The sequence below is a fragment of the Populus alba genome, chromosome 2 (genome assembly GCF_005239225.2).
Source record: "Populus alba chromosome 2, ASM523922v2, whole genome shotgun sequence".
NCBI classification, from domain to species: Eukaryota; Viridiplantae; Streptophyta; class Magnoliopsida; order Malpighiales; family Salicaceae; genus Populus; species Populus alba.
In genome coordinates this window covers 3420452-3531667 of record NC_133285.1, presented here as the reverse complement: position 1 = coordinate 3531667, position 111216 = coordinate 3420452, and the positions used below count along the sequence as shown (strand labels likewise).

Here is a 111216-nt window from a genome sequence, read left to right as displayed (position 1 = left end):
ATATTCTTATGTATAGGTTTACATTAATAATCTATATTTGAATTAACTAGAGTATTACTTCTTAATTTTAGAAGGTTATTATATATCTTTTATCTAGAATTACGGTTTATCTTTTAAAATTATAATTCATGCAATATATGTGAATCTCTTTAAATTGTAGCATGGTATATGTGTATATATATTAATTAACTAGGCTATTATAAAAGATGTTTATGTCTTTATTTAATTTATATATGTTCTTGTTTAAGCTTGTTGTTTTGACATAATACATGATTATCTTGAATTAAAACAAACAAGAAAGTTCTTTTTTATTTAAATAATCTTGTTTATCCGGTTGCTTCATTGCAAGTTTTATTTTTTCTATTACTTCTTTAATATTAGTGAAGACCAAATCAGCTATTCGTGTCAGTTGTAATAACCATGAGCAATTAGAAAATGACATGAAGTGGTGTGTGTATGTATATATATATATAATACCATTAAATACTTGCTCGTAAATAAAATCCATTAACTTTATAAAGCCAGGGAAAATATCTGGAATCCATTATCTAGGGGTTCTTCATGAGAGTTCATGTATAATTCATCAAGGGAATGGTAAAAAAAGTGTGACTATGGTAATTATACCTAGTTGGCTAATAATCTTAAGATCTAGGTTGAAATGAAAAAAATAAATCATGTAACATTCTCAACAACATTGGTAAAATATTATTCCATGCTTGTTACTATGATGAAATAAGTATTATCTGCAACATGATAAATTGTGAACTGAGTTACTAATGGTTCTCGTGTTTTGGTAAATCAAGTGGAGTACAGCAAAAATTTCATAATAAAAAATCATCTACATAGGTAAAAAATATTGTCGTTCACTTTGAAATTTGGACAAGGACTAAGTTCTCCAAAACACTTAAGAATCAAATTGTTGTACATGGCCAAAATAAATATAACTGTGAAAATCAAAATAAATATCTAGATATAGAACTATGTGAGTATTGTTGTCTCGGTTTATATAAAAATTAAATAGTTTAAGACATTGCATTTACTATTTAACCGAATAAATTCAATAGTATTTTACAAAGCAAGATTTAAAATAAAAAACTACCTATCATGACATAGTAACATACCGTACCAATATCTCTCAATAAATTTTTGAGTAATTTTTAAACTAGTGGGACAATTTTCATTAACGTGGGATGTTATTGGAAATTTATTATAACTAAACAAATTAATTATGGGTAAATAAAAAATTAATATAAAAAAACACTTGGTTGTTCTACTCGAAGAATCATTGATTTTTATAGATTTGATTATTGATTTATATGGCTAATTAAAGGCTATCAACAATGAAAATGAATTATTTAACATTTTAACTTCTAAAATTCACTATAAAAAAGAGCAAATGAAGAGTTTTATCCAAGAATTCTTCAAAATTTTTATATACTTTTTCTCCATCTCTTATTTTAATATTTCTTCTTATTTCATGTTTTTATTTTCCTCTCAATCTAGAGTATATGTTTATGTTGTTAATAAATATTCGAGTTTTATATTATTTAGTTCAAATATCTTGGATTAGAAATGCATAATAAAAACTAATATGATGCTGTTGAAATTTTGAGAGGCATATTACATATATTTTATTTACATAGATGAGAAGCAACAATGCTTTAAGAATAAATAATTTATTATTATCAACAATAAAAATAAAATTCATTATTTTAAAGTGTTTTAATAAGCAAATACTCTTTTTATTTTAATTTAAACATGGTTAATCCAAGCATGTTTATTTCAAGTATATAAATTTAAACATAGATAAATTATAATATTTAAAAAAAAAATCTTTTATTTAGCTTGCATTTATAACAATAAACAACCAATTTATACTAATTATTTTTAAATTACAATCCGCTACGAGAAACTAAATATATTTGCATTAATATATTTACTAATTTTGATCTAAAGTCACAAGCCCATAATCCTGTAACTCCACCGTTGCCTGCTGCGCCGCCCTATATTAGTTTCTTCCTCTACGGCCCGTGGCCTATATTTCTACGTTCTTCTTCTTTGCTCGTGGCTTGTGTTTCTTACTCAATGCACCTAACCCAGCTACCCTCCCTCCCTCCCTCCCTCTCTCTCTTAGCTGTCCACACCCTGCTTCTTTAATTCAATTTTCAACGAGGAGGACCTGTGTCCTCATCATAACGAATCTCTTCAATTACCCCCTTCACATCTGCTTCAGTTCCTCCCTCTATATTAATGTCATACCCACATCAGGAACCTCTAGGGTTTCTTTCCTTTCTCTGATCTCTTTGTTCGATTTCGCCTTTCCATCCATGAAATAACAAAATGATCTCTACTTAACTCATCATATTTATCTCTCATCTCTTATTTTCTTCCATGCCCTCGTTAGTGACTGTCTGTTAACCCCAGCTGCTCCATCTATACGTTTATACATGTTTTCATGCACAAGATGCGCATTATCTCCCCATTCTTATGTTTTTTTGGGTCTTTTGTTTATTGTTATTTTTTTCATTTGTGGAACCAGAAGCTGCTGTCCTGCGTCCTGATTTCTCTACAGACCAAAGAACTTTCCAATCCAACTTTTTCCCTCTTCTTGATTTTTCTATAGGAATAAAATAATTTTGAAACATGTTCCTCCCTGTTAAGACTTGATAAAATAGAATTTGTGCAATCTTCTGATCATAGTTTCGAAGCGGTATCTCCATTCTCTATAGGGGCATGCTTGGAACTACTTTCCTGTACTTGCACCTTGATGACCCACCTGCTTCGAGACGAAGCATCTTCTTGCTCATCAGACAAAGATGAAGCATTCACTTCATAGTTTCGTTTTTCATTACAGCAAGAACAAAACCTTGCAGGTAGTTGACCTGATCTGTTTTAGTATGGCCAAAGAAGTTCACTATGGAAAAAGTGAAGCTGCCAGCATGATCTATCTTTGGTTAGAGAAAGATAGAAAGGACTAACCCTAGCTAGGTCATGCTGTGACAGCCTCACTCCTTCCTATTTGGGGACCCATGATGGATTCTAGACATTTCCTTCAAATCTAGAAAGATGGTATAAGAAATCACTGTAAGTATATGCTTTTCCTTAAGTTTTTGTGTATGCTTTTCCCTCCCTTCGTTTTTGTGTGTCCGGCATGCGTTTGCTCACCTTTCCCTTTTCCAATTGCTTTTGTTTTTTGCTTTTTTCTTGCACTCTCCACTTAATAGATCGATGAAAAAAGAAAATAAAGTCAAATACCATTCCTCATGTTTTGTTCTTTGCAATAAAAAAATTATCTACTTGCATGAATGTGATGAGATCCCTCATATCTTGGTCCCTTACTACATAGCTGAAAGTTCTTGGCTCTCTGTGCCAAGTTTTTTCTGTCCTTTTGGTTATAACCTGCTAAAAAGACTTGGTTAATTCATTAACTTTTTGTTGCAAATCAACGTGGACAAAGATCATTATTACATGTAGACGGAGATCTCAATTCTTGTCTCGTTTCATGAAATTTAGGTCCTTCAGACATCAATTAAAGTAATTAAATTTTAGCAAGTAAAAAGTTATATATAAATGGACAACTCCAGTGTCGGTCACGCTTCGGTATATACCGAGCATGTGATTACCTGAAACAGTATTCGCAATGTAACGTCCAATCTAAGGTCTAAGCCAAACACCAAATATGTTGTTATGTCGGCCACTTGTTCACTAATCATCTTCTTAACAATTTTCTACAGACCACGGGCCGTGATGTGATCCAAGGAGAGCCGACCAGTTCAATGGATTGAAAGTATATGTTAGGTTGGGAGGAGAAATAATTTGCTCTTCTTTTAGGGCATTGGTGGACTCGGTTTTCTGCGTGACACGTCCACCTTTTGGACTTGAAATTATTTAGGGGTCGATGGATACAATGTCTCTGGGCTAAAGAATAGAAAGATATCTTGATGTTCATTATCTGTGGCGTTTTCAATGAGATTATTGATTAATTAGTACCCATGTAATTATGAAGGGTCTAAGAAGTCAAAGATACCTTTGGCTATTGAAGAACCAACGTGGTTACCAGCCATAAGCAATTATCTAAAAGAGGAGAAGGGTCTTGTGCCCAAACGTGTTAGTGGTGAACAAAAAAGAATGGAATGGACTGTGTGATTCTCATAAGCAGCAGATAAATTACTCCCGAGACTGACAATTTATATAAAATAATGAAACTTTCTTCAAGATTGTCTCAAATGGAAAGGACGAATCGTATATTGTAGGAAGCAAAATATCAAGTAACTCGGGGCGAGTTCACGGTTTGTTCATAGAAGAAGAGAACGAGTCCCGGTAAATTACTGCTGTAATTGTGTAGAAACACGACGGAGCCCTAACATAAGAAATGAAATTGCCTTTCATCAACGGAATCCAGTTATTTCTCGATTAGGAGTCTAAGAAATTCGAGCAATTGAACCTTGAATCGCATCCCATCTGCCTATTCTCCTTAAACGCTTGTTAGGAGAGGCGGTTCTCTAGGACAATTAAAGAATATTTATAAGGTGTAGCTGTGGTTAATCTTGTTTGCAGGATGGTCGGGAAAATCATTATACATCTTCGAACCATATGGAATATTATGCTTCCTACGTTTGATTAGTCATTTATTTAAGTTTTTGAAAGAACAGAAATACTTTTGTAATTCGCCTTTGTGATGTGGATTGTTACTCTACTAATTAGACTACTAAATACTTCCTAATCCATGATGTAATAGCGTGTTAATAAATCACCTTTTAACATGTACGTGATAGGTGTTAGACGCAGGAGAACCTGGTTTCCGACAGGCGGCATGCCATGTCATTTAGAAAGAAAGATATTGAAGGAATTGAGAAGCTCTACCGACCTATCTTTCTATTCTTCATCCCGAACAATATTAAAAGGGTATCCAACAAAATATATACTGCTGTCTTTGGAAAAGAAAGAAGGGTCTGGCACGTGAATTTCCCTTTTTCTTTTTAGCAGATATAGCGCATGATCTTGTTAGGTCATGGGATTTCTTTCCTTTCTCTTGCATCTAAGAAGCCATGAAAACAGGGCCCCATAGATCAACTGCTGCGCTTGCATATTGAGGGAGGAAGGGAGGGGGGAGAGAGAGGTAAAGGTGATAAAGGATGTAGGAGAGAGATTTGGAAGAACTCGCTTCCTTGTCTGCATGGAGGTGGCGTGGACATGATAATATTCATTTTGTCTTTGCTGCTTTGGACCACTACCATCTGTTTTCTCCCTTGTTCATTACCATATAAATCTATATATTCTTTTCAGCTCTCCTTGTTATAGCAACGGGTTAAATAACCCAGAAGAAGACAGTCTACGCCTTGGCCCGCTGGCCCCTATATATATCCTTTCCGGCCACTCTTCTCTAGCACCCTCCTCAAGAAAACTCAAAATATTTACATCTATGTCTCTCTCTCCTCGCTCTTCTCCTTCCTCTCTCCAAAATCTGTTCATCCATCGTGCACCACTAGCAGTTGAAGCTGCCAGCATGATCTAACTTCCTTGCTTCTTTTTCAAGGATGGATTTAGATCATGTGGTGGTTTCACCTGTTGATGGCACCACGGAAAAATCCCAGCTACCTAGTTCTCATTCTAGATTCTACTTCGAATTTGGAGTTGTTGCTCGTTAATTATGCTATACCTAGTTCTCACAAAAGAAAATTCTATATATCCCATTTTCACTACTCTCCTCATCCCCCCATGATTTTGATTAATTTGATTTCAAGGATTCTGATTTATTTTTTTGGTTTGCTCTCTCTCTTTTATTTTTAAAAAAGAGAAGATGCCCTTTTCTGTTTATAGTATGAGTCCATATTTAATGTTAATTCGGTTAATTCTTGTCATTGTGTTTCAGCTTCAGGAATTGCATTGTGGAATTTCTTTGGATGGCAGCTTGGATTCATTCAATAGTTAGTATTTCTCTACTAATTGTTGTTGTTTTCTTATTTTATTTTTATTTATATGGTACAATACATATATATCGCAGAGTTAGTGGGTTTTTTTGTATCTATGAAGAATCTAATTACACTGCAAAATTCGAAAAAAAAAACAGTTTAGGAGGAAGCTTAACAATGGTTGTGTTTACAACGGGGTTAAAAAATTGGAGGAGAAATGTTAAGGAGCTGAGATTTGCGAGTGAAGCGTTAAATATGTTTTAGAAAAAGTAGAAAGATTATGGATTATTGTGAATCTTAACAAAAGTAAAATCAATTTTTGAATTTAAAAATAATTATAGAAAATGAAACTACTTATTTATGGTCTAAAATGAAAGGAGATGATAAAAAGAGAATATAATAGTGTTAAAAAAAAAGGAGTCCACAAAACTTAAGACTTTTCCCTTCCAAAAATAAAGTTAACATTTAATCTTTTTTTGAGTTAAATTTTTAACCTCAATTAAAATTTCTCCCCTCTCCAAACCTGTACCGAATACAAGTAGAAGGGGTGAAAATTACAAGGGTAAGTTTGAACTCTCTTCTACTCTTGTATCAAACATGTCTCGAGAGTGGAGGATAATACTTTTAGGGGTTTGAGAGGCATCGTTTCTCCTCTCTTAACTCGGCTGATAAATTTGAGATCCTGTCTTATGATCCTTCACGCGTGGATTCCCTCTTAATTATTTTTTTACTCATCATTAAATCGGTATTTGTTTATGACAAATTGCAATCTTAACCCTGCCTTAATTTAATCATGAGATTATAAATACAAAATTTGCATAAAGTAGAGAAAGGGAAAGGGAAAGGGAAAGCACTTGAATCTTTGTGGCTCACAGAAAATAATTAGAATCAAAGAGATAACGGTGTGTTGACCAACACGTTCTTTAGATAAACACAGCTATAAAAATAATGAAGTTATGTGTTCTATTCGTGACACTTCTATCTCATGAGCTTCATTGCGCAATATTGCTCATGTTTATGATTATAACTTTACTGTATCTCCACAAGTGTTTTGCATATTTCCAGATTTCTTGATAATTTATCTCACATATTTAGCTTTTGCTTGTCTAAAACGAACTATTCATGTTATTTTTAGACATTTGATCATGGGTATTTTATTGAATAAATTATTATATTTGCGAGTTTCTCTTCATAGTTGTGCTATTATTTTATATTGAGGTTTTTGAAAAGTAATGCGTGAAATCATCTCATTGAAAAACACTAAAAACTAATAATATTAATTTGATGTTTTTTTAAAAAAAATACATTTTTAAGAACATCTAAAAACAGAAACTTCAACTAGCAGTATAGCAATCACTCTTGATTATATGACTGGGTTTTCTTCTCACATTTTTGCTCCTAGTTAGCTGCTGGAATGATATGAACGGGGTGGTTTGTATGCATGACTCGATCTCTCCTTTTTTGTCACCATAGATAAACCTTGCAGCTCATCGTCATAATCATTTACTCAAAGCCAGTAATTTGCAGGAAAAAGAATTCATATTACTATTAACACGACATTACAGGAACTGAATTGTACATCATAGCAGAGATGTGAGCCTGATATGGCTTTTGTCTTGCAATGAGGCATTTTTAAAACTAAAAAAGCATCCAATGAAGGGTACGAATGCCTGTAACCTCCTTGTAAGAGCAAGAGCTCATTGTCATCAAGTAAAAAAGACGCATTACTAATCTTTCTTAGTTGACTATTACCAGTACGAGCAGTGTTTTATTTTGGCTGATATCAAATGAATTTACTGACTAAGCTCCATAAAGCCCTGGATTTCTTAGTCAATAAATGTTGATTTGCTCCTGGAAAGAAGAAAAAACACTTCGTAATTTATGGATTCATTTTCCTTGCATGATTTCGCTGGTGGAAAAGAAAAAAACGCATATTTTCTCGGTTTAATTTATGCCATGCTAAAAGGGTATGTATGCTTATAATCATGCTCGTGTTTATCTTTCTTGTATTAGTATTTTTTTAGAGTTATGGTTTGATCTATTTTTTATAAAAATTGAAGTTATTGTTTAACGTTTTTTAATTGTTTTGAGATGCTAATGTTTATAATGGATTTTTTAAAATAAAAAAAGACACTTTAAAAAATTAAATAACTGCTATTACATTTTCAGATATAGTTTTAAACTCACTTTTATTAGCTATTGAGCACACTTTTATTTGCTATTGAGCACAGAGTGTTGCAAAATTCCCTTAATAATAGGATCTGGGATGTGGAACTAGATTCACTTGACGCTATGAGAATATACCAGCTTGATATTTAAATGCAAGTTTAGTGTTATGTTTTTATTTGTGTTCGAGTGAATTTTAAAGGCGTATCTAAAAAATTAAATTGATGTTTTTTTTTTTTTGTAATTTTTAATAATTTTAATATTTATTTATTAGAAGTAAAAAAAATCTAAGAAGATTTTATTTTAATATATTTTTTAAAAAATATCATAGTTTTAACTATTTTATGGAGGATACGAGAAGCATGATCCGTATGAAATAGCCTTCCTTCCCTTCTATCAAGGACAAGGTGGGCTCACCTGTTCAGGAACCAGATTCATCATGGGCTTGCACCCTCTTGTGTCGGATTCTAGGCCCATTCAGCCTACAAGGACATCTGGTGTGAAACACTAACACGAAACACCACAATTATCTTCATCTGATGCAATGGAAGCAGTGATAGGGTTTCTCAATTTCTAAAATCATACGGCCCTGGATGGCAAAGGAAAAAACTAGGGTTTCAAACCTTCCATGGTAAAAACTATGAAATTTGATAGTTTTTTTTTAAGTTTTTATTGAAAGCATAGCCTCCAAGTTATTTAAATTCTTTAGGAGGGAATAAATAACTATGCTCGTTTTCATCGTTGATTTTTTTTTTTCAAAACTTAAAAAATCTTAACAATTACAGTAATATAATAATAATAAAAGAAGTACCCACAACAATGTCTAGTGAATAATCAATCCAACAGCAGCAGGTGCCTTCTGGTGGAGGCTTGACAGTTACCATCACACTGTCCTTTTCTATCTCTTTCTAAGCTAGCTTGACGGGTCGGTCCCTTGGTCGCTCTCTCCCGCGCGTCGTCTGCTGCTAATTTTAGATGTCAGTTTTGCAAATCCTTATTAATTTGAAACATTATTTTTAAAATTATTTTTATTTTAAATTAATATTTTTGTAATATTTTTATATATTAATATCAAAAATTTTTTTAAAAATATAAAAATAATGTTTTTATGTATTTTTGAGCGAAATTTTTTTTTAAAAAAAAATAATTATTATCATAATTCTAAATACCTTCTATTTAGTATTGTGTGTTAACAATTTATTTTGTAAAATATTTTTTATTCGTATTGAAATATATTTTTTTAATATTAATATATTAAAATAATTTAAAAATATATACATAAAAAATTTAAATAAAAAAAATGTTTTTTTTATGAAACATCGGTTGGGTTGGTTGTGTTCTCACACGGCACCTTCTTTTCTTTTTCTTGCATGACCAAACAAGCTGTCTTTGAGTTCAAAGTGAGCAGTCAAATCTCATCTTCTTAAATTGATTGTAATTATTAATAGAAAACAATGTAAAATTATTTTTTCAAGTCTCGTTCAATCATTATCAGAACAATCAAGAGGTATGCGTTGAGATCTACTCATCTTATTCTATTTAATCAATCTTATTTTATCAAGTTAAATTAATAAAATTAAATACTAAGCATCAGTGTGTGGTAAAAGTCTAAAAAGATGTTTCTTTACGCGGTAATTTCTGCCTTTAAAACTCATCGTGTAAACATTATGTTTGGTAATATTATAATACAATTGACTATTTGTGTGGGACCCATATAATTTTTTGTTTAATGGCCAATTTTTACAAAGTAGCTGAGAGCTGCTTATCACGTCTGCTAACCTAGATAATTCACATGGGCACTGTTCATCAATGCCATGATTATAACTTATATTAAAAAAAATTATTTTTTAAAATTATATTTTACTCAAAAAATTAGTGTTTAATATTATTTAATAACATTACATAAATTAGAAGAACATCATATAATGACGTAGCATTTATGAAATTTGATTGCAATTTTAATTTTATTTCTGATGATATTTTATATGATTTTGTTGCATGTTCAATAAACCATGGAAACTATAGTTCTTATCAGATGCATTTTTATATATGATAAAATTGTAGATAAGTTAATGGAATAATAAAAAATATTTGATATAAAGTATTATTTATTTAATGATGTGATAATGATATTTAAATCTACAATATTTACATTAAAAACCATCAATATTAATACATATCTTTTTTAATTATTTTATAATTTTAATTTGAAAAGCATATTTAACCAAACACATTAAATTATTTTTTATTCAATCTCAATTTCAACCACCAGTTTTAACTTTTAACCAAACATGTATAAATATCAAAACAATCTCAACCAAAATTTTTTTTTATAAAACAATTTTTTTGAAACCACAACAATAAATACTACCATTCATTTTATAAAGTATTATAAAGTTATCCTGAAAAACTCAGTCAATAATTTAAACTTTTTCTGCTGAACTAATTCTTTGACAATTACTGGGATTTTTGAACTCTGTTTTGCAGATTAATGATTTGGAAAGATTGATTATTCCAATGCTGCTCGATCCAGTCCAAAAACAGTTCTTGTGGCTGATGGTTCTCTAATTACAATTTCATAATTTCTGCCTTCTGCTTGCTTTTCTTTCTAGCTGTAGCAGATTAGAAAATGAAGGGGGAGCTGGTATTATTAACAAAAGTACTTTTGTTTATGCCTGAAACAAATAAAAAAAAAATGTCCTAAACACATCGATCGTGCTATATACTGCTGAACTAACATTTTGTATCCCTACAAATCTGAAACTCTGACAAAAAGTTCATTGCAGGAGACGATACACGTTACAAGAAGAGTCTGCATAACAAGTTTCATCTATCAGTATAAAGCTACAAGGCATTGGAGGAGGAGTATCCTGAAAGTGGCTAGGTTAAGAGTGCGTCATGTACCACATTCATGAATCTGGGATTAAGAAAGAGGGTTCGTGAACTGGGATTATGAGCAACTTGCTTCTAGTGCTAAGAAACACGCTCTTATCTCAAGCTGCTTTCCGAATGCTACTTGGCCAATACCATTGTTCTTTTCACCTTGCCACCATTCTAAGATGTTCCTCTGAAGTATATGGAATTCATGACTCTTTTATATGTTGCAACCGGCCGCTTCAGGTGACTGAGGAATGGTTTGCCTGAAACTGGAATAAGTTTCACAAACCAACCAATTGGCCAGGACACAGCTGCAAATGCAATACAAGTCACCCACTGCCACCAGTTCAACCGCTCTGTACTTGCAAACTTCCTCAGGAATTCCACCATCACCACCTGAAGAACAATAGTAGTGGCGATGATTCCCAGAAACAAATGGTTACTGTGAATGCCTTTGAATACGTTCTGCTTTTCCATATTCCTTGCATTGAATTCGTTGAAAACTTGGCAGAGCACAAAAGTGTTGAATATTAGAGTGTCGTTAACCTCTGCACTTACATTGAAGATAGACTCGCCTGCAAACTGTAATGTCAATAATATTGTTATCTGATAAAAAGCTTGAGCTAGAAGATTTCTCCACATTATATTAGTGATGAGGGGCGCAGTTCGCCCCACTGGTGACATCTGCATCAGCTCATCAGTGGGTCGCTCTGTAGCAAGGGCCAGAGCTCCCAATGTATCCATGATGAGGTTTACCCACAACAACTGAACGGCTGTTAATGGAACCTCTCCGGCAGAAACTGCTGCAATAAAGTTGATCACAAGAGCTGCAACGTTCACAGTTAGTTGGAACTGAATAAATTTCTGAATATTGTTGTATACACACCGCCCCCACCTCAAAACAGTAGCCACAGAAGTAAAGTTATCATCCAAAATCACAATATCTGAGCTCTCCTTGGCAACCTCAGTACCTTGGATGCCCATGGAGAGTCCTATATCTGCTTCTTTTAATGCAGGTGCATCATTCGTGCCATCTCCTGTGACAGCAACAACATGGCCTTTCTGTCTCAGGCATTGTACCATTAGAAGTTTGTCGAAAGGGGAGGACCTTGCCATCACACGGATCTTATCTACCTTCTCCATTCTCTGTTCATGCGCGTAGTTACGAAATACAACACCTTCGACCACTTGTTCATCGTCAACTTGGCCATTGAGCTCTAATATGCCGCATTCTGTTGCTATAGCTTTTGCTGTGAAAATATTGTCACCGGTTATCATTTTCACGCTCACTCCGGCAGCTTTGCAAATTTCCACCGCTTTCTTGGCTCCATATCTACACGGATCCTTCAGCCCGACTATCCCTAACAAGGTCAAACCATCTTCTTGTAGCCCCTGGTGTTGCTCCCCGTCGTTGTCTTTCATTCCTTCCTGGTCCGTGATCCTTTTATGAGCAAACGCAATGCATCGAAGGCTACTAGCCGCCATACCTTGGATTATTTTCTCGATTTTACTTCTTTCATCTTCGTCCATGGACTTTATGCTGCCAAGACTGTCATAATAACTTGAACACAAAGCTAATATCATCTCAGCAGCTCCTTTCCAATGTACATGAACAGTATTGTCAGCCTTCTTCCTTATTGAAACCCCACTTCGTTTCTTCTCTGAGTTGAAAGTTTCAACATGGAGAATGGTACAACTTTCCTTCAATTTTTCCATATCCATGCCCAGTTCAGAAACGGCCCATGAAAGAATAGCTTTTTCAGTTGGACTGCCTGAAAACTCATGAGGCGCGGATCCTGATGCAGATTTGTAGACACTACCAGTCGTGTTTAAACTGACTCCTTGGTGGAATACTTCAACAATTGATGGAGCAATTGTTCTGTAAGAATCTTCCTCAATGGGTTCCTGGCCAAGCCAGAACTTGGTTACTTTCATCTTATTTAGTGTCAGTGTGCCTGTTTTGTCGGTGCAAATTACTGTGGCTGAGCCCATTGTTTCACAAGCTGAAAGTTTTCTGACCATTGCTTGGTCAGCCATCATTCTCTTCATAGAGTAAGCTAGTGTTAAGGTGACTGCCAACGGCAAACCTTCAGGAATTGCAACAACCACAATAGTGACTGCAGCAGCAACAATGCGTACAACTGCATTTAACACATCGTCCGTATCTGTTCTGCTACCGATATACTCCTTCTTCCCCTTGTCATCTTTTGTATTTCCAGTGAAGTAACGAGCTAACATGACTACAAGCACTACAAAAGCAACTGAAAGGCCGACCTTCCCAATAGAAGAAGTTAGTTTGTCGAGCCTAGCTTGTAGCGGTGTTCGTTCATTGGAGTCGCGAGTTATCGAGCTCATCATTTCCCCCCATGCTGTTTTCATCCCCACAGATGTCACAAGCATTCGAGCATATCCATCAGCAATTTTCGAACCGGAAAACAAGAAGGGATTCTCTTGGGTGTTGACTGCTACATGGTCGCTCTCTCCCGTCATGCTTGACTCGTCCACTTCCAAAGAGTGTCCATCCAAGAACAAGCCATCAGCAGGAATTTGATCACCAATATTCAAGAAGACAATATCTCCTACAACAATATCAAATATGGATATTTGCTGTCGCCTTTCATTTCGAAGAACATCAACCTTAATATTGTTACTTATCTTCGATAGCTTGTCGAATTGTGTTTCCTGTCTAAAGTTGCTGAACGCAGAGACAACAATGACCAGAAAGACTGCAACAAAGATACTCCCACCCTCGTACCAGCCCTCCTTGACGCCGTGTTGTTTGATGCCAAAACCAAGGGCAAGAGCAGCGCACACCAGCAGAATAAGAATGGTGGTGTCTCTAAAAGCTTCCAGCGCAAAAAATAAAAATCCTTTTGGCGGTGGCTTATGGTAAGTGTTGGGACCGAACATCTCACGCCGCCTTCTGACTTCTTCGTCATGACCGGTGATTCCAGTTTTTGAGTTTATCCCAAAAGCTGTGGCGACACCTTCAACTCCTCCAAGACTGTTAAGAGATTCCAAGTCTTTCTCCTTCACCATTTTGGTGAATTTCATTTGATCATCGTCAGATATATTGATGGTCGATTCTCGCCCTTTCTTCTGATTTTTGGAACCGGTTGGCTCCGTATCAAGCACGGTGCAGGAAACAGAGTGCAAAATCCCGGAGTACTGATGGCTGTTAATTTCTGATGCCATCTCTCTTACGAGAGAAAGCATTGCCCTGACCGAGCAGATAGCTAGATAAGCGATGCGCCACCTCTTCTGGGCTTGGCTAATGGTGTTGGCAAGCAATGTGCTGCTGTCGACATGTGTTGGCTTGCTGCTTGTCATGTTTTCTCTTTTGTTCTTTGCTTGGGGGAGAAGTGACAGCGCTAGGGAGGTGATCAGAACTAGGAAGAGAAAACGAAGCTATCTATATGGATCAGAACTAGTTCTGTCGATATGGTTCGTTTAGAAGTTCCATTTCCAATTAACTTGGCTTTATAATGGACTTCTGAGCAGCTGTAGAGGTTTTGTTTTTACTTTATTATAAAAACGAAGGGGTAATTTCATTACAAAAACGAAAAATAAAGAAACCCCCTTTAATAATTTATCAAGAAGATACAGTATTCTTGTTCAACATTTAGATTTGAGTTTGCCTCGAATATTTATATTCCCATTAAACAAAAACTGGTGTCCGATTATATATATATATATAAGCATATTTCATTTCCCTTTTAGCAACTTGGACATGGATTATTTGAAGCCTAACGCATCGGAACGAAGATAATCCCATCAGTCTCGCCAACAATAGAAGAGTTCATGGGAAGCCATGTATTTTGGCCGAAGAAAACCATCTTAACCAATTCGTAAAAGAAGAATAAATCTTCAGCAGCTTGCTGGTAATATTTTCTACAATATCGGTTCAAGTTAATTACTATTTTATTCAGTTTTTTGTAGCTTTGGAGTTTCAGCAAGCCTAGTTCATATCCAAACAATTAGTGTAATCCCAAAATAATCTTCACACTTGGCAGACAGATTCTTTAACAAACGACCCGCATGAAATGATAAAAGTTTAGGTACGGCTATTTTGAACGCGGTTTCTAACTGACTTCTTAACAACCATAAATGATAAAAGCTTAGGTACGGGTGGTGGGTTGTAATTATTTTTTAAATAATTTTTTATATTAAAATATATATTAATAATATTTTTTATTTTTTAAAAATTATTTTTAACATCAGTACATGAAAATAATTTGAAAACACTAAAATATATTAATTTAAAGTAAATAAAAAAATAATTTTTTAAAAATTTTTTTCTAAAATACTTTTAAAACGTAAAACAAATAAGCCTTAACTCCTATAGATGAGTTAGGTTTTACGTGGTCAGCTGTTTTATGTTAAAGAATATTGGCTCAAGTTAACAATTTAATATATTATATTAGATTTAGGATATATTTTATTATATTTTTTAAGTGAATGTTTTTAAAATTTGAAATTTATATAAATTTAAATATCTTATACTTAATTTTATCTAAAATTAAAATAAGAATAAAAGATGCTGCTATTTTAGTTTAAAATTTGGTTTTATCTGTTATTATTTAGGTATCTAACTTTAACCCGAGAATTGAAAGTTGAAGTTGTTGAACATGAGTTTCGTGATTAGAATTTGTGATTATTTGATTATTGAGATTTTAATATTATGTCAAACAACTAACTAAACAAGTTTTTTAAAAGTTTAAATTATCGGATAAGATGATAATTAAAAATTTTATATGTAAACTTAAAACTTGTAGAGACTCATAATATTTTATGCTTAATTTTTTTTAATTAAAATGATAGCTATAAAATTTAAACTCGTAATCATTTAATTATCAAAATATACTTTAATATCCTATCAAATAATCATTTTATATATATATATATATATATATATATATATATATATATATAAAATCAACGGAATAAGATTCAATAATAATTTTATATTAATCTGCAAGAATATACGAAGGATATTTTTTTAAAATTAATTATTTTTAATGGAGATTTCATTGTCCGGCTCCGTACTGCATTCAATTGCCAACAAAATGAGAAAGAGACCCTGGGCAAAGTCCCAATTCATGATCGACTGCTTGTCTCCAAGTTCACAACCTTCTTCGCACCTACCATTAATTATCATAATCCCCTGGACTTGATTTATTGAATTGTATCAATTTTAATTAGTTGATACAATGAATTATATTATTTATAACTGTTTAATATACTGAGTGATCGGATCGTCTATGATAAACAGCTCTAAATTCAAAACTTACTTTCAAAAAGGAGTTCAAACTAATAGAAAGTTAACTTTTTACTAAGTAAAGTTTATTGATGTAATTTTTTGAATTAATTTGTATGTATTTTGATTAATTTTATAAATTATAAAATTAATAATTATATAAATTTTTAATAACCATTATATATTAATAAATACGGTTCAACCCTGAAATAAGGAAAAGCAAACCTTATTCCGTTGCTAACAAGTTTAAAACTTTTATTTATAATTCAAAGATATTCTACCTCCTGGCTTGTGTATTAAGATAACTTTTGATTACTTGTCTTATAATTAATATAAAAAAGTAGAAATTGCTAGGACGCAAATAGTAGGTTTATGAATCTTTTTTTTTAGAAAAAAAATAAAATTTATTTTATATTTCATCTTTATTTTTTTTAACTAAATATATTTCTGTTACCCCGTGTACACCATCCTTAATTTTTGTAAGGTTATGTGTAGTCGCCGTCTTATGTCGGGGTGCGGACAAATCAAAATTGTCTTTGAAATCTAAGTTGTCCGTACATCTTATGTCCCATTCCACAGGCTCGGTTTCTGCCGCCTAGGCACCGTCCGTCGTTGAACGAAAACATGCGCGGCGTTTGCTTTCAAGTGCGTTAGCTAAGATTACCCCCTTTTTTTTTTTTATGTATTTTAAAAAATATTTTTTAAAAAATTAATTTTAAATTAATATATTTTTAGTATTTTCAAATTATTTTGATGTGCTGATATCAAAAATAATTTTAAAAAAAATAAAAAAAATATCATTAAAATGTATTTTGACATGTAAAGTTATTTGAAAAGCAACGCAACCACACTGCCAAAGCAACTCGAATTATATTTTAAAAAAATTAATTTTATTTTATATTTTTAAATTATTTTGATATACTAATATTAAAAATATTTTTTAAAAAATAAAATAATATTATTTAAATATATTTTTAAACAAAAATAAGCTTTAAACTACAATTGATATTATATTTTCAAAGACATCCTAACGAAGAATTAAAAGTGATAAAGAAGCTTTTTATTTTTATTGTGTTTCATGTTGCCATATAAAACAAATATATTTTCAAAAAAATAAAGCTACCTTATTGGAACAGCTTTATGTTTTGATGAGCTGTCCCAGCTCCACCACCAAATTTGCTATGGTTCAATGAATTTTTAAATACAGAGATTTAAAAAAGAAGTCCAAAAAAGAGAAAAGAGATAAGAAAGTGAAAGCTGCCGTACTTGTGTCGTGTCACGTGCGTGTAGAAAATGGCATGATCTCTCCCAACTAACCAAGCGACTGAACAGGTTAATGGATTTCCTCCATTACATTATTTCCATCCAGTTTCACTTTCCAAACTCCCAGATAACCGGACGATACATGCACCAAAATTAGAGGTCCTGAGAGCCAAAAGTGGAGAGTGATGTTCGCTTAATATTCCAAAAGGTAAGAAGAGGTAAAAATGGAAAATTATTTTTCAATTAAAAAACTGAAAATACGCTCAAACAGAAGACTTTTCTCGGGAATTTTACAAGTCTTTGCTTGGTTATTTTATAACTTTCATGGCCACATAACAAAATTCAGATAGGAACTTGCAAGGAAAGAGCTTGCATCTCTTTTAAAAAGAAAATTGAAAGAAAAGGGAAATAAGGGGCCCCAGCCCCTGCAATAATTTATTCTTTTTCCAAACCTCTTCGATAATTCTTTCTCTTGGTCAATGGCGTAAAAAAATCGGATAGGAACTTGAAAGGAAAGAGATCGGCATGGCTCGCATGTCTCTTAAAAAATTGAAAGGGGAACAAGCTGCTGTGTCAATATAAACTACCTAAAAATATTATTTTTCATTTTATATGGAGATGTTTAAATAGAAAAATACTAGTTTTCACAATCTTGGGTTCAGATTTTCAAAGCGTTTTTCCGCCCGTTGGAATTTACCAGGCAGCAATTTCGTTTCAATTTCCCTCATTTTCCTCCTCCTCATAGTCAACCAACCTTCTTAGTAAACTCGACTTTTTCTTCATTATTGTGCTGAGAGAGAGAGCAGCTGATTGGCCAGCACGTCAACTTTCTTGAAGATGCCTGGAAGTTTCCGGGGATCAGAGCAATCCATCGGGCAATCTTTTATAAAGATGAAAAAAAGATTAAACTACTTTTATTACAACTTCCTCGAAGTTTCAATGCACGCTTGCATCTCTCAAGATCTCGCAAGTTAGACGAGACTTTTGCTCGCTGGTCTCTGCATGATTCATGATGTAATTTCTTTGATGGGACTGTGGCTTTAGACCCGGGAGATGCTATGACAACTTCCGTGATGGCGTGAAGGCGGTGGTGAAAATGACTTCTATACCTATTTTTCTACCCGAGCAAGCTTCTTGAAAAGGGCATCATTTGGATTTGCTTAGCATTTTAAGATAGAAATAACAATAAAAAAATAAAAATATGTTTAGTTGTCAAGATTGAAATAACATAAATTTGTTTTTATAGTAATTCTTTATATTTTAAAACAATAAATAAAAATATTTTTTTTGTTCTCATTATTCCCGTCTATTTCTTTTTTTATGAAGGCTAATTTCTCAAGGTATATCGTGAGCATGCCCAATGTGACTTTGAAATTTCAAGCTAATAGACTTAATATCCATCAAGTCGTCTGAATTTAAACATGGAGACCACTAGCTCTTAAGTCTCAATTTAGCCACTATATGAATAATTTGTCCCCACTCAATTCAACACCACTTTGCAGGTTTAATTAATTGCTCCTCTTATTAAATTTTATTTTTTCACTGTTTTAATTAAGAATATTCCAAGATGTTTGTCTATTTTCTAAATGTATTATATAAAAAGTATATAATTTTTTTAATTTTATCTTAATCATTTGATCAATCACAGTTCCATTTAAAAATATATGAACTTAAATATTTTTAAAATAAAGGTAGTTAAAAATTACATGGCTACGATTGAAAGTTTGGTGGAAGAAAAAAACATATGCTATGCATCACAGGGTTAAATTTCTCGTTGAAATTTTCAACCTTTCTGTGGTAGTCCAGCACTCTGTCAAACTTTGCCTTTCCATTTGTCGATCCACTCGTGTTTGACTAGCGACTAAGTATTTCCCCTCACAAATAGATTTCCCCACACTTTACGTTATTACGAGACAAACGAAACACACAAGTAAAAAAGAAAATACATAAATCCGTATGTATGTGTTATGCATAAAACTTGCATGTTATACAATGAACTAGCATCCTCTTTACACAGTCAAGGCTCTCTAACCTATCTATAGACAATCATATGAAAGGTTACAAAGTATACAACTATCATCCCTACATTTTAGGAAGTAGTGAGACACTTTTTTCTTCATGTTCCTATGAACTTAGTGGGTGGTTTTAACCACGTACTTATGATCTTAGTGTCTTGAGGAGCAATCTCAGCCATGCTCCTACATTCAGCAGCCATGCCCCCATGATCTAAACATTCATTTCCCTCATGAAGCCATAATCGTAACTTTCATAACAATATATTACTGTTGCGTAACTGTTAGTCTATGTTGTCAAATCTGTTATGTTTGTTGTTTGCCTTGGATTATTTATCGTCCAAGTTCAAACACACATCATCCCACAACTTGCATAGGCCAATGATGTCGATTTCTCCACTGTTGTTGAACTTGACATTGTACCACAGATTGCCATTGTCAATTATGTCATTCCAACAATGTTTTTCGTCAGTGTATTCATGTTGGATTTTAACTCTGTTACAAACCTCCCCCGCTAAAAAAACTGACACCCTCGTCGGACAGACTTATGATACCCCTGCATCATATATGTCCATTGTCTCAAAGCTGTGTCTCATGTATAAAGCCTCTCAGTTCTGCCCACATTCAATAAAATTTTGTTCACCAAATCTGTGATGCCTAGGAAACTTTGACATTCTCATCGCCAACTAGTTTCTGAACCAAGCTGTGATTAAAATCTTTCCTAGGATTCTGCTTGTTTCCCACATAGTCAAAACACACTTTGAGTCCTAATCCAAAGCATTGAGACCAAAATCATCGATCTTGTCTGGCTAAAGATAAAGTTACACCTCTCCACGATCACATAACTGCCATGTATTTTAGAATTCATATTTGACTTCCCCAGGCTACACATAAGTAGTCTCATTCATTAGCAATCATACAAGCCAATTCCTCAACCAGCAAGCCTATTTTCATGACGAGAAAACACTTCCCTAAGCATCCAAGGCTTCCATCCCTTTTCTCATGAATAATACCATACAAAACCGCTTTGAAGAATCTCGTGAATCCCCTTAAAATCCACTAAACTCCTCAATTGTTCCGTACATAACTTGTAAGAAAAATGAGAACTTTTTTTTGGTGATCAACATAATTTTATGTCAAAGTTCTTTTAACAAGTCCTAGCTTTGCCCACGCATACACACACATAGCATTCTTGCATCAACCTGACTTGCTGTCTATATGCCTATTATTGTACCCAAGACACTTCATAACACCGTATTTTGTTGACATAATAGACCTGTTGTTCCCACCTTTGTTGCATGTTTCGCCATCGAAAACTCGCAACATGATAACCCAACAAAGGCCAATAGTAATATGTTTTTATCACCTTGAATCTCTCATCATCAAGATGTACATAATAGCCACCCATATTACCTCTCTATCAAGGCAGCATACCAAATTATCCTTGTCGATGATTTTAACTCCTTAACTGAACCTATTGACTCGACCGATGAATCTATCACCCAAACTGTCCATCGTCAAAGTACAAACTCCTATTGTCCTCAACGTTATTGAATTGCCTCCCCACCAAGGTAACACACCAAACCAAATCCATCTAGTCTAGTTCCTCAAGCAAATCTCTATATAACTTGGCTATTGAATTCTTCACCCCAATCAGTCCTTATTGTCAAAGTTCCTTGAATTTCCAATAACACTACTATATGGCCTGTCTGTTGGCCACAATTCTAGTATTTTTATCTTGCTTTCATCACCCTAAGATTCCATTGACAAGGTGCACAAAATAGTCTTTAAATCTGCCTCACACAAGGCAATCTCGCCCAGCTATATCCACCTCCTCTAGGCTGGTCACAGTGCAACTAAATATCATCTCATCCACAAAACACATGTACAAGATTTACATATTTAGTGTCCTCATCACCATCGCCCACGAAGATAGCATTGAGTTTTCCTTTCTTGGAAAATCTTTAGCAAAGTAATTTTCATCGCATATGAAGCAACAAATATTTGGTTTTGTCCATCATCAACAACATATTTGGACTCTCTCCTACCAAATTTCTTCTTCTTTTCATGTCATCCTTCCCTTTAGGCTTTTACAAAAACCTAGAAGCTTTAAAAAATCTCTTTGTTGGTCTCTGCTCTAAAGTTTGCCAATCCCTCAGTAGCGGCAGTGGTTAAAGACAAGTCTGAAATCTTCTACCTCCTCAACTTCAATTGTGCTCATGGCTGAAATCCAGACAAAAAGTTAAACAATTTGTCCTCCTTGAACTTGTTGTCAATATCCAGGATCAAAGAACTAAATCTCTTCATATAATCCCTCACTGATCCATCATGCCTCAACTTTTTCAAGTCATCCCTTGCAATCCAATACATGTTGTTAGGTAGAAATTGTTCCTTTAACTCCTATTCTAGACCCTCTCATATCTCCACTTTAGGTATTATAGTGTTTAAATCCTCTTTGGTCTTTGTTTGCCACCATAATTTTATATCACCCATTAAGTACATTATTGTGATGTCCACTTGACCATCCACATAGATCTTGGCCACACTAAAATAATATTTCATGTCCCATAAAAAGTTCTTCAGATCCTTAGAACTCCTTGTACTAACAAATGGTTTTGGTTCTTGAAACTTTGGCTTGGAAGATCCAACACCCCCAACAATGTTTGCGACTGCCTTCTTGAAGACATACAACTCTTCCTCGATAGCTTACCACTTGCGACCTGTTTCTGCCGCAAGTTTGACATATTTTCTAGAAACCTTTTAAATGATATCCATTGCTAATTCTAACTTGTCATAAAATGAACTATCTTTATCTTTAGGAATCTGACCCATCAAATCCTCAAGATGTGTCAATATTTCCCGAATTGCCTCATAGCTTTATGAATACGAAGCTTAGCCATCAATTTCACAAATTATCCCAGCAATGGCTCTCCCAAATCAGTCTTTTGATTTGTCCACAAAAAAGTCTTGTTGTCCTAGCCAAGAATGCAACTGTGCTTTGATACCAATTCTCACAGGGTTAAATTTCTCGTCGAAATTTTCCAGCCCCTATACAGCAGCCCACCCCCTGCCAAACTCAACATTTTTTTTGTCCATCCACTTGTATTTGCCTATCAACTAAGTGTTTCCCCTCACCAAGAGGTTTCCCCACACTCTGTCTTGTTACAAGACAAGCGGAATACATAACTAGAAAAGATGCAACGTATATAAACACGCAAGTTATTACAAGAACCAATTTCAACAATAAAGAAAATACACAAATCCGTATATGTATGCTATGTACAAAACTTGCATGCTATACACTAAACTAGCATCCTTTTTACACAGTCAAGGCTCTTTAGTCTATTTATAAATAAGCATATGAAAGGCTAAAAAACATACAACTATTATCCCTATATTTTAGGAAGTAATAGGGCATTTTCTCCCCTGTGTTCCAATGAACTTAGTGGGTGGTTTTAACCCGTGATCTCATGTCTTAGTATCTTGAGGAGCAATCCCAGTCATGCTTCCATGTTTAGCAATCATACCCTTATGATTTGGACATCCATTCCTCCCATGAAGCCATGATCATAACTGTTGTAATAACCCATTAACACCGTTACGTAACTGTTAGTCTATGTTGTCAAATCTGATGTGTTTAATGCTTGCCTTGGATTGTCCATCGTCCAAGTTCAGACTTGCATAAACACACTACTCGCATAGGCCAATGCTACCAATTTCTCCATTGTTGCTGAACTTAACACTATCCCATGAACTACCATAGTCCATTATGTCATTTCAGTAGTGTTTTTTATCATGCTGAATTTTACCTCTATTACACTAAGCTTCTTCTAATGCGTTGAGTAGTTAATTAGTGGTATATTAAAATTTAGCCATTAGGCAACAATGTACGCTCCTTGCAAGAAAATACACTCTTATATAAAAATGTTTGCTTGATGTTTTTATAGAATTGACCATGTTCTTTGGCAGGGGTGGAGACAGGGGAGCCCTGCAAGGAAATTGTTTTTCCAGCCTTTCCTTTAATAATCTATATGATTTTTACTAAAATAATATAACAGCTGAAATCTTGACTCCCTTTAATTTTTATTTTTTTGGCTCCGCCCTGTCCTTTGGTATATGATGTCCAAAATAATTTAATTTATCAAGCGCTGGACAAATTTCGTAGCCATTTTCGCAAGCTGCGTGTTTACACGAGAAAGCTGAGCTTGTTCAAAATTCATGTGAAACTGATTGAAATGAGCAACTGGGTTATCTCTGCCGATCTCTACTTTCTTTCTTTTTTATGAAATGCCGACCTCGACTAATCATCATCATAAACTGGATCAGATTAAGACTTACACCGATCCCTTGCAAGTCCACTTTTCTTGGAAACTAGAAAATGATATTATACAATCATGCATGTCATGAAAATATCTGCCGACAAGCTTCAATAAAGCTCCGATAAAATGAGATAATGCCGTGGCCCTTGTGCCTTTATATCTCCAAATCAATTAGCAATTTAACCCAGGTGAAATTGGTTGTTGCATGTTGTATCTTTGAGTCTTTGGTTATGTGTTACAATTTATTTTTTAAATTGTTTTTTTTATGAAAAACTGATATTTTTAACGTGTTAATGTAAAAAAAAAAATTGAAATATTATTTTAATATATTTTTAATTAAAAAATATTTTATACTACAATATTAAACACACACAACATATATATAGTTGGTCCAGGACTTTCAGGCCACCTGTCTGGGTGAAATCCTAGGCAATATAAATTACTATTGTTCTTGATTCAAAAAAGTGACTAACATTTTTACACCGGTCAGGGCATCTCAAGGAAAAAAAAAATAAACCTAAAAGAAAAGGATAAAAAATTTTTAAACTTTTCATCCTTTATTTTTAAAGCTTTAATGGAAGAGTATTATTAAAGAGTCTAAATAATATTTTTAAGTTGAAGAATTATTTCTATATGTTAGTTAACAGAACTAAAAATTTATTTCATATATTTTAATGCAAAAAAAACTTTAGATTGGAGTTTTAAAATTATAGTTTTAAAATTGTATGGAAAGAAATCAAACCTCTCGAGCTTTAAAAATAATAACTCTTAACTATACTAAAAAAAATATATATAGCAGTAATTGTTCATATAATGATAAAAAAAAAACTTTAAAAACCTGAGACTAGGTAGAAAAATAATTAAAATTAAATAATGGCTAGAAAAATAATCTAAACTGCATCTCCTGACATATGCTGATACAACTAGCAGACCCTTTTTAGAACTGAACTTGTAAAACATACGAAGTAAACGGTCAGGTATAAAATTATTATTGTTTTTGCCAAGCTGATCATTTGACATGTCCATATTTTTTTGCAGGCTTTGTCATATCTATATATAGTCCATAAATGCAAGTCACAACTGGGACCATTTGCGAGCGGCAGAAGCCAACAATAAGTTGCGAAATTTTCGAAAATATCAATTGAATTGAATGCATGGGAAGGGGAATGAAGGGGATTGGAAACGATATAAAAGTTCGATTACTATGGGCTACAGTTCAAGCCCAATTTAAATGCAGAAAAGGCCCGATAAATAGAGCTAGATATCGTGCTTCGCCGCTTCCCAGACAGCCCGCTCGTGGACTCGCCGAGACTAATTTCATAGAACTTTTACAAGGAAACCTGAAATTTACGGAAAAACTGACCTTGTAACCTTGACATCAGGTGTTGAAGCAAATGGTTTGCGTACATGATTCATGAAGTGGTATTGAGCAAGTTTTTGCGCCAGCTCCAATCTTGGACGGTCTCCGGATTCTATGCTTTAACAGGAAATAAGTAACCATAAGAAGGCCTCTGCTTCAGCCCTTCCCAACCATTGCCCGAATATTTGAACCTCGAAAACCCATACACGTTTGCAGACACCATAATCACACACACTTCAAATCTTGAAATATGGTGTCCTAAATACTAATATAACAGGTGACAGTTGTTTCAGAATTTCAGCTGTGCTAGCGCCACCAAAGATTGCATGTTTCCGTCACATCATCTGAAACTATACAAGAAAAAGAAAAACACTTTTCAATTCATGATCGCTAACCAATCTCACTGCATTTAGTTTCAGTGCACAGAATACAAAGTCATTATGTAATAATAAAACAAATTTGGTGGTATAGCGACATTGCTTCCATTGGTGCCCGGATTTCTGTAAACGGAACTGACAGAAACAGCAGCAGCAGTTAATGCTGGATGGGCAAGTGTTTACAGAGAATAAAGATGATATCATAAGAATATGAAAATTAAACATAAGTTGAAGTGTTGTTTCATGGCTCGTCAGCCACAATGATTACCATCAGGTTTCCAACAACCATATACTACACTCCAGCAGCAAACGAAAATGAAGCAGTGATGGTGGTTACATGGTGATGGTGGTCATGTTTGATAAGGAAAGCAGCATATTACGTGATCCTCTTGATTGTAGAAAATATTTTAGGAGAATGATTACGTTATTGTTTTTATAGTTAGTTTACAAGATATGCTTGTATATTCTACTATATTTATCATTGCACATTCCTATAAATATGAAACCTCACCACCACAGAAATTATGGTGGCTTTATAATTCTTATTAATGTTGGTGTTATCCATTTCATAATGTATCATAGATTGGCAGCAATATAACCAAACATACCAGCAGGTAAATCAATCCAAGAAACAGATCATATGACGCAACACGAAACAATAGGTAGATTTGAAGTAAATCCTCGTACAACTAAGCTATAATGCTGATCAATGGCCATGACAATTAAAACAATGTGCGCAAACTTCATGTGCTTATCAATATCAACAACCTCTTACCCCATTTTTCACAGCTCGATAGAGGGCAGTAAGGAAATCCTAACAATAGCAGGTGCATACAAGTCTCATTCAATTGAACAAGCCAAGGACACACACCAAGCATCCAACTTTATCCAAAATGAGAGGCAAAGTTCTACAAAATATACCTCTTAAGAGCCCAATCCAAACCGCAGAATCTCCCACTTAAAAAGCTGGCCACAGTTAAACAACATGATCCATGCAATTCCCAGAACTCCAGACCCCCCGCCCCCGCTTCTTCTGCTCCACTACATCGAATTAAAAGACCGTGCATGATTTTTATTAGAGCCCAAAAATTCACTTGCCCTGAAATTGGTAACCCCAAAATTAAATTTCCCGAATCCAATTAAACTAATCCACTTACTACTCCGCTGCGGCACCGAAACCAAACTAACTAAATTCCTAACAACCTCCTCTTCCCTCACCGCAATTCTCGCGTCCATAAAAGGCTTCCAGCATTTCTCCTTGGCAAACCCAACGCACTTGTCTTTAGCCGCAACCAAACAACCTTCCAGTTCCCGATCCTCACACCTCTCCCTCTCCTTCAAGTCTTCCAATCTCGCTCCCCCGATAAAACCGCGCCACCAGGGAGGCTTACATTTGTTTGACGCGGTTATCGCGCACCCAAACCTGGCTCCTTCCTCGCACTGGGAGATTATTTTGGACTCACAGGTTTTGTATGCGACAGCCCAGGATTGAGGGTTTCTGAAAGCGAGGACGTGTGGGCTGATTGACGGGTCGTCGGGCGGTCCGGCGGGTATGGGGCCACGAAGGAGTGGGATTGGGCGGTCGAATTTGATTGTGGTTGCGGATGCTGAGTATTCGTCTAGATTTTGTGGTATTGAGTGGTTCATAATTTTAGGGTGTGCGCGTTAGTGTGGAAGATTTATTGATTTGAGTGGAGTGGAGTGAAGGACCTTCTGCTTGAAGCAGGAGAAGCGGAGAGGATGAATGGTGTGGGGGTGGGAGTAAATTTGAAAACAAACTAAGAAAATAAACATCCCAATCCATTTGGGCAGAATGCGTCCTAATATCGTATACAGTTTGAGACAGCCTCTCGCAAAGCCCATAATCAAGCAAATGGAAGAACCAACATGAGAGAACGCTCGTGACATCCCGTGTTGGCTGGGCTTGTGTGAGCTCAGAGGGCTGCTGGCAAGGGCGTTTTATCTCTTGTATTCTTTGAAAGTTATCTATCTATTCTTAGCATATCTACTATGTAATAATATTTTATAATAACAATGTGTGTGAAATTATTACAGTTTGATTTTAGATTTAATGATTTTTTTTAGATGTAATATTATTTATAGGATAAATACTAATTAATTTGTGCAATAAGATCCTTTCAACTTCAAGCTATAACTTAAAAATAACCATTAATCTGGAAGAAAAAAAATATCAACATGCAGATACTATCTATGTATTTATTTAAAAAGAATTTAGATATAAGTTAAAATATGACTTCACAATGTTGTGGTACAATCACAAAAAAATATTTTGATTGAACCGTTATTTGGTGTGTATTTAATATTATAGTATTGTGTATTTGATATTATAGTGTCGAATATTTTTTTAAATATTTGTTTATAGAATTTTCTATTTTGAAAAAAATATTATAATATGAACGAGATTTGCTTTTCACTTTAGTTTTCATGTTTTTATTTTAGTTTTCTCCTTCAAATATTTCTAACATTTTACAGGAATCCTCTCAATAACTTTCTCTACAACAACTCATCAAGATATATATATATATATATATATATATATCAACTGTATATGAAGGGTGGATACAATATCAACGCTTGAAATTTCTGTCTATATATTTGAGTATTTATAGTTTTATTTATTTATTTCTGTAATCTGTGTTATTACAACAACAATAACAAGCACAACGGCTACCTTCTACAAGAGTAAAAAGGAACAAGATATGAATATAGTGGTTTGTCTATTAATAAAAAACTATTTTCAGACAGCCATCGCCATCATCCTTGAAAATTCCTCATAACTAACTAGACCATCACCGTCCAAATCTGCCTCTCTGATCATCTGTTCAGCCTCTTCCTCTGTCAGTCTCTCTCCCAAATTCATCATCACTTGTCTTAGCTGCAAGTTACCGACAATGTGCGAAATGATAAATAAATTTGACAGTGCAATTTGTAGACGAAGCTTAGAGAAGTGATCCCATGTAGTTTTTGTTCTTATTTCACAAAGAAATTCGGTGGCTCGGAAACAAAGACAAGACAGAAGTAGACTAGGAATATTCGAAAGGCATAAGCAACGATATATTCACCTCGCTGCCCGAAATATATCCGTCCTGGTTCCTATCAAAAACTTTGAAAGCTTCTTTTAGTTCCTCGGTAACATTTTCCTGCAAGAATTGCAAATGCATTAACCCTATCTGTAGTCTCAGAGAGAAAACAATAAGCATTTGCATATAAAAGCACCTATCGATATTCATTTCATGTTGTTATTTACCTTCTGCTTCCTTCCCATGACATTCAAGAACTCTTCAAAATTTAATGTCCCATTTCCATCGATATCAACTTCACATATCATGTCTCGAATTTCTTCTATTGTGGGGCGTCTATCCAGCGATTGTACAATGGTTGCCAGTTCTTCCAGTGTAATGAGACCTGCGTATATGTTACAATGTACAAATGACTCTAAATACTGAATGAAATCTATGAGGATGACCGAATAAATAGAACTTTTTTCCTAAAATAATAGTTATAAAACACAAATTCATAAACGGAAACGAAACAAATGCTGTTGCAACAAGATGCTCTGTTATTGAGGTCGAGGTTATATATGAAGCACACAAATAAACACAGACGGAATAAGAGTGTAGAAGGACGAACCATCTGCGTCCTTGTCAATCAAGCTAAGGATCTCTCGGAACTCGGCAACCTGTTCTTCAGCCAGTGCATCTGCCATGCTTCTTGATCTTCTCTTTTTGTTTAAGATGAAAGAAAAGACTTCTCTTGTTTTGCTGGTAGATGATCGGAAAAAACCAGTAGAGATGAAAGAAATGTATATGGAGGCTTAAAGCTTTAAGTACGTATGAAGGATCGATCACGTATAAAAGGAAGGCTAGAAATTGAACATTATTCACGAAAGTAGTTTGAAACAGTCAAACACGCTTTGATTAATGAATTCCATTCAAAGCTAGAAAAAGTCTAGAACCGAGTCTTGAATTGACGCTTGGATGGGTAATTTTCAAAGACACTTCAGTTCACTGCAGTGCGTGTCTCAAATCCTTAAAAAGCCAGCTAGACAATGTCTTCTTTTTTTTCCTTCCTTTGCACGCTATCTTCTGAGAAAAGTTATGTTATTGTTTAAAAAAATTATTTAAAAAAAAAAACAATAGTATTTTCCGAGATATTGCTTCTACTTTTAATTTCTTGGTAATATTTAAAATCATTAATGTATAAATGGTAAATCGCATGGCACAGACAGACTCTATTAGGAAGTCCAGATAGCTTTTATTATTATTATTATTATTATTAATATAAATATCTAAACAAATCTCATAAATCTTGAAGTTAATGGTAATATAAGTTTTTAATGATCCTGAAATTTTATAAAACTCGAATTAATAATTTTTATAAAATAAATTTAAAATTTAATTAATTAAACTACACCCTTTAGAATTTACATCATCATTTATTTGACAAGAAGCTAGGTAGCTTAAGGCAAAATGTTGTGTGGTTTCAATATTTGAGGCAGGACAATGCCTTTTTAGGCATGAAACCCAACTTTCTAATGTAGTTTTTTTCCCCACGCGCATTCGATGACCAAGTCGCCAAGTGTGAACGTCGATCGTATTACAAAATTGTGGAGTCGTTTTTTTCATTTTTATATCCATATATTCTTATAAAATAGTTATAGAATAATTATTGCTGAGTACTATAGAATTTTTGGAGGGATGTCATCGTCTACGAACCTCCTAGGTTTGGACACTTGTACTCGAAGCTATTGAATTGTATTCGTTCGAAAAAGAAGATTTGGTAGTTGAATTGAATTTACGGCCTTCCCACCTGCCTTTGGTTCGTCGACATAAAAAAAACGCAAGACAGCTCATAGAATAACTGACTGCTCGTGGTAGCGTTTGATTATTACTTTTCAACTAGAGAAATGGAAACAATTGAGATAAAAACCTAGTTCGATTATATACACAAAATCTAGATTTTGGCTTGCGATTTGGATTTTTTTTACATGCAAGAAAAAAATATATGAAATCATGGTATTATAAGTAAAATAAAACAACAATGAACGCAAACCTTGATGCAAATTAGACGATACTCTTTTCACAATACATTACATAATATATTCATTTCTAACATATTTAAATGACTATGTACTGAATTGATTGTGAACAATCATGATTAGCTTTTAAAATATATATTTCAAGTTATGAAATTATAATAATCTTTTAAAAAATAAATTAAATTTAATTATAAAACTTAATTTTTAACCAGTATAATTTCAAGAAAAAAAAAATAGTATATATATATATAGATGACTTGAGCCAGTCTAGTTAAACCTATAAGACCCGCACCCCGAGACATGAGAATAATCATATAAAAAAAAACTAAAAAAAATTAAATCTCAATTCCTAACAAACCTAGTATTGAGAGACAAAATTAGAAAAAAATCAATCTAAAAAAAAATAATTCAAGTCAACCCGAATTAATATACAAAACCTTGTTTTGTTTTGTAAAACTATTTTTTATTTAATTAAATAATAATAAAAACATATGCTTGGAGAATTAAAGACCAGTTAAATATTAAAAGGTTTGTTTGAGCCCATGATAACTTTATAAAAAATAATCCAAAATAAATTACAAATCCTAATTAAAAACAAACAAAATGCCAAGAATAAATTGAAAAAAAAAAGTAAATTAAAAAATTTAATACCCAACATTGACAGGTGAAAAAAAATAAAAGAGAGAAAAAAATTACTCAAAAAATAAACCACCTAAGTTACCCCAAGTTAATCTTTAAGGCTTGTGACATGGGTCATGAAACTTGAATTACCTTGTAAAAAACAGATAAAAAATTTATGAAGTTTAATCTCAAACTAATCAAATTCCCAATTAACACACCATCAAATGATAGAAATGAAGGAAAATATTCAATTTTAATAAAAAAGGACAAAAAAATAGTAAGTTGAGTCTACTAAAGTTAACTTGTCAAACTTCATGATTAAGTTGTAAAAACAAAATAACCACAAAAAAAAAAAGCATATATATATATATATTTCAAAGCCTAGTCACCAATCAACCCATGTTGAAGGATGAAATAGAATAAAAAAAAATCAACAAAAAAAATACTAGAGTTAACTCAAATTAACTTGCAAAACTTGCAATTTATGGCATAGATAATCACACAGAAAACAGACAAAAAAAAAAAAAAAACCCTCAATTTTAGACTATCCATTTGATGAATGATATTTTTTATTTTAAGATAAAAAAAATATAATTCAAAAGATAAAAAAAACCCTCAAAAGAAAAAAGCCACTGAGAACACACTATAGCACAAAAACCAACATGCATCGCCTTATAAGGTTGCACTCGTCGAGACAATTCAAAAGTAGTTGTGCAATTGCCTACTTGGTGCCCGGTAGAGGATGCATGCGCCTCCAAGGTGCGATGATGCTCCTCAATTGTTGGTCTGAACACGCGCCCCACTATCGTTCCTCTGTCCGTTGTATTTCATCCATGACCTTATTTTATTTTCAAATTTAGTTTTTTGGGCTCAATTGTTTTAGATCAATGCAAAGATAAGCGTCATGAGACCCTTGTATATAGACAATTGAAACAAACTTCTAAGCCCGATATCAAATAAATTCAATGTAAAATGATCGAGTTATTAAAAAAAATAATTGGGATGAATATTTTTCACTACTCATCCAATTCATCCCCCCACCGCCAATAAAAAAAAAACTTAATATTTTTCCAATATTCAAATTCAATTCCAGTAAATTTAATCATTTCAAATCAATATAATTTTATTTAATCTCAACAAACTGAACATATCAACTGAATGACAAAAGTTTTTCTTGGCATTGCACAGTTCTAAAATAAACTATCAAATCCAATTCTAATTAAATACAGTGTTAAAGGGAACAAATTAAAAAAAAAATTAAAGAAACAAAAATAAAAATAAAATAAAATAAAACACCGATACAATTTACAATGGTTTTTCTCTTGTTATACACTGCATTTGACACACCCCTTTAGTTTTTTTTCTTTTCTTGTTTTTATATTTTTTTGCCTATGCTTCGAAATATAACTCTTAACTAGTTTTTCATGTTTGTAAAAAGCAGGAGCGGGGGTAAGGATGGAGGCATTACCAGATTAATTTTTCTTTCCTTGCAGATTCTCTTTAAATTTTTTATAATTTCAATCTTTCATTATTTTCTAATTTTTAAATATGTTTTATAATGCACATACACGTACATAAATGCGCATGTGTATTAATTTTTTAAAATACTTTTCAAAAAAATATAAATTTGTTGAAAGTTTAGTTTTTTTATTTTATCAAATTAATATGAAAAAAATAAATTACTCAGAATAAATGATAAATTATTTTATACAATTTTATAATCCAGAACAAGAAAAAAATAAATGAATTAGATGAAATGGTTTTTTATTTATAAATTAAATAAAATTAAGTAACTAAAGAGTAATTGTTATTAAAGTTTTTTATTAAAGTATTTTTTAATGAGTGAGTCTTTCTAACACTATAAAAAATATTATTGTTAAGAAACTAATAGAATAATTAAAACATACGTAATATAGAGAGAAAAAACATGGTAAAATACACTTGATAAAAGTATTTGATGACCAAGTAAATTATAATTTAATTATATTATTTTTTAGAAATCAGTTATTTTTCACGAAGATTACAATTTTTTTTAATATGATTTCGACAAGTAAAGAAGTTATCATTTTAAATTAATTAAAAAATACGCTCATTATAATTGAAAATAGAAATAATGATACACACACACATATATATATTTTTAATAATGAAAATAACAATAATATTAAAAGTTAGAACAATAAATAAAGAGATATATAAAGGATAAAATAAACATTTTACCAAACGCAATTTTATCTTTTCTCTTGTTCTCTATCATTCTATGTGACAAGTGTCTTCATTTTCTCTGTCCTAAGATATTAGCATATCGAGCTTACATTCCAACACGTGGCGATCAGATAAAGGAACAATCATATACCTCCTACGAAAAGCTTCTTCCCCGCGAAACACGAGATCGCACCCTAGCTCACTAAACTCGTAAAAAACAGTATCAAAATCTCTTGCAAAGCAAAATCACAGCCAAGCTAAAGCAGCAAGCACGCACTTCTCGCTCGCCGACTAACGATTGCGGCCGCCTTTTTCTTGTTCTCGAGTCGCAATTCGCTTGTTCACTCAGCCCCGATTTAACTTAAGCACGTAATCAAGGTAACATCGAAAAGTCATCTCGCTCTACAAATCTCCTCGATTTATTTTTTTCTTTCAAGAAATTCTAGGATTTTGATTATAATCAATCATTTCTCCATTGTGCACGTAGATGAATTAAATGCTTGAAAAAGGCTTGATTCTATTGTTTTTTTTTAAGAGAATGAATTCAAGAGTCAGGGTTTAGGGTTTTGGATTTTTGTATTAATAGCGGATTACATTTCTAAATTGAATGCTAATCTTGGGCTGTTGTTTAGTGTTCTAGAGAGATGAGCAAGAAAAAGAACCCTCTCGTATTCTTAGACGTGTCCATTGACGGAGATCCTGCTGAAAGAATTTTTATCGAGGTAATGCAATCTCGTTGGTTTAATTTTTATCTTGAGGTTTTGCTAGGGGAAACTGAAGTTTGGTTTTCCAGTATCGAGATAAAGATAAAAACCTGTTTCTTTTGAATGCACAGCTTTTTGCGGATGTTGTTCCCAAGACTGCCGAGAATTTCCGGGCACTCTGTACAGGTATTTGAATCCTTTCCTGCATTCTTACAAATCTTTGGTAAGTTTGTACTGGTCACATTTTGGCTTTTAAAAAAAAATTGTTGAGGGAACAGGTACTAATAAGTAATAACTATTGCCTCTCAATTATGTATGGGTTTTTGAGGGTCATCCAATTATCTTTTAAGTTGTGTGAATCTTGATTTGAAATATGCTATTTGTTGACAAAAATTTGAACTAGTGATCAAATGGTTGTGTATTACAACATGTATAACCATTTAGAGTCCGTGCCACCAAAGAAGAATCTGATTTTAATCTGTGACCTGCAAGCTCTAAGAATGAAGAAGGTTATTTTAATTCTTTGTATCTTATTTCAAAATGATTTTCTGCTGGGTTAAAGATGTAATACCTAGTTCCTCAATTTGTCGTGGCTTGAACTAGCTGCTCTTTAAGCACACAGTTTCAGAATGCCTTAGACAAGAATAATATCTTCTTATAAATTTTGATAGGCAGTTCTTGAACTAGCTATTCTTTGATAGCCCTGCCTGGTTTTTTGATGGATATTATCGGGTAGGACTAGGGTGTGAGTCGCGGAACTGCATTCTGCTGGTTAAAATGAATTCCCTTATACAGTGCCTTGTTTCACAATTCATAATAGTGGCCACGATGTTCTCTAAACTGTGGTGAATGTATCACTAACTTCTAATAACTACACTTTACTGGACTCCGGGGAGTGATTTGCATTCAAAAGGGTCATAAACGAGAAATCTTTTGTTATAAATCAGAATACCAATTGCGCGAGTGCACTTTAGTTTAAAGTTCTGTTGGTTTCTAATAAATTTGAATGGAAGTTTGTACCAGAATGTCATTTTATACCTCATTAAGTGAAATGAAAAGTTGAACTTGGAGAACAGCCAATGCTGTTACTGGGATCAAAGTGGGTGACATTGTGTTTCTGAATTTAATAACAAGTACACTGGAAATCCCTTTGCTTGCATTCTTTTCTACTTTATAAGAAGGTTTCACCAGTCAAACTGGTTCTCCTTATTTTTCTGCGATCCCTGATGGTTAAGTGCACAAGCTGAAAAAGATGGTTGATACCTTGAAAATTTGATCCAAGTGCCCAAGAATATCACATCTCTCCACGAGGAAGGGGATACAACTGAAAAGGATGATTCACTTTAGTGTCTGTGCTTCATTTCAGCAAGCACAAACACCAATATATCTTGTCAGTGCTGCCAGATCAAAAGATGTTCTCAATCTGTTATTATAATCTGCAACCTTAATTTGGATACTATCCTTTCTTTTTTTGTTGGCTTGAGAAATTAGTTTCCTAGTTTCTGCATGATAAATCCTTTGACACTATTCTGCTGTTGTCCATTGTAGGTGAAAAGGGCATTGGAAAAACCACCGGAAAACCTCTGCACTACAAAGGTTGTTCTTTCCATCGAATAATCAAAGGATTCATGGCCCAAGTATGTTGTTTCCTTCCTTTGTCAATAAGTGTTACCCTTGAGATATGATGATGCTTGTCTTTTGATTGCTAGTAGTTCATTGCAAATTTATAAATATTGTCAAGCTACCAAATTTCTTTCACTGCCTGCTTTCCAATTTTAAGATTTACCAAGTTACTCATATTTGTTTGAGAAGACAAACAAATAACTGAATATCTGTGAACCCAATAAGTTTCAGGAAATCATTTTTGGCGGGAACTTACTGATTGCTATAATTGATGAATTAAATAATTGACTTGATGCATGCTATTGAACATGTTGAATACCAGTATAGAACTGAACCCTGGTATATTTACCTATTATCAAAATCATGCTTAAATATTACATGTCTAAATATAATTTTTGGCTGCTATATTTTTAAAATATGATGCTTTGACTTATGGATAAACATCTATATTTAGTAGATGCTACTTATGTTCCCCATGCAGCTGTATCCCGGTTTATTGATTGTGCAAAGGACTAACATGTCTACATTCTAATATGTTATTTCTATGATATGAGAGCAAAATTCTGCACAGCCAGTTAACTTGAGCCATTGTTTGGGAGGTGACAATAGCAATGTACAACAAATTATACTGATTAGAAGTTAAACTATAGGGCAGCTTCTTTTGTTTGCACTAGCTTTGCAGAAGGAAGCAAGTTATTTTTGTTTTTGTCAATCTAAAGTAAATATATATGATTAAGACAAATTGTTCAATCTCTTTTCTTGTCCTGACAGGGTGGTGACTTTTCAAAGGGAAATGGTACATTCTTTGATTCCATAAGTTCTCTATCCTGCTAATGAATCCTGTTTCTCTGTTTGACTTGCATACTCTTGGCCAGATTTGTAAGGATCAACCTTTAATTGGTTTGCAGGCTCTGGTGGAGAAAGTATCTATGGAGGGAAGTTTGCCGGTAATCTTCTATATTTAATCATCCAAGTGCTTGCAATGATTTGTTTCATCATTATCCATAAAATTTATGCTCTCTTTTTGTAGATGAGAACTTTATACTGCGTCATGAAGGAGCAGGCCTTCTTTCTATGGCGAATAGTGGTCCAGACACAAATGGTTCCCAGTTTTTCATAATCTTTAAGCCACAGGTCCATCTTGATGGGTATTTAACTTTGCTTGTTCTGCTCATTTCTTTGGCTTTCATTACTATTTTACCCATTAGCCCTCAATTTTTTTAGCTCTTTGCTGCTGCTTTCTGCATTCATGATCTCATAAAGAGTAACTCTTAAAATATGCTCAAATTGTTACATTATTGTTTTTTGATGTATGGCAGGAAACATGTTGTCTTTGGAAAGGTGGTTAAGGGAATGGACACGGTGAAGAAAATTGAACAGGCAGGAAGTGCCGGTGGGCAACCTGCCGGACCTGTAAAAATTGTGGATTGTGGTGAAACTTCTGAAAGTAAAATTGAAGATTCCGCAGGGAAGGACTCAGGTAAAACTTGGGTAGTCGGTACTTATGGTTTGGAGCATGCTTGCCAAACTTGTTATTTACATGTACTATTCTCCCAGGAAAGAACAAGAAATCTGGGAAGCCTTCAGATGATGGTCCTGGTGATAAAGTTAGAGGAAGAAGTAAAAAATCCCTGAAGGATGCAAGGAAGAAAAGAAAAAGGAGATACTCTTCATCTTCATCTGATTCTGATTCTGAACCATCATCTTCAGAATCAGATTCTGATTCAAGCTCATCTAGTAGTGATGGAAGGCATAAGAAGAAGAGGAGGTTGGCGAAAAAAGACAAATACCATCGTGGGAGAAAACTGAAGTATAGACAAAGGGAGAGGAAGAGAGGCAGGCATGATAGACGATCAAGGCGGAAGTCTAAATGGTCCAATTTACATTTAGTTGAAGTGCAGCCTTTTCCCTTGTATTCTCCTGTACTTGACAATGATCGTGATTGTACATAATGTATTTGTTTCAGGAGTTCTGAGAGCGCAAGTGATACAGATACTGATAGTTCTAGCAGTACTAGCAGCTCTAATGATGAAAGTCCTGTTTCTGCTCGGAAGACCAATAAATCAACTCAGGCCGGAAAGAAATCAAATCAGAGCCCTGGTATGTGTTTTCCTTTTATTTCTGCAAGTTATGAGCTTCATTATCTTTTCATGATATTCTGTTCCTGCCTTGAATGCTTGTGAAACAGCTGGATTTCAAATGAATTTCGTTGAGATTTTTGTCAGTGGTACTGCAGGCTTTAACTCGGTGCTATTTTTTATCTTGCAGATGCACATGGAAAATTCTCTACCCATCTCTCCGTTAAAGAAGCTGTGGTGGAACAACAGCAAAGGAATGACAAGCCGAAGACAGCTGAGGCCAGCTTGTCACATGAAGAAGGTGAACTGTCTCCCAAGAACAATACACATCTAAACAATGGGCATGGGACGAATTCTAAATTGTGCACTTCTCCTAATCGGCGTTCTTATTCAGATGACTCAGACAAATCCAGGTGTCTGCTTCTACATATTTGTGCTTTTGTTGTCCTCACACTCACTGGAGTTCACAACTAAGTAATTTGCACTTTCTTACAGGAGAGCCATTCCAAGCTCCAAAAGTAGGCCTAACAATAGCAATAGGAGCAGTCCTAGCGGGAGTCCTGAAGAAGTTTCCAGGAGTCCAGGATTCAGAACTGACAGTAGAAGTCCAGTTAGGAAGTCTGGGGAGCTGAGCCAGGGAAGGTCATCGAGGAGTCCACTGGGTAGTCCTGCCAACAAAGGCCACCATGAACCTTCTATGTCAAACCATGGACAGGGTTTATCACACTCTCGGTCCCCAAATGGCACACCCAAGCGCATTAGAAAAGGGCGTGGCTTCACTGAACGTTATGCATATGCACGTAAGTATCGCACCCCATCTCCTGAACGAACCCCTTGGAGGTCCTACCATTATGGAGGAAGAAATATTGATGGGAGGAACCGTGATAGGTAAGCTCAACATCAGAAATTAAATTTAAAGGTCTTCCATCATCTGAATATAATTCAGTTTCACGTCCCCTTCCCCAACCTCTCTTTTTTTCTGAAGGCTGTCAAGCTACAGAAGTTACTCCGAGCGCTCACCACCAAGACGTAATAGAAGTCCACCAAGAGGCAGGAGCCCCCCACGGTTCTCTCTCCCTCTCCCTCTCCCTCTCCCTACATCTCTCTCAAAACTCATAAAATGTCATTTATGAAATTTGGCAGGCTGTCTTTCACGATCTCTCTCTCTCTCTCTCTCTTTTATGGGTACCTATGGTTTCTGTTTTAAAATAAAACGACCTGTAAAATCTTGCACTCTTTATTCTCTCACCAGTAAACTGCTAATTTGTCAAGGAGGAGGAAGCTCAAATGAAATGGTAACTCAATGGCACCAGAAAATATTTTAAATGTTAGCCGCTAGTTAATCCATATGTTCTAGCTCATAGTGTTCTTCCTTTCATTTCCTGTACAAGTTACCGAACTTTGGCAAGCTACGGATCAACTCATCCAGTTTTACTTGCATAGTATATTATGGAAAAAGCTCCGTTCCATGCTGTATTCATGTCTTAGCTTCTTGGCGTTTATGTTACTTTGTGAGGCACTACATGCATGATGATATAAAGTGATCTATTCTTCATAGGTACGGAAGGTGGAGAAGCAGAAGCAGAAGTGTTTCTAACAGCCCAGGCGGTTATCGTGGCCGCTACAGGGATCGGAGTGGGAGACAGAGTCCAAGACGCAGTCCAACTCCGAGAGATAAGCGACCTGCCATAAGTGAGGGTTTGAAATCTCGTTTAGGTCCCCGAGCTGATGACCAGTCTTTTCCTAACAAAGGAAGACCGAGATCTAGGTCCAGTTCGAGGTCTAAGAGCCGTGGATCCTCTCTTTCTAGATCTCCTGATTCTGTACCACCAAAACGTCAAGGCAGAGCAGCTAGCAGGTCCCGATCAAGCTCACCATCTGGACAGCAGGGTTTAGTTGCCTATGGGGATGCCAGTCCTGATACTGGAATAAATTAAGCCTTTGGAGGCCTTTTGGTCGCTGAGAGGGCGTGCGCCAATCTTTGCCCTGCTCAGACTGCGGTGGCGAGCATGTTGAGTCGATTGGCACGTATATCCAAACATTTCTGCTGATGTGTCATGCTTTCAGGGGAAGTTGGGGGAGTTGATGATCCTCATTTGTCTCCTATCCGGGCCCATTTGAACGTTCTTATCTTTTTTTCTGGGTCTCCAGGTGAACATATGGTTTCAGCAAAAATTTTTTTGATTATCGAGAACGGTATTGTAGTAAAAAAAAGTCGTAGCTAACTATCATAAGATTACCACCCACAAGGGATTCAAATCTATTTTTCCTAGAATAAGAAAACAATCTCATGATTCATTTATGTCACGAGTATTATTTATTCGTGTGTTCCAAGGGAGAAACTGGGGCCCTGGAGCAGGTGCGGAGCCAGGATATTAGGTTAAGGTCAAATTAGAGAAAAATCTCTACGAAGGGTCAAAAGTTAAAATTTAAAATTATTCCAGGGGAGACGGGGGAGAAAATATTTTACAGGGGCCCTGCCAGCCACCCCTGGTCTGGGGCATGCTTTTCCTCCAAAAACCATAAGGCGACTCTTCATAGAAGAGCGGAGCATGAAAGAAAATTCGTTCAGCTTTGAAGAAATGGATGCAACCTGATAAATTGCTTTACGATTTGTGAAATATCCCGATTACTTCTCTCTCAAGCACGGTGGCTATCGTCCTGTTTTGTTAATGTAAACTCCACACGCGAACAGTCTTGCCATGGCCTTTTAAAATCAGCATCAATGCTTGTTAAAGAGAACTGGGGGGGATGAGGAATTAAACTTCACGAACAGTTTTCTGCAAAGTAAATAAACAACTATCTTAAGTTTATTACACTGCTAAAGTTTGGGTACAACAGCGTGCCTATGACTTAGGTGGCTTAAGGTTATTTGAGAAACTGGAAGCCGCACACCAGGATTGTGAGGGGCAGAAATGAAGAAAACAGAGCAATTTGATCAACACAGCAATCACGAGCAGCTCTACCGCCTCCCTTAGATTGGTCTACCTTTGGGTACAATTTGATCTTTGAGCCACATATAGATGGGAACCAACACGTAGTACGTTGCTGCCATGGCACCCAAAATGAGGCGCATAAGGAACACGAATGGCTTTACAGGCTCTGTCACATCCTCTGCCTTTGGACCAAGCTGTGGTAAGAGAAAAGGAAATATTCCAAGGGTGAAAAATAAGAACCGTGAAGAAGCTTGCAGTCAGAAACAGAAGAATTTTACTTCAAGTATACCGAAAATTTAGCATCTGCATGTATTTAAAAAACATAAAGCAAAAGCAGAGGAAAGCATATTTATAAATAGATTTCGACGCCCAATTGCTACAAGAGAATAAGTTTAATGGCCACATATAAAAATCACAAGTCAAACAAAACCTTGCATTCGAACTACTTTCCAGTCAGTTGAAGGAATCTGATTACGCCAACAGTCAAAACCAAAAGTCACGACACCCAGAAACAGGATCAGAACTGTGATAATGGTACAATTCTCTGATGATCATGCAGGTGGAGGTTATAATCTCAATGGTGTAAAGATGATGGAATTACGCCTGAACACAAATGTTCCATGTTATATCATATTCTTTCTCAGCAGGGAACCTGCTAATCAGGTTCTAGCTTTCAGTTTCAGTCAACTTTCTACCAAAACCTAAAAAAGTTGTTAAATGCTCAACAAACTTTCTTCTTTCTTAGTTGAACATGAAATTATTCAGAAATACAAGCTCAGCTCCTTTCAGCCAGGATCAGCACAAATAGATCCAAGCCACATGATTTCATTTTGTGGAATATGGATTAATGACTAGCTTCAGGAGTTCTTAGCAATAAAAATTACAGGCGGTTCTGTGTTGTCAAATTTCCATCCAACCCCGCGACCCAAACAGTGAATTACTCCCAGCAATGAAAAGACTCTGATGATAGAGCAATAACTAGATCCACTTCCTTTGCTGAATCTCCAAGAGAATACAGTGAATTCATAACTCATGGAAGTTTATATTTCATACTGACCCAAACCTTGGCTCCAATTTTAAGTTAGTAATGATTTAAAAATCAAAACATTTGATGGCAATGACCAATGACATTGCAGACAATATGGGTTTTTGTGAGTGCAATCCTCAATATTTTACAGAGAGCAACTGAGCAAAGGATCAATAGAGCAACAAACATATATTTTCTAGAGAGAGATGTTCCTAAGCAGACATCATAGAATAAACCTACACAAGTGTGCATGCCCGGAGAAAGAGCGGGTAGGCCAGTGGCCTGGTGCACATTAATATTAGCTCCATCCAAATGACATGCAAAACTAGAATAACAGTGGGTAATTAAAGCAACCAAATGCAGGCTTAATTATCAAGCAATGGATAAGTCAAGAATAATTACCTGCAAAGGAGAATCTCCAGATGCAGGTTTAACACCGGTTACAGAACATCCCATGATCAGCCCATGCCTACGAACACCACGATACCATTTTGGGCCAATCCTCTTCAGTTGAACATTCTTAAATCCAGCCTTCTGGAACCATTCAATGTACTCTTCCTCCTTTGGGAAGAGCATCCAAGCATCAGCAAAGAAGCGAGACAACCAGAATGTTGGGTACACTGGACCAATTACGCAGGCTTTGCCCCCTAGTTTCAAAACCCTGTATGCTTCCTTGATGCCACGTTGTGGATCAGGCCAGTATTCAATACTGAGAAGGTGAAGATATGTTATTCCCATAAGAAACCATTAAGAGAAATTACCTCACCCAAATCTCAATAATAATGCATCAATAATTTATTTTTCTTGAAAATTTACAATTTTCCTACTCTTAAAACCACATAATGAGACTCCAAAATTAATGTTATGCACATTCCTAGGAGCTTACCCAGAAGCCTCTATCACATCAATTAACATACTAGATTCATCAGAAACCAGATAGAGGCCATATCTTGGTAAAATCAAGAAAGACTTGCAATACGAACGTTATAACATAGGAGAAACCACTCCATGCAATAATATCGAAGGCAAGGACTCTCCAAATTCTCCCTCTTTTTGGCAGGAAGCCACTTTGATGAGACTAAAATCTTCAAAGTTCTAATGCCTTGTGGAAAGGAGGTACCAAATTACAGGAAAGCATATTCACAAAAATAATTCAATGCATATTTGACCAGGAGAATCATTCTAGATAGTGCTTGAAAGGATTAAAAGCTCAAAAGTAATAAAGAAAAAGGTATGCAGAAAAGTCCCATTGTAGTCCAGCATAAATGACTGTTTCTCCAGCCACCAAAACATAAAACAGCCAGAAATCAACACAATAAAGTACAGTATCAAATAGCAAAAACAAGAATTCAGTTCAAGCAAAAGGCAAGGTATGTAATTCAGAAATATACCTCCCAGCAGACACATATCTATCCGCATAATCAGTACGAAATGGTAGATCCTCAGCATCGCCCTCAATAATCTTACAATCCTTCAAAGGCTCTTTCTGCTTTGCCTTCGCAAGTTGGTGTGGAGATTGATCAAGGATGGTAACATTTTTGGCATCCACGTGCTTAACTATACCCAAAGTGGTGAAACCAGTGCCGCCACCAACATCCACCACCAACATATTCCTGTTACTGAGATCTGCAGGCTCAAGTGCCTCATCTCTCATGTCCTCGGTCCAGTGCCCAGGATTTATCACATGGTCGTACACAATTGAGAGAAACCTATAGAACCAAAAGGCCTCTTTCTTGTGTTGGATAAATCTGGGCTGGGAAGCTGGCCTAGAGGCTGATAAACTGCACATGGGTGTCAAAGTTCTTGCCTTTGAAATTCTAGTACTAGCGACTACATTCACTTTAGAAAAGTGCCTCCCTTGCAAATCAGACCCCCCAAAGCCTAGCCCTTTAGGGGTTATGCCTCTAATCAGAGTGAGGTTTTCAGCTCCATTGAGCATTGAGGAGGCCATGACTGGACCAAACAAAGAAAACCCACAAAGGAAAGAAGTAAGATTTGGAGGTTACAGAGAAAACCCACTTGCAGAAGTTTTAATTGGTGGTGGTTTGTTGTTGCTCAGAGCATGATGTTGACGTACAATTGTCTAGTGTGTAAGGTTGTGGTTACTCACTATATCTCTCTGAAACTGAAACAAAATAGATAAAGACAACCGGTTAATTTGGTACCTGAGGAGGCTTGCCGCCAGGGCAGTAGCCAAAAACGTAAAGCTGGATGCAGAGGTGATTGGAACTTGAGGCAGGGATTTATGAGAGTGGAAGTGACTGGTGGTAGACAAGGAACCCAATCCAGTAAACAAGGCCACTGGTGTTTAGCCCGTGGGATACAAACAGAAATGAAGTGACGACAAGTTAAGAAACCATATCGATCCCTTTACTATTATGATTTCGTGTTTTGGTCACTTTACATTTCGTTTAGCTTGATTGGTCCCTTACTCCCTTTACTCCTTTGTCCACGGAGAGAGAGAGAGAGAGAGCAATTCCACTACGAAGTTGGTGATGCATAGGAATGGTGAATAGGCATCTACCTCCAATTATCTAAATGCAATACGAAGGATGCTTCTCCTTTCAAGATGAAGATGGAGATAAAATAAAAATATTTGATGAATTTGGTATAAAAACATATAAAATATCTTATGATTTATTAAACTTTAATAACCATATATAAAATAAACTTTGATCTAAAGTCCTCTTCTTACAAGATGGGAAATCATCTATGGAAGCCATGGAGCTGGATATAATAATTAGTATCATTAAATGAACATTTCATATGATTTTAAGGCACAAAAATATAAATTCATCGTTCTTACTTCAATAAATTTCATCTAATAAAAGAGATTCGAAAGTTTTTCAAAACTCAAGGGAAATACTCAAACAATAAGGGGGGGAAAAAGGTAAAAGAAAAAACAAGAAAAAAAGGGGTTGGGGTGGGCTGACTCGCGTAATCAGGCTTGCACTCATAAGCTTCAATAAGGTTGGGTCAGGTGTTTCAAGCTCGGCCTCGAGAGCAGATGAAAAAAAGGCATTCCATGCCTAACGACGCGTCTTGTTTGTCTTTTCCACCGATGGGTTTCCATCTTTTGAAAAGGAAGCCAGCCGCAAGTCGTTTGATTTCTTACACCAAAAATGGTTTTTTGATGTCTTTTCAGCTAGAAAAACACAACGCGATCATCCATAAGAATAGATCCATTTTTAATTTCAAGATTCAATTTTTCATGGATAGCATTTTTAAATGCGTTAAGTTGTTTTATTTTATTTTATTTTTGAATTATGAGTCTAGTAGTCAAATGATTCATAGGTTGGTTGGTGTTTTTTTTTAATTATAAAAATGAATTTGTTTATTTTTTTATATGAAAAAAACACATTATAATTGATGGATGAATGTATTTTTATATATGCTATTTTTGTTTAAATCCATGTTTAAAAGAGTTCAGGCTACGGTGATAACCTAATATATATAAATTTGATAAAATACAAATTTAGATGACACGGACCTAACAAGTTGTCAAATTTCCAGTACTATTGAGCTCAGTTACACATTGAATCCAACTACATGTGAGTTTGATAAGTTGTCATATTTAATATCTTGTGCTCGGTTGTGAACCTGAGTTTACATATATACGAGGTCGACGAGCTGTCAGATCTAATATTTCTGGATTCAACTATGCACTAAATCAAGTATATATGAGTCTAACAAGCTACTACTTCAATCACACTTGGGCTTGGGATCATTTAAATTCTATGTATATGAAATTGACAATCATTATAAGCTTTATGTTGGATCACAAGACTTTATTTGTTTATTCTTTTTGCTTTGAATATAAAATATTAAAAAACAAGAATAATCATTTCCTTATACTTCTAAAATTTATAAAAGTCTCATAAGGATCTACCAAATTTTTATTAATATTAATATCATATAAAAGATATTTACCTCTCATAAGTGACATCTCAACTCCTTCATTTAAGTAACATGACAAGGTTTATGATTTATACACACACACCCATGAACCATACAAGTATAGGGTTCATGTATATATATATATATATATATATATATATATATATATATATATATATATATAAGTATTCATAATTTTATATTTTATGGCATTTGTTATACATAAGCAATAGCAAATATATTTTTTATTGGAATTTAAAATTTATTTTTTTATTTATTGTGATTTTTTATTAAAAGTTATTAACTTTATGGTTTCTAAATTTCATAAAAAACTAACTGTTTTGCTGTAAATTATTAATGTAAAAAGTAACCTTAAAAAATAATGACTTGGGTGTCTGAATTGGAGGACTTTATTATATATAAAAAAAAGAAAAAAAAAAAGGAAAGAAGACAGGAAAAGTAAGAGACCTGGTAGTTATGGAACAATGGGAAGTTGCAAAAAATTGAAAACGCAACAAAGTCAAACAAATTTTATAGGAAAATAATGTTTATTTATATGTTTTAAAAGTATTTTTTAAAAAAAATTAATTTTTATTTTATTTTTTTATTTGCTTCAAATTAATATTTTTTGGTATTTTTAGATTAATTTAATGTATTAGTATCAAACTTTAAAATAAAAAATAAAAAATTTATTTTAATATATTTTAAAATAAAAAATATTTTAAAAACAATTATATATGCGCTCCAAACAAATAGGAAATGATTGTAAAAACGTAGTAAATCATGCACATGCAGCCCGGAAAAGGACTTCAGAGTTCAGACGGTGAAGAACGCAATAATGCATCGTAAACTTTTAAAAAAGAAAAATTGTTGCATGAAAACCAAAAGCCAACTCTGCGCCACAACTCCTCTTAAAAATGGCAACGGAGCTCCAAAGAGAAGCATCTCTCCCTCGTCACATGATGTTACACAGTGCCCTTCCTCAATTATTAATGGTATTAGTAATAAATGTTAAAAATTTAATTGCAAATCCACCCACCTCCCTGATTTACTTAGATTATGCTCGGAAAACTTAATAAATTTAATATCTGTATTGATACAATAATAGCTACATTCACTATTTATACCAGGCGGGCCAGCTGTTCCTTATTGTTAATATATACCTTATTTATTTTTATATTTTAAAAATATATTTTTTAAATTTTTTATTTTTTTATTTTAAATTAATATGTTTTTATTGTTTTCAAATTATTTTAATGCGCTGATATCAAAAATATTTTTTAAAAAATAAAAAAATATATTATCTTAATGTATTTTTAAGTGAAAAATATATTAAAAAATAACCACAATCACAATACTAAACCACCTATATTCAAGCCTAAAAAACTATAAATTTTATAATAACAATAACAATATTTATAATAACAATAACAACTCATCATCTGTTAACGCATCAAAGAAGCCAATTTATGGCGGGATTTCCTTTGCTGAAACTTGTAGCCGTAGGATTCTCCGCTTCTCAAAGAAATGACACCTTGAGCTGTGTTCTTTTCTTCTCGTGGCACCATGACATTACGTGTTTAGCCCTCAGTATGGCAAATTTCATTTTCGAAAAACATCGAAGCCTATAGGGCTATCAAGTACTTAGAAGTAGCTGATTAGGCCACAAAAATGGCCACACATATAAAATAAATGGCAAAGTCCAGGCACATTACAGCAAGCACAAGAGCCACTTTCGCCCACTGTTTTCACCTATATGTATATATACGCTCTAACGCTCACAGACATAACCTTCTCAAGACCAAATATCACCACACTTTGTGTGCTTCAAAATCCAACACCACCACCTGTCAAAGTGCCTATAGGAGGCGAAAGGCCTCAGTGCAAGACAAAGCTCAGCCCATATGGCAGAACTTCCAGTCAACATTATTGCCCGATGAAGCAAGTCCAGCATGGATGAACAAAGGAGACAGCGCGTGGCTACTCACGGCGGCAACTCTTGTGGGTCTTCAAAGTGTACCGGGCCTTGTGATCCGTTATGGCAGTAGGTCTGATGTTTCCGTGGACCAAAAGTTTCTTTTGGACCAAGCCTTTCTTGGGTACTTGCCTAATGCGACCAAACTTTATATCATGCTAACAGTTTGGGTGGAACAGGTGGGACCAAGGACAGAGAAAGGTTCCCACCAGACAACGTTACACTGATGTTGGCAGGTGCTGGGCTGCTTTGGATGGGATGGAGTGGTTTCAACGGCGGTGATCCTTACACTGTCAGCACAGACACATCTCTGGCCGTTCTTAACACTCATGTCTGCACCGCCACCAGTTTGTTGACCTGGCTCCTTCTTGACATCCTTTTCTTCGGAAAGCCCCTCTGTCATTGGAGCCACACAAGGCATGATCACTGGTCAAGTTTGTATCACCCCTGCTGCAGGTAAATCGTCGTTACCCTTGTTTTTGGCCATCATCCCCAGGCAATGAATTTAAAAAAATTCGATGCTTTGTAATAGGGGACAGAGTGATAAATATGACTTGGATGTACTGAATGCTTCAAATACGAGCTTAAATGACATGGGATTTCTAGTGATTGCTCGTGCATGGATCGCATTTCTTGATTTAGTGTAACCTTAATTTGCAAGATTACTTGAGATTTTCTGCTAAAGTCCAAACACTTAATCTCTCATCAAGACTGTAAAATAGTGTGAATTACAGCACCATTGGAAGTGGGTTTTGTTCATTCTTCCTACTGGCTTGGAGAATCGGAGCAGGAGGCAATTTACAGATCTTGAGGCTTTATGGACCTTGCAATGACACGTGCCATATCGAGGAAATTAATAAAAAAAGCAAGCAGAAAAGGACAGCATAGAAAGCCACCTTGCTGGCCGAATGAGGTTAGTTCCGTCTGTCGCTCGGAAAAGAAAGGCACTTTGCCAAGTGTGTGTGGAGGACGGAAGACCTATCAAGAAAGACAATTTTGGCAAGAGGCATCTTTCGTAATGCGCATGTTAATTAATCAGATAATAAACAGAAAAAATTAAAATAATTCTTAGTTGGCCACCTAATATGGAAATCTTACATGTCTTGTTTGAAATTCAACAAAGAATAATTTTCTATATATATTTTAATTATCTACATATTTATATAAATTTCATAGAAGGGAAGTTTTCCAAGTTGCGAGAAAATTGACAGTGATGTCAACGAACAAAAATAAATATTATTATACATAGAGCTAAAACCCCCCCTCATTGTTTTACAATTGATTATAAACCATGCAATCTACTATAAAATAATAATTTTGCTCGTCAAGAATCAAAGTACCAGACACAAACTCGTGCTAAAATAATATTTTTATATTTTATTGCATAGTATAATTACACTCATGCCAATAAAAAAAAAAAACAGCACAGGCTTATAATTGAGAGTTTTTTTTTTTTGGATTTTCATATTTTTTGTAGAATGTAATTAGAAAATAGCCCTTTGGGGTTAACTTTTCATAAATAAATAAAACTTATTGCACATGCCAGCAAGTAGAAGGTGCTCGTGTCCTTTGAGCGATGTGTGCAACTCCTCCCGGTTACCATTGATCGCTTTTCAGGATGGAGTTCGAAGCATCGTGCTATCCTTTACACGATGGGTTGAGGTATGTCAACCTCTATGATATAACGAAGCTCCGGTAATAATTTTTCTCTTTCCTTATCTTTTCTCTCTCCAACACCTCAAAAGCTATGTTAGGCTTGAAAAATTGTTGAGTGACCCTCAATCTTTTAATTGTATCATCATTACTATTTGAAAGTATTTTTTGATTTATAATAAATCAATTTCATCCCTTACTATAATAAATCTCAAGGTATTTGAAAGCATCATTACTATAATAAATCTCTTTTGATTTATTTATTTTTTTAATTTCATTCCTTGCTATTTGATTTTTTATATATATTTTTAAATTAAATCTTCTTTCTTTTTAATTTGCTTTTATTTTTTTCGATTGGATTTTATTTTTTGATTTAATCCCTAATTATTTGATTTTAATTCAATTTTTTTTTATTGAATTTGATCCTCATTTTTATGATTGCATATCCTTTTATTTTGAGTTCTCTTCTTGATTTTTTTTTTTTTTGCAATTGCATCCCTCATTGTTTTATCTCACTAAGTTTTCATATCATACTTGGTGCTTATTTTTTTGCCATGTTTTTAAAACTTGGCCCGGGAGTGAACCTTTGTCATGTTCTAGGTCATGGGTTATGTCAAGTGATCAAGGTTACCGGGGTCAATCAAATTTTTTATCATGTAGGAAGTAAAAATAACATTATTTTGATAAAAAAAAAATGGCAAAAAAAATCAATGGATTTTTTCATGATTTTTCCCTAGCTAACCACTTGATTTTTTATTAGGCTAAAAAGTAAAAATGGTATTATTTTGATAACAAAAAATAAAGGAGCAAAAAATCAATTATGACTCTCTTTTTTTTATTGCTTTTTCTTTGTTTTGAATTTCCTTTTTTAGATTTGTTTTAAGCTTTATACTTTGTCTTTATATATATATATATATATATATATATATATATGTGTGTGTGTGTGTGTGAGAGAGAGAGAGAGAGAGAGAGAGATACTCATTTTCTTGATTATTTATTTTTATCATTTTCTTGGTTTTTTTTTCTTTCAATTTTATCTCTCAATATTTTATTTCATTTCTTTTATATATATATATATATATATATATATATATATATAGATAGATTTAGTCCTTATTTTTTTAATTACTTTTTTTATCCTTTTTTATTTTGTTTTTTCTTTCAATTTTGTCCCTCAAAATTTTATTTTATTTGTTTATTTTTATCCAATTTTGGTTCTTATTTTTTTAATTGCTTTTTTTATTCTTTTATTTTATTTTTCAATTAATTCTCTCATTATTTAATTTCATTAATTTATGTATCAGATTAGGTCTGCATTGTTTTTTATTATTATTTTTTTTTTAATAATTAAAAATTTTGTTCAAGATTTATTTTTATTTTTTATATAGTTATTTTCTGGTCTCCTGATCAAAGTTGTTGGTTCAAAAAATTAGTTCAATTTAACTTTAATTTTTTATTTTTTTTTTGATATTAGGTTATTGGATATTAAACTTTCTTTTTTCTCTTTTTTCCAAGGTTATCCTAGATGATGAATTAGTTAAATTAACATGAATTCACTTGTTTGAATTTTTTTTTTATGTTAAAAAAATTTAACTTAACCCCATAGCACAGCACAGCACGGGCAAAAAAATAATCTAGTAGGTTCTTTATTTGCTCGTGGGTGAACTCATAGCAGTTCAAACATTTTTTGAAGGACCTACGCGTTGAATAAAATATAGAATGCAAAATATATATTTTTTGAAATATAAGTTAAAATAATAACCGAATGCATCAACCTTTGAAATTATGAGCACGCTTGGCTCCATTATGGTTCGTTATGAGAAAACATAAGATTACAAATATTAAATTATTAGATTATAATAATAAAATAACGTGTTTTTTTGGCTGGAAGTAAAATCATTAACTATTTGATAGTCATATTGTTAGGATGTTATAATTAAAATTACTACTAAAGAAGTAATTTAACATTAATTTTCAAGAAATTAAATAAAATTAGTACTTGAAAAATTGAATTTATTTTTGATAATTTTTTTTTATAAATAATTTCATGGGGATATCTCACAAACTTAACTATTTTGAAGGGGTAAGAATATATATAAAAAATAAACCGTCATTTAATTTCATGGTTACTAGAAATTCTAATTAATTTTTAGAAATTTCTAGATAAATGTTTGATTGTACTAAAAGAAAAATAAAAATTACCCTAAAACATTATATCTAAGATAAACTTTCTTATTATTTGATTTTAATAATAAAATATCTATTATTCATATATGCTAATATCCACCTAAAAGTATGTATATATAAAGAAATTCTGAAGGAATACAAAATTTGAATTTTTATTCCTAAAATTGACTGATTAATATATTCAATAAATTATCAGGGGGTAAACATTTGTGTCCAAAATGGAAACAATAAATGCAAGGTGAAGTTGCTCACAATAGTAATCCAAGGATAATTCAAATCGATAAAAAAAACATTTAGATCTCAAATCTTCAAATGACTCATCCTCTAAAAACAAGCATAAAGTACAATTTGAAAGCTAACTTTTTCTCGAAAGAATACATAAAACTAAGCCATGGAAAATAAAGAGGAAGCTCAAGTTGGGCAAAACTAGATCAATTTATTGAAAAATGAAATGATTTGGTCAACAAGCTTTGCTTGAACTAACTCTTGGAAGACAGCAACATATTTAAACATCTACATCATAGCTCACATCAATGATGTCTTTCTCTTGCTCTCATATTTTCATGGAAACAAAGTCTTTAATGGTTTTTCCATCTTGTCCCACCAAATATCCCTAACCAATAATACACTATTAAATATTAAAATTTTTTAAAAAATCAATTTTAAAAAATAACATAAAAAAACTAAATCCAACCTAGTCTAATCTCTTAAATCCATGACACGAATCATGAGATCAGTTTGAACCAGAAAAGGTAAACCCATAAAAATTATGAAATCAAATTCTCAATCAACCAAATAATGAGGGGTAAAGTTGAAAATTAATCAACAAAATAGGATTGAAAAGAATGAAGATCAAAATTGATATAAAAATAAAATGAAATTAAATTACGAGGGATGAAATTTTAAAAAAAAATAATTAAGAAAAGTACAAGAAAAAACCAAATAACAATTAAAAGAACGAGGACTGAATTTAATAAAAAAATAAAATGCTAAGAGATTAAATTGATAAATAAATAAATCAATTTTGATACAATCAAAAGAATAAGGATCAATGTAATAAATTTTACAAATGACCACATTTTTATAAATTTTTGCAAGGACATTGTGTTTTTCAAGGCTGGAGAGAGAGAAAAAAAAAATATTATCAAAGCTCTATCATGCAGGGGGAGGCGACACACGTTTTACCACCATAAAAGGTGTAGTTTTTATGCTTTGAACATCTTAACAAAATATAGTGTTTGGCTATTGAGAGGTGCGCTGCTCAAATAATATATGCGCCTCCCATTTGCTAGAGTATATGTTGTATAAAATATTAATTTTTTTATTTAAAATAATATTATATTTTTATTAAAAGTTTTACACGTTTCAAAGTTAACTTGCGAAATATAAAAAAAAATATATAAGATAATGATAACAACCTTCACGTTAACTTTGAGAAATTTTAATTTTGAAGGGTGATTTGAGTATCTTAATATGTAAAAAAATCTTGAAATGCTTGAAAAAACCCATCTCCTTAAATTCAATTAACATAGCCTTTAAGGATAGTTTAATAATTTTATTGGGCAACTAAAAAGTGAAAGTCGTATATATCACTTTGAACTTTGAATTGATAATTTAATCCAGTGGAAAAAAATCATTTTATATCTCAAACCAAGTTATAAGTTTTGTGTTATCAAGAGCAAACTAATAATTTTAATGTGTGAATCTATAGTGAAATAATGATAAATTTTAGTTTTTTATTTAATTAATTAGATTAATATTGTTAACTAAAGATGAACTCATCATATTATTATTGATGGAGGGACCATGTCATAGACATAACATAAAGTATAGAGATCTAATCGATACCATAAAAAGAAAAAGAAAAGGAAAATAAAGGAAAGGAAAGTAGAAGGTCTCAATAAAATAAATTCAAAGAGTATAGGGACTAATATGGAATTGGGTGGTGAAAGTTAAAAATTCATTTTGAGGCAAAAGTAAAGCAGCTTTCAAAGGAAAGAAGAAAAAAAGTAGCTGTATTTTCTGCCTTCTCAAAAAAGAAATAAAATAAAAACAGCCAGAGCCTCGAGGAGGAGGACTCCCCTACCATAAAGAAAAGTCGAAGAATCGTAGGGACATTTTCTCTGCCTTCTGTTTGGCTGTAGATCAATCTACAGGGTTGTATTTACAGATTCTTGTTTTCAATTTAATGCGGTGAAGTGGGATATTTCAAAATACAAGAAAAAAAGAGAAAGGAGTGATATTTGAGGTGTGGGAACTTAACTGTTGCCGGAAAAAGAAATGGAGTCTGAAACGGCTTCGTCGGTTGATGAACAAGTTGGTGGTGATGGAGGAGCGTCAGTGGTACCTGATACGAGAGGAAAGCACCGGATTCTTGCAGAGCTGAAGCGCGTGGAGCAAGAAATGAAGTTTTTGGAGGTCGGTTTCGATTTCTGTCATTTTTCTGCCTTTTGTTTTTGGATGGATATAATAAATGTCAGAGCGAGCCTACATGATTTTGAGGTTTTAGCGTATGAGATGTGCCTTTTAGGTTTGTTTTATAGGAAAATATTGTTCGTTATGAATGTTGCTGCGTCCTTAGCTTATTCTATCTTAGATCACTGGAAATGATGCAAAAGATATGCTTAGATTATCTCCTTTTTTTTAGCATGTAAGACCGTTGACTGGACATTGGCTTAGGTTTATGCTTAATCATTTGACTGGGTCTGGACTGGACATTGGCATCGAAAAAGGTTTTGGCTTTGATTGAATAAGAGAGGTATGAGGGATCGCTGGGAACTTTGGAGTAAGCTAGACGATTGTATAGGAAAATTGAATCTTTATGGTTAATTCAAGAAATTTGAAATTGAGTTCCTATTGTCAATGCAAGTGGAGAATGTTATGTTATCTAAATTAGCAGAGCTTAACATGTTGCAATTTTTCGTAATGAAAGTCACCTCAAAGTATGTAATTTATTGTGCAGACAATGGACTCATGGAAAAATTGAAGAACGCAGGGCGTAATTTTTATACTTGTTATGCTAAATTCAGTATTTGTATACCGTAAAAATAGCTATTGGGCTTTGGCTCTTAGGTTAGGAAGAGCTTAGTCCTTTAGTTGCTTGTAGTACGGGTTTGAAGCATTTCTGTTATATACTTGTAGCTAGTTACAACTTTTGCTTATGATTAAGTACCCCATTGACACTGTGGATCTGTGGAGAATTTGAAAAGGCGATAAAACATTAACATGTCTGTGAAAATCACTATCTATCTACAGGTTTATGCATTTACTCTTGACTATATTTCTTGAATCAAAGACAACTTCTTTTCACCTGGTATATTAGGGTTTCCCACTGTGTTGATGTGAAGGTTATCAGTAGGGGTTGAGTTTGCTCCGCACTCAAAAGTTTTTTTCCAAGCCATGTTGTGCAAATCAATGTGGGTGCATTATCATATCCATTTCTTCTTTTTTATACAAGTTATGCGTCATTGGCATGGACTCAGTGTTACTTGGAGTGTATTCTGGATTCATCTTATTTTGTTGTTTCATCAACTTTTTTTAGGAAGAGTTGGAGGAGCTTGAGAAAACAGATAATTTATCAACTGTGTGTGAAGAGTAAGTATAACAAATGATTTTCATTTTCAAAACTAAGGGATCTGCTCAATAGATCCCCAGCCTCTTCTCCAAGTTTTAAAGAATTTTTCTAGGTTTGAAACACGTTTTATTGTTGCTCCACAGGTTGCTGCGCAATGTTGAGAAGATACCTGATCCCCTACTCACACTGTAACTTCTCTAACAACTCAAATATGTCTTCTTGTTTTCCTAATATGACCTATCATTATCGCCCATGATGCTCATTCATTGGTTTCTTCCATTACAGAACAAATGGCCCTGCAAACCCATTGTGGGATCGATGGTTTGAGGGGCCCCAGGATTCACAAGGTTGCAGGTGCAGGATACTCTGATTTGAAGCGCTCTTAACATTTGTTGCTGGAAGCTTCAAGACATGTTATCTAACAGATCTAGGAAAATATGGAAGCACTTTTATTTCTTTAGCGAATGGTTATTGAATTTTTGCACTGCAATAGTGAAGCTTTGGGTTATGATAAAATTGTAAATCAAGTCATTTTTCAGAGATTCTCCGTCTCTTGAGTAGGTGTAAGTTGTATCCTCCCATCCAGCAAGCTGAAAATGTTACTTTAGTGGTTATTTTTGTTCTTTTACAAATTCTTAATAGCTATTGAGAATCATCGAAGGGATTTTTTGCATTTCCAGAAAGCAGTTGGCTGGCTGTACAGTAGTCACTTCGTTTAATAGAATGCGTTAATGAGAAGAGGCATTGCAAGACAATATATAAACCGCAATTTTCGTTTTCACCCTATGCTATTTAGGAAGTCTGCTGCAACTCAATCCTGCATGTGCATAAATGTATGGAGTTCCTAATGAGAAATCCAACCATTTTCAAAAACTAAATAGCCTCCAATATTCCTTTGACGCGAGATTGACTCGAGGGGTTCCATGAGTTCTTCACACCGAGTTAGAAATGTAGGTCGTTGTTGTTTTAAAGCAGCGGTTGGGACACTATTGATTTTAGGAGACCAAAAAATCCTAACAGACCTAAATCCGATTTTGAATCAGGCTGATGGAGAGGCACATTCCATATACGATGGATCTTATATCACTTCAAAAGAGACTGCTGTTGTTAGAACTGATTGCACCGGACTTCCAGACACTAAACGTAGGTTAGATTGATGTTGCAGAAACTAACTTGCTTTTGTTTGATTTTCATTTCAAGAAGCAGAACCTAAAACACACCACAATTTTCATAACTGGTCGCCAATTGCAGGCAAAATCCTCCTACCCATCTTATAAAAGCCCTCTCCCGTGATAAAACCACAGGCTGAGCTGTGTGGTCTTGATGCCTGATGAAAATGAGAAAACATGATGCTTAGAAGGAACTTCATGTGTGCAAGGCAAGCTCTATGCATTGAATATAATATGGAAGCAAGCTTAATTTTGACTAGACCAAAACATTCTTTTTGTACAAATAACCTCATCTAGAGGGGCTGCTAAATTCCATCAGCACGTACAAGACGAGGATTTCTATCACTACCGACCTTCAGGAATGGAAACTACAATACTTCAGAACTACATGGATATACAATCAGAAGTTGCAACGACACCACCAACTATTAAGAATGAATGTGTTTGTTTTTGATTTTTTTTATTTCAAATTAATTTTTTTTATAATTTTAAATAATTTTAATAAGCTATGTTAAAAATAAATTTTAAAAAATAAAAAAAATATTATTTTAATATATATCTAAGCAAAAACAACTGCTACCATAATCTCAAGTACGTAGATTGACATCCACAGAGTTATCTATGGGTAAGACCTACAAAGAAAGAATTCTAGGGGAAGAAGAAGATTACAGAACTTGGGTAGACAATAGCTGCCTCAGATGGAGTAGATGTTCCTCATCTGAAATATTAAGGGACAGACGAAGATTTGTTAGAAGTGACTCTTGCTCCCAGCTTAAAGGACCTGAAGCATACAATGCCTTCACAGTGGACCTATAAGCATGAAACTCTAGTTCATGGATTTCAGCACCTTGCTTTTGTTCAAAACAAGGAGTTAAACGCTTGATGACAGAAAAGGAAAGAAATGATGACTCGGCATCTGAGTTGTGGGATGTATTATCCAATGGTTTTTGGAATTTATGACTGGAGGAATCCACAGAGCCATTGGATCTACAACTAGCAACAGAGCTTATAAGGTTGCTATCTTCAGTCAAACGAGGCCTGGGAGAAGTAAATAACCACTCAGTAGTTGCTCTTACCACCTTGGCATTCATCTCGCTGGATCCCTTAAATTTCTCATCCACTCTTAATTTTTCTGTAGATATCCTGTCTTCCCGCTTAAACAAAGGAAGATTCTTCGCAAGTTGCTTGTGACATCCTCCCACACAAGAAATGAGGTCCTTGGAAGATCTTTCGAGATGCTGATGGTCAAGACCCTTTTTGATGTTATTGTGTCCATCCTTGAGGTGTTTCTGTCCATCTTTCTCTCGTAAGCATGGATCTTTTCTCACCACCAGAACTGGAGCCCTTCGCATCAAGCTACCGGAAGGCTTTGGCTTATTTCCTGTCCAATTTTTGGTATATTCTTTATTGTGGGCAACCTGCAATTGAAGTTACTCAGATATCAGTAACAGTTTCTCCTACAAAATTTGTCAGAAACTTTTACCATTAGGACTAAAAGAATAAAGTGACCCAAATCTCTTCAAAATAAATGGTAACTGGTCTCATACGAGCTTTTGAATTCACAGCAGAGGAAAACAAAATGCAAACTAAAAGCAAACAAAGACTTCTATCAAGAGCAGCACGACAGCTTGGTTCACCGAAGAAGACTTCAGGCCGTATGGGAGTGAATGACTGGAAAATAAATGGATTTAACACAGAAATAAACTGGTTATATGAGACATTGCAGTGAAAGAATACGTCAAGACTCAAGACCAAAAGATGGTTTCATAAAGTCAGAAGACGCATGTTTACAAGCAGAAGCACGCGTGCTAAATGGTCTCATACGGGAAAGGTAAGAAAAGCTTACCATTAAGCTGATCTCTCGAGAACTTTTGCATGCAATGAAATTAGAAGGAGAATGTCAACCTTTCAATTTGCAGATCAAAATGCAGTATGCAATCTCAAAGTACGTTAAACTAGCATTTATCCATGGGGGGAGACGGGTTTTTGAAAAAAAAAATGGAAAGGGCTAGTAAAAAACCAAAACATAAGCAGGGAAAAAAAATACCTTTCCTATCACCGACCAATTATTGCTACGCCAGGCCTGCTGAATCCTTATATTCGATTCATGAAATTCTTTAAGTTGAATGGACCCAAACAGTCTCACAACAAAAAGGTTATTCTTCAACACCTTCGCAATTTTACCTTCTCTCCAACATTGAAAATCAAATATCTCAGCAACATCACCAACAGTCCATCTTTTCCTCTTTTTATGAGGAGGCTGAGGCCTGACATCCTCCTTGTGCACCTTCTCCATGACTGGCTCTCCGTTGTTGTCTGAATGTGATTCATACCTAATCTTACAATAATTGCCACGAGCTGAAACTACACTGGCAGGAAACCATGAGCCACATGACTCGTGTTCTCTTCTTAAAACCTCCACCAGATTCCCTTTTTTAAACTTCATGTTTCAATAGTCTCCCGAGCTTGAACCTGAGAAAACAAACATTCACTTTAGCAAAAACAATAATTAGATTTGTATACATACGCCATCTTTTAATATCATTACAAGAATGAACAGGAAGAAAATTATACAAGACTTCTCCCAAACCTGCCAATGAACACTTAAAAATCCCATTTTGTTGCAGCAGATTGATGATATAAAGGATCAGATCAGTAAAGCAGGATACAATCTTAAGCATTGGCAGATCAAGCATACAAAGTTTAGAGATAAGATCTGAATCCCAATATATCATTTTCATACCAAAAAAAGCATCATTTAAATTTTTGTCATCTATGGACAGCAATCAACAGAGACACAAACATAAGAATCACCAAACCTTCAACAATACGAGATATATTCATCAAACTTTGGAGGGATTCCAACAAAAGATTCATGCTTTAAAAATTTAACAGCCATCATATTATACTTTACATCAGACCAGTTCTCTTGACTTTTAATTAACGTTGTCAAACATGTATTAGACAAAACCAGCACTAGAAATTTGTCACAAACAGATACATATCATCATTCGTTTCTCCTTTTTCTCTTAACCAAAAAAAAAAAACCATTTTCTTTATTGAAAAAAAAAAAATCGACTCCTGCCCAGAAGATTTATTAAAATCTTTAAACTAAGAGTGACTGAAAAACTTTGGACTGAAAATAAAAACAAAAACAAATAAAACCATTCAAGCAAGAATAAAAAAAGTAATTATGCTCAAGAAAAGAGGAATATAATCAAGAAAAGAAAATACTGAAGCTGGCCTGAACTGGGAATAACAATTGCAAAAGAACAGCGACTCGGCTTTGCTGGGCTGAGGCTCATAACCACATCATTACGCAGATTGGCTGGCTCTATGTTCCCAGCCTTCTTCATTGTTTGAAATACTTTTCCGGTATGGATTAGCTCATTTGATAGTAACTTAAAACCGCTTTCACGCTTAGTATTATCAACTATTTTGTCACACTTTAGCAATTTCATTGGACCGTTGATCCTTAGTTTTTCCTCTCACCCTCTAATTATTTGAGCACCGTGAGTTTTTTTTTTTAGTCAGAATATTTTCTATTCAGCGTTCAATTACTGAGGCTAGAAACTCTCTACGCTGTTACCTTCAATTAGTACTGCATTTATTGAGAAATTATTTTTCATATCCTATTACTATATTCCGTGTTAATTATAGATTAATATATATATATATATATATATATAACGATTAACACATTCAATTTTTAATAAATAAAAAAACCCCTCCCCTCTAAAAAGTGTATTTTTTAATTTATTTTTATTTTGTAAATTTTATTAACCATAGGCGTTTGGTGGTTAAATCTGGAATGTTTTTCAATCGCTCTATGGTGGGTTGGGCCTGACCATTGCGTGATAGCAGGTCCTCGTTGTGCTTCGTCGTTCACGAGTGATGGGCCAAATGGGTCGAGCGTGGGGGAAAGCGTTAGTTATAGTTTGGACTTCGGAGGTGGTTGATGTAACAATCTGCTTTTAACTGCTTCACAGTTCACACGGTTTTAAAGGAATTCTATTTATTTTCCCTTAACATTTTTATATTTGCTTGGAAATTGTTATTATTATTTTATTCACTCAATCATAAGCTATTCCTTAATTATTTCATTCATTTTTTATTTTTTTTTGTATTTTATCTCAGTTTTATCTTATATTTTTAAAAATAAAAAATAAAACTAGGAATATAGTATCTGGAAAGGTGAGATTTTTTTATCTAGGAGAGAAGATATTTTTAGAGCAAAATATAATTAAATTAAAGACTGATTAAATATATTTGAAATTATAGACTGGTCAATTTGTTCTTTTCATAGACTACAATAACATTGCAGTCACTGAGTTATAAATAACTCTATTCTTATAATGAGAGGGTTGTGGGTATATAGGTGAGAAAGTTCATCGAAGTTGCTCTTCAACTTCAAGAATATATATAAATATTATAGTTAATTAATACTGTTGATGTCAAGCAACACACAAATGCCAAGTTTATAATTAAATTGGATATATGATGTTATTTCTCACATTATCAACTAATAAATGAAAATGATTAAATCAACATGTCACACCACTTGAAATTGGTATATATGAGATCACTTCTCACATTATCACTCTAGATTAAATAAAATTTTTATTAAACATAAAAAATAATATCTAAATCATAGAAAACTTATTAACATTATTTTTAAATTTAATATAACAATTCAAGCTTAGAAACTTTTAACTCAACTATTTTTTTAGTTTAAATTTTAAATTAAATCATATAAAAATTATTTTGAAGTGATTTTATGAACTAGATAAATCTAAAAAAAAAAAAAAAAAAAAAGAGATAAAACAAGTTTATCCAGGTCAACCAACTAAACTTGTAATTCGAATTATCAACTCTTTTGAATTGAATTAATTTTTTTATTTTATTATAAGATAAAAAATTATAAAATTGATTTACAATCAACTAAATATTAAATAATAAAATTAAATAAAAATCCAACATTAAATCATAAAAAAATAAAAAAAATAGCAAAAAACACCCCAAAGGATCAATAAAATAGAGTCGAAGCGTGCAAGGTCGATTTAACTGTTTATATAAACAGTGAACAGGTTAGTATATTTGTTTTTATTGCCTTATAACATCTTTATGTCATGAGCTTAGTTTGTTAATGCGTGTAAAGTGAGCAACGTCACAGGTTTGAGCTCTAGCTACTCTGGAGACAATATTCTCTTATATTTGACAGACGACACTGTATGAGCGGCAACAACAACTCCCTTGTTCGCTACTTGTCTGGTCCCTAAGCAACTACCTTCTTATGGCCTCGAAATCTATGTATTTGTTTTTAAATAAAAAAATAAATATACAGAATACATACTACTTTAATCATTTAGCCTAGTTTAGAATTTATTTGGATAGTTAAACCAACTCCACGTGATCATTTATTTATTTATTTTTATTTTTATTGTTAATTAACATGCTTGACCATAAAAAAAACACTTTTATACCCGAATAAGAGAGGAATGATTTTGTTTTATGATCAAGAATGACGTGTTGGGTTGGGTTGATCTATGCAGACACTGTTTTGAAGATGGGCCTTTAACAGTGGACAGTGATCTTCTTGCCTGCATCCATCGGACTATGCCAAGCCCAAATTAGGACAAAAGGGCCGAAACTGCACTGAAGTATTTGAACAGGAAAAAGGCCCATGACCGAAGCCTTGAAAACGTCACAATTTCCGAGGGATGATAAGAACCTCCGATGATCGTAACTATTCATCTCATCGCAAAATACTCATCACTTACTTTTATCGACTAACAATTTGATAGGAATATAACCATATGCCAAGACCAGCATATGTGCGGGATCTCCAGCCATAACATTCACAGTGCTGCCTGGAGCATGTTTGAAAACGTTATTGAAATTATATTTTTTAAAATTTTAAAATTTATTTTTATTTTTATTAAAATTTATTTTTTATATTTTAAGATAATTTTGATAAACTAATATAAAAATAATTTTTAAAAAATAAAAATATTTTAAACCATCACCGTTATAATAATTTCAAAAACACTATTAATCGGCTTGAACAGTCACTTACTCTAGCATTATTTTTGGACCGAATGAGTTCTGGACATTGCAACTGTACACAGCTAAAATCAAATATTCATCACTTTGTTGCCTTTGTTAGAGAACCAGTTAATCTTGCATCACCTGCAATGACACGGTGGATAATCACTTTATGGATTTTATCGTCCTCAACTTCAACTTTTGCTCTCCTTTATTGTCAATTTCCCCTCTTTTAAAAGTATAAAGGCAGTGTTTTGCTTGCCGTTTGGCCAAGCGGCCGCGGCGTGCTCTTGTATTTTTTTTTTAAAAAAAAAATTTATTTTTTTTTAAATTACCTTGATGTATTAATTTTAAAATTAAATTTTAAAAAACTAAAAAATTTATTTTAATACATTTTAAAATGAAAAATATTTTAAAAAACAACTATTATTAATTTTTTTTATATTTTGTATTTTTAACTTTAGCATATTAAAATTATTAAAAAAAATAATTTAATAATTTTTAAAACCAAAAATATTTTAAAAAACGCTTTTAAAAAAAGTATCATGCAAGCTTGGAACAACATGAAAACATCTTGTTTCGTTTCAAAAGAAATCTGGGAAAAAAGAATATATAATATATTCGCAAAACACAGCTCGTGATGTTAAAGAGCTGAAGTGACCGGCTACTAATCCATGTGAAGCCTATAAATTCTGCCTATATTTATTCCACTAAAAAGAAACGATAACAAAGGTAAGAAACCGACAACTAGGCAGATTTATATAAGGTTTAATCTGTTCATATATTCCTAAATTCGACGTACCAAATGCAGATTAATTTTGAAATATCGGATCGTTGTCTGTACTTGAGAAAACAGCTCATCCCACTTTAGATTATTATTACCAGGAAACTAAAGCTAGCATTACGTCACTAATGCTAGTATATGATTAAAGTGCATCGATTTAATAAATTTTAACCTAAGTTTCATTGGAAGACCTAAAGATTGCTAAATATTTTGTTAACAAATGATGATCATAGGAATTAGGAAGTATCCACAGTGACTCCATGTTCTTTGCTTTCTTCAACGAGGCCGTTTTCCCTCGAAAGAATGAAAGCGAGAGAGGGAAATGGTTCGGGGAGCCATGTGAAGTGAGCATGAATCGATGATAAAGCCCACTGCTTTTGGCAGTTCGGCTACGCTTCCCTAGCAAATGGAAACATACACATCCATCCGCATTATATATATATATATATATATATATATATATATATATTTTTAATAAACCTGCAACTGTTTTTTTACCATTATAATCATTTTGTAGCATCATCTGGCATTTTGGCCTGTGATAGGGAACGAGGGAAAAGAGAGTTCAAACCCTAATCCCTGATCTAGCTACTAGGTCTTGGAGATCGTGAACAAAAATGAACCCTAATTCTCCACAAATATCCTATTTCATTTATATATAGAGGGTCTATTGATCAGGAGGGTAGAGACTTTAGTTTTGAAAAAGAAAAGAGGGGAATGTAGAGAAAAATATACTCCTGATAGAGGGTACAGATAGAATTTGAATAATGTATGATCCTAATTAAGGTAGGTTCTAGCTAAGAAGATATTAATGATTAACCTTCTAAATAATGTTAATGCCTAAAAAAAAAACCCTAATCTAAGGGCTAAGAGAAATGCCCCAATAAAAGTAACTTCTTAATTTTATTATTTCTTATCCAGAGCACATGGCAAGCGAGTAACCACGACGTCATTCTTGAAGATATACATGCTCGTGTCCTATCCCCCCCCCCCCTCTCATGATCTTGTTTGATAGAATCATGAATATAGAATATATATATAGGATCTTTGGAACGTGTTTGCTCCCTTTTGAAAATCAAAACCTCTAATAAGCAATGATGTCACGTTAGTAGATAGAATTTCTTGTTGGTAGAAACGTTGATTTTTAAAGAAATCCTGAACTAAGTCACCAGGGAGTGAAAGTCATGAATGTTGATCTGTGCATCAGATTAGAAGTCATGTAAACGATCGAAAACAAATCAATATGCTGTACAATATCCATGTATCTGGTTTTAATATATAATCAATAAACCTGAAATTTGTTGGACAAGAACGCATTTATTCCATTAATGTGAGGCTGGAGGATGCATTCAAGACACTTCTGACTATTTGACGGGATAGATGAACCAAAGTGTAGAATCAACGTGCGAGGTTATGGAGGCTATTTCACTTCTTCTTCTTGTTTTCTGTTTTTTTTTTTCAATGGAAGAGGCTATTTTACTTGAGATGATGCAATAATCATTATATTTTAGTGCAGGCTTGGTATTTAATGTTTGATAATTGAGATATATTTCTGAGGGATTCGAGATAGATAATTAAGGAGCAAGATCTAGCACAAAAACATGCTAATGCATCATGCATGTGCATGCCTGAAGCTAAAGCAATCCCTTCTCCTTCTCTTCCCACTCTCGTAGAGAAGAAGAAGAACATTGCACATGTTAGGAGAATTTGTGCTTTCAGTGCTCTCAGATAATTGTGACATTTGAGTCTGCTTGGCACATATTCCATCTATCTAAACTGACATGGGTGTTGCAGACTGTCATTAGATTCTAAGATGGACAGAGGGAAGAAAGTGGAATATTATTAGCTTTCCCATGCTAGAAGACAAAGATGCCAACTCTCGAGTCTTGATCTGAATAATCTGCATCTGAATAAGGGCTAGCTTGTCAATACCCATTCTTTTACGAAATAAGAGGTCTTGTCAATACCCATTCTTTATTCGACCTGCACAAAGGTCAGATTAAAAGCCTTTCTTGACTTGACATAACAGAGCTAATAACATTTCAAGCTCACCCACTGAAATTGGAAAAGTTGAAAGAAGCCGCTAGTTTCCACTTCATGCATGTAGCAGACGTTTTCTTAAGCATTTTGTTCCTTCAATCAATTAAATCAAGAAATAAAAGGTTACACTCCAAGTAAAAAGACGAAAAAAGGTTACTTTTTACCCATCATGTGTGGACGTAGTGGCACAGTTGTGATAAACCAAGCGTAACATCAAGGAGAGTTGTTGCCATTGAAAGCTGAAACAAGACATTTGCAATGGGAGCTCCAGCCAGCAGGCTAGTTGATTTTCTTGCTTCCAAATAATAAAATAAAAACTTGTCCTTCGCCATCAGCTAGGAGGGAGATATAATTAGATATGAATCGAAACAGAAGCGGCGAAATTTGGTATGGAAAGTGGCAATCATTTCATAAGATAATATAAAACGCCCATGTGACTTTAGGATAGAGTCAGAAAACTCAAAGCGGTCCAACTACTACACCCAAGAGAGAAGAATCAGAATCCCTCATCCCTCATCTCTTCATGATTGTTTCAGCATTCCCAAATCCGTCTAGCCCAATCAATTAATTCTTATGATAAATTAAGTGCTGAGGGCTTCCCCTAAGCATATGGGGCTCTTGCACAAAACAATCAAGGGCACATTTCCCTTGATAGGTTTTGAATATTCAATCATCTACTTGGCGTCCTATTTTCTTCAGTAGCTGACATTTGTGGTTCAAAGCAAGCTAGAGATGCATCATATGATCTCATATAGGCTATATAGGCTATAGAGTGAGGACCAAACAACCGCTACGTCTTTTTAAACAAGTACATTTTGTATCGACATGAGCGATGGGAATGAGAAACCCAGCTTAGCACATTAGAATACGAAGGAATGTGCGCGCGCGCGCGAGAGAGAGAGAGAGAGAGAGAGGGCCAGTAACAGAGAACATGGGAGTTTCAGTTTGGAATCTGCGCCATCTCACCACAATCATGTAACCAGGGCATGGGGACTTGAGAGGGATGTGGGATCCACTAATTAACTGGACAAGTTTTCACTTAGAAACCTTTTTTTTTTTGGTGGAACTGCTTCGGTGCTTCCACTTTTGAACTTGGCTACTGTGCTGTACTGATAAATTTAATTTTTCTCTTACAGTCGGAGGGTTGGTCAGATCAGGCCGGTGAGACGTCTGTGTAATTATAAAAAGGTAAATATTAAAGGTACGATGCAGATCTGAAATGCATGTGGGTTAAATGAAAAGGGATGTGATAAAAGGTAGGTGAAGGAGAGGAGGTTGGAATTTGGATGCTCTTTTATATGATATATAATAGCAGAACTTCTGTAGATAGATGTACACCGAGAGAGACTCACATGCAGGAACCCAAAAGGCCATGGCTATTCGTCCCAGAGACAATCGAGAACATGGGGTGGCAGCCCTGACCCTCAATTTTCCAGATTGAAACCCCACCTATATCATAAATCCATGTCTAAAAAAGTAAATCACAGTGAAACTCTAGGGGCCCTGTTTGGCATATACAAAAGTAATCAACTTCTCAGCCAATTTACTACTTTCTTGTAACAGCTGTTGAAATTTATGCACGACACTCGGTATCAGTAGCCTCAACCAACCTAGATGCCCGTTTTGGAGCTCGGTAGAGCTATTTCCGAGGGATCAGTCTAGCAATACCGAGTAACTCAAAGTTTACAGTTCAAGCACCGGGCAAAAGTAGAAATAACCCGTAACCCATTTTTTATCATTTGCTCATCGGTCTTGGATTTGACTGCTTGGGTCCTCAAATTGAGAAACTTGCAATTAGAACACCATAATATCTTACATGTTTTTATTATTATTATTTGGGACACACTGCTAAATTCTGTTTTTTGAAGAGCTAGATCATATGATAAAGCTCGCAAGTCGAGATCTATCAACGAAAATACATGGAGTTGCGGCAAAACTGGACCGGTCTAGCTTATTGGATTAAAGCTTCGCTAGGAACTTGCCAATTGAAGCTACCACCAAATTCCAGAGAATCTAACTCTGAGACATGTTACTGTTTTACGTAGATCTTGGAGATCGAGATGTCAAAGCTCCTCGGCTTCTACTGTACAGTACGCCCTTCTATACCGAGATGTCAATGTACACCAGATTGTTATTATTATTATTATTATTTGTTTATCTACAAATAATTATAACTTTGACACCATTTTTTTTGTATTCAGTAATTAGATTTGTATGGCATGGACCCAGCGGAGTATATAAATTAGATGCAGATTATTTTTTTGTGAATAATTAGATAAGCTCCTCGGCTCATCGCATGTTATCTGGCACTTAACAAACGAAGATGCGTCTAATTAGATATATGTGGTAAATGCATATAAATCCATTCTTTTGTGGTCAGTCAATTGATTATTGTTCCATGAATTGGATTCTGGAATCTCTTGGCTCGGACCAGGTTAGTATATGCACTCGAAAATAAATAAATAAATAAAGATGTGATATTTGATTATAATTATGATCTCAGAACAATAACTTTTTTATCTAATAATTCATATATATTATTGGATTTTAATCTAATATATGTATATATTATCACTCTTGTAATCTAATAACTAATGAATGTTTTTAAAATTGCATTGCTGTTGAATATATATTTTTATCGCATCTTCTTGTAGTATTTCCAGTGTTTATTATTTTTATTAACATACATGTTGTGTCATAAAATTCACAATGAATATTAAAATAAAAACTTAAAAAATACACCATTCACTCATACAAAATTAGTGAACGGATAATCAAGTGGTATATCTTATAATAGCAAGCAAATTATTAAAATTGTATCTGTAGTTATTTTTAAAATATTTTTTTTTATTTTGAAATATATTAAAATAATATTTTTATTTTTTAAAATTTATTTTTAATATTATCATATTAAAAAAAAATTAAAATTATAAAAAAAATAATTTAAAAAAATCAATAAATAGTTTTTCGAACATAAAGACAAACACGGTAAGCCGGCTTTACCTGCAAATATTACGTGGCGGGCTGTGTTACATTGCTATGACAGCATTGCTGGCACCTTGATTCTCTCAAACTGTACTCGAGCATCGCCTGATTTGGTGGGTATTTCTGCCAAGGTGTAACCAAAGTGATATGCCACGTGGAGGACTCTTTTAGCTGGACAGTCAACTTTTGGTGACAGTGAACTAGAATGGTGTCTATTTGATTATGGTGACACTGTCTAGTGTTGGTGAATAATGGACTGTCCCGCTTGGGGAGACGGTGTGGGTGTGTATGGCAGCGGGCGCCGCAGCTCCACGGGTTGGTTTAAAAAATATGCAAGTGTTTGTTTAGTATGAAGTATTTTATAGAAAAGTATTTTTTAAAATTTTTCTATGTTTTTTTTTAAATATTTTTTTATTTATTTCTTGTAAAATAATTTATTGATAATAAAATACAGTCAATTCTCAAACTATTTTCAACTCTCAAAATTCTATAAAATATTTTATAAACTATGGTTCACTACAATATCATATAATAATTTCTTTTATTATCTTATCTTATCATTATAGCCATCATCTTTTATATCACCGTGGCCTTCACCTCCTCCGCCCCCATTATTACTATCTCATTATCACCTTATTCACCACTACTGCCATCTCTCCACCTCCATAGCAACCATGTTTTATTTTTCACTACCGCCATTGTCATTCTTAATTCCTTTTAACCTTGTTCACCACCTTATCAATAATCACCACCACCACTACCTCCTACACCGTTATCACCATGTCGCCACCATGATTGCCTTTTTTAACATTCATCGCCACCTCATCAATCGCTACCATCTTTCTCACCATGATCAGCTCACGCTACCTCATTCGCTATTGTCTTTATTGTTGTGTCACCACCATCTCTTATTTCAACATTATCAATGCTATTTTCTTTATCATCATTGTTATCTCACCACCATCATTACTATGTCATCATCACCACAACCATGTCGCTATATTATTTTTTATTATCATTATTATTTCATCGTCATCATTTTCTTTTCCATGACCACCATCGTCAAAAAATACTTGTAAGTGATATATTTTATCTAAAAATGTTTTTCAAGCCAAACATTAAAATATATCTCACATGTGAAATATTTAATGGGATTATATGTAAAATATTTGATGCGAAACAAAAGGACCTTAAAAATTTAAACTTGTAACTTTTTTAGTGGACTTATAACCCAATTAAAATTCAATTAATTATTTTTTAAAATCAATACAGTATCAATTAAAATTTACATGTGTTAACGTAAATTAACCTGCTACACCTATTTATTTCAACATGAAGTTTCACTACCCAAAGTCCAATCCACCTTGGTAAGTAAAACCCCCATATTTATCTACTCTCTACTCTCTCGTGATTCGCGTTAATATTACCAGTACAGTTCTCTTGGCGTTGTTACCATACACGTGCACCCCATCGGTGATTGGTTAAACGTTCCCAAAATTGATATAGACCGACAGATCACTAAACAAGCGTCGACCTAGCACAGTAATTTCCTATTTCATGCTACATCTTAAACTCTTTTTATAATAATTGTTATTTACCTACATACATCTAATAATTCATTTTTTTTAAAACCACGGTAATTTTCGAAAAACTTTCGTTCAAGTACGAGCAAACTAATCGGGGGTAGTTTAGGGAAAACGGGCGTCAATCTAAGTCGTCTGTCAAACCCACGAAGCTCAAGAAAATGGGGGCATCTGACACGTAGAGCCCACGGAAGGTGGTCAGCTCAATGTGTGCGTTACAAATGGAAACACTTATTTCGAGCCCTGCCCTTCTTGGAGAAACCAAGTGGCATTTCCTGATGAGGCCCAAACTGCTAAAGAGTAAAGACTCATTAGGCTTTTGTAGTAAATAAAGGGTAAAACTAGTCATTTCGCCTGACGTCTCCTTCCTTTAACTTTGCCCACCCTTTAAAAGACCAGAAAAGCGGGAGACGCTGATGTAGGCGCAGTCACAGAGAGAAAGACACGCAGGAAATGGAGAGAAAGTCTGGAGAGTGAATATTTTCCGAAGAGAAAGAAACAAAGATTTTCCTTAATGAGAGCGAGCGTGTTGACGGGGAATCTAGAAGTTGTATACAAAGATAGGAAAAACAAAATGATGGGAATAGTGCAAGAGCAGAACATGGAGAAGAACATAGAGAAGCAAATGGGTTGCATGGCAGGCTTCCTACAGATCTTTGATCGTCACCAGATTATCACTGGAAAACGCCTCTATGCCACCAGACGTCTCCCTTCATCTATGGTCAGTTAAAGTCTACTCTCTGACCAGTATGTGTTCTTTGCTCTGTTTATGTCTTCTTTTTTTTGACGTTAGTGTGTCATTATTTGTGGGAACTTTCAGGGTGTTGATTCTACTCCGAAGTCAGAGAAGTCAATGGGATCACCAGCGATATCAAGAGAATTGGAGAAATCGCAGCAAACAAGATCAATGCCTTCTCCAGACAGGTTTAAGCAATCTCCGGTAACGGAGATCCGGTCGCCGGCAGCACCGGAGTCTCCAATACCGGTTGAGATTCAATCAAAATCGCATCTTACTCCTTCTGTATTTGAATTGAAAGACGGCACGAAATCATCCTGGAGATCCTGCAAAGAAGCTCCAAGACTGTCTCTCGATAGCAGAGCAACTTTTGATGCGAAAGGAAGCCTTAAACCGAGAGAGATCCGTACCAATGCTGCAATTTTGTCAGTCAATGGTTGCGAAAACAACGTAGAGCAAGCAGACCACAATGACAAACAACGCCGATCACCAAGTGTAATTGCGAGGCTCATGGGGCTTGAGCCATTGCACGACGCGGATCCTCCTGAACTGAGAAGATCTGCTTCGGAGTCTAGAGCCTCCAGAGAGCTGTTTCAGTATCGATTCATTGACGGAGTCAATTTTCAGTTAAAGCAAACACAGCAGCAAAACAAACAAAGCAATGTTTCAAGCAAAGGAGCTAAGGATCAGAAACCAAATTGCAGAACAGTAGATCCAAAAGCGTACAATGTGGTGCGGAATGCGAGAGCTGAACCAGCTAGAGCTCAACACAGAGGGATAGGACAGAGGAAGAGCTTCTTTGACTCAGCTGATTTCTTTCCCGAGCCAAAACAGACAGTTTCTATATATGGTGAGATTGAGAAGAGGCTGAGAATGAGAGGAATCGATGAGCCATCGAAAGATCTCGAAACCCTCAAGCATATCCTTGAAGCTCTGCAACTCAAAGGCCTTCTACATTCCAACAAGCCAGCAAATCAAATTAATCAAAGAAACTTCGTTTACGAAGAATCTCCGATCGTCCTAATGAAGCCAGCAAAATCACTAGCTTCAATGAACATGCCAGCTGGAAGAATCATCAACGACTCGCCCCTTTCAAGTTTTAGACCAAGATCTGGTGTTCGTCGATATCGAAACTATGCTGAGACATTGCCGGCAATGAGCCCCAGGCGCGAGCGTCCAGAGATTGAAAAGAATGCAAGGGGGCAAGTCAGAGGTAGGAATTTGAATTCGCCAATGGGAAACGAGAGTGGCAGTAGAAGTCCCAGTAGAAGGAGACCTTTAAGTGTTGAAACGCAGAAGAGAGTTGGCAATGATTCGGTCGAGCAAAGAAGAGTGTCTCCGGTTCAATCTCCTAAAATCATTCCGAGAAAAACTGGGTTAGATCAGACGACAACTCGGGCACTTAGAAGAAAACCAACGGTTGAGATTTATCACAAGGATGACAAATCGTTTGTCCCTGCAGACGATGACTTGTCCACTTTTTCCGAGAGTAGTGTCAGCACCTCTTCTCACGCTGATATGGAGGTGAATTTTCAGTATTTATTTTATTAATTAAGGGATTTATTTAGTCTCATTGTAAGTAATCTGTTGGTTAGTTGGTGCTAAATTTAATTACATTAATATTTTGGGATTGCAGAGGTCGAAATTAGAGGATTATAACGAAGGAAGAACTCTATTAGAGAGGTGCGACAAGCTGCTCCACAGCATAGCGGAGATAACTGCCAGCGAGTTGCAACCTAGTCCGGTATCAGTGCTTGACTCGTCCTTTTACAAGGAGGAATCTTCTCCTTCACCTGTAATGAAACGGGCCGTTGATTTCAAAGGTAAGAGCTTCCCTGTCTCTGCCACTCTGTTTTAATATTTGCTCGGTTCGAGAAATTCCAGAGGATTCTCTGAAAGCTTAGATTTTTAAAGATTGACTTTAATAGATTTATGATGTAGTTTCTGATTCTCTAATTTAGGCCTAAAGTTTGAGGCCAGTAGATATCTAGACGTTCGTGTAGTTAGCGTAGTGGTCCTCCCCTTCCATGGCTGTCAAGTAAAATGCATCAACAACTTACCGTGTCAGTGGCTAATAATGTGCCTAAAATATGGGGTATCGAATTTAATAGATCATGGGGGCTGGCTTAAGTGGTCGCTGCTTAGCTACAACTCAGTAACATGGTAAACTATGCTACTAGCTTTAGCAACCTAAAGGCAGGCGATGGTGGTTCGAGTAAAAAGGCAGAGGAGCTCCGGTTGTACAGTCACGTGGAGAGATGGTAGTGCTTATAGAGTGATGATGATCATCGGATTTGTGAAAACGACTGCCTATCTTGTGTAGTCCTTATTTATGACCGTTAAATACAGAGTAACTGGGATGAACAAGGAGCTTTAAATTTAGCCTCAAAACAGTCACTGCAGCTAAATTTCTTTATAAAAGATAGAAAAACCCTAGATCTCCGTACTCTTCTTTCTTCTATAATTTATCCGCTTAGAAAAGAATACGCTTCCCTGAGCTGACAGACAGGTGAGCATTGAAGGCTTCCATAACAGGTTAGAATGCTTGATGCCTGTGTTGCATACTTTTAATAATGCCCACAATGTTACTGCCTTGGCTTCCTAGAGCTGAGCTGGCTTCTTGGAGCTGGCTTTTCATTATTTTTATGATCGTTTGCTTTCTCTGTCAGTTCCATGAAGCCTTTGTTACTGTCATGGTCTGTACTGACGTAGACAGTGTTTCCTTTGTGTTAAAACTTACAAGTAAAGGAACATTTTAATTGACACAGCGCTGCCTATGAATAATGTTGTTGTCTTGCCAATATCATAACTTTGGACGTTCATGGTTTATGATTTTTTATTTATTTATGTATTTTTTGGTCAGATCAATTAGAAGAAGTAGAGGTAGAGGATGATATTTGGAGTACAACAATCTCACCTGCTGAGTCAAATTCCGATGACGCTGACCTTGTGTACATTTCTGATATCCTCCGAGCTTCGAATTATTTGCCTGAGGACGCCGATATATTCCTGCTGCTAGAGAAGCAGCAATATCTTAAAGGGAAGGACACTTCCAAAGTGTCAACACTCCAAAGAAAGCTTGTTTTTGACACAATCACGGAAATTCTGCATCGCAGGAGACATTTGCCTCCTTGGAAGGCTATTAGTTGGACGAATCCTGAGAGCGGACCAATTTCATTGCAACAAATCTGGCCAGAATTTCAAAGAATTCGGGAGAGGGACGCATCGGATGACTTGTTTGAGGTGATATGTGGAGTGCTTAGAAAGGACCTGGCAGGTGATACCATTAGTGGATGGGGAGATCGCCCAATTGAGATGTCTGAAGCTGTTTTAGATATTGAGAGAATGGTATTCAAGGATTTAATTGGCGAAACCATCCGAGATCTCGCTGCATTTGGCCGGAAGGGAAAATGCAATCAAGGAGACCCCTTGCCTCGAAGGAAATTGGTATTCTGAAAATGAACGAACAAAAAAATAAAGCAGCCATTGTATTTTTCGTTCATCTTTTTTTTTTTTGTCAGGGAGGATTTAACAATGTGGTGGGGAATGTTTAGTTTAATTCACCAGAAATCCAGCATATCTAACGTTCACTTTTGCATTTTAGTCTGTAAAGAGGGGAGGGAACCACGAATGAAAACGTTAAACTAGGTGTCTGTGAACCATCATTGCATCTGCTACTCTGAAAATTATGGTCGAAAGTGTTAAATCTCCGTGACTCTTCAAGCTAGAGAGAAGAGCTAGGGTGTTGGTGGTCATCATACTTGTCGTGTCCACCACCACCGTGAGCTCAAGTTTTCAAGAGAGACTTGCATGTGTTTTGACTGTTAGATAGTCCCTTCTTCGGATCATGATGTAAAGAGAATCTCTAGGAAAAATAAGTACTGGCTGGCTGGGAAATGGATTTACCGTAGGAGAGGGAAAAATAAAAGGCGCAGGTCAGGACAAGCCAGGACAATTCGTTCTATAACAGGTAATTCCTGCTAAAATTACAGCAGTAACTTTTATCTGTGTCACGCTTTAATCGAACGTTCTTCTTTTAAATGCAAGATGCAGCAGGTAGGGTTCTGCCCCTAAAGTCTCAGTGATATCAGCAAGTAGCCATATAGGAAAAAAATTATTTGATGAACGACTGAGGTATGATCTACTGTCAAGGGTAATCCATGAGTTGACTATTAGAGGATTTAGGGAAGAGTTCTAATATTGTTATATTGTTAGAAATCTACAATATTAAATTAGTTTTCATGTTATATAGATAAAGATAAACTTTAATTAGCTAAGGATAAAAAAATTAGTTTAAATAGTACTTGTAAGACTATATATAACCACTTTAAACATTCAGATTAAAAAAAAAAGTGTTAGCTGCTTAGGAAAACCAATGTGAGTTTTGTTCAACAATCGGTATCATGTTCTATAGTTTGAAAGGGAGGGAGGGCCAACAGGTTAGGAAGAAGAAAAGGCATGCGCAGAGCAGCATTGTCTTTGGCAGATCTCCCCAAAACAAACACAGCAGCAGGAAAAAGCAGAGGACATGCAAAGCACCAATGTATTTGACGACAAAAGAAATAGCTGTAGTTTACGTGATGAAGAAAACAAATATAATAACAGTTTGTTTCTTGGAAGAAGAAGACCAAGAGTAACAGTCTGTAGCAATATTCAGCCCTCTCTAACGCAGGCAGCAGCTTGTAACAGTCCTCCCACCAGCAGCCAACACCTGAAGTACCAGATCTTTCACATAACAGTTGGCTTCCATCACACCAGCAGATCAACAAACACGATAGCAGCCTTGTATTTGCAAATCACTCTCCAACAGCAGCAAGAAAACAGATCACGACAACAGCATATTTCAAACAATCCAGTTGCAGCTCAGCATGTTCATGCCAGCAGTAACACAGCTTCAAGTCACGGTTAAAGAAGAATTCTTTCACAGCTTGCAGCAGTGATGAGAGATCTTCAAATTGTTGAAGGGATCAAGAATCTTAACAATCAGAATTACACTAATATGCATGATGCTTACATGCAAGGCCAAGATTTGTAATAAGTAGACAACGACAATGAGGACACACGACCAACCGAGGATATGAATAGAGGTCTACACAAGTAGAAGATTAAAGCCAGTAAAGCAATGTTTATCTTGAACACCATGATTGAAGATGATATGTTGGAACACATTTGGGATGCTTCAACGCCAAAAGAAGCATGAGACACCCTTGCTTGCATCTTCTCGAAGAAGAATGACGCCAGACACAACTAGACGTGATGATTACTCTGTACTTTAATAAGGTGAAATCACCATGTTGTAAGATTTCCAAATTAAAACCTGAATCAATTATTGGTGAAATAAGGATAAAAAAATAATCATCCATTGTTTAAAAATCTAATATCAAAGTTATGTTGCTGCAGTACAAGGATGGCCTGCTTAACCCATCATTGGTTGAATTTGAAAATTTAGCCATAATAGCAAGAATCTCATTAAAGGGTCATAAGGAAGCACTCTACACTAATAATGGCAGGAGTAAGCAGTGGTGTACTTACAAAGATAGAAACCAAAATTTATTTGCACACTGATGATGAATCTAATAAGGATGGTAATAAAGACAAGAATTATTAAAGTAAGGGAAGCTTTCATCAAGAAGAAGCTTAACAAAAGATTTAAAGCCTAATGTCATAATTATGAAAAAGTGGTCACATGAAGAAAGCTTGTTGGTTTAAGAAACCAACAAAAAACAATGTTGTTGTTTCAAGTTCAGAAAAACAGGTTGAAGATGAATGAGATGTTGAGACATCATTTTTCATAAAAAAGAAAAAATTAGCATTGACAATGACAATTAATTAAAGAGCAAATCAATTATGAGAGTAATTGAATTTTTTACTTTGAGTGTTCTAATCACATGAATAATGATAAGTAAAGGCTACAATATCTGACAAAGAATAAAGAAAGTCATATGGTGGTAACAACTGACAACTCAAGATTACCAATAACCCATATTGGTAAGATAACAACCACACCTTATTATAACTTTGATGAGGTTCATCTTCAAGAAGAGTTACGCTTTTAAAAGAAGAGTTTCAGCGATTAGAAACTTTCCTCTACTTTATGGATCCAATGCTCCATGTCTTAATAAGGAAGAAGGTTTTGTGCAGAACAAGTGTTTTGGTCAAGAGAAAGAAAATTTAATGGCTAGTAATATTAAGGGTAGAAGCTTCAAGAGAAAGATTTCAAATCTTTATGGTTCTAAAGAGGCAGAACTAAAAGATTTAGTTGATAACAATAGATGTAAGTTACAAGAAATTAAAGACTTGCAACCCCAAAAATCAATTTCATTTGGAAAAGCTACGAATCCAATTGAAGGTTTGGAAACACAAAACAATGATAAAATCATCATTGTCAATATCAAAGAAATAAATATTTGGTAATGATGGAATATGAACCATATCAACAATATTGAGGCAGGATGTTATGAAAAGAAGGAAAAGATGAAAGAATGATGGCAATTGCTATTAAGAGGGAGTATTAGAATTCAATATCAACTAAGATTTAGGTTTATAGAAATTAAAGTTTATAAAAGTTCTAATATTGTTAGAACTCTATAATATTAAAATTATTATCTATTAGAGTTTTATCAGTATCGGAAGTTAACTAATTAACTACTTCATCTTAGTTAGATAAGGATAAAAATCTTAATTTAAGTAGGATTTACAAGGCTATATATAATCGCTTTAAACATTCTAAAACCCCTCTTGAAATCTTTATAACTTTTGCTCGGAGCTGCAATAACTTCCTGTTGCAGCACATGCTGCTGACTACAGCTACAAGATATTTAAATGCTTCTATTGTTTGCGTGTCTGCAAGGCTATTATTTGTGTGTCTGCAATCTTAATGGATTCAGTTGGCGCTTATAAATGTTTGATTTGATATGTGTCCATTTTCAGCCAGTTCATCTACAATAGATCATCTTGAGCAGGGAGCCCCTTTATGGCTTGCAGGGGAAAACGGGGAGAATATTACCGCATAAGCCAACAAGTAAAATAGGACCCACTAACCATCCTTTCGTGTTGCAGATATTACAAGAACTTAACTAGGAGAGGTTAAAGACTTGGGCCCCTGATTCATAGTACCAGAGACTGATGGAATTTAAAATTTGTCTTCAAAAAGTAGCCGTAGAAAGCTGCTTAATGGCCAATGCACTCACCAAATTAAAGGCACCTAGGGTTTTTTCTTTATGCTTAGCACTCCCGTTTCCCGTATCACAACATTGCAGCTAAAGCAAGCATACCATGTGCTGCTACTTTTAAGTTTATCGAAGGTTCTGAAAAACATGTTCTCGTCACCTCTCTCCAGTAATTATTTGGTCGCTAGGGTCTGAGACATTCATGGGTCCTGCTCGCTCTGTGTTAGTAGCATTCTAACAACCTTTTCGTTGAAAAAAAAGATGATGATAATGGCAAAGAAACGAAGAAAGAAACTCATGGGCCACCTCAGACGTCCTCCTGTAGGATCGACTCGTTCTGTCGCTTAGTTTGAAGCTGTGGTTAAACGAAAGGGGCTGTGGCTGGTCCCCTTTTCATGGCCGTCATCACACCCACCACCCATTTGATGCAAAATGTTTTGGAAGGACACTGTCATGGGCACTGCTCTATATATCTCGATGAATTATTATTATGTGTATCGCATGGTCGAAGTACTTTGTATATCAGAATGGTTCCCATCCTTATAGCCCTACTTGGGCTTCGTATATCTTTGCTTTTTATCACATTGTTCTTCCCTTTTATTTCTTTGGCTAAGCTGCCAATGTGTGATGCGTGCACAGGACAACGAAAGCAAAGATACAAATGGAGTGGGGTTACAGAGTGATAGCTACCTCACCGCACAGCGGGAGCCTTGATTCCTTATTTCATTTCACTTTTCCATTAGAGGTCTTGTGGCCCATCTCTTCGAGTTGGCTGGTCCCTCTTTGCTTTTAGGGCACACCAGTTTTCTCTTGAACTTCTAAACAGGGTAAATATGAGGTCCCTCTCATCCTTGTAGAGTACTGGCCTGTCCATTTACATGCTGCGAGAGTTAAATTGTGGTGGCGGCATGGGACCATCTCACTGCCATGGGCATTCACTGTCTTTCTGGGCGGTACATTACGACATCTGTTACGAGGTAATCTGTCAAGTCTTGAAGCAACCAACGAGGTTAATCTGAGCTTTCTATAGTTTATCTTCTCTTTTACAGCTTGCAATTTTCTCAAGAACTGCACTTGCTAATTAAACATTCTTATAGCTAAGGATTCACAGCAGTGAAAAAAATTATTACCGTAATAAATGATAATGATGTCTCGTTTAGTGGCTATCAATTATACTCTTTACATTCTGACAATCCTTCTTCAACTTTTATCTTCCCCTCCCTCGTGTCAATAAGACTCACAGTAAGTCATGTTTTTGCCAATTGGAACTGGAGATGGTTTTTAACTCGCCCATGCCTTCTTCTAAAAAAAACAAAAAAACAAAAAAATTCTTTCGCATAATTATTTATAATAAAGAATACGAAGTTCTTGAAGTATACAAACTCAACTTCTCAAACGGGTAGTGGACCTTGTAATTTCTCTACTTGCTCCATGACATTTACCCGTTAGCCAATGGGCCCGGCCCACACTCCACACCCCAGAACCAAGCCTGTATGAAGCCCACACTTCAACTTGCCGTAATGTTATGATGGGGCCAGCTCAAGCCCACAATTAAGCTCTATCTTAAAGAGAGCCATGGCATTTTCTCCCCAACATTTTTTTGAGCTCTCTTTGTCATGCATGGTACCTCCACCTTTTTTGGCTGATCATCGTTTTTTATTTATTTATACTGTGATTATTTTTGTGAAGCAACGAGCGTTTAGCTTTATTTACAGAAACCGGGGTTTATTATTTTATTTTAAGGTGTTAAAGAGCAAAATTATGGAAGTTATGCCATTTAATTTAATCTATAATATAATCTTGAATATTTTTATGATGTGGCATGTAATTGTTCTTTAATGGTTTTTTTATTTATTTATTGTTGTTGTTGTTGATGTTTCGCACGAAAAAGCTCTCCACAATGAAAGACAAATCAATCAATCAATCAATTATACTTAGTTGATACAGATGTAATCAATTAAACAAAATATTGAGTGCAATTATATATGCTGCACAACGCTCTGTGGAATTCACCAACAAGGACATTTTTTGGGGGGTTGAATTCTGAAGGCGGGAATCCTGCTCCACCAATGTCCCGTAATTGCTGAAAAAATGTGAAACTTAAGTGCTTTGCTTCAATTTAATGGGTTTTTAGTTTTTTTTTTTTAATTATTGTTGGCAGCTTTCTTCATGCTTCCATGATACGGATATGATACATAACTCTTGTCTAGTTGATGATACAGAAGTTAAAGGCAATAATTAAATAAAAAAATATTTTTATATATAAATAAAAAGATGGAAAGTATAAACTTTAAATTTATAAGTTTATTCTATCTCAATAATAATAATAAAATCTACTTTCTTGAGGGTTTTTATTTTTAGTACAACGAAATTTAAAAACAGAAATACGATCTAGAAAGCAACAAGAGGCTCATTCCAAAATGAGAGGATTCCTAAATTTTCAATCTCAAAACATCCTTAGCTGCGTATTTAAACGTAAAATCCTCCCTTGCATTGGCTTCTCTATGGGCACGATGAAGATTCACCACCCAGGCTGACAAATCTCTGATATTTATTGTAAGGGCTCTAAACTTACAAAACTCCGGCCGCTGCCGTCAGAAACCGGAGGAATAGCATTTTAGAGTAAGAGTTGCACAAAATCCTCGGATAACTCCTCTGATCTATAGCTAACAAAAGACCATGCTTAATTCAAGGCCAATAATTAATATTTCAGGCAAAAGAATACCTTCAATATGAGCACTCTAAAGGATATGAGGTGCCAGCCTCAGCACTCTTCCACGTCGAAATGGAATCAACAGCCATATTGTGAATGTTCCTGATATGTAAGCCATCATCACCTCCATTAGAGTCGCCAAAACTCGTAATATTCTTGTGATGTCATATCCACCATATAGTACTTAAGAATAAAATGGCAGAATTAGAAGAAGTCAGAGCCCTAATCCATGCATTGCATGGTATTGCTGCAACCGCATCCATCAACATTGCTCAATCCAATTATGCTCCAAATCCTCCTCGCCTCCACATACAGTCCCTTAACATTGTTTATCGCAGGCCCGGACAGCATCACTATGTTTGTGAAGTTCCGACAAGAATAAGCATGATTATGAAATAAGTTATTATTACTGTCAACACCATCAAGGTATTCGTCCTCCTCCATCCTTGTTGATAATATTCATTGAATTTATTGGTAGAAAATAATATAAATTATATATCATAATTTTATTTAATAGTTTAAATTATTAGGTTGAAATAGTTATTTGATATAATATTAGAGTCTTAATAATCAAGCGATCATGGGTTTAAATTTTATCATTTCTATTTATTTGATAAAAATTAAACACAAAAAATAAAACTTATATAAATTTCAAACTCAAAAAACTTTTATTTGAAGGGATATATAAGATAATAATATAAATTATTTATTAAAATTTTATTTAACAGTTTTATACTATTAAATTAAAATAATTTTTTAACCTCCAGATGCATATGCAAACACATAGCCTTTGTAGAATGAAATGATACCTCTTTGTAGGCTGCCCCCCGTAAGCCTTGTAACTCCACCGAGTTTCACATTTGAACACTTAAAAGAGATTATCATGAAGGGTTTCACTTCAGCTGATTTTGTTTTGGTATGATGGGTTGCATTAGTCAGTCACTCTCTCAACAAGACAGAAAACACTGCAGAAAAATCCTAGTTTGGACATTAGACAGCATATAAAAGGTGGGAGACAATCTTGGCCCCCCCTGCTGATTCTAAACCCTACAATAAATCCTCAATATTCAAAGCACTTCTCGTAATAAAAGGGCTAATTGCCTTCGCTATGAGAAAATTCAAGAAAGGAGAGGTGCATCGCCCTAGTCAAGCCTCGCCAAATACCGCGATTTTCAGCAGCGTCGCACCAGTTCCTTTTAGGGCTAGTACTCGATAAACAGTATTTGCTTCGAGGAAAGGAACAATGTTTTCACATTTTATCATTCTGTCCAAGGATCTTTCTAGTCTGAACTGTGACCATTGTTTGGCTTCATTTAAATGGTGGTCATTGTGATGATTTCATCTTAATGAAAGGGGACAAGGAGAGTTGATGGTAATGACTTTTGGAATTTGAATGACCTTTCATGTTTAGCGAATGACGCAAGCATTTATCATAAAACCCATGTTTGAAGTAATCATGATATGCTACTATCTCTTCAATTTTTCAAATATTTCTTGTCTCGAATATGCGTGACCGTTGTTAGTGAGTTTCATCCAAAATCCACAGATGTTCCTTCCACATTGACATCACCACAACATTTCAATTACTTGTTAGAGCTATGGCTCTGGCATTCTTACTGACCTTCTCTTCAGAAACCAAAAACCTATGGAATGATCTTGGAATCATGACACGTCAATTCCTGCTAAAAACATCCTGGGCTTGAGTACATGGTACCTTTGACATCTATGATCATAAACTGGCCAAAAAAAAGCAGCACTTGAACAAATTTGTTCGACTTTTTCATTAAGGTAAGTTACACATTAGCTTAGCAAAATGAATGGTCGATCTTCGTATTTATTTATTTATTATTTATTACCATAGCACTGTGAAATCTGAAATACCCTAGCTAGTTATAGGCTAACATGACTACATAAAATTCTTGAAGAAACGTAGGAAAACTGCAGTAGATACACCATTAAAAAGGGATGAGAATAAAGAGGCACTCACACTAATCTCTATGCAACTCAACAATATTGCCTATTTTTTACCAGTGCTGAACAAGTTCTTTCTTATTCCTTAAGTGGTTTGTTAAATAAGTAAAAAAATCATTACAACATTGTGACTTATGACAGTGGTCATGAACTTCTGAATTGAATAAACAGTATGAAAGAAATATCTCTTAATTAGTTGTCAGAATAAAAGGTTCTTGTGGTAAAATGCCTTCCTGCTTCCTTCACAGCTTGCGCCGTCATGTTAGCTCGAGCATTGCATACTGTGCTTTCGGTTTTCTTTGCCTGCAAATCATATACACAAGAATTTTGTGAGTGAGAAACGAGATTCCCATTTTATATTCTGAACTTTGATGTTATTGTCCTAGTAGACTGTCCATTTAGAACACGTAAAACCTCTTTTGATCTACGCATGGCCTGTCTGCTGATTGGATGTGATGCTTAGAGGAGTTTAGCCAAAACATACTTTGGAATTAATTAAGGATGCATGAACATGTGATTACGTGAGGGTGGTTTAGACCATTACATAGTTTATAACATGGCTGCTTGAATGCTGGATCTTCAGTTATCGCAGGAGGTTCCTGGCCATATATCATTTCACAGCTCATATCATCAAAATCTGCGAAAATCAGATAGCACACCGTTAGCATCTTAGCTGCAGTAGACAGATGCTCTTCATTTAAGTCATCATGTGTTGATTGCAAAATTATAATTAACAATGGTGGCCCCTGTGCCTAGCTAATGATTGGCACGTGGGAATGTAACGAATGTTCAACTTGGGTGCTTGTTGTGATACTACATGGGGTAGGTTCAGATAATGTGCTTGTTTCGGGAACAGATGAATGTTACAAACGCAGTATCTTATGATACATACATACAAAAATTTGGTTCCTATGCGTGTTTGGCCGGCCATGCATGTAGTTGCTGAAGGAGAATACTTACTTGGAACCATGTTAACTGGCATTCCAAAGGAGTGCTTGATAAATGTTTGACTTGGAACCTTGCATAGATTAGTACACATCCCAATACAGTCCGTCTCCTCTAAAAACCTGCAAGGTGTAGATTTGATGGCTAAAATACCAAGAGCTATAAAAACTTCAATGATGATTTGATAATATATGGGATGGTAGGGGACCCCTAAAGGATAAAATTATGACTATGAATTTCGTCTAGGTTGAAATTACAGAGAAGTTAATATTTACCTGCACTTTTTTATGTGAACTACATTCTTTTCTTTTCTTCCATTGAAGTCGGATTCCCGCACCTTGTTTTGTAAAATTGATAAAATCACTCTCGTTAGTGTATAACTCACAATTTAATACAGAATGCTATTAATTAAGACAAATTTAGGTAAAAAAAAGAGGGGGCAGAGCATGAGGGAAAACAAATATGAGTACAAATATTAATGGTTGAAGGCAAACGTTAGTATTGGATCAGCAACAACTTCTTTTTTTCTGGCTCAATTCTCGATTTTTCAAGCTGCCATGACAAATTATCTCTTGATGACTTTCTTCTGCTACTGGCATGTTTTTTTCCCATGGCAAAGGAACTGAGGCCAGAGGGGGAAGAAAAGGAAAAGGATGCTCCACCGCTACTTTTTTTTTCTTAAGGAAAAAAAATGAAAATTTTAATTTTTGGTGTAATGTCCATGTAAATCCATCTAAAACAACAAATCATGTAAATGGGATTTCCCTACCTCGCAGGGTCCGACTAGCCAAACAAAGAACAAGGTTGTGAAGGCAGCAAAATACTCTCTTGTAAACGTGCACTGTGGTAGCATGATCTTTACCTGCCACAAATCAAAACAACAGCACTGATTTATTATAATATCGGAGCATACTATAAGGAATTTAGAAATTATTCCTCACGTGACAGAGATTGGTAGATAAAATAATTAATGGTTCGATATTATCTAAAAGGTCTTCTTGTAGTGATTCATGTGTCTCTGTCTCAAACATGTCCAAATCAACTTTGCATCAAGGATGGAAGGAATGAGAGGAAATATTATTTCCTTTTGATAAAATAAATAAAGAAAAAGAAGAGGAAGAAGATGATGGTGCATGTTTTGCCACTAAGGCATGTTGTTTCAGATGGTGTTGGCATTTACAGTAACAGCTGCTAAAAGATGCAGTCAGAATGCTTTATTTCAGACACACATAGATTTACTACTCAACTTGCATTATTTCTGGGATCGAAACTGATAATCTGAACTCATTTGTTCTCAAAGAAATAGAGATGAGAGGCCTAGGAGTTCCCATGCATTTCTCTCTATATATGTATGCATGAAACCTGATTAATACTTTTATATATCGGTAAAAACGACAAGAACAGAAAATATATAAACAAGAAAAATATTTTTCGAGCTTGCCAAGGCCGATATCGTTGCGGGGATTGCTCTATTAAGAGATTGAAGCACAAGCTCGTGTTGTTGAGTTGGACTGAATTTCCGCCATGTATCTCTAGCTGTCTGTGTCAAGCTCTCATAATCTCTCTTGCTGTTTCTCATCCCTGCATGTTTTCGTGATCTGATTTTCTTTCCTCGAAAATGAAATGAAGAAAAGCCCATATGAATAATCAAGAGAAATTAACTAAACCTGTTGCATCTTGAAATCGCTGCGATAGATAGTTTATAGCTAGCTTAGCAAACCAGCTATCGTTATTGACAGTAGTCTTTTTCGTAAGTCCTGCTAACTTATCAGTAGGACGCGAAGCTTTCTTTTCTTCTCCAGTCATATTATGATCTGGTGTTCTTGTTAGAACGGCAAGAACAGGAGAGCGATGTTTGAGCTTACAAGCACGCTTCTGTCGCGGCAGGGATGGAACAGGACTTCTAGTTTGACAAAGAAATCCTGCATCCATGTCTCTGATTGATCAAGAAGAAAGATAGGTTAAGAGGCCTCAAAATTCAGCACTGAGTTTTAGGAGCTAGTTTTTGGCAGAAGAGGAGCACAAGGCAACAAAGAGAGCTTTTCGAGCATTTTAAAGGAAAACGACTAGAACAAAAATAGGTGTAATCTTTTTTGTTTATGATTTATGGAATCTTACAACCTTATATTGTGTTATTGCATCTTCCATTCGGACAGAAGATGCTCCTTTTGTTTTGAATGTATATAGTAAATACAAGTGGACGTTTATTTGTACACGATTGATTATCATCGCCACCTTTCGGACAAGTGATCAACGTAAGGCACCGCACCCTCTTCCATTCAACATGTATCACATCAAAGATCAAATATTACAAAACATACTCCCGAAGAATCTTTCACACTAGGAAGTCATAAATTATCCTCTTATTATTTTTCCGGTGAATAGCTTAGCTCTTTAGACTTTGTTTTATGTGTTTAGTATTTTGCTGTATTGTGATCTTTAAAATTATTTTTACTTTAAAATATATAAAAATAATTTTTAAATTTTTTTTATTCATGATATGAATACATTAAAATTATATAAAAAAATAAATTGTTATAGATTTGAGATAAATTAATATGTTTTTTTTTGTGATATTAATTTCAGAAGGAAATGTAAGCCGGGTTATCTTTTTGTTCGGTTCATGTCTTCATGTGAAGAAGGCGTCAAATATTACACCAAGCGTGGGCCAAAGCACGTCGGACTTGGGGATCAGAACTTGTCTCATCCCGGAGCTAGTCCCCTCAATGTGGGTGGGCTTAAGAAGATGTCGTCTGGATTCTGTATCGAAACAAAACAAAAGGATGATACCGCACAGTATTCAGGGACGAGACAGAACAGTGAAAGAATTTGTGTCGGTCCAATATCAAATACTTGTTTATGCATTTTAGTAGATTTGTTATCCAAGCTTCGCCGCGTGTCAAGCAAATTTATTTTTAATACAAAAAAATAGGTAAAAAAAACTAAATCTTAAGTTATTAGTTTAAGTAGTAATCTAAACAATACGAAGATAAAATGCAATAACAATAAAAAAAAAAAATTTCGGATGTTATATTAATCATTTTGTCCTTCACCACACTTAATAATTGTTTTGGCAGCAGAGGGTAAAGTCTTTTTTCTCCAACCGATTCAAATGTTATTTATTAATTGATCGGGATAATTTAGTTATTTATTATTTTTTATGTATTGTAAAAATATTTTGTTACCCTTAAAACATAAAAAAAATAAAAATATATGGCCTTTTATCCAGGGATATTTGTATCATTTCCCATTTGTTTGCACAATAAAAAAAATATTGGTACCTTAAAAACTCAAAAGTATTGACATTGTAAAGGGAGGTTTTATTGTCTTTACATATTTTTTGTTAAGTGAAATCACATATTTAACTTTTGACTTAAAAAGATCTAAGGTTGGCTTGGGAGGGCGTTTTCATCTTTGCAACGTGGTTTTTTGTAATGTTCATATACTCTTAGGCCTATTTAGTAATTTATATTATTAAAATATTAATAAATCAATAATACAAGACTTATGCTTGCTACACACGTATCAACATGTCATTGTCTCATGCATCATTCTAGAGGCGCGTGTGGAATATGTCGTAACTAAATGAAAATCTATCCTAAATAGATTGTATGCATGGCCTAGTAGATATATTTATGAACTCGTGGGAATAGTTTAGACTCAAGAGAATATATGGTCATGCCATAGTAGAATAACAGTTTAAAAGGGCCATAAATTTTTATTCAATTATTGTATTGCGTTAAAATTTTTACAGGAGTTTCCGGAGGTTTTTTTTACCTATAATAGTCATTGCATCATTATAGGGACGATCAAATATTTTTATATCAGAAATTACTCTAGACCTCCTGGTTTTGACAATTCTAAAATTATTTTTGTTATTTTTGAAATCAATCAACTGATTTCATTGATGAATTGATCGTTTAATTGAGTAAAAAATTGCACAGTTTGATTATATCACATTTTAAAAACATAATATTTATGAAATATAGCGCAACAGCTATCTTATCACCAAAAGTTTTTGCTTTTATGCCCATTATATTTTTAAAAAATTTTATGTGTTAATTCTCTAATTTATGCCAAAACAAAAAAATTAACCCGGCATATGGAGTTGCGCGCCACTCCCACTCACAACAATGCAGCAAATTGCAGATTGACTAGATAAAGACCATCTCCAGTCGTTGATATTACACCTTACTTATAACACCCAATCCAGGGCGTTCTAGCTCAGGCCTGGTCATGCATCAGATGTGTTGAACAGGGTGAATCCAATTTTTTTTTAAAAGAAAAAAAAAAAGACGTTTCGTTTCAGTAAAAAATAAAAACCAGATTTTTGTTGACCTACCTAGCTGGGCCAGGTCTAATAACCCTCCTTCCAATCCCCATTGTAAATCATATCCGACACTCCCTAGCCGAAGGAACCAAAGGGGGCCATTATCCGACCATAGGAATGTCCTTGAACCAGCTCCAAGATTATGCTTTTCTTTAATTCGATCTTCTTTTAACCTTCTCTTCTTAAGGCATTATAGGAAACTTCAATTGAAGGATAACGTTGTTTGATTTCCACTCAATGATAGCATACCATGTTTCGTTAGAACAATTGGTTCAATTGTTGTTCTTAATACTAAATAATTGTAAAAACATTAATTTCCCAGTTATTATTTTTTAAATTGTAGATCCTAGCTAAAAAACTGACCCATCACCTCAAAATTTGGAGGTCCAAAGGATCTATAGCGTGAGAAAATCTTTTTCCAAGATAGGAGTGAACTCGCCTGTCATCTAACAAGGATGCAATGGAATACAATAGACATAAACTTCTGGCTATCCTCGTCCTTGAACTAAAAACAACATGCTTCTTCTGTTTATGAGAAGTTAAGAGGCAACTCGCCCTACGACCTTTCACTTGTAATAGCATAATTTTAAATCAAAGGATTTTTTTCGTTTTTCTGGGAAACACAGAAGCATGGAATGGTAGTAAAGAGGATACTAAGAAATTTAAGTTACGGATCCAAAAAACAGCATTCCTATTCTAAACAAGGCACTAGTTCTAGAGGACAAACCTAGAAGCCAAACGATATGTACTTAACCAAGATGCCCTACCCACACATAAACATAACATTAATACCAAACAAGTCTATCTTAACCTAAACCAAGATACAGTCACCAAATTAAACACATAATCTTCCAGCTGAAAGCAACTTGAGATCAGGTGCCAACTTCTTCACTCTTTGGTGGTTTTGTTGATGAGAGACTTGTGAATGTGAGGGATGACACCACCACCAGCGATAGTTCCCTTGATGAGGGTATCCAGCTCCTCGTCTCCTCTGATGGCCAGCTGCAGATGCCTTGGAGTAATTCTCTTCACTTTCAAATCCTTGCTAGCATTTCCAGCAAGCTCAAGAACCTCTGCGGTCAGGTATTCAAGGATTGAAGCTAAGTAGACAGCAGCAGTGGCCCCAACTCGCCCGTGGGCAGAGATTCTTTGCTTCAGATGCCGGTGGATACGACCGACAGGGAACTACACTCAGCCATCATTAACATAAAAAAATCATTTCGGATAAACCCAACCATCAATAAATCATAAGAGTATGGGACAATGCCACCATGAAAGAAAGAAACTTCTTAAATAGAACGCATGCCCTACCGTACCCCATGTTTTATTCTATAAACTCAAGGAATGACCAAATGAAAAGCTCTACAGCAACCCCGGTTTTAAAACAAGAAAGACACTGTTATTCTTCTGATAAGCTCAACTGAAACCCTAAAACCTAAATCAACACAAATGGCAAGCTGGAGGTTCTTTAAGATCCAATGTTTCATTTCATAAACCCCTACCTTCCCTTGAAAATCTCTGTACTATCAACCAAAAAGAAGAGAAAAAAAGGCATTTGGCTGGCTACAATCCTTCTAGATCACGCGTCCTTAGCAACTCTCCCTAGTGAACAACCACTTGTCTACGATAATGTTCAAATTAACGCCAACCTCATTCAAATCAACAATAATGAACGAACAGGTAAATCTTAATTTATTGGGACTGTGTTACCTGAATGCCAGCACGAGAAGACCTAGAGACCGGCCTCTTCTTGTCCTTGTCCTTGTTAGCTGCTGCCGTTGTTTTCGTTGCCAGAAGCCCCTTTCCTCCTTTTCCAGCCATCTTTCACCTTTTCTTTTCAAAAATTCAAATTCTCAAATTAATAATAATTAAACGAAACAACAGAATATGTTTCCCTAAAACACTGTCATCAAAATGTCGTTTTAAATTATGTATAAAATTAGACAAAAAAGAAAGGAAAGCCCCCCCATATGATGAAAACAACCGACTGATACTTGTAGTTGCGGGAGAGAAAGAAAGAGATCTGTCCTGAAATTCTTGGAACGACGAGAGAATTGAGATGTGAAATACGATCCAGGCAAAACCCACTAAGAAGAAAACTCTTAAATCTTAACAGAATTGAAAATAATTTAAGCAAAGAAAAGTAAAAGAAACAAAATAGGAAAGGCCCAGAAATCCAGTTCGAAAAGTTAAAACAAAAAAAATGGAAATCAGAATGAGAGGAGACTGAGAGACCTGAGGAGATTTGAATCTTGAGAGGAGAGGGAGCTGTGGAGATGGGATGAAAATGAGAGGCTGGTGTATGGTGTTGACGATTATAATAAACCGATTCAATAAGGAAAGTGGGAATTTGAATGTGCAAAAACCTAAAGAGGCGGTCTCTTTTGGGTGGGAAAAACTCTCCAAATTTTCGATTTCAAATTTTTCGGCTCTTTTGTTTTTTGTTTTTTTACCCTTTGTGGCCTAATTTATTTTGCTTTAATTGCAAGAAATACCCTTGCACCTGCTTGACGCGTGTCCCAATAAACTGAAATCCAACGGCTCTACTGTGTTATTTGGTCAACAGTAAAAATCTCTGCTTCCTTCGTCACTTCTGATTAAAAGGTTGTCTCCTGGCCTAGTCCAGATCCAGAACAGGAGCTTCCGTATGTTTATCGTAATTTATTTTACTCGTAGTTGTCAAATATTAAAAGACATTTTCTTTTTTAAAAAACAATTAATCTAGTTGAGTTCAAACTTGGTTTGTTTGGTAGTATTAAAAATTTAATCAAGTAAATTTGATTTATTATAATTAATATATGATTTAGTTGAACAAGTAACTTTACTTAGGCTTTTTTTTTTACTGAAAATGTTTTTTTATATAAAATACTTTCGTGATTTTGTTATGCTTTATAACATTTGTGGAAAATTAATTAATAAAATTCATTTGGTGACAAAAAATAAAAATAAGTTTTAGATAGAAAAAAGTTTCCGATTCAATTATTGAAAAACAATTTTCCCGTGCATGAAAAAACCAAGAAATTAAAGGGATACAATATTTTATTTTTTCTCTATATACATAATAATTTAAAATATAATATTATTATAGAATAATAAATTGATAATATATTTACATAGAAAATAATATATTAGTAAAACAATATCAATGCATGCAGTATTTTAATTTAGATAATATTGCTATAAAGTATACTGATAGAAACAATAAAGGATCTTGCCAAAATATTGTGGAAATCACTGTGCACACAACACAAAACGATTATATATTGTGTTAATTAAATTACACTTTTGTCCTTGAAAAAAAATTGAATGCCTATGTTTGGAGGGTAACTCGGTCCTTTTCTAACAGCTTGTTGTTCATTAAATAATTATCAAAGAGTATTTTATATTTTTCACTTTTTAAAAAACAATAAGGTGATTTATTTACCCTCGTAATATAAAAAATAAATTTATTTACAAAAAATATTTCGATCTTTTTTTTTTTAATAGTCAAATAATATTTTGCCCCTTAAATTAAAAAAAATACAAATGAGGTTCGGGGCAATTTCCTTTTTACATTGGGTTTTTTGTTGATTTCAAAATTATAAAGGGTATTTTAGATATTTTTTCACTTAATAAATATTTTTAATAAAAAGTTATAAGCGTGTTCTCCTAACGCATCCGTATATGGGAGAAGCCCGTGTCTTTTAGGTGGGACATGTAACGTCTCTTGGTGGCTAAGTGTATTCCACCGTGTCATTGAAACCCCACTCTTTTACTTCCTGTGCGGCGTACGATGACAGTTGATGAATGATTTGTCGTTGATAGTTGTTTTTTTTTATCTTTGATCCCTTCTCTCTCTTCCAGAGAAAGTTCATATTCGTCTTCTTTTCTTTTCATTTCTTGTTTACAGTCCTTATATTTTTTATTGTTTATTTTCATCCTTTACCCTATTAAGAAAGTTTTTAATGTTTTTTATTCGGTCCTTAAATTGCAATATGTCCCTATTATTTTTCCAATTTAATCTTTGTTCTTTTGATTTTTTTTCCTTAGCTTATTTGTTGAAGTTTTGTTGTTTTTAATTTTACTATTCAATAAAAGTTTATGTTATTTTATTTATTTTTCAGATTACTCCTTATTTTGTTGACTTCCTTTTCCTTTCAATTCAACACTCCAACTTATATTTTTTCCCTCTAATTTATTTTTTATTTCACTCTCATTCTTTTAATTATATTTTTTGTGTGTGATTGATTTTTTCTCCATTTTCATCCTTTTGCGTTTGATTGGTTAGTTATTGGGTTTTGTGGTTTTTTCATTTGTTGTGCTCTTGATCCAATGACATGTGTCAAAAGTTTGAAGAGATTATATGATATGAAATTCTTTTTTTCTCATTTTCTTGTAGGACTTTATCATTCTGCATTATTTAAAAAAAAACAAAGATTGACTTTATAGTTATTTTCAATTTCTTTTCCATCAGCTTATCTCGGTCTTGTTGCTTAGGCCACAGGTTTTGCAAACCTTTTTTTAACAGACTTCTTTTTTTAAAAAAAAAAATTGTTTTGTATTTAATTTTTGAAGACTTTCTTCCTTATTTTTAACATAAAATTGTTCTATTTATGTTAGATAAACTTTTTTTTTAAAAGAAAACTAATACATGATCTTTCAACTCATTTTCATTCACATAGTCAAGTATTATTTTTTATTTCGCTATCAAGTACTAAAATTTAATTAGCTTTTCATGAATTTATTTTTAAATTGGAAAAAATTGGCACCCGGGCTACACTCACTTGTAATCAAATTTGCACCCGGGCTACACTCACATCTAATTGAGAAATTCTTTTGATCATCAATCAAATTGGAAAACAATCATTGGTTACTGGACACGTGTATCTTGGTCTTTTAATGCATGGGTGTTGCAGTCGTCGCGGAGATGGGGAGAATTTACTCTTGGAAGAAACCATTCAGGCATTAGGATAGAGTCATGGTAGACAGAGGGGATTTAGGTACACAGACTGCCATCAGCGAAGAACAAGATTTTTCTGCTATGCAGACAGCTAAGCAAGCCTGCTATTGTTGGCTCCCAGCTGTTTGAATATATGGTCGATCCTGTACTAACTGGATTTAAATTTGCTGGTGCCTCTGGAGAAGTTGGACGGCAGGCGAATGGATTGATGCTTTCTGATCGGTCAGCCATGGATCAATTCCCCGAGAATGCTTTAGCTGTTCTTAGAAGTGTCGGTTTTGAGAACTGAGAGGTGGCGGAGGGAGGAGAAACGCCATGACCCCGTGGAGTTTCCTGTTATCTCATCTGCTGGTATCTCACTGGAAATACGCAGACAGCTGCCAAACTTGGTATGCCTTCATCTCCCTTTAAATTTTTATACCTGACAAGATTTTGCATTTAAATTGTAGGGTATACAAGTCCAAGGAGTCTATGTCATGAGAAGGAATTAGCTCCAGTTATCCCATATCCAGTCTTGTTTATAAACTCATCGTTGAAGGTTTATTTATAAAAAAAAAACAAATCAATCTAAAAAAAACATAATAGCATGATTTGAGTCTACCTAGTGAACCCACAAAACAAGGGTTAACAACTTTAATGTAATATTTTGGTACTAAAATCAATTGCTTTAATAGCTGGAATTGTTGTTAATGACAACATTTTTTATCTACTCTAGAATTTGATGAGTCCCTTTCTCTCTTACCACAAAAAAAAAAAAAAAAAAAAAAAAACACTGAAAAATAAAACAATTGGTATTTGGTATCAAATTGTTTTTTTAAAAATTAAAAGTAACAGATTTAAAAGCTGCCATTTATTTCACTCACCTTTTTTCACTTCTGTTTCTTATCTTTCGATTCAACTCTCTCTGTAAAAAAAGAAGAAGAAGAAGCATTTGAATGCTAATTTGAGTTCAATAGGTTAAATCATGCCAAATAAAAATTAAGAAATGAAATTAATTTTTTAAAAAGATCACTGCTCACTGCAGCCCTATTACTGTTAATCGCCTCACAAATCACTGCTCGCTGCAGCCCGATTACTGTTAGTCACCTCCCAAATCACTGCTTCGATACACAGATACGTGTGATGATAAACAGTAATCACGCACCTGTTTTAGCATATGCTAATTAATAATAGTCAATGCACTACAGCATCGCGTGCTGTCACCTTTCGTTGCCAGTTCTACTATAATCTTAGCGCATACCTGTTATCCCCAACGTTAACGTGGATGAGCAGATAGTTGTTTTTTCCATCCCATACAGTTGCCAGCTTCAAGAGCAGAGAGTAGTACTTCGCCGTCAGATGGTGCTCCGAACCATGGTCCCTTAAGGCGCCAGACTCTGAATGAACCATTGAGACTCCATCTATATATTCTCCCTGGTATTCTCTTTCTACACACGAGCCTCTCCAAAATCAACTAAATGATCATAATGATATAGCCATTAACGGAACTGGTGCATCGTATAGGTGGTAATAGAAATTCTTATGGTTCTCTAGGAGTAAGTACCTGTATACGACGATTTCTCTGTTGAAAAGTTGAGTTACTATATATATTTTACATGTATCTGCATGCTTCCATAACTAAGTGAAGCTGTGCTCGCTAACAAGGGTTACTGTATTTGTTTCCATTAATTAAGAAGTGAAGCTGGGCGTAGTAAAGCTGTTTTAATATTTGAGAAGTTCTTAAGGAGACCTGGTTTGCGTAATCATTGACTGTTCCCAGATACTCCTAAGCTCAATTTGTTGTTAACAGCCTGTTTTTGTTTTTGCAGTGGAAAAGTATTTTTAAAAACACTAGTTTTTTTATTTCAAATCATTTTTTAATTTTTTTTTATTGTTTTGATATATACAAAAATAAAATTTAATAAATAAATAAATAAACACTTTCAACAAAACATTACTACAATGTCAATGGTGCCCTAGACCCGTCATTGATAGACCATCCACTGTCTACTCTTTGTCAAACAGGTGAAATGATGGGCAAGTGTGAAAATTGCGACCCTAAAACGCGTCGAAAAGCACTGGTAGTGTCGAAGAAGATCACCGGAAAATCTATCAAAGTGTTGACAAGAAAAAGTAGACAAGAAAAGAAGCAAGGTCCAGACACGGAGAAGAGGAGGGGATTGTATTCCCCCGGGATCCATCTGCTGTGATGCTGCTTATCTCGATGAATTTGAGCAACAATTCAACCGGACGCCGTTAGCACGGAATTCAAGGAAAAGAAGGGGAGGTCATTGATCCATGGACCAGAAAGAAAGGCAAGCGATGGGTCCTGGCCCTAGAGAAGTCTCGGCTAACATCATTAACTTTGCCCCGAGTCAACGAAACTTGTGCTGTGGTTGGTCGGCAAGCTAGTCCTGTAGGTTTCTGTGAATACCTTTTAGCTTTACTCATTTCAATAGCTTGGCCAATGAAAACTTCCCGAATGTTTCAGTTCTTAATTCAACAGGATTTAAGCCGGTTTGAATATCAGGAGCCATCCTTCTTTCAATATCGCAAGGACAGAGACATATGATATCGTTTGAATTGGGAGACATGCAATTTCTTCACCGGGGACCATAAATTGTAACCAACCAGGAGTTGACACTGCAGAAGGGAAGCCTAACTGTGCCTAATCATATGAGATAAAGCCACAGAAAAAGGGCAAAATAGTGATTGCCGAGCTATGAAAAATGAATAAATTGGATGGAAAAAGATTTTTTTTTTTTTATTTGAGAAAATCCTATTTCCCGGAAAGCACAATTTATAGATCCAGGTGAGTGAGTAAAACCCTGGTTATCCCAGACTCTTACAAAAGATGCATGTCCTGACTCGAACTCGAAATTCATTGTGCAAATCTCAAATTTTTTATCACCACGCTAAGACAAAAAAAAAAATCATTATTGTTCATGGAGCCAAATGAAAAGGGCAGGCAAAGGCGTGGTCCATGGAACAAAGTCTATCCAGATAGCCTATTTCTCTCCACTAACCTCGCACCACACCACTTCCTTCACCAAGAGATTTGAGACAGTGTCGCCACCATGCTACCCAAAAGGTCGCCACAAGCAAGATTAACTGGCAGGAAAGGAAGGGAGAGCACAGGATTGCTTTTTATTAATTTCTGAACCATAGTGGATCCCATAATAGATTTGATAACTCATCTAATCCACCACCTGAAAACTTTGTCTCCTCCCGTCCACCACCAATCTCCAGATTCTGGTCTCGCACGAGCTCGATCTGCTACAAAAAACTAATCCACAAACTTATCATAACTAGGGGCGTGCAAAAAAACCGAATAAACCGAGAAAACTGAAAAAAAAATAACAAAAAAAAAAACCGATTAAAATAGTTAGGAAAAATCTCAGTTCGGTTCGGTTTTTGGTTTTGTAATGCAGGAACCGGTTAACCCGGACCGAACCGAACCGGTTCAAAAAAAGCACTGTAAATAGAAAAATTACCCCCCCTCTCACTCTTACTCGCCAACCCTAGCCGCAGCCTCTTCTCTCTCTTTCTCTCCATCTCCCTCCCAGCAGCCCCCTCTCCCCTCCCCCTCTTTGTCTCCCTCTCCCTCCCAGTAGCCCCCTCTCCCTCTCCCTCTTTGCGCGTGTGATTGTGTGTTCTCTCCAACTCTCAACATCTCCCAACAATCAAAGAGCCTTGACATTATACAGTGTGTTGGCGAAGCAATATTGGACAATTCTAATGGCTTTGGAAAAGCAAAATTCCTCTCCATGGTTTATTATCTATCACCTTGATATTTATTTAGATGGCACCTCCCACAAAGAAACTCAGCTTTCCTTTCTTCGCCGTGATTTGTTGTTGGGAGGACCTAGCAGCCCCCTCCATGATTTTTGGCATTTGGGTATTTGAAAAATATAGGAAAAACCATGTTTATTTTGCAAGAAATTTTGGATTTGATATATAGCAGAGTTTTGGATTTGGAATGAAATCAATGCTGTTGATTTTGGCTTTTAATTCATTTGCATATAGGTTGTCTCGGTTTTTTGAAATAAAAAACCGAACTGGACTGGACGAAAACCGGTCAGTTTGACCCGGTTTCGGTTTGGTTTCGGTTTTTTTTCAAAAAAAAAGAGAACCGGTTTGGTTGTTTTTTTCAGTTCAAAACCAAACCAAACCGAAAATGCTCACCCCTAATCATAACCTAGTAAAATTGTTGTTCAACCTTGACTAACAAAGCTGAGAGCCCAAGTACACGCAAGTATTTCGAGGGTGTTTGGGAGTGTGGTAGCTGTTGCTTTTCAAATAGCTTTTCGTGCCGAAAAGTATGCCAATAATGTTTTTTTATTTTTTAAAAATCATTTTTGATATCAGCACATCAAAACGATCCAGAAAGTACAAACCGAACTCAATTTTAGCAAAAAAAAAAAAAAAAATTTTCTTGTGGGGCAATAAAGTGGGTTGGGATTTCTGGGCAGATGGAATAGTTCTTTATGGCCCACCATGATACGAACAGGTTTCTTTGTAGCCCAGTGCACGTGTGCATTCGTAAGAGGTCAGTTTGGCTATCCTGTACTTGTAAATATCAGTTTCTGGTCCAAACCAAATACAGATGGTCGGCGAGAAACTTATTTTTAGAAAAAGCAAATGATGTCTGAATTTCGTTTTATTTTTCTAACACAATTTAATAAAATTTTTGAGGATATAACATTTTATCAAAAAATATTAATAGACCTGTTTTTCACGCAACGAAAATCATGGTTGAATTTGAATTAATTAACCATTAAAAAAAATATTTCTATCCGGTGTTTCAAAATATTTACTCGGGTTTGGATGTAGTATATTAATTTTTTTAAAAATATATTAAAATAATATTATTTCAAACAATTGTTTTTAATTTCCCCAGTTCTATTTAGGACTCGGTAATAAACGAGGCCATGTATGTTTATAATATTTGTAGATATTTTTGCTTCCTTCTTGATTGGTTGTACCTCTCCAGCATAAGTTTCTACTACCTTCGTTTCGGCATCAATAACCCTACCCATTTTAACCTGTCTCGTCGTTAGTGGCCGGTCTTCTCAAAAACTATATCTAGGCACACGCGTAGGACCCTGGATTAAATCGAACCAGTCTGCCATGTTTCCCTTCTCTGGAACACCTCGGACCTTGGAACTCAACGTATCCGAGAAAGAAAGAGGCTAAGAAATAAAAAGAGATATAAGAGAAGAGACAGTCGCAGAGAAGCTGAAAGCTTCCTTGAACTCGAAGATCTGGTCATCAGTGAGCTGATCCGCCATTTTTACTTTTAGGGGAGGAAAATATCAGAGAAATGAGATATAAATACTCTCCAAACTATATTTTTTAATATATTTATTAAAAAAATATTAATTTAAGTATTTAAATTCTCAAATTCATTTAAATAGAATTTTTTTAAGTATTAAGAGCTTTTCATCAAGAAATTTCTTTATTACGTACACTTGATTTATCCATCATCTAACTATTAAAGAAATATTATTTTTTAAAATTCTAAATTTAAAAACGTCATCAATCAATTTTTAATAATTATTCACATTTGTCAAACATTATCTGGAAAAATTATTATTAAATTAGTTTTCACGTATTAAAATCAAATCAATTGTATTTTAACAAAGCAGTCTCCATCCTGACTGTTTATTTATAGGAAATTAATTTCTTACAAACTCTTCCTGACAATCCTGGTGACTAATTCAACTTCTTGCCCGGAGGATGCCGTACTTTGTCCGTTGAAAAAGATAAACGTTGATTCGTAAAAAACCGATGCCGGTGGAGATGTGCCGCAAACATCCTGTTTGGTGCCGTGTGAATCCCGCAGCCACGAATATATTTTGGAGAGTACTCTTTTGTTTCGATATCCGAAGATCCATGACCATCTTCATGAACTGGGAAATGCACGGTAGAGGAGCCATGCTCAGAGTCATCAGATATTGACAGAGATCATTGTGAAATTACCTATTCTCTCCGTAAGAAAGTTGAAATTTAATTCATCTCCAAAAGTATATTAAAAAATTAAAATAATAAAATAATAATCAACAAAATTTTATAAATTATTTCAAAATAAAATTAAATAACAATCAAAAAAATAAGGACAAATCTGATTTCAATAAAAAAAAAAAATGAATGAAGAATAATCAAAATAATAGGGAAAATCAAATAATAATAAAATTTCAAATAATAAGTAACAATAAAATTCAAAATAAATAAAAAATAAAATAATTAAAAATATTTTGAGAGATGAAATTGAAAAATAAATATTAAAAACAAAATATATATAGCAATCAAAAGTTTGAGGATCAAATTTGATATAATCAGCAAATAATGATATTTCTAAATTTTTCACAACTTTCGGAAAGTGTTTTCCCCTCAAATTTCTCAGGAAAACACTTTCCTGAAAACCAAGCCAAATTTCTCTTTTACTGGAAAGTGTTTTCCATTGACCAACTTTTCTACTGGCAAACAAACACAAGAAAGTTTGGAAAGTGCTTTCCCGGAAACCACTTTCCGAAAAACAAACACAGCTAAAAGGAAAACACTTTTCTGAAAACCAAGTCAATTTTTTTGACTAAAATTGACTGGAAAGTGTTTTCCGTTGACCGGAAAGTGTTTTCCGTTGACCAGAAAGTGTTTTCCGTTGACCAACTTTTCTAATGACAAACAAACACAGGAAAGTTTGGAAAATGGTTTCCCAGAAACTACTTTCCGGGAAACAAACAAGGCCTAAAGGAAAAACACTTTTCTGAAAACCAAACCAAATTTTTCATTGACTGGAAAATATTTTCCGTTGACCGGAAAGTGTTTTCCATTAACTATAAAGTATTTTTTGTTGATTGGAAAATATTTTTTTGTTGACCAACTTTTTCAATGACAAACAAACACAAAAAAATTTAAAAACTGTTTTCAAAAACCAGTTTTCAAATAAACAAACGAGTGCTTAAAATTAAGTCTGCAATCAATATCTGTAAAAATTGACCGGTGCCATTAAATAATTATCACTCCTTTTGTCTAAATTGTTGACTCATTCACGATCGTGGGCACCATTTGTTTGATGTGGTGCCATTAATCAATCAATCATTATTTTTATTTCTGAATAATGACAGTGAAAGTTTGCATCAAAATCCCTACAGCACACATGATTGTGGGTACATTGTGTTCTTGCTGGTCGATGTGTTCTTTGCCAACTAGTTAATTGTTTAGATGAATTTTCTGGCCAGATTGAGAAGAGAATACTGTTTTATATAATAGAACTTTGGGTTAATATATATAGCTGAGCTATAATCTTCACCAAGCCCATAACGTGGCGTCGAGTAAAAAGCATTGCAGACCCCGCGGTGATTCGTTCCACGACACGTGCCCCCCCAATGGCGCGGATTAAATTTAATTGCCACGTAGGACTGCACTTGGAAAATCAATCATAGTCAGCGCGCTTTCCTCCTTAAAATTCACACGCTCCTCGCGTCTGGTTTTATCCTCTCCTTCTCTCTCACACAAAATCAAAATCACCCTGCAACTGAAAGCTCTCGTTTTCATCTCTCTTTTCTGTGTACTTTTCTGGTCTAGTCTCTGGCGATCATCTGTTCGCCGGAAGTTGAATTTCTTAACCGTAAAATGGAGGAGCCGGCTAGCTATTGTAGTCTACTGTTCAATTTCCAAAGTGAAAGAGTGACGTTATCGTGCCGTCGCGCATTTCGGGAACTTTAATCGTATTTTTGTAGAAACCCCAAGCAAAAGCGACTTTTACTTAGCAGAGTCTAGAAGTTATTCCATGCTTTGGCTTACAAATAAGAGGAAAATATAATACTATTGCTTTATAATAATTAGAACTTCAAGAAACATAGAGGGGGTCTTGATTCTTTTAAGAGTCTCTCAAAATTAGAAAAGTTTTGGTAAACGCAGCAAAATCCTGGGTTTCCGTGTGGTTTTGATTTGCTGATCTCATTCTGCGTGGAGTTATCGATGTTTCTGCTGCTTCATTTAATCGATGCGTAGAGCAGAGCATTTTAAAGCTCCACTAACCTCATTTAATTACCTGTAGTATTTTTGGGTTTTTGAGGTTTTTGTGTACTATATTTGCAGAAATTAATAATTAAAAAATGAAGGTGAGTATTTTATAGAGTGGGGAGGGTTTTTTCATTCTAGTGTCGTTGATCATAGTGATCATGCCTTTTCCAATGAAGATCCAGCCAATTGATTATCAAATACTGAATGAGTCGGTCGCTCACCGGTTCGAGCCAGTAAAGCCGGTGGTGAAATCGCGATTGAAGCGGCTGTTTGAGAGGCAGTTCCTGAGAAATTCAGCTGCTGAGAAGGTCGGAGCCATCGAGGAGTCGCATTTGAAGGACGGCTCTAATGAGTTCGAGCCGAGCTCGGTTTGCTTGGCGAAGATGGTGCAGAACTTCCTTGAGGAGAACAACGATAAGCAAACATCGGTTAGGTGTAACCGTAATCGCTGTAACTGCTTCAACAGAAATTGTAACGATAGCTCTGAAGACGAATTCGATTCGTTTGGTGGTTTTGGAGATTCTAACCTTCCCTCTTCTGCCGAAGCGTGTGAAATTCTGAAGGTAATTAAATTAATGGTGTGGGATTAAATTTTTTTTTTTTAATCTTTTCGTTTGCTAAAATCACTGGGTTTCTTCTGTGGGGACAGAGTTTGGTGCCGTGTGCAAGTGTTTGTGAGAGGAATTTGCTGGCGGATACAGCGAAGATTGTTGATAAAAACAAGATCTCTAAGCGAAAAGATGATGTTTGCAGGAAGATCGTTACCGATGGTTTGTTGGGTCTCGGATATGACGCGTCTATCTGCAAATCTCGCTGGGAAAAAGCCCCATCTTATCCCGCCGGTACACCCCCCCTCTTTAAAAAATGGATACACTGTGTTTGTCTGTTTCCTAAATTGCATAAAATATATATATTTTTTCTTTTTCTGTTTGGTTCCTGGAACAACAAACTCTTCCATACAATTAACCAAAAAAAACGAAACATTTCTATCTCATATGTCGGAAACAAGAAAATCGTTGAGTTTAGGAATATTTTTTTTATTTTGTGTTGCGATGGGTTTTAGGATGGCAAAATGCTGAATCACGAATTTAGGGAAGAACTTGCGAATGCACATCAATATGAATTGTAATCAAAGCAGCTACACGGAATCAATTATGGGAAATAATGTATAGTTTTGTTCTAAATACAGGGGAATACGAATATATAGACGTGATCATCTCAGGCGAGAGGCTGCTAATTGACATTGATTTCAGATCAGAATTTGAGATAGCTCGATCAACCAAGACCTACAAATCTCTTCTCCAAATTCTACCTTCCATCTTCGTTGGCAAAGCTGATCGTCTCCAGAAGATTATTGCCATTGTATCGGAAGCGGCGCAGCAGAGCCTTAAGAAAAAGGGAATGCCAACTCCGCCATGGAGAAAAGCCGAGTACATCAAAGCCAAATGGCTTTCTCCTCACACGCGAACCACCCCGCCACTTAGCTCAAAGGAAACAGATCCTCAACTGGAAAGGGAGATCGCCGAGCTTGGACTGAGTTGCCAGGAGAAGAATTCGGTAGAGGATGATACTGAATTGGGTGGATCTCTGTATGCTTTATCGTCTGAAGGTTCTGTCGTAGAAGAGGACGTTATAGTGGTGAAAGAATGGAAGCCACCTGAGGTTAAGCCCAAGAGTTTACAGATTGGGATTAAGATAGTGACTGGATTGGCCGCAGTTATTGAAGATGAGCCATGAAATTTTGATCTTTATATATATATATATTGAAGAACAGATTATATGATCATACATGATATAACCGATCAAATCAAAACCCCTTCTGCTTTTTGTGCAAGGGTATCATTTTACTGCTAATATAATAAAACTCTCGGATGATATTGTAAGAAGAATGGCTAATACAAATAACATAATTTCTTGAGTTTTTTTTATTTTTGTAATTCTCCTTCTGCTCCTGTGCTTTGTATTCAGATTACAGTGTTGGTTTTTTTTACCAGATGAGGCTCAATTGACTCTGTATTTTGTTCCTATCAATTGTCAGTCTCTCTTTTAATCAAATTCAATATATCACAGGGAACGGGATTTTTGCGTCAGTGCAATCCAGAAAGCAACAAGGGATAAAGGGTAATCTCCAATTTTTTGATTTCTCTGTTTTTTTTATTAAATCCTTCTAATGTCATGCACTGATGATTTTATATTCTTTTCTTGAGTGGAAGCAGAACAGAATCTGACGATGAAGAGCGAACAGACTCGTGCAGTCTCGAGCTGCGTGAGGTGAGGCCTGAAAGGAAACCATTTTTAATATTTAAGTCCACATGGCTTCGCAGTTCTATTCCTCGATGTTTTTATTTTTTTATCGATTCTTTGAACTTATTCTTTTATTCTTGAGCGATGAAGGGTTATTGTGGTATTCTGATCGGTCTTCAACAGTTTGGTACAGTGGTTTTTGTGGAATCTCGACTGAGAGGAGAGCGATTGGTCATATAGGTGGTTGGCATCTTTGCCGTGTGGGCTTTGTGAATGAGTTAGTTGTTGACTCTTGACTTGTAATATTTTGATGATCAATGCTCAGTAATCTATATGCAGGGTAGAAGGGACTAAGACTAGCGATTGGATTTGGTTATCTTCGGTAATCAGGGCCGATTTATAATATTTGCCCTAATATCTATGAATCGAAAACCTGTGTGACGATGCATTGGTTGAGTATAATTTATTTTTTTTGTCCTTGGACTCAGGTCTGCTAATTGTTTCGTGGATTAGATTGGTTCCAATTGGAATAGGTGAAATTCAATTCAAGAACTTGCTATTTTTATTTGCTCATTTTTATGTATAGAGTATGGTTACTGTTGCTTATGAAGTGAATTGCTTCTCTGCAGCTAAGCGGGGATGCTTAAGCTGGATCCTCAGAGCGAAAATGCTCTTATTGTGGAAGCAGTGAGCTTCAGGCTTTTCATTTTGCTGGGAAGTTCCATAGCTTCATAACAATTGTCTGCAACAAAGATTGTGATCAATCCAAAAGGCTTGTTTCAAGTACTGGTGTGAATAGATTTTTCTTTCAAGTTCACGAAAACTCTGTTCTATAATTCATCTTATGGTTTTACTTGCAAGAAAACATGATTTATGTTGTGTGTTCTTGAGGAAACAACTACAGTAGCGCGTACAGGGTGCTCGTGACAGCAGAAAATGCTTTGAATTGCTTGAATTTCAAGGGACTGATCGCCGTGCCCCCCTTATCTGTTTGAATATTTGTTGTCTTGGGAGGCTAAAGTAAAATCCTTCGTAGGAATTTTTGCAGCTTCACCTTTTCATTACTTGACTAGTTGAACTTGCCTTTGTCGTCACCGCGTGAAGTTGATGTGGGAATTATGTGAAAGTACTTAAACACCCTTCTGAATGTCCAAGAGACGAAATAGCCTTGGAACTTGTTCTTGCTAACAAAAAAAAACTTTGAGTAAACAAGAAAAACAAATCGCCATGTACCAAATTTGTCGTTTCTGCGTATAATACTAGTACTAAACGGTTTGTCGCTTCTGCCCATAACAGGTCCACGGTGTATCTGGGGAATTGCATAAATTAAAGGAATCTTTTTTATCTTTATTTTTACTTGTTTGTGTGTTTTTTATATCTCAGATGAATGGTTGCATGTTGTAAAATCTAGGCTCTAGTGCATGCAAGTATGGGGGCGGTTTACATGTTTAAAAAAATAAAATAAAAAATTAAGAAATTATTTTATGCATTTAAAAAAAAAACACTATACTTTAAAAAAAAACACCTTTCAGCAAAATACTAAAAACACACTTGGTACAGATGTCTATTCTGCTTATATTATTTCTCGTTTTTTCTCTATCAATTAGGGGCCGGGTCTTTTTTTCGCGTTCAACACACGAAAACCAAATGTCTGAACCATATCCTACATTAATATATCTTTTTTTTGTGAAAACAACCTCCTTTCCCCCTCTCTCCCTTGAAAAATAATCCCCCTATCGGAATATAATAGTGTGGATATAGACAAGATGGCCGTGACAGCTTGTTAATTAATGTTTGTAGTTAATCGCCGATTTGACATCATACCTGAAGCCCGAACCTTCCTCGACGCCCATAATTTCCGTTTAAGAGTTAAACCTTATCCGGATAGCCACGTAGACCATCCCGGTTTCTCACTCTACAGGTTTCTGCCACTTGCTTGCATTGAAGATAAGTGGATAACACATGCCTTAAATTAATCCCCTGTGTGTTAGTAGCGGACACTGTGATTCAAAGTCAAATCGTTGAATTAGAGAGGAGGTTAATTAATGTCTAATTCACAGGAGCTGAAATGTCTTCTCCTTATCTTACAGCCCTCTCTCCTTCGATGCCACCAGCTCGTCAATGCACGAACTGTGAATGATCAATTAGAGACAGCGCTCGCTGATTAACGTTTGACAAGTGCTTCCACGTGGTTGTTTTCTTATTATTTTTCTTAAACCTTGTGATATTTCACGTGTAGCTTGGAGTTAAATAATCAAGAAAAGGTTGGAGGAGATCAATAGTAAAGAATTTCTGCATTTTTTACCTAACAAAGAAGGATAAATGAGCAGAGCTAGCCACTTGCGCAGGCTTGACCAAGAAACATGTGATAGAATGCAGACATTATAATACTACTTTTATAAATTAAGCAGTGATATATACTGGTAGAATATATTGCTTCATCCATGTGCATCCATGCGTCGGCTCTTTTGCAAAGAGAAAAGCTTACAGCCGATTCCGGAAGTCAATAATCTTGTCTCTATTGCGTACCATTTTTACCACGGGTAAAGCAAGATTAATAAAATCCCAAATCATGTGATTTTCTGCTCATTTCCCCCTTTTTTACTCAGCATTCCATAGGAAAAACCCCACTTTACCCTCTATATAAACCACATCCACTTAGCTGTCATAGAGGGGTAAGATGGTTTTTTAATTCGAGCTATATGGTGTGGCCACCATGCTAGAAAAGAAAAGATTTGGCAGGCACTAATTAATCGGCTGTGATAATGTTGAAACCTGGGAAGCATCGACATGAACACCATCTATAGACACGACCCGATGCTAGCACAGCGGCATGGCGTTAATTAATGCCTAGTTAGATTATAAAGCAGTTCTGCTTGATAAGTGTGGTTTTAATTAAATACAAGATTACATATTACCAAAAAAATTCAAAATTACATTAATTACAGTACAGTACCATGAGTGCTGAAGGCAGAGAGAAACAAGAAGGCATCGGCATTGATCACTGTACCGAAACCCTTGACATTGGTGCTAGTAAACATTGCCGAAACAAGAACAAGGAGATTGCAGTGGCGTAAAACGTAAAGCCTAACAGGGACCAGCAGGGCATGATGAACGGTTGCATGCAGAGGGACCAGCCATGGTGGGTGCTTGAAAAACAAAACGTTAGTGATGTCTACTAAGGTCTGGGGTGAAGAGGGAAGATTCCTTCTCGTGAATTGTGACTTTCAAGGCTCGATCTTTTCCGGTGCTGCTAATTAACAAAACAAAAATATGATTGATTTTTGTCGGTGCAAAGGACACGGAGTTCCATTTCATGTCTGATGATGTATCGTTCAAATACCAGTGCTCGTTCGTGCTATGAATGCATTTTTCTGGCACCTTCTCTGGACCACCTCCACTGAATCGAGGGCAGTGATCATCACACCATTCTTAATGGATTTGGTTAAAAATTGAAACTGGAAAAGCTTCAAACGCCCTTCCTTTTCTGACTGGTTTTAGCGAGTACGTACCTTTTTAACTTTTTACACATGCTCCTGTTGGTGCATTTCAAGATTTGAATAAAAAACAACCACGAGCTTTAATCTACGCTATCGTTTCTTGCTATTTTGTACAAAGGTATGTATCATATATATGGTATGGAGCTTGCTGATGATGTGGGGTTGGCATGTGATCGATGTAGACGTTTCAAATATCATAAAGTATCGTTGAAGATGATTTTATGTGATCAGTGCTGGGTGGATTGTATATTTAAAGTCTCAAAAAGTCTCTCAAGTGTTAAGCTTCTATCAAATATAAGAATTATTCCTTACATAAATGCATCTTGGACAGTAAATTACCATCTTTGTTCAAAGGATAAATCACAGAACCGTCGAGGAATTCTTCCTCTGGTGCATGTCAGTTTCTTTCAATGTCTGGCAATTGACAAAAAGGAAGCCATGATACTCAAGAATCTCTATCCAAGCTTTCATTATTTCTTGCAGCCTAAGGTAGCTCCAAAGCGTGGATCATCATCAATTACTCGAACCCTAGAGGATGCATCGCCGTCTTGAAAATCCACGACTACCCAAAATACATGCAAAGACAATATTTGTGGCTGAGGTTCTTAAGCAATCCAAAGAATAAAGTGGATGCTTTCTCGTGAATGCTAGCTTCCTTTCAGCTATGCCATGGTAGGACGGTTTGTTTTTTTCTTTAACTAAAATGTCATTATCGTCTTGTTACAAGGGCTAATTTTGAGCATCGAATCTTAATTTCTTTTTGTGCTGATGGTAATTTTAAACAAAAACACTTAAAACTAAACAATTAAATGATAACGTAGCTACCAAAAAGTGTGTTCACACGCACACACCTTAAGAAGGATATCTAACCCTGTACAACACACTATGATACATGAGAGGCACACCAACAAAAGTAAAGGACCCGAAGAAATAGAAGGTGACTAGATTAATTGATCACTTGCAATATGCAGTCCGTCGATTACCTTTTTTCTTTTCTTTTTCAATATAACAAAATTTTTTAATGCGATGCAAGTATTTTGAAAAACATAAATAAAAATTTAAGATTTGGGTTATTGATTCTAGTTAATTTAATAATACAATTAAGAGATACAAAGAAAATAAATATACTAATAAAAGTGACAACTATATATTTTGTTTGCCAAACCAAGGTAAGTTCAAAGAAAGTAAATTGAATAAAATAGTGAAATTTAATCATCAACTAACAAAATATTAAAGGGCAAAATGATTGGGATTATTTTTAAAATCAATGAAAAACCTAATAGAAAGAAAAAAAAAAAAAAAAAAAAGAAATTTTGAAAGGTTAGATGTTAAATTCAAGGATGCAAGGAGAGAAGAAATGGGATAAAAAAAGGCACTGGCGCAAAACCCGAGACCTACTAGCTACATGTGTCGCAACATAGTGGAGGGTTATTGAGAGGATTGAAACGTTATCACAAAAGACAATGTTTGATCATCAAAAAGCTTTTTACGCACCGCTAGAAAAAACATGCATCTAACTTTTTATATTAGTTTTAATATTTTTTAAATTACAAAGCAACTTGAAATTCAACTTGAAAAAATAAACGGAATGAAAAGATAAAAACACCACTCAACACCAACCTTTTTATTTTGCTAATTAAAAAAAAATCTCTCTTCACAAATTTAATAATTTTTTAACTTTTAAGTGTATGCAAGTCATTTTACTCTATAAATAAAATTAAAAAGAAAAGGAATCCCTGGACAAAACTATATATATAGTTTTGTCCATGGGATTTTTTTTTAATTTTTTTTATTAATATAGATGTTTGAGTTATTTTATGCGTATCTTGACTTATTTCATTTAAATTAGTAATTTTTAAAAAATAAATTTAAAATTTGACCAATTAAATTATAGCTCTTTAAAATTTACAGAATAAAATAACTTGAACTTAATTAAAAGTTGAAAAACTATTAGTGGAGGGATTCTATATTTGCTTTCAGGACCAATTTATTTCCAATCATGACTAGTAGAGGATCTTACTCAATCAGCTAAGCCATTATATCTGGTAGAGAAGGACAAGAAACATAAATGCATTATTGCAATCTATAGTGTATTCTTGAGCTTCTTTGGTTTTTTTTTTTTTTTAACATTATCATCAATATATAAAGTCCTCTCTTTTTTTGGTCAGGCAAAAGTTGGTTAGTTCTGAAAAAACCAAAACCTTGACCTCTCACCTAGAGAAAAACCACCTCCCAACCATCTTTCTTTTTTTTAATCATGGTGGATTTGTTACAACTCCTCTCAAATTTGATGAGAGTGGACTAAGAAAAAAACAAAGCAAGTGTGTTAAATGGTGAAGGAAACGCTCCGTCACCTTGCCATTGCTTGATGGGGAACCTGACAGAATATTTAAAGGTAAGCTTCCTCCTCGGTGAAGTCACCGCCTAAATTATGGTGCCGTGACGCCGTTACTCTCTCTCCGTTCCAAGGAAATGAGAGGCGGTCGTTTCAAAGGATATTTCTGGATTTAGCACTCAGGAAAGTGATAAAAATTAATTAACTAGCCCAGCAAGCAACAAGGAGGAGGAGGAAAGAAAAAGGGCTCTCCCTTTCTGGCTAGCTCATCGGAGAATCCATCCAATCTCCCCACCTTAGCTCGGTGGGTGCTTCCCTCTCGGTGGCTGTCGTCATGCTTGTGATGTCTTAATATTATTTATTTGCTGCCTCGGGAAAATTATTAAATTTGGTACGTATGAAATCACCATGTTTACGTACCGTGCCAGTCAAATATTTAAAGGATTCAGAGATTTAGGCCCCGTTTGTTTGCAGGAAAGTGAATTCCTTTTGGAAAATGAATTCCGGGGAAAGTGAATTCCTGGAAAGTGAATTCCGGGAAAGTATTTTCCGATGTTTGATAGTGTTATGGAAAACACTTTCCAGTGTTTGGTTGTGTTATGGAAAATGAATTGGAAAATAATTTATTAATAAATTAATTTTTTTTTCAAATTTATCTAATATATATAAAATATTTAATCACTTACAATAAAAAAAATAAAATCTAAAATGTATAATGATGAATTTTTTTTTTATTATATTCTATATTCATACATAGCTTATTTTATAAAATATAATTATATATATCATATCATATTATAAAGAAATAAGCTTGTGAAATATTTTTTACTATTCTATGAAACCATTTATAATTTCATTACGTACGAAATACATCCGACAAAAACTATAGTTTTAATAATATTTTTAGCATGTAATAAAATTGAATAAAATATTAAGGTATAAAATTCACTCTAAACTATTTTTTTTTTAATGTTAAAAAAAAAAAAAAAGTCTCCGCAGGCAAGTGAACAGTGCACTAAAACTGTACTGTTCACTATTTTTTAGTGAACAGTGTATACAATACACTGCTCATGTTAATTGCACTGTTCAATGAACAGTGCAATTACATGAACAGTTATATAAAAACATGACAACGCAGCATTGGCCCACGCCAGGAAAGTGTTTTCCGAGAATTAAAAACGGAAAACACTTTCCTTATGTTAAACTTAACATTTTCCTTTGACTGGAATTACATTTCCTTTGACTCACTTTCCATGTATTGCCAAACATGGGAAAGTGAGGAAAATGGTTTCCAGGAAAGTGAATTCCTGGAAACAAACAAGGCCTTAAGGTCATCCGAGATATTTTAAGAATATAAAGATAAAAAATGAAAAATATTAAGTTAAACTATTTTATTTTAAAAAAAATTAAGAATTTTAAATCAATTATGATATTGATGGTTACAAAACCAGATTTAAATGAGTGGCTCGTTATTTATTTATTGGAAATCTAACTTGGGTTAAATTTTATTTTGAGAAAAAATATGTGTTTTTATCAAATAAGTATCATTTTAGATTTCTTTTTAATAAACAAACCTAGAATTATATCATTTGATAATTACTTTTAAATTATTTCAAGTTTTTCTTTTAAAATTATAATTTGGATTCACCCACCACCCTCCGAATCGATCATCATAATTTATAATATCGTCTTCGATTGGAAGACCAATATCTGAAGGCTACCCTATCCAAGACCTATATGGGCTAGCTATGAAAGCCCATGAGTGACAAACAATCTCATCAATAAACACACATGCAGATGCTTTTTTCAACTTCTACGAGCTTTATGGGCCAGCCTAGAACCCAATGATAACATCGAGCTAGTTCACAAAATTGAGCCCTGCTTCGGACGACACTTGATCGCCTTCTGAATGAACGTCGTTTGTTGATGATTGATGGTCATCCATTCTAGCTTTTACGGCATCGTTTTCAGTCTTTGGTCTTTTAGCTCGGGGCATGGGGCCTTGCACGTCCCTCTCCCTTGACTTTGAGCACCGTCCCCCACCCCTTCCCCACGAAAAAAAAAAAAATGAAGCAAAAAGACTTTCTATCAATATGTTTTTTTTTTTTTTTAACTTGATAATAAATTAATACGCAGAACAGTTGACTCCGTGGTTCTCGTTAGTATACTTTTCGCCGTGGTTCTCGTTGGTATACTTTTCGTTGCGGGTAGCAATAAATTTTTAAAAATATAAAAATTATTAAAAGCTTATTAAACATGATGGAAGTGAGTTAATTTTAAAATTTTCTGACTCAGTTTTTTATCTAATTTAAATTTTTAATTCAACTATATGAAAGCTAGCTTAATTTAAATTAATAAATTTCATAAGTTCAAATACAATATTGATAATCAATAAAAATATAACTTAATTTTTAAAAAAATTTTAAGATAACAATTGTTTTAAATGTTAAGACAGTAATAGATTGGATTTATCTTGGTCCCTCTACAACCCAAGTCATGAATTCTATTGGGTTTAATAATTTTTTTTTTAATTTAACTATATAATAAAAATAAATACTCACAAAATTAAACACTGATATAAATATTGACACTTATTTGAGATAATTATCCCTATAGAAAACAAACAAAAATCTATAATA

The 111216-nt window shown here is 34.7% G+C and overlaps 11 protein-coding genes and 1 long non-coding RNA gene across 40 annotated transcripts; 4 read left to right on the top strand and 8 right to left on the bottom strand.

Moving 5' to 3' along the window:
* Window positions 1–10700: 10700 nt before the first annotated feature.
* LOC118049323 (calcium-transporting ATPase 12, plasma membrane-type) lies at window positions 10701–14506 on the bottom strand. Its single transcript, XM_035059296.2, has one exon. The coding sequence runs from the start codon at window positions 14283–14285 to the stop codon at window positions 11133–11135; it is 3153 nt and encodes a 1050-aa protein (XP_034915187.1). The 5' UTR covers window positions 14286–14506; the 3' UTR covers window positions 10701–11132.
* Window positions 14507–24931: 10425 nt separating this feature from the next.
* LOC118049321 (uncharacterized) lies at window positions 24932–27449 on the bottom strand. 2 transcript variants are annotated; one of them, XM_035059294.2, is made up of 2 exons: window positions 26465–27449; window positions 24932–25516 (listed from the first exon to the last, which is right to left on the bottom strand). In XM_035059294.2, exon 1 carries the CDS (start codon window positions 27188–27190, stop codon window positions 26585–26587), a length of 606 nt encoding a protein of 201 aa, XP_034915185.1. In that variant the 5' UTR covers window positions 27191–27449; the 3' UTR covers window positions 24932–25516; window positions 26465–26584. The 2 variants fall into 2 exon arrangements, with proteins under 2 accessions (XP_034915185.1, XP_073263442.1); XM_073407341.1 differs by having other exon boundaries at window positions 24932–25510.
* A 694-nt stretch (window positions 27450–28143) lies between these two features.
* Window positions 28144–29414, bottom strand: LOC118049322 (uncharacterized). Its single transcript, XM_035059295.2, has 4 exons — window positions 29195–29414; window positions 28812–28969; window positions 28627–28704; window positions 28144–28439 (listed from the first exon to the last, which is right to left on the bottom strand). The coding sequence occupies exons 1-4, from the start codon at window positions 29268–29270 to the stop codon at window positions 28302–28304; spliced, it is 450 nt and encodes a 149-aa protein (XP_034915186.1). The 5' UTR covers window positions 29271–29414; the 3' UTR covers window positions 28144–28301.
* Window positions 29415–33620: 4206 nt separating this feature from the next.
* LOC118049318 (peptidyl-prolyl cis-trans isomerase CYP63) lies at window positions 33621–40135 on the top strand. Of its 3 annotated transcripts, XM_073407779.1 has the most exons (15): window positions 33621–33806; window positions 34061–34150; window positions 34264–34318; window positions 35681–35769; window positions 36527–36551; window positions 36664–36702; window positions 36786–36903; window positions 37075–37235; window positions 37313–37628; window positions 37722–37855; window positions 38024–38246; window positions 38329–38721; window positions 38819–38899; window positions 39086–39128; window positions 39392–39525. In XM_073407779.1, the coding sequence occupies exons 2-15, from the start codon at window positions 34073–34075 to the stop codon at window positions 39428–39430; spliced, it is 1794 nt and encodes a 597-aa protein (XP_073263880.1). In that variant the 5' UTR covers window positions 33621–33806; window positions 34061–34072; the 3' UTR covers window positions 39431–39525. The 3 variants fall into 3 exon arrangements, with proteins under 3 accessions (XP_073263880.1, XP_034915179.1, XP_034915178.1); XM_035059288.2 differs by lacking the exon at window positions 39086–39128 and having other exon boundaries at window positions 33623–33806; window positions 34069–34150; window positions 39392–40135; XM_035059287.2 differs by lacking the exon at window positions 39086–39128 and having other exon boundaries at window positions 33623–33806; window positions 39392–40135.
* A 450-nt stretch (window positions 40136–40585) lies between these two features.
* Window positions 40586–44117, bottom strand: LOC118049320 (2-methyl-6-phytyl-1,4-hydroquinone methyltransferase, chloroplastic). The gene is made up of 4 exons (XM_035059292.2): window positions 43962–44117; window positions 43188–43749; window positions 42199–42505; window positions 40586–40963 (listed from the first exon to the last, which is right to left on the bottom strand). The coding sequence occupies exons 2-4, from the start codon at window positions 43745–43747 to the stop codon at window positions 40808–40810; spliced, it is 1023 nt and encodes a 340-aa protein (XP_034915183.1). The 5' UTR covers window positions 43748–43749; window positions 43962–44117; the 3' UTR covers window positions 40586–40807.
* Window positions 44118–53513: 9396 nt separating this feature from the next.
* Window positions 53514–55696, top strand: LOC118049317 (guanine nucleotide-binding protein subunit gamma 1). The gene is made up of 4 exons (XM_035059286.2): window positions 53514–53926; window positions 55050–55102; window positions 55226–55270; window positions 55368–55696. The coding sequence occupies exons 1-4, from the start codon at window positions 53789–53791 to the stop codon at window positions 55450–55452; spliced, it is 321 nt and encodes a 106-aa protein (XP_034915177.1). The 5' UTR covers window positions 53514–53788; the 3' UTR covers window positions 55453–55696.
* A 1077-nt stretch (window positions 55697–56773) lies between these two features.
* LOC118049316 (uncharacterized) lies at window positions 56774–59797 on the bottom strand. 4 transcript variants are annotated; one of them, XM_035059284.2, is made up of 3 exons: window positions 58842–59797; window positions 58299–58723; window positions 56774–57669 (listed from the first exon to the last, which is right to left on the bottom strand). In XM_035059284.2, exons 2-3 carry the CDS (start codon window positions 58695–58697, stop codon window positions 56917–56919), a joined length of 1152 nt encoding a protein of 383 aa, XP_034915175.1. In that variant the 5' UTR covers window positions 58698–58723; window positions 58842–59797; the 3' UTR covers window positions 56774–56916. The 4 variants fall into 4 exon arrangements, with proteins under 4 accessions (XP_034915175.1, XP_034915174.1, XP_034915173.1 ...); XM_035059283.2 differs by having other exon boundaries at window positions 59486–59797; XM_035059282.2 differs by having other exon boundaries at window positions 59496–59797.
* A 10275-nt stretch (window positions 59798–70072) lies between these two features.
* LOC118049315 (protein LONGIFOLIA 1) lies at window positions 70073–74014 on the top strand. Its single transcript, XM_035059281.2, has 4 exons — window positions 70073–70409; window positions 70509–71948; window positions 72061–72247; window positions 73288–74014. Exons 1-4 carry the CDS (start codon window positions 70203–70205, stop codon window positions 73878–73880), a joined length of 2427 nt encoding a protein of 808 aa, XP_034915172.1. The 5' UTR covers window positions 70073–70202; the 3' UTR covers window positions 73881–74014.
* Window positions 74015–82353: 8339 nt separating this feature from the next.
* On the bottom strand, window positions 82354–83389 carry LOC118049314 (uncharacterized). The gene is made up of 3 exons (XR_004687657.2): window positions 83238–83389; window positions 82822–82914; window positions 82354–82580 (listed from the first exon to the last, which is right to left on the bottom strand). It is a non-coding gene; the product is annotated as an uncharacterized lncRNA (long non-coding RNA).
* A 104-nt stretch (window positions 83390–83493) lies between these two features.
* Window positions 83494–85294, bottom strand: LOC118049313 (beta-carotene isomerase D27, chloroplastic). Its single transcript, XM_035059279.2, has 4 exons — window positions 84890–85294; window positions 84664–84803; window positions 83992–84084; window positions 83494–83559 (listed from the first exon to the last, which is right to left on the bottom strand). The coding sequence occupies exons 1-4, from the start codon at window positions 85152–85154 to the stop codon at window positions 83494–83496; spliced, it is 564 nt and encodes a 187-aa protein (XP_034915170.1). The 5' UTR covers window positions 85155–85294.
* A 2894-nt stretch (window positions 85295–88188) lies between these two features.
* LOC118049311 (probable histone H2A variant 2) lies at window positions 88189–89945 on the bottom strand. Of its 2 annotated transcripts, none has more exons than XM_035059276.2 (3): window positions 89788–89945; window positions 89263–89380; window positions 88189–88737 (listed from the first exon to the last, which is right to left on the bottom strand). In XM_035059276.2, exons 2-3 carry the CDS (start codon window positions 89371–89373, stop codon window positions 88441–88443), a joined length of 408 nt encoding a protein of 135 aa, XP_034915167.1. In that variant the 5' UTR covers window positions 89374–89380; window positions 89788–89945; the 3' UTR covers window positions 88189–88440. The 2 variants fall into 2 exon arrangements, with proteins under 2 accessions (XP_034915167.1, XP_034915168.1); XM_035059277.2 differs by having other exon boundaries at window positions 89263–89385; window positions 89788–89939.
* A 9992-nt stretch (window positions 89946–99937) lies between these two features.
* Window positions 99938–103836, top strand: LOC118049309 (uncharacterized). 22 transcript variants are annotated; one of them, XM_035059275.2, is made up of 7 exons: window positions 99938–101061; window positions 101148–101340; window positions 101688–102160; window positions 102569–102619; window positions 102715–102769; window positions 103231–103275; window positions 103372–103836. In XM_035059275.2, the coding sequence occupies exons 1-4, from the start codon at window positions 100657–100659 to the stop codon at window positions 102614–102616; spliced, it is 1119 nt and encodes a 372-aa protein (XP_034915166.1). In that variant the 5' UTR covers window positions 99938–100656; the 3' UTR covers window positions 102617–102619; window positions 102715–102769; window positions 103231–103275; window positions 103372–103836. The 22 variants fall into 22 exon arrangements, with proteins under 22 accessions (XP_034915166.1, XP_073263685.1, XP_073263689.1 ...); XM_073407584.1 differs by adding an exon at window positions 103082–103124 and having other exon boundaries at window positions 103231–103836; XM_073407588.1 differs by having other exon boundaries at window positions 102712–102769.
* The last annotated feature ends 7380 nt before the right edge of the window (window positions 103837–111216 follow it).

Coding starts and splice junctions, on each gene's coding strand:
- LOC118049311 (XM_035059276.2), bottom strand. CDS start 89,373: ATGGCTGGAAAAGGAGGAAAGGGGCTTCTGGCAACGAAAACAACGGCA. Junction 88,738..89,262: donor CTTCTCGTGCTGGCATTCAG/GTAACACAGTCC, acceptor GGCTGAGTGTAG/TTCCCTGTCGGTCGTATCCA.
- LOC118049309 (XM_035059261.2), top strand. CDS start 100,657: ATGCCTTTTCCAATGAAGATCCAGCCAATTGATTATCAAATACTGAAT. Junction 101,062..101,147: donor AAGCGTGTGAAATTCTGAAG/GTAATTAAATTA, acceptor CTGTGGGGACAG/AGTTTGGTGCCGTGTGCAAG. Junction 101,341..101,687: donor AGCCCCATCTTATCCCGCCG/GTACACCCCCCC, acceptor TTCTAAATACAG/GGGAATACGAATATATAGAC.
- LOC118049316 (XM_035059284.2), bottom strand. CDS start 58,697: ATGAAGTTTAAAAAAGGGAATCTGGTGGAGGTTTTAAGAAGAGAACAC. Junction 57,670..58,298: donor ATTGGTCGGTGATAGGAAAG/GTATTTTTTTTC, acceptor CTTCAATTGCAG/GTTGCCCACAATAAAGAATA.
- LOC118049318 (XM_035059288.2), top strand. CDS start 34,073: ATGAGCAAGAAAAAGAACCCTCTCGTATTCTTAGACGTGTCCATTGAC. Junction 34,319..35,680: donor TTTCCGGGCACTCTGTACAG/GTATTTGAATCC, acceptor TGTCCATTGTAG/GTGAAAAGGGCATTGGAAAA. Junction 38,900..39,391: donor AGAGGCAGGAGCCCCCCACG/GTTCTCTCTCCC, acceptor TATTCTTCATAG/GTACGGAAGGTGGAGAAGCA.
- LOC118049317 (XM_035059286.2), top strand. CDS start 53,789: ATGGAGTCTGAAACGGCTTCGTCGGTTGATGAACAAGTTGGTGGTGAT. Junction 53,927..55,049: donor AAGAAATGAAGTTTTTGGAG/GTCGGTTTCGAT, acceptor AACTTTTTTTAG/GAAGAGTTGGAGGAGCTTGA. Junction 55,103..55,225: donor TTATCAACTGTGTGTGAAGA/GTAAGTATAACA, acceptor GTTGCTCCACAG/GTTGCTGCGCAATGTTGAGA.
- LOC118049322 (XM_035059295.2), bottom strand. CDS start 29,270: ATGGCAGATGCACTGGCTGAAGAACAGGTTGCCGAGTTCCGAGAGATC. Junction 28,970..29,194: donor GATTGACAAGGACGCAGATG/GTTCGTCCTTCT, acceptor ACATATACGCAG/GTCTCATTACACTGGAAGAA. Junction 28,705..28,811: donor TCATGGGAAGGAAGCAGAAG/GTAAATAACAAC, acceptor CAATTCTTGCAG/GAAAATGTTACCGAGGAACT.
- LOC118049315 (XM_035059281.2), top strand. CDS start 70,203: ATGAGAGCGAGCGTGTTGACGGGGAATCTAGAAGTTGTATACAAAGAT. Junction 70,410..70,508: donor GACGTCTCCCTTCATCTATG/GTCAGTTAAAGT, acceptor GGGAACTTTCAG/GGTGTTGATTCTACTCCGAA. Junction 72,248..73,287: donor ACGGGCCGTTGATTTCAAAG/GTAAGAGCTTCC, acceptor TTTTTTGGTCAG/ATCAATTAGAAGAAGTAGAG.
- LOC118049320 (XM_035059292.2), bottom strand. CDS start 43,747: ATGGCCTCCTCAATGCTCAATGGAGCTGAAAACCTCACTCTGATTAGA. Junction 42,506..43,187: donor AGATATGTGTCTGCTGGGAG/GTATATTTCTGA, acceptor TCACCTTCTCAG/TATTGAATACTGGCCTGATC. Junction 40,964..42,198: donor CTGGAGATTCTCCTTTGCAG/GTAATTATTCTT, acceptor CTCTTACCACAG/CTTGGTCCAAAGGCAGAGGA.
- LOC118049313 (XM_035059279.2), bottom strand. CDS start 85,154: ATGGATGCAGGATTTCTTTGTCAAACTAGAAGTCCTGTTCCATCCCTG. Junction 84,804..84,889: donor GCGATTTCAAGATGCAACAG/GTTTAGTTAATT, acceptor GAAAACATGCAG/GGATGAGAAACAGCAAGAGA. Junction 84,085..84,663: donor CCGCAACGATATCGGCCTTG/GCAAGCTCGAAA, acceptor GATTTGTGGCAG/GTAAAGATCATGCTACCACA.
- LOC118049323 (XM_035059296.2), bottom strand. CDS start 14,285: ATGACAAGCAGCAAGCCAACACATGTCGACAGCAGCACATTGCTTGCC.
- LOC118049321 (XM_035059294.2), bottom strand. CDS start 27,190: ATGAACCACTCAATACCACAAAATCTAGACGAATACTCAGCATCCGCA.